Source organism: Melozone crissalis, unplaced genomic scaffold (assembly GCF_028551555.1).
Source record: "Melozone crissalis strain CALT ecotype California unplaced genomic scaffold, PUWL_Pcris_2 ptg000016l_1, whole genome shotgun sequence".
Classification (NCBI taxonomy): domain Eukaryota; kingdom Metazoa; phylum Chordata; class Aves; order Passeriformes; family Passerellidae; genus Melozone; species Melozone crissalis.
Window position 1 is genome coordinate 36,148,682 of NW_026535794.1, and position 144,179 is coordinate 36,292,860.

At 39.9% G+C, this 144,179-nt stretch overlaps 2 protein-coding genes across 4 annotated transcripts; both read right to left on the reverse strand.

Annotated features, from left to right (window-relative positions):
- Window positions 1-2,255: 2,255 nt before the first annotated feature.
- Window positions 2,256-98,683, reverse strand: RFTN1 (raftlin, lipid raft linker 1). Of its 3 annotated transcripts, none has more exons than XM_054274219.1 (10): window positions 98,579-98,683; window positions 87,612-87,767; window positions 57,648-57,834; window positions 47,013-47,121; window positions 33,556-33,979; window positions 29,121-29,324; window positions 20,594-20,709; window positions 9,910-10,013; window positions 8,456-8,537; window positions 2,256-4,679 (listed from the first exon to the last, which is right to left on the reverse strand). In XM_054274219.1, exons 2-10 carry the CDS (start codon window positions 87,754-87,756, stop codon window positions 4,242-4,244), a joined length of 1,809 nt encoding a protein of 602 aa, XP_054130194.1. In that variant the 5' UTR covers window positions 87,757-87,767; window positions 98,579-98,683; the 3' UTR covers window positions 2,256-4,241. The 3 variants fall into 3 exon arrangements, with proteins under 3 accessions (XP_054130194.1, XP_054130192.1, XP_054130193.1); XM_054274217.1 differs by lacking the exon at window positions 98,579-98,683 and adding an exon at window positions 98,061-98,124; XM_054274218.1 differs by lacking the exon at window positions 98,579-98,683 and adding an exon at window positions 89,566-89,586.
- A 21,573-nt stretch (window positions 98,684-120,256) lies between these two features.
- On the reverse strand, window positions 120,257-133,763 carry DAZL (deleted in azoospermia like). Its single transcript, XM_054274242.1, has 11 exons — window positions 133,572-133,763; window positions 131,719-131,853; window positions 131,309-131,400; window positions 129,947-129,998; window positions 125,693-125,759; window positions 125,236-125,369; window positions 123,874-123,954; window positions 123,045-123,101; window positions 121,875-121,976; window positions 121,033-121,131; window positions 120,257-120,310 (listed from the first exon to the last, which is right to left on the reverse strand). The coding sequence occupies exons 1-11, from the start codon at window positions 133,761-133,763 to the stop codon at window positions 120,257-120,259; spliced, it is 1,065 nt and encodes a 354-aa protein (XP_054130217.1).
- Window positions 133,764-144,179: the final 10,416 nt, after the last annotated feature.

Genomic DNA, 144,179 nt, shown 5'->3' on the forward strand with positions numbered 1-144,179 from the left:
CTTTCTTACCTTTTAATGAATGCCATTTCTAAGCCAAGAAATTGGGAAAGTTGTTGATGTCCCCCTCCTCCACAGCCTTTTCCTGTTGACACTTCAGAATCTTTTGGAAGTCTCTTTCCAGAGAGTTTCCTGGTCTTTTAGGGAGATGTCAGTTTCACCTTAAAATCTGTTATTGGATCTGACTCTGCTGTAATTGAAGATATAAATAACATCCCAGAAACATTAACCCATATAAACACATGGTCTACAAATAATTCAGTAAATGTGATACTGGCCTGCACTGGTGGGAACAGAGAGCAGCCCCTGCTGTTCAGCTGCTACCGAGTTGGAGAAATATTCTCATCATTTTGGTGAATCTTGTCATTATAGAAAATGTTTATTCCTCTTACACTTGTCCCATCAGCTAAAGAGCTGATGGAGAAAAAATAGACTGAAAATTTTTTTTTTTTGCAATAAAGGATGAGGAGTGAGAGATGTGTCCATCTCTCCAATATAAATGTATACATTTATATTTAAACTTAAGAAGATGGTTTGTGAGTTACCTGATGTTGCAGCCTTATCAGACTTTCTCTTCTTCCTGTGACATGTATTATACCAGTTTGCCATGTGCTCATCTGGTACAATGAATATCAAATATTCCTCTAGTACTTGCATCAATTAGCTGGAAAAAGAGTGGTTATTCAGTTATCATTGGATCATTTTAGTTAGTAGGGTGCTTTTGTAAGTGAGTAACAGAAAGCACTTAAAATGGAAAAGCCTTTTTCCCTCTTCAGTGTATAGGTAAGGTACTGATTAGAGTCAGCTGCCACATCCAGCACCACAGGCACCTTCCTGAGGATGGAGGCTTTGGCAGGGATCACCTTTTAAAGCCAAGGGCCCATCTTCACTAACAGCCTGAGAGACATAAGAATTGTGTCTGCAACTACAATTCATAGGTGTGTTGTTCAGTGGCATTTCTCATACTTTTGAGAAACATTTATCAGCAAGAAATTAGTATCTGCTCTTCTTACACTCTTCAGTTCTGGGAGGATGAAATTCCTGCATGAAAGGCTGATCATGCTTCATTTCTGCCCTATAATTGGCTCCCTGAGGCAAATGTAGAATCACAGCAACTACAAAGAGAAAGTAGGGTATCCAAATGCAGAGCCTCTTCCTTCCTCTGCTCACCTCAGAAATCGAGGCTGACAGAGGAGTCAGATTAGGGAGAAATGAGTATATTGTTTTATACTTAGCTGCATTTCCATACATATATTAAAGCTACTTTGGGCTATTTCATATATACTGTTTTCAAGTGCACAGATCCAATAATCAAAGACATAATGCAAGCTGAAATACCAGTCCCATGGTTTGTGCACTTCACCCCTCCTAACATACCTATTTTCATTATGATGCTTCAAGAGTTTGGACACCCTGCCCATCATAGTTGTACTCCTCTGCCCCTGCTCCCCACTGTTTGTTGCAATTTAAAAATTCTTTTCCATCTTTCATTTAATTCATCCACTCTTTGACATTCCTCATTTGGCTCATCCAGAGATGTGATGCCTCCAGGGACAGTGACTCCACCTCCACCATTTGCCTCACCACCACCGCCCTGGGCAGCCCATTCCAATGCCTGAGCTGGATTTTCTCCTTTGAACTTCTCCAGCCTAGCAGCTGGTGGCTTGTTCAGATGACCACTTGCTGACCACTGTCTTTCACTTCCCTGGCCACTCTGGTGGTCCTGCTTTTTCAGGCCCAAAATGGCAAAGGCAGCTGAGATAAAAAGCAGGTAACAGCTGTGGAGCCTTGCTGCTGCACCACAGACCTGCCTTCCCCAGCCCTCATCACATCTGGATCATCTGTCTGAGAGATGATTTAGGCTCTCTCACTCTCCTTGGGACAGGGGCATGCACACAACTTCAGACAGCTGAACCAGCTTAGAGTAGTTCAACTTCACAACTTGGAACTGATTATGAGATTTTAAACCCCAAAGCAGCTGCCCTTTTGAAACTGAAAAAACATGCAAGTTCTCTTCAACTCCTCCCAAGCGTAACCCAGCTTTTACAGGAACAGTTTTAAATCAAGCCTTCACTTAAACAAGTGCAACTTCCCCACAGGCCCTTCCATGCTGTGTTGGGAAAGGAAAACCAAGTAGCCAGTTCTGCAGCTCCAGGAATTACTGCTAATTCAGTAGTAAGGAGCTTCCCCTCATCACCATGAGAACTAAGTTCCTCCTTTTGAGGATGAATAACTGGCATTTGTGCAAACACCACAAATAAGGAATCTCCTCATGACCTTTATTTCTCTTTAGTTTTGTAAGCAGTTGGGATTCAGTTAAACAAGGTCAAACTGCAATCCAAAAAACGTTTTCTATTAAAAAGTATTTGGAGAGGTCTTTCTACTACAACACTTTCTACTAGCAAAACGTTCATTAAATATTGTGAGTTTTTAAACAAGATTAATACAAAGCTGGTCCTTGGGATAGAAACCATCAGTAAAAGGATCTTATGCTAAAAAAATCTGCCAAAAGGAACTTAAAATTGTACAGAGCAGAGACCTTGTATTTAAGCAGAACAACTGCAGCAACCTATTTTTGAGGATATTGGAACCCCAGTATAATCTTAAAATACCAAATGAAGCAACTGAAAAATAGTATCAGAAACTGAAGTTACTTACAGTCCTATGGTTAAACCACTGATTCAAAATAAACCACTCTTTAATCAATGACAAAACTATACCACTGTGCTTTGTGTGGGTGAAATCAAATGGTTTAAACTTGAGTGCTTTCATCCCAATTAAATGAATATTTAAGTGATGTAATTTTTCCCTTCTCTGCAATGTTCTGCCAACTGAGTAATTTTTAGGCATGAAAGATGCTTTTGAACCACTCTAGGTACACGTCTGATACAGAACATAGTCCTTTTTACAGCATTTTGATTTGAAGACTAAGGAAAATTATCAAGCATAAATCAGTCAAGGGAAAAAAACAGCAAATCACAGAGCTCTACCTCTTGCTTTAAAACAAGAAAAGCAGTGGAATTTACAATGTTTTTCTCATCTTGTTACCAGATTACTTGACCACTTCTAAATAAGGATGAAGGTGGTTAAGAAGAGAGAAACCACTCCTTCCTACATTTGTAAAAATACCGAAGTACTTGGAGAACATTGGCACAGAAATTATATTACATGTACATTCACTTGTAAATATTTTTATGTAGCTTCAAACATGAAAATGTTGGTAATTTTACAGAATTCCCTTAGGTATCAGTCCCAGAATATGATTACTTGTACCAAGAAAACAGACTGTTAAGGTCTTTTCATTTTGGAAGGTCATTTACTGACATTTGTTGGCCAAAGACCACTGTGTAAAATTTCAGTTCTTTACCACAAGGTATTTCATAACAATGAGGAAGTGGTGCTAAACCACCTGGAGAAGGTCAGGAGGTAACATCTAATTCCCATTTTAGTGGGGATAACCACTGACAGAAGTACTTTTTACCTGCCTTTTTGTTTCCTGCTTTTCTGTCTTCTGAAGCCCCCACAGCTACTGATGAACTATTGATTGGCAAAGACCGAATAGGAAATTGCATTTTGTACTGCAATCATCCACCTCACAGATTCACCATGGGGTTTGCTTACCCACTGTGCCTGAACAGGTACACAATTTGCTTATTGCTTAAAGATCTGTAAGGGTTAATAAAATTCAGAAGAGAGTATCATCAGTCAGTGTGCTCCTGGAGAAAGATATAGATAACAGCTATCTTATCTAAGCTTTCCAACCTCAGTTTCAACCTCTCGAAGTCCAAATATCATTTTTATGACACTACAAGCCTAGTGACAAAATAACATCTGGCACAATAACTTCTCCAGAAAAGCTACATGAACAAGAAAGTACTACACAGTAAAATCTGACCAAACTGAACACTTGCCCTGACCCAGGCTCAAAGCTAGCTTGCTAAGATTGATCATGGAAAAAGGTATGATTTCTGTCCCTCCCTACTTTTTAATTTAAAGTGTAGCTCCAGGAGAGCCTTTCCCACTATGTACAGTGAAAGGAAACTTGCCGTTTCTCTGGGTTGAAAAATCTGGGCCCTGTAGATTCTTAAAACATTAAGATACCAGAGTGCTAAGGAGCAAAGTAAGTCAAAGAAATGCAAAAGAAATGCTGAGTTGAGCAACGGAGTTAGTGGTGGGGATTATCAAAATCTGTTCTTTTGTCTTGGCAAAAGACAAAAGACTCACAGGGTTCCTGAGAGTCGGTCTTATTCACAGGAGCAGTCCACGTCCGGCGCTGCCCCGTCAGCGCCGCCGCAGCCGTCCGGTTCTGGTGCGCAGCCCCCGCCCTCCGCGGCCTCCCCCGCGGGGCAGCCGGGCACGCTGGGGCTGGGGCAGGCCTGCCCAGCACTGTCACCAGTGTCACAGCTGGCAGGACACGTCTCTGCTGACCCCCTGTCCTGGGGGGCACCGCTGTCGTTGGTCCCGGCTGCCTCCTCTCCCAAGTCTATGACATCATCTGGCTGCTGCTCCGGATCAGGCTTGGCCGCTCTTGAGATTTGTGCTTCTAAGTTTCTCGTGTTCTCTGTGACTTCAAATTCCTGCTTCTCCTGTGCCCTTTGCTTCTCCCTAGTGCTTAATTTAGCCTTTGTGGAATTCTTCATTTTTCTGTTGTGCATGTCTTCTTTGGAGAACCTCCAGTGAAACTACAAAGAAGGGATCCAAATGTTAAAGACCATTAGAGGCAGTCTCACGTGGACGTTTACTTTCCTGAGTAGACATGTTTTGATGAGTTAGTTTTAATTCAAAAACTAAATTTGAATTTGACCAGAAAGACCCAAGATAAAAAGAAGTAGCCTGACCAAATCAGATGGCCTAAGATGACTGCTGCCCACACAGATATCTCTGTTACAGAGAGGAAGGAGAGCTCGATGCTTTCTGCTTCTGCTTTTGTGCCTGGTGGGTTCTTCTCTACACTGTGTGGAAGGGAAAGATATGCAAAGCTGCCTAAGTGCAGACAGAAGAAGCAATCCCATGGCATTATTCCAGTGTTTTTCACCAGGTTAACAGCAGAACTAACACCACACCCACGACCATACCCAAACAGTAAAACATTCTGAACAGTCTGTAGGAATGCTGTTTGATGAGAAAGCGTGAGGCTGCTACTTGCAGCACTTCCACAGGACTTGCCACAGCCACCATTTCAGTTGCTTTAACTACTATTAAAAAACAAAAAGGGAACTAGCAGTGCCTTGAAATACTAACTTGACAGGTATGAAGGCTGACAAATATGTCACTATTATATCTGCCTCATTTGTCAAAAAATAAATCAAGCTTTCCCCAAGGAAAGCCAGACCTCAGAGTCATGGAATCATAGAATGATTTGGACTGGAAGGACCTTACAGGTAATCTAGTTCCAACTACCCTGCCACGGGCAGAGACTCCTCCTAAAAGTCCATGTTGCTCCAAGTTCCATCCAACTGACCTTCAACACTGTCAGGGGGTGGGGCACCCACAACTTCTCTGGGCAACCTGTGCCAGTGTCTCTCCACCCTCACAGTAAAGGATTTCCTTCTACCATCTAATCTAAACCTGCCCTCTTTCAGTTTGAAGCCATTACCCCTTGTCCTATCACTACACTTCCTGGCAAAGAGTCCCTTTGCAACTTCCCTGCAGGCCCCTTCAGATACTGGAAGGCTGCTGTGAAGTCTCCATGCAACCTTCTCTTCTCCAAGCTAAACGGCCCCAACTTTCTCAGCTTGTCTTCAGAGGAGAGGTGCTCCAGTCCCATTACCAACTTCTAGGCCTCTTCTGGACTTGCTCCATGGTTCTAAACCACAGCTAAGCCATCCTACACAAGCTTGTTTAGTACCTCTGAATGTGCACAGCCATTTTTTCAGCAGTGTCAGTTGCTGATGGAAGCTCAGGAACGGGTTAGGAGGCAATATTTGGATGGTATAAATAATCCCATCAGGACATTCAGCAAACCCAGCCATGTTCAAAAAAAGCCATTTTCTCCAGTGAAACTGGGTCTGTGCTGATTTTGTATTCATAAATTTTTGATCTAGCTATTTATTCCTTAATCAAAAAGCCATTCAAAACTTATTATTAGATTACAAAGCTGGAACAATGTTCTTTCCTCCTGGTAGCCAGAACTTAATGCAAAAGGAGAAGGGGGAAAAAAAGAAAGAAACTGGACTTCACAAAACTCTTCTTGGTTTTACTTAGAGGAAGTTATCTTTCACTGCAATGGCACTGCAGTTTAGAGAAAGAGGAACGATAACATCTCAGTTCTAGAGCTCAGCTGTTTAAAATTCAGACACCTGAGTTTTTTCCTCTTTGATTTGCAGAAGTGGCTGGGCACCCACTACTCCACTTAACTCAAAGCTCTCACTGGCAGAAGGTAAGATCAGGGCCCTAAATGTGATAAAGATCCAGCTGTAGGAGGCTTTGGGAGTGTGTGTACATGTACTCACCGTTACTCAATGGTACTTACACCGTTATTTCACAAAAATGCATTCAGCCAGTTTCTGCTGAAATAATCATCAGTTTTGTATGAAGTGAATGAACACACTTACTTAATTCCTGATTGAATATTACAGTAATAGGAGTACTTACCACTGAAGAGAGAAGTTGTACTACTCCTTGCCTATTTTCTTTTCTGTTTGTCTGACTACCTTGAACAGCAGTTCATTGATGTGCAAAGACAGGACAGAACATTTTCCATCAATGCAATATCCTTTTAATGTTATCATACTATTTCCCCTCTTCTGAGGGCTATCTATAAACATTTTAGACATACCATAGCTTAAGTTTAAAAAATCCCTGAGAGCCTTGGATGTTGCATGTGAATATTCAACAACTTTTAATAAATGCTTGGGTTGGCATCTTTGATGTGACACAACAACCACTTGGGGACGTTGAACCAGTCCTACATCCCTTTACAGAACTATAATCAAGGTATGTCATCCTTCCCTGACCTTTGGTATGAAAATGTGCTGTTGTGATTCTTGCCCTCAAATATGCCTGTATATTTAACACTGCCAACAAGTGAGTCCTTTGTTTTGTCAACCAGACATTGTTAAATAAGTTTTTATAACCCGGAATGAAAAAAACTTAAACAAAGTTTCAAGTCATCTGGATGGTATGTGTGTGTTATTATAATACAAGAAATCAGCATCATACTTCTTTCTCTATTTGAGGATGAACAACCACATATGGGTTCTCATCCCTTCCACTAAAACAACAAGTGGTAGGAAAAGAATGACCAAATACAGGCACTCTAACACTCATCTCAAGATCCCTTTAATCACCTGAAAACAAAGAGAGAAAACAAGGAAAGTGGGATTTGGAACAAGTTCACACAGTATTCTGGGCTCCAGCTTTGCTAAAGAGAGAGGGTAAATCCTAAATCAGTCACACTCCTAGCAGTTCTCTCCTGCTTCAGTTAGTTCAAGCACTCCCCTGGTCTGCACTGTATCACAAAGACAACTTTCACAGAACCAGGCTCCAAAACAGTAAGGGCTTCATAGATGACAACTACCTGCAATTATTCAAACTGTTGGGTAAAATGCTTCTGGTGCTCAGCTCTGCTCAGCATTTCCCATCTCCTGCTGCAGCTCAGCTCTGCATGGCCTCAAGCACCCACTCCTGCAGGTGACATTGAGCTGGCAGCACTCACCAAAGCCCACAGAGCCAGAACAAAAACAAGGCTGCATTAGTCACAACCTCATTGACACGTGGTTCCAGAGGTCTTTTCCATACTTCATCTGGCTTTTCTGATCCCTTGCATACTGAAAGGGCAAGGCAAGTTTGACCACTGTAGGAAGGCCATCACTTTCTGTTACCAGTCCCTGTATTTCTCTCTCCAGCTGTATGGCATGACAGGTTTGGGCAGGGGTTCCCACAGCTGTGTGTTTAAAAATGGAAGTGGGAATACATACATGCATCCACATCCATACATCATTAGCTGTCAGCCATGCCTTTGGATAATTTAGCTGGATTCTAGAGGCTTTTCTTGGTAAAATTACAGCAGAATCCATTAATATTCACACATCAGAAACACCTGCCCACATCAGGCCTACATTGTGCCAGGTTCTACCAAAACAGTGAGAAATAGAGATATAAGAGAGCAGTTTAAACAGAAAATACAGAAATAGGTGAGAGAAAATAGTGTTGGTTCCACCTTACAGGCCCTGAACATGAAAGAATTTTAGGTCTAAATGGAGGTTTATGGCTGGTTTACATGAAGAAAAATCTGCATTTCTTACACTGCTGGGAGTTCATCAGAGAATGAAATCTAGGAGCTTTGACATCATTTGAGCATTTTTTGTTTCTTTCATTTGAACAGCTCCATTCCTTCTGTCTTCCTACTGTATCAGAGAAACATTGAATAGGCCATTTTGTTTCTATGGGAAATCAATTTCAATATAAAAATACCACCAGCAAAACCCAAAGAAACCAGAAACTCAAGGTTATTTACCTTAGACTCTTTCTTCTTTGCTTTCTGGGGCAAAGAAGGTCTCTGAAGAAATACAATTTGCTTTGTAGATAAATTTCCCTCCCTGAAAAGAAACAAATGCACACTCCTGAGAATGAATTAAATTCACATCCAGCATCATTCAAAGCAAAAATCCATCTCAGTCACTTATTTCTGCAGGTCAAAGAAGAACAAAATGAAGAATGATCCTCACATTGCCTGTCCCTGGTGTCTCTGAGCAGCCTGGTATTTTGGGGGGCAGGGAGAGGGGAATGTTCAGACTGATAGAGCCTGTCAGCCTATGACACAGTTTTGTGGAATGTTTTAGCATTAGTGTGCAAACACAGAATAAATTGTTTGGAACAGAAAGGAAGAAACCCAAGAGCCCCAGTGCTCCAGCAACACCAAAGGGTTCCTTCCCTCCCTCCAAGGGCACTGATCTGGAATGGGGGTGGGTGCTCCCTGTAGGTCTGCAGCGTGGCAGGAGGAACAACCACCAGGTGGGTGCCCTTCTGCACTGACCTCTGTTACTCAAGGTATTAGTGGGATACAAAAAGCTGAAAGAAATTTTTATTTATATATATATATATATATTTTTTTTTATCTTTTAAGAGTCAGAGATTACAAATCATAACTGATTTTCTATTCATTCTTATGAATGAATATTTATGTAAAACTTAAATACAGTTTCTCCCTCAACACAGATGGCCTTTTACTTTTTAGGTTTATATGTGTAGGAGTGAGTAGTCTTCATCCAAATCTTGTAAAGAGCTGGGCATATTAATTAAGATAAGAAAATCACAACTGATTATATTGGTGTCTATATACAAGTAAATATATTCCTGACCAGTGAAAATTCAGAAAGCACCATCTTCATGATTAACAAGTGGTATGATTGTTTTTCACCAGTTATGAAGATTATTTTTAAGTGATTTGCATTTATATTTAAAAACTCAGAATATAAATAATAGCAAAGTAGACCACAGAATTATTGTATCTGCACACAAGGCTACTCGAGCAGTGACACACTAATCTCCCGGGGTTCTGCTCAGCTAGACTGTACCAGCAGCATTAGACAGACATCTATTAAGAATAAAATTACTTTTCTTCAGCTAGACAACATCTCACTCCAAGCATTATCACACATTTTGTCTTTGCTCTAAAGGACCTTACTGGAAGATCCAGAGCAGGAATTTTACAGTCACAGAGTTTAGAGAGCTGCAGAAACAACACCCAGAAAATTCATGCAGAAAGCACATTGCCACCTTGCAGTCGTTCTGCCCACCAGACATGTGCTTCCGGCCACATGTGCCTTGTGAGGCGCGGAAAACCCCGAGAACAGCTGCAGCAGCCTTTGCAAGGAAACCCACACTGACTGCACAGGGAATTGCTTGTGCAGACTCTGGTGCTTGTACAGCACCCTCCCTGGCCAAAAGGCAGCACCCACCCCTCCCTACCTGTTTGTCTTCACAATGGGAGTGGGAAGCACACACGTCAGCTGCCAGCCGTACATGGCAAGGGAATTCAGCAGCGGAACGTAATCTGTCTGCACTTCAACTCCCTGGGGAAGGAAAAGCAACAGTTGGCATCAGCACTTGGAGTGCCACATTCAGCTTGACTCCAAAAAATAAACCCAAGAAAAAATACACGTGTGTGTTTTCTCAGAGGGAAAATGGGGTTTTGCACCAAAGTGGGTCATGTTTTATGTTCAGCTAGGCAGGAAGGAAAATGTTCAATAACATGAGACAAATGATCGACCGCCCATACATCCCAAACTGTTAAAGGAGTTTGTTTAAAATGGTAAACATCTGTGATCTTGTTCTTACACTGCCTGACTCATCCATCTAGCTTTAGATCGTTCCAGATCCGAACAGGATAAATTCATTGTATGTTATCAATTATCTCCTCCCGAGAAAAATTATGTTCAAGTAGTTAAAAAATGACAGCATTGCTTTGCTTGGATTCTGCACTTGTCTAAGCTTCAGTTAATCCTGAATATCTGCACTGAAATCAGTTGTGTTACTTTACCATGATGGATCAAAAGGAAAATAGCCAACAACAGCAACAAAAAATCTAAGTACGACTCTGTGCCTTTTATCGCTCACAAATAAGCATTGCTGCCTTCTTATTTTGAATCAGGAAATCTGTGGGCGAGACCAAAAGCTTTGCCTTTCAGTGCAGGAGTCTGGCTCCTGCTGCACATTTACCCAGCAGAGCCTTGCTCTTTCCCTTTCAACTAAATGGCAGACCTTGCAATCCACACAGAAAGAACCACTGGGGTGGTTTCAACAAAGATTATTCCAGTGAGGTGTCTAATTGCCAAGACTGCCAGTAATTTAATGAATAGATGCTACAGCATATTTACTGGGTTTTAATTTTAATAAACACAAAGCAGACAAATGGTAACTACTAGTCTCTACAAATATAACTAAATTTGATTGGAATAACAATTACATTTGCCAAAAAGCTCAGGCACTTACACTGGTTTCACGTGCAGGAAAGGAGTTTTAACTGCCAATTCGCAACACTGGGGAAGGCACAATAGTTTTGCAGCTCCAAAAAATCCATTTATTCCACAGTAATGAAACAGTCATTTGATCAGAACTAATCCAAATCCTTCTGTAGTTATTTCAAGGTATTTTAGTGAATTCCAATCTCAGCTGTTCCTTTCTTCTAACAAATGTAATTTAGGTCACTTATATCTTTATAACTGAATGGCTGCCTGACTATACCTATTAAAAACCTGATCATGACTACAAGTGCAAATAGCTAAAGAAGCTGTATCAGTCCTGCTTAAAAGGAAAATGTTTTAAATCTCTACCCCAGAAAGTGCTTGCAAGAGAACACTGCTAATGTTACTTTGTACAGAGGCTTGTGGGGGCTTAGTGAGGTAGTGCTACATTAAAACATCGCCAGTACAACCGGAATTTGTGACTCTGGGAGAGGGGCAATACCACACAGCCCTTAACTAGTGTCCACTGGAGCCATCAAGACTCATCCTGCAACTGGGATTGTGGTAGATTCCCATTTCCCTCTGGAAGAGGGATATTTGTGAACTCTTTCCAGTGTTTAAAATAGAGTGTCCAAGGGTATTAAAAAAATCATAACATATCTAGATGCCTTTAAGCTGAAATGCCTCAAAAAGATGTATTAATAACACACTGAGATTTATGAGATTGGTCAACAATGCCTGCAAAAAATAAAGATGAAAATATGCAAGACGATGATTAAGAGTAAGGTCAGAGCATCCACCATCACAAGCTCTTCATGAGGTGCCACATAAAAGGACCTGTCTAAAACATTCCCTCCATCAAACAGTGTTTGCAGAGGAAAAACCAGAAGGAGCTCACTCATTTAGAGGAGGGAAGCAGATCAGGAAAGACTGGCACAGCAGAGCTTGTCTGTGCCCTGAGGAACATCTTGTGTTGTAGAGAGGATTTCTATTTTGAATTCATTGCCTCAGGTGGGTGATTAGCAGGAAGAACCTTCTTCTTGCATCAGGATGTGCAACAAATGTCAGAAATCAGAGGGAGATTTTGGCAATGAGGAAGGACATCAATACCACGCAGAGCTCATTTGGCTGCTGTAGAAGCCAAATTGTTTTAGGGACATGCCATCACTCCTGCCACAGCCCCCTGTCCCTGCAGGCTCTGAGCAGCGAGACAGGGCTGGCTTTGGACCTGTCTGACTTGTCAGGATTAAGCATCATCTGCAGCAGATGATGGTGTATTTCCCAACCCAGTGGTGCAGAAAGGAAACAAGCAGGTAAGCACATTCAAAAGGGTAAAGTTACCAGAAAATAAATTTAAGTCAATTAGGCCTAAAAAACTTTTTTTTTCTTTTTTTTTAAATCTGGCAATTAAAAAAAAAAACAGAAAAACCAACCTATTTAAAGAGTTCTACAGAGTTGTTACCAAAAGATGACCTCTCATTTTTCCCATGGGCTGGTACCCAACACCCCAGTGTGCCTGCTGGGCTGTCTGGAGACAGGAGGTGTGTACATGATGCAGAGGTGTTCCCTCCTCTGAGCTCCTCAGGCCCTTTAAGAAGCTCCCTCCAACTCCATGATGCTTCACTGGAGTCAGACACTACACCTCATCTCCAGGTCCTTATTCCCAATAATTGGCGGAGTTTGAAGATGACAGACAAGAGGAAGGAGTCACTCCAAAATAAACAGGTTAATCCACATGGGCTTCAAACTCCTCACTTGCAAATACAGATAATTGAAGGTTTTTTTAAGACCACATGAAATTATTTCTCCCTCCCCCTCCTGAATCATCAGCTGTAACTCTATCCCACAACTGGAATTTGTGTGCCAGCAGAGTCACAGTTATGCAGACCTTTAATTGGTGTAATATTAAATGCTTTCTAAAGCAAAAATGCTTCTAAACAAACAACATACTGGGGGATGGGTGCAGAGGAAAAGAGTAATCTTGTATTCGTTTTACATTTAATACAGTAATTATTTTATCTACTATTATTAGAGACAATAGAAATGAAATTTCAAGCACACCATTCCCTCAAATAAAAGTGCAATGCTCTTTTCTAACTAGCAAATACTGAATTTGAACACCAGTAGAAGTAGAAAAAACCGTGCCAGAGCTCTCCTGAAAAAGAAGTGTTCAAACAATGCATCTCAAACTGGGAGACATTTCGTTCACTGAAAGGGTGGAAAATTTTAATTAACTTGCTTCCCACTCTCCTGTGGATGATAAGTAATCTCTGATCACACCTTGAGTGTCAAGAAGCCAGAGCATATTGAGCTAGGATTTTCCCTTGACTTGCATCACATGAAAAGAATTCTTTTTATTTGTAGTTGTATTGTTTGTTTCCAGCATTTTTTCCTTTCACAGTTGCTTCTGCTCATTAGGAGGGGAAAAAAAAAAGATGAAAAAATGATAAGAATAATATCTAGGGCAAGCCACACAAACAACTGCATTAACAATTTTTCTTTTCTTTTCCCCCCCTACTGTGGCAATTTTAACCACAGCAAGATAATAAACAAGACAACTACTAAGCTCTTGTGAGACAGAAGTTCTTCAGAAATCATTCTTTCCTGGGCTATTCCTGGGCTAAGTGAACGTGATTTAGTTACAAGGCAGCTATGGATTGTCACTATTTAACATTTTTTTCCAGCATGGATTAAAGAGTGGTAGATTGAAAATCCCATTAAATAAATCTTAATAAAACCTTTATCAGCAAATCCTAACAGACTGCGTACCAAAATTTACTGACAGATGGCAAAGAGGATGGGAAGTAAAAAAAAACAAGTTGCATTGAAAGTGTAACCTACTGTTTGTTGCAGAAAATGGGCACTGCATTCAAACCCAGCTCCTTACAAAAACCAGAGGGATGCCATGAGGGCAGCACCACACACCCCCAGCCAAGGCTGGCTACCAGTCCCCAGCTCTGCCAAAGCCAAAGCTTTTCTGTCCCTGGGCACTGAAGGGAGGAAAGGGAAGTGGCAAAAGCAGGACTTGCACCTTAGTGGAAAAGAAAGAAAATGCAGTAAGAGAAATTGAATACCTGGACTGTGCAAGAATGACCCAGTGAAAGTGTGCTGCAAACGTTTTATGTTTGCAGTAACACAGCTGACATGGGGACTAAATTCAAGCTCTAAATTTGTGAATTATTTGCCTTTTTCCTTTTCAGACTTCTTCCAAGAGATAATTTCTGCTGACAGTGTAATAGTATTGAACCATTAAAAACATTTATTGGAAGCAAAAGGGAAGTTTCACAAATGCTTCAGCAATAAAAAGTTGGACTTTGTTCCTCTAGTATTGAGCTGCTCCTGAATCTCCATGTGTAACACACCACAGCATGTTGCTGGCAGACACTTGCTACAAATCCATTAGCTGTGGAGCAGGGGGCTGTGGGATGGCTCCTGCATCCTTGGAAACCACCAGGAGCTTTGGGAAGCAGGTGGGTCACTGACCAACAAAGAGCAGCTGCCAAATGGGGACCTCAATGGAAAGGTAATAGAAAAAAAAGGAGTAATAAATAAATCCACAGGCAGGCTTTTCCCTCAATATTCTGGGCATATGTAATTTAGAGTTATTTACTATTAGCAATATATATGTCAATTCCTGCAATGTGGAATATTTTGGAGAATATAGTAAGGCTGTAAGACTATATGAGGCAGCATTGTGTTAAGAGAGTGTTTCTGCAATTCAGATAATCCAATCACAGTTTCAGTACACACACAGGCTGCTGAGTACCATTCACAGCTGGCTCCACATCTAGGGTAACATTAAAACAACAATCAAAAAACCTTTCTGTGCCCACAATGCCTGCTTCTCTCAGTGGATGTCAATCCTATTTTCTAGCTTGTATATATACTAACAGAAATATCAGAGTACTCCTGATACTGCCTACACCTGTAACACAGAAGTACATTTGCAAAGCAGCACAATTTTGCATTTATAGAAGTAGCAAAAACTGGACAACATGAATGTGTTGACACAGAGGGTTCTCCATACAGGAAACATCCTATGAGATGTACTGAACTCACCACCTCACAGACGATGTACAAATGATGAAACTCCATGTAACTGTCCCGGAAATACAAGAAATAAATGTGATCTAGCAATTCCATCAGTACAGTTCCTTCAATAATTCTGGCATTTTTATTTTCACAATTCCTGCAACACTTGAAGCGTACCCTAAGGTGAACATTGATTTTACTGCTTGCCCATCAATTCTCTGGGGGGAAAATACAACACAGAAAACCACCACCTGAGAACTTACACACTCCAGCGTGCCCTACACACGCAGCTTAATCATCCCCAGGCAGCCTCCCCAACACAATCCCCTTCGGTTATAATTTATTCCCAAACAACATGTGGCTTTTACCAGAAGGCTTTGTGCAGCACTCCCCAGTTATGCAAGTAACGATCTATTTCCATGCAAGCACTGCAGCTGAAGCCTGGACCCTCCACTGCCAGGGGCTGCCACAGCAGGAAGGCGGGCGCCGCGCTGCCCCTCGCCCACGGGCGGCTCCGTGTGTGGCCCCTGGGGTCCTGCACCCACTGCCACACCCCTCAACGTGCTCACACAGAGGCACCACCAGGGCACTGCTGCCTGGCTGGAGACAGCTGCTGAGCAAAAGGAACATGTGCCCTGCATGGTTTTATAGCAAGTATAAAAGAGGACTGAAATACTTTTTCTCAGCTTGTTCTTAAGTGGGAAGTTTAGATCTGGGATGCTCGCTTTTCTCTTGAAGGTTTATGGGTGAGCAGAGAACTAATTCTTAGAAAACCATGACAGCTGGGAAGGATTTTTTAATCCATACTGTGCTGAATTTTCAGTTTCTTTACTTCAAGTGCCCTTACTCACATGGAAGAAGCATTCACCTTGTTAGATGTTCAATGCTACCAGAGCCACAAGAAATTATCAGGGACATTCCAAGTTTATATTGTTAAATTCTGTTACTACATTAATCATCAAAACCAATGAAAATATTACCCTATGGATCTTAATCATGTGGACTTTAATCAATTTTAAACCTATGTCTACTGAGTTCAGCAGAAAAATATGTATGTATATATGTGCCTTTCATACGTTATATGAAGGAAAGAAACAAGAATTAATAAAAACAAATTATTGGAAGATAAAAGGCTCCTAAAGGTTTTTGTTCAGCTCTTCTTAAAAAGCAACAAGAATTCAGCAACAGACACTGCTGAAATCTTCTGCCCAGGCAGCACATCTGTCCTTTGAGTGCTAAAGAGGGTCACACACATGACTCCCCTGGGCTTTTCATGCCCGTTGCCATCAGGTCCTTGGCTGACCTGGTCATGCATTTCTCTCGTGGCCAGAGACAGCAGAACATGGCTTAACTGACACATGACCTAAATCAGATTTACAGACAAATCAAATCCTTATTTCCAGAGAATTTGTTTCAAGGCTTACATTAAAGCAACTTGCAACCTAGGCTCAGCAGAGATAATTTTTTTAAATCTTTTGTTATGTCGCACTTTAAAAGGTTTACCATGTCTATGGTGGAGACTGACCCCATTCAAGTCTGCCAGGGAAATGGCAACACCACAGCATATGGCAACACCACAATGTATTTGAGATTTTAATTCATGTCAGTACACCAAAGGTATGGCGTAGCAGCAAACACAAAATGATGAATCAGCAGCTCAAGATTTTCAATGAGAAAATGGGTGTAAATTAAGGACAATATTTTCAAAATGAACACAGCTTCAGAGGCAGAACAATGCAGCAATCTAAAATAAATGTTTTAGCATTCTATTTTAAAGACATATTAGCTATTTTGTCTTGGGTAATGGGGAAGGGAAGGTGACAGATTTAGAGATGGGGAGATGGAAATCATGCAGGCTCTGATTAATCAGAACTGTCTACCCACATTTGCCTACACAAGCAGAATTAAAACCATCAAACAAGTTTTAGGGCCAGATCTCAGAGACTGCAGTGGAAATAATACGTCCTGACATTTTTAGAGTTAAAGTGATAAGGATGAGTGCAGTATTTTGTCATAACAAGTCCTGTGGTCATTTGCAGAGGACACCACAGCTCTATTTTTGAGAAGAAAGAGTTAAATTACTCGGAGCTATTACATCCTGTCTGCTGCTTGGCGGGACCACATACTGTGACAGCTGCGAGCTTTACATCCTCTACAAACTGACATTTTACACACACACTGAGTGCATCACACTGTTCAGCTTGTTTTCTCTATTAGCCTTAGCAATTAAAAAGGCAGCACTTTCCCTGCTAAGAGGTGTGCCAACCCCTCTCTTTTGTGGTAATGGTTAAACAGCAACCCTTTACCTTTTCATTTAGAGAGATTTTTTTTCCAAAGGGCATCGATACATTCTACATGTCTCCCTTTCTAAAAAAGCTTTCTTCTGTTGTGGCTGGGATTCTTTTGTTTGTTTCTTCTTCTTCTTAATTAGTACAGCACAATAAATTTACATTCAGTTCAGACCACATCTGAATAACTCCAAAGCTCACCCAGATAACCAAATCCAATACAAATTTTTAAGGTCCATTATATTCATTTATGCCATGCTACCCATCAGGGTTTCTACCACTGCCTTGGCAGAAATGGAAATAACAAATGGAAAATGTTAATGTAGATGAGAGCTGAATGCACATCAAAACCCCCCCCCCCCCAATCTTCTACATAATGAGTCATTCCACTGTTCCATAACTATGTCTGTAACAACTATACTTTGTAAAACTCATAACAGAAAGAAGCCTTTACTGGCTCTTGGACATCTTCTGTCACCGCTAAACTCTGTCTCCTTCCCCATTTTACAGTCCCTTCCTCTGCCACTGCATTATTCCATGTTGATGGTAAATAAAGGTGAATTCCAACAAGGTTTGGAATGAACACTTGGTCTTCTGAGTACAACACTGTGCATGTGCCTACAGATCCCCCAGCTTCCAGTCCTTTCATTGATTCCATGACTTTACCTACCTACACCTATTATGTCTCAGAAAGCATGAGGCAAGATATATCCTGCCAGTTAGTAAAAATGCAGGAGGAGAAAATCAAAGTGGCCAGCTCTGCTCTTTCTCCAAATAGGTAAGACCTTTGCAAGACTTCCCTAATGCCTCAATATTCTTCCTTCAGAAAGGTTCTTCTTCCCCATTCTCTTCCTCTTTCAGGTGGTGGGGAACATTTTCATAATGCCCACAGAACAGCCGCACTTGATTTCAGAAGAGCAAAACTGCCAGGGAAAACCCAGTATCCAAATTTTTAATTACAGCAGAGAATAATCTGATCACACTGACAAGCTCTGTATATGCTATCAGTCAGTTTCTGAAATTGCACATCCCAAATATTATGTGTGGAACAGGAGATTCTCGGCATTAGCCCTCACAAAGACATGGTGTGCAGCAGTTCAGCATCTCCTGACACACCAGATGGCATTGGGAGGTTCAATCCTTAATCTGTTGACCAGCTGTGCTCTCCAGCATGGAATTGCTAGAACTGAAAGCAAATGATACTCCACCCAGGGCCTCTAACACTTCCAAGGGTGCTGCTAGAAAATACTCTTCTGCTGAGTCCTGGTGTTCTGGTCAGCACTCTGCCAACACAAGATCCCCATTATCCTTGTCATGTAGCTTGACAGAAGCTGTCCTGTGCCCACACACTATGCCCAACTTTGTTATGATATCCTATTGAGATGGAGAACCTTGGATTGGCTGTTTGAGAGCCAAACTGGCTCTGGCCAGGAATCCATTTATAACTTAGAAAGCTATTTCCAACATGGCTCTAGGTGATGGTTGAGGAAAAGTAATATGTATTAAGTCAAGCATGCCCCAAATATTTTGTGTACTTAGCATGTCTGATTTTGTTTCTACCAAAAGAAATCCAGTTTGTGCACTGTGGGACCATTCTGTGAGGTGAAGTGAGGCATATGAAGGATGGATCAGTGGGTTCACTTCAAAAAGGCACTCCTGAACTGAATTAAAATGCTTGTATGAACACAAGATCCTCTAAACTTCCTGGACTCACAACCTTATCCAGAAAGGAGTTCCACAGATCTGCTGCATAAATAATTATCTGAAATCTCTCTCTTTTGTTTGCTTTGCACCTGGCTCTGACTAGCAGCTCTGGCTAGCACCATTTGGCACTTAGTTCTTATACTGGAAGAGATGGCAAACAATCCCTATTCACCTCTTTCCCATGTTTTAGGACCTCTCTACCCATTCCATTCCCTGCAACTCTTCTCTTTTCCAGGCTGAAAGGACACACATGTAAAGTCTTCCTAATAAGGAATCTGTATCACTGACCATGCCCACTCTCTTCTCTGGACAATTACTGAGCTAACACAGCCTTCTGAAATAAGGTGCTGTCAAACACAGCTTACACAGTAGTATGAAGTAGTATATACTTGCTGTTTCAACCTCTATTCATTTCCTAACAGTTTTAAACACATGGTTAACATTAATGCTTCTTAACATTTGCCTTCTTGATCAGCCCTGACCTAATGCACTCATGAAACCATCTGTCATTACCCCAAAACCTCGTTCCTGAGTGGCAGCAATGCAATTTGACCCTAAAAATGAACAAGAATTTACAGTCAAGTCTGTCATAAATGGAATAGCATTTAATGCAATAAAGGAATCATTTTTCAGACGCTCATCAGCAACAAGAAAAGCTGCTATTAACACAGCTTGTCAACTCTGCAACTCTGCAAGTTGTTTGTAGTCGTTACTATTTGGCCATTTCTTGCTGCACTAGAAAACCATCATCTACTAACAAAGCTCTTAATCTTAGTCTCCTGGAATTTTACACACTTACTCTAACATCTGTCCCATTTTCCCTTAATCTGTTCTTCTCGTATGTGTGTGCCAAAATAAGGGATTATCTGTCTAAGGATTTTACACCCTTTACAATACATTCCAAGTGAAGTGATAGGTATTGCCTTTACAGATACACAGCATCTATTTCTAGCAAACAACAGACAGAACCAAAAAAAACCTCCTAAAAGTTATGCAGCTACTTCTTCCCTCAACCTCCCATCTTCTTTTTGTTTCAAGTCACAAAGAATTTAAGCCCAGCTTTTCAAACACAGAAGTATTGTGTGTATAAAATTTGCTGTGGAAGACTGGAACTGACCAAGCTGGCCTAAGCAGTGCTTCTACTGATCTGTGTGGGCACCTGGATCTGCAGAACGCCAAGTTATGGTTTGTCTAGAGGGGCCTACCCAGAATATGCAGTTTTTTCAGCATATGAAGGAGGAAAAAGAGAGGCAAGGCAGTTCTTCACACTTTCCTGCTGCAGCTAAGCCTGCCTACCTAAAGGGGTGCCTTCTTTAGAACTGCGATACTACAATGGCTTGTGTGATCATGTTGCCCTGACAACCAATGGAGATCCTCTGTGCAGTTAATCCAGCAGACATCTGTAATTTGGAGACAGATAGCCCCGAGTTTCATTGCTCACTGTCACTCACATTTCCTACCCTCCAAAAAAAGCACGAGGTTGAGATCAGAAGTGTGTTGTACAAACCCAGTGTGGTGAACTGGCATCACTGTTAACATTGCATCCCTTCACTTTGGCTGCCTGGCTGGTACTGCTGCAGCACAGGTCAGTACGTGAGAGTCTGTCTCACAGTCTTGGAGTGTTTTGATTTACAAAAAAAAGTCAAAGAAAAACTGTACACATACCTTCAAGACAGTCCACTGCTCTACCACAATTGCATCATAGCCCCGCGTGGTTTTACTGTCTTCCACAGCAAAATCTTCGAAGAGAAACACTCCATCCATTGTCCCATGTAAAGAATCTGTGAAAACACAGGGCTGCCTGTAAGCTTTACAAAAGACACTCCATGTGTAGTGAGGCATCTGAATTTATTAACAACATATTCTTCCAAGGATGTTACTATAAAGTTCATAGACATTCTCTGATAACCTATCTCTATTAAATGAATGAGACTTGTATCTCTAACAGTTTTAAGAGCAATCCCGCTCCCTAACAGCACACATTGCTGTCCAGTCTGTTATTCCTTTGCCACCAGAAACCATAGCTCTCCCATTCTGAGCAGGCAAAAGTGATTCAGTCCTCAGTTCAGCAGTACTGCTCACCTACTTGAAGCTGTAAACACACTAAAGACCATTTATTATGTCAACGTGTTATTTTCAAGGGGTTTTGAATGTATACTGATTTATTTCTATGATAGTTATGATATTAATACTTGTGACTATATTAATTCATTCACACAAGACAGAACCCTGCATATGGATCAGCCACTGCAGATACAGTGATCTACATGGACTAAGGATGATCTGGCATATCTGAACAGTGTGAAAGAAAAGATACATTCATAACTATTTAATCAATTTATGAAGGCATTTTGACCATCTGGTTTAGTGCCTCTCTGTTCTCATTTGCATTCCCTACACGTTCAGCCTTTTTTCAGACAACACATCCTCTTAAAGTTACTTGAGCAGCACTTTCTCCTTTAACACAGCCACACACTCCATAACCAGCAATCACTCCCATACACCAGAACTCAGGTTTTGTCAGCTGCATGACAGAACAGAAACAGAACAACTGAAAAAAAAATCCAACCTTATCTTTCTTTGTTAAAATAAGCTGATTGATGGAACAACAGAATTATGTTTAGGGAAACTGCAAATAAGCAGGACTGTGATCTTTACAAACAGAGAAAACTCTTCTCACATTGTCAAAAAGCGTCTTTTTCAGCCTTTCTAATATGAACAATATATCTACCCTGTATGACTGATTATAAAGACCTTGCTTATCCCCTCCCCAAATGTTGTATTTTGCATGATACTTTCCTTACATTTCCAGCAACACTATATTCCTTGAACTGGTATAATACATGTTTTGAAATGCAGTCACACATGCCAAACTGACAGATTCTTGAACTGACAGGGGAGTTTCCTGGATAAGCCTGCTTAGGTGTTTCATCAGGGTCATCCTGCTTTCCTGCTGGATGTTATGAGGTCAAGAAATGCCAGCAGGAAGGAATTGCTGCCTCCAAGAGAAAACATATATCAAACTCAAAAACAATTTTCACTAAGGAAGCAGTGAGGAGGATTAAGAAGCTTCTTAACTCTTGCAGACACAATCTCAGTCAACATCTTACAATGTCATTATATGATCTAAATTCAATTTATTATCTGAAAATAACAAATTTGTTGCAGGCAAAGCCCAGACTCCTACATCTGGAGGCTTATGTCTACACATACACACTGCAGCAAGACTGCTGCTGCAGGTGTCAATGCACAACCCCTGTTTTTATTTGCACAGTCCCTTATCCTCTTTTGCTACTGCTACAGTCAAGTCATTAAGTTGCAAGTCAGGAGATGCAAATACTTGTCACTAAACTAAACAGTTTGTTGTTTTTTTTTCTTTTTTGGGGTTTTTTTTGTTCACTTGTGAAGGAAAAAAGCTGTATAGCACTTACTAGGGATTATCCTTGAGATTCTGTTGGGAGACTGAAAGAAAAATACTCTGTCTACTTTCACACTGTTTTCACAGGCAGGTTTCGTGCAACTCTATTTAAAATAAAGAGAGCTGAAGACTCCTCAGCACTACAGCAAGCTAGGATTACACATTGCTCCAAGGTGGATGAGCTGGACTACAAAGCAGTAACTCCTGTCATCCAGACAGATTTCTCATCCAAGTGAGAAGAACAGACATTTTTGTTGTGAAATAACAGGCCAGATCACTAAGTAGCTGGGTTACAGGTTTGAAAACACAGGGACAGCAAGCTTGCCACATATCAAAGGGTCCAAGATTTAATTACTGGATTTCATTCAAAAGCAGCACTTTGTTAGACCTGACACTACAAAAGGGGGAACCAACTCAATTCCTGTGAAATATCACATTCCAACACCCAAACCCATATCCAAATCTATTTCAGGATGCTAATGTACAAACAGTCCTTTAATTTTCCAAAGCAGGGATGACAGGAGAGCACCTAAGACTGAAAGCAGATCCCTGCTAGACACAGACATTCAGATCTCGCCAGGGCAGCTTTATACAGCACCAGTGCACTGCATTGTGAATCCCCTTAATGAAATTCAGTGTCACACTGTTGGCACAACTGCAGCTTGAGCTCTCCCCCGCCCCGTGTTTGCCAGCTAATTAATAGGCGATCACAACACAATCAGCAGGCGTGTGTTTACACTCGCTCGTAAATCATCCTTTATGTTTCACTCTGCTGAACATTCCACTCATGCAATTCACAGCTTCCACATATGTGAGTATGATGGCACATATGCAATGTTTTAGAAACCAATAGCTGAGCTCGGGAGACCCTACAGGCAACAGAAACTTCACTTGGCAGTGCTGAGTTTATGGTCCAACTCATGATCCTAAAGGTCCTTTCCAGCCTAAATGATTGTAAGATTTTGCTTCCCTGTTGGAAGTACAATGACTGCTTCAGAAGGCTACATCCATCAATCACACAAGCCATTGATTTTTAATGGGGTTTTTTGCTAGTAAAGAAACCCATGGAAAATGAGAAAAATGGAAGGGGAAAATGATGATGGAAAGACAGCTGCAAATGCAAAGAACAGTGTCTGTTCAACAGAGTGATGCTGGTGAAAAACTCCACAGAAACTGGTTGATGACAATCACTGAGATTTCCCTCCCAACCAGAACCAACCTCCTCTCTCTACAAGTTGTGCCACAGTCTTTTAAACATTCACGTCATGAATGCACACCTGCCAATTCTCACATCTCACATCTTTTACCTTTTACAGGTCATGTACTACACTTCCAGAGAAAAAGGGAGGCACAGGAAAGAATAATTGGATCATTAATTCCTTTGCATGTGAAGCATCTGGGATGCTGAGAATAATGGGGAGGAGAATGCAGCAGAGAGAAAGCTAGCAGGGTCATGTTTTGAAGAAAAGGCACTTACAACCCATGCTATGCTGTCAGGATCAGCAGGCATTTCAGAAAATCTCTTACACAGAGGTGTGGAAGGGCAAAGAAACAGCCAGATACACTGAGTCTGCAGTACCTTTATCACACAGGGCTCTAGATCTAAGAGCAACTTAAGCTGACAATCACATGTTCTAGAGCTGGCCCACTAGATGAGATGCATCTGATCCAACAGTTTCATAGACTCACAGAATAATTCAGCTGGATGGAGACCTCCAGGAGGCCTCCAGTCCAACCACATGCTCAAAGCAGGTTCAATACAACTGCAGACAATACCACTCATGGCTCTATCCAGCTGCATCTTCAAAATCTCCAAGAATGGAGATGGCACAACTTCCTGAGCAGCCTCTTCCAAAGAGTGACTGTTTTCATTATGAGAAAGAGGTTTTTTATATCCAAAAAGGACCTCTCATTTCAATTAACGTACATTTTTTCCAATCCTCCTACCACACAGTCACAATCAAGGGCCTGGATCCACCTTCTTGATTGTCTTCTCATAGGCACTGCCAGGCACTGGTAGGTCCCCCAAAGCTGTCCTTTCTCCAGGCTGAACTAACTCTCTCAGCTGCTGGTTCATCTTCAGCTTGCTGCCTACTAAAATTCCCCTGGAACTTTCAACAGAGCTGCTACCCAGCCAAGCTGCCCCCAGCCTGGAGTAGTGAAAAAGCCTCTCCCTTCCCAGAGGCAGGACATCTGTCCTCATGGAATTTCAAACAGCTCCTGCTGTCAGGTTTTTCCAGCCTACCCAGGTTCCTTGGGACAGCAGTCCAGTTCTGAGGCACATCAGCTGTCTCCTGAGTATGGGATCATGCACAATTTTGACAAAAGCAAGCCTCGTTGCCTCCTGTGCATCACTGATAAATTTGTTAAACACAGCAAGCCCCAGGAGAGATCTCTGTGGTACTCCACTTTTCACCTCAGGTAAACTGTGACCTATTAACCACACCCCTCTGAGTCTAGCCATGTAACCAGATTTTTACCCACCTAGGCTGCATGGTCTGAGCTTGGATAGAAAATACTGTGGGAGCCACTGCCAAACTCCCTTGATGAATTCACCCAAAATGACATCTACTGCTTTCTCTTCACCCACAAATTGTTATTTTATCATAGAGGACAATCAGTTTCAAGTATGTTCTACTCTTTTTTAATCCATGCTGAATGTCCCTAGTCACTGTCCTCTCCTTCTTGTGTCCACGAGTTCCTACAGGACCTACTCAGTGATCCAGCCAGAAACAAATTGAGGCTGATCATCCTGTAGGTCCCTAGTTTGTCCTTTTGGCCTTTGTTTTACAGATAGGTGCAAACTTTGCCTGTGTCTATGAAGACTAAGGCAAAGGAAGCACCAAGTATCTCAGTCTTATCTAGATGTATCTGATCTTTTTTGCATATCTTCATGTAGAATGAGGTGGATCACAACACAAATCCTACTGACTATATCAGTCCAAGACTAGATTTCCATTGATAACATTGGCACTTCAGGGTGACAACTCATACACAGATTCCTGCAGGGCAGACTTTACAGATACATTTATTCAGCTGGATGTTACCTAGCCTGCCTACAAAGATGACTCATCTACAGTTTTACATGGTAAGCAGGTCTTTCCAGGTTTTACTGCTTGCTATATAAAATATTTCCTGATTCTGATGCAGTTGTAGTCTCCTTTGTTAATCTCCTGTTTCAAGATTCAGCTCCTGGAACATAGCCTAAGTTAAAAAGTTTGTTAGAAATTCCAAATATTCATCCATTTGCAATAGTGCAGTAAGAAATGCCAATAAACCAAAACATTTTGACTTTGCTGTTTGTAGTATCACTTCCCAATTTCTACTCTTGAATTTCCCAATCTTTTCACTCTTTCTTAAAGAAAAGGCTACAAAAGTAGAGGTTACAATCAATGTCCTTCCTCTGAAAACATTCCATTACCACTGCATCTTTTATTAAGGTTTCCTACTGTGCACAAAAAGCTATTTTCACTGGGTTGTATAAATATTTGATGTAGCTCGATTGACAAAAATGTATTTTGATGTTCTTGCTTCTGATTTACAGGAGGTATATGGGAAAAGATTACTTACTTTACCATGACAGCTGTCTTGGCAGGCGACAATTTTCCTCCTGTTGTCTTTGAACTACAAATTCTCCTTATCGAGGAAAACTAACCTTTAGGCTGCTGTTGCTCTCAATGAGGAAAACTAGCTCTCTGTGACTTTATGGGGCACGTGACCTGAATGTCTGCCTTTGCTTCCTATTTGCATTCCTCCCCCCTTCTGAATCTTTTCACCTTCAGCACAAACAGAGAAAATAATTCCATATGGATGATAAAAATCCCAGTACTTCTGTGGCTAAGGTGACAATAATCGGTCAAAGGCATCGCAGCTCATCTCTGTCGGAGACAGATGACAGAGACAATCAATCGGACCCTCTTAAAAACCTGACTACTTTCTTGTTCCAAGAAAGTCACATTTGGTTTCATTTGCTTTGTGTTTAAGTGCTGTCAGTGTTTTCTGGCTGGTTTTTTGGCTGCCTTTTTCTAGGTTTGAAAGGCAGAAAATTCACAGACAGAATGGTACAACAAATACAAAAACGCTAGGCACTTAAGGGGCTGCAGTTCAAAACAACTGAAGATGAGCAGGCTTGTGATTTTTCTGTTAAGACATCAAAATATAACCTTGAAGAGGTTTGACTCCTCCTGCCTTCTCACAGCGCTGATTGGAGACTTGCTGTTACAGGAAAGAAGACGACCCACCTGTTACTTCCTTTCCATTTGGTATTAATCTGTAGCTTGCTGCTACAGACTCCATTCTCACTACAAGAGGGCAAGGGTGAATTCCTACAGTCACTCTAGATCACTAGGCAGGATCAGTTTACACCTGGGACTAGAGGCAGAATTATCAATTACATGAGCTGCATGAAAAACACCAGCAGGTAACTGAGGTGCAAATTTAAATAAAAAACTATTATCTGCCGACATGAGAACAGTCAAGGACCAAGCAGGCTACTGTTCCCAACTTACCAGCAAAATCTGAATACATTTAATATATGGTGTAACTCTGCATGGTTTATATATTGTGATCAGCAATTGTGTTATATTTCTGTTTATAATTATCTGGTACAATAAGCAAAAAGAAACAATTGTTACCCGTGAACTTTAAAACTCCTTTAAAGACTAATTATTAAACTGTTAGCAGAAGGAAGAAACAGATTTATGACTACTGACAATCTGGAAATCTTCACTTCATTGGGTATTCCAAGGACAAGGGGGAAAAGAAGAAGATAATAACCCTGCTTTTAAGTCTAATAAGCAAAATAATGAATTCATACTTTAAGCCAAAAAGAAAATCAGCCCCTAGAACAAAGAAATGTGATATAGGCAATTAAAGAAAGTATTCTGATACTACCTTAATTTGGAAGAGGATTAATCAGTGAATAAGAGTAGATATGAAGAGCTGGACAGGCTGCCACAGAAGTCTAGAAAAAAGTGAGGAGCTGAGAAGCCCTCAGACCCCTGCTTCTCCTCTTGTGCCTACCCTGTGTTGTTTGGTACTGACTGGCATATGAGCGACAAAGCTGTTCCATTTCTCTGCAGCATAGAAAAAACTTAGGATTTAAATGATAAAACATTTAACTGCAATTAATAGCTACTTAGAGATACTCTTAGTAAATGTTCTTATAACAGCATAATACACTTTCAGAAACCTTGGTTCAGCTTTTTGATTTCAAAACTTGTTCCTCCTGTAAACCTGAAATGCTAATAAAAATGTTTATTAATTGTTCTTCTTCAATCACTATGCTAACTTAATCCTGAATCTGTCCACTTTTACATAATTTGTTGTTCTGACTGCATTGAAACTTTATTGCCAGTACTCAAGCCTACTTTATCTATGTCCACAGGCAGTTATCCAGCACTCCTCACTCTGGTATCCAAGTACATGAACCTCCCACAGGGCTCTGCTATGTAAATGAACTCTAAAAGTTTAAATAACAAAAAAATGCTGTGTTTAAAACATTTTAGAGTGAACTGACAAGGAGATTTTATTAAAAAAACCCACTGAGTCTGATACTGAGGCTGATAGAGCCAATTAGCTTTGCCTCTGTGCAATTTATATACATAAAGTAAATGACCATTTGTTTTTAAGCTAGTTAACTAGCAATTACAAGGCTTTCCAGGAAGCTGTGTGAAAGCATTCCACCAGCTGAACTTTAGACCTTCCCTTTTTCTGCTACTTGTTTGTAAAATGAAAAATTAGGATTGCCTGTTAATTTCCTGATTGACTTTTACCAGAACTGAGTCATATTCCTGTTTTTTATCCTGGGTTCTGGAATTCAGACCAACAGTAAGAAGATGCTCTGGAAGCAGCTCCCCTATAATTTTGATGTACAAATCAACTAATCTTAGTAGGAATGTGCAATCTCTGGGTTACCACAGTCCTTTTGAAAAATGCAAAACAAACCAAAATTAGGCGAATGATTCAGCCATAAGCACTTTAACCATGAAGTACACCAGTCACATAATTTTCCAATAAAATAAATCCAGCTGCAACATCAACATTTTTATGTCCAAGTACTTCCCTTGAATTGCTCTCATGGCTTCTTGGTTATGTCTCTTGGATGTATGCACCCAAGTTTTTCTCTGCACAACAGGCTTGCCTTCAAAGCCATGATGGCCATGAGTGTAACAGTACTAAGCTGGACCCCCTGCCACTCTTCCACAAGATGCAAAAATCTAGGATTTTTAATCTTCTTAAATTAAAACAGACCTTCATCCATCACTCACAGGTAAGATGAAACAAACACAGAAGACAATTTTGTAAAACAGTGTGCCATCCAGGCAGAAAGGGTCTCTGTGAGAACAGGAATTAACTGATTTCTTGTTGGCCAGATAACACTCAAGTTGTTGTACCGGCCTGCAATCAGAGCCAGATGCAGTGTCTGGCTGGACAGCAAAGTCACCCTTCTATTTAGGTCATCTGTTTTGCAATCTTATTAGTTTAATTCTTTCTACTTGGTACTGTTTATTAACTCTGTATATTTCTGCAATTACAAAATCATGTCTAGTATGTTTATAAAAATACAATACATAATCTGTTTTCCTTATTCAAATGCCAAAATATTTTCTGTCCATTACTTTCATTCCATTTCACAAAGAGGTTGATCTAATACAAATCTACCCCAAGTCTATATTAAAGCAGCTCCCAAATAACTTCTCTTCAAAGACAATGACCTCCATTAGAGGAGAAAGGAAAATAATCACAGCATAATGCTTTCTGTAATTTCCATACCATTTACCATTCCAAGGCTGAAGATGGCGTTGACCAGTGAGCCTCCTTTCCTGAAGTGATCTGTCATGTGCTCCAGCCAGTTTGCTTCTAAGCTGTTGACAGTCTGCCCATTTCTGGAGATCCTCATAGGGATAGTCACTGTGTAATACTGGCTGCATTTTTGTGGAGTTTGGGGCTTGTTGAAGAGAGCGAAGATCTCTGCTTCTACCAAAGAGTAAAAAAATGGAATAATGCAACAACCATATCATAAAATTTCACCCAAAACAATGCAGAACCCACTGTTTGCTGTTGCCTAATCACATTGTGCAACAGCAAACAATTCTTTGAGATGTGGTTATCCCCTCAACACACTTCTGCAGTCCAACACAGCAGGACTTTCTCAAGACCCAGTACAGTATTTTGCTTGCTTTTACAGTATTTCTTACTCACAATGGATTCGCTGTTGATAATAAAACATTTAAAGACAGTAATACCTGAATACTGATGCAACATTCCTCCATGGGAATCATTGGTTCAAACATGGAATCTTACTGCAAATTTAGAAGGAACTGCATTCTGTAGATCACGGCCATTAAAGTATTAAATAACTCAGTTTTGATAACACAAAAGCATGGAAAAAGCCAATGGCAGTCTCATCTCAAGAAAATGCAATGAATCATTCATGTAGAGACTCTGGTAGCTGCTTTGTTGATTTACTCTGGATCTGAGCCAAGGTGAGACATTAACACAACAGCAAATGAATTTTAAAAATGGAATTGTGAGGGGTCTTAAAAATTAGCACATCTTCTAGACTCTTTTCCATGTCTCCTCCAGTATATTTTAGGAGCAGTTTTTTACAGGAAAAAAGTAATGGCTGACAGCAAAGCTGAGCTTTCACAGTCCTAAACTGCAATCAACTTTAAAAGCAGATATCCTTCTCTGAAGGGTGTAACCATAATTAAAATAACCAACAAAAATTTTTGGACATTATTTTACTTATTAATGGACATGGAAATAAATGGTAGAATTTTTACTGACTTCCAAATGCCAAACATTCTCCCCAAATATATTAATATGAAAGGTAAAGGCATTACATGAAATCCCTTCATTCAATAAGATCCTCTTGTTTCCAAGCTATTACTATTTCCAAGCTATTATTCCAAGCAAAAATAAAGAAAGTGATGTCAAGAGAAATGTTAAGATTGCTCCCTAACAAACACCACTGAGCAAGAAGCAGTGTGTATATTGAAAAAGATATCAGAAGGGAGACGCTCAAAAACAGGCTGGCAGCACTGGAAGAGAAGAGCTGGAAGCTCATAACCAACATGAAAAGAGACCTAATGATCTCAGACATGAACTACATTTTAAATAGAGTAGAAAGGAATAAACATTAATGTGAATCCTCTTGCTGTTCACCACTTGTTCAGAAAGAATGAAATTATGATAGTCCTTTTTCAGAAAAGCACACACAGAATGCTTCTTTCATCATTTTGATTCTGACCCCCAGAAGAATCTTTTGTTGGAAAAGGAGATCTTTCTGGTGCATACTGAGACACTGATATGAGAAACTGGACATGACCCAGCAATGTGTGCTCACAGCCCTGAAATCCAACCCTACCCTGGGCTGCATCCAGAGCAGAGTGGCCAGCAGGGCCAGGGAGGGGATTCTGCCCCTCTGCTCTGCTCTGCTCTGGTGAGACCCCACCTGGAGCACTCATCCAGCTCTGGGCTCCCAGCACAGGAAGAACACTTGCAATGGGTCCAGAGGAGGCCACAAAGATGATCAGAGGAATGAGGCACCTTTCCTATGAAGAAAGGCTGAGAATATTTGGGCTGTTCAGTCTGGAAAGATCTCAGAGCAACATTCCAGTACCTGAAGGGAGCCTACAAAAGAGCTGAAGAGAGACTTTGTACCAGGCATGTAGTGGTAGGACATGGGGTGATGGCTACAGACTGAAAGAAGGCAGGGTTAAATTAGATATTAGGGAGAAATTCTTCATGGTAAGGGTGGTGAGGCCCTGGAACAGATTGCTCAGGGAAGTTATGACTGCCCCACCCCTGGACAACCTGGTCTAGGGTATTGTCTAACCCAAATCACTACTGACAACAGTTTTCACCAGTGACCCCAGATCCTCAAGCATGGCCAAAGACACTCTTCAGTTTGGTTCTAAGTAACACACCACTTTTGGACATACTATTGGAATATCTGTGCCTTGTTATCAGGCAAATATTATTCAACATTGTGTTGAAAAGCCTTTTAAAAACGGGGGAAGTAAATGAGCACTACAAAACATTCAGGAATCAAGTGAAGCATAAAAGTAACACTTGAATAGTATAAAACCCAAAATAAAGAACATATTTAAGATCCCACAAATAGTAAGAAATTTTTTTTCCTGAAGTTTTTTGTAGGGGAGAAGCAGTTCAAGAGTGGTAACTTCCCATAGAAGAATACGTAGGGAAAAAAAAACAATCACCTGATGCTTTCAATCTTCACACTCCCAAGGAAGGACGGAGAACTGGTGCCAAAAAACTGAAATACATTTTCCATGGGAGGAAAAGGGAGTGTTGTAATAACAAAAATTCATTCAAGAGTAATAAAGAAATCAGCAGTGTTGTACAGGATTTGGAAAAATTCTACTTTAGATGAGCTATCACATAAAACTGCCTTCTCAGACCTTCAGTCTTGGAAAGTATTTGCATAACAGCAATAAAAAAAAAGCATGAAAAATAAAGCTAAAAAGCACTCAAAGAAAGATAACTGAGGAAGCTAAAATACATTTTTGAAATAAACCCTCTTCTCTGGCAAAACAGCAGCAATCTTGGGGTGTTGCAGACAAAAGCTGGGAAGACTGGAGGTGATCAGCTTCACATTATGCAGAAATATTAAGAACATGATTACTTGTAGCAAAAGAATTTCAGTGTTCAGTAAGGAGAGGAATAGCATCAAAAAGATGATTAAACTTGCTAAGTTAACTCTCTCAAAGACAGCATATAAAAAAGAGAGAACTGATCTGGCTAGACTTGCAGATAACTAATTTTTAACTATAAAACTAAGAGAGGTTTTATGTGTAAAATAAAGTGTTGGGACAACCCACCTCTAAGGCTGTAGAAGAGAAGGGATTGCTCAAACAACAGCTAAGCTTTGACCCTATCTGGGTGCCCCCTTGCCGAACAAAAACTGAAGAAATTATGTTGGAAGTTACCAGAGTGTGATGCAAATTGGATCCAAAAGCTAACTACACCAAACTGCAACGGAAACCAGACAATAATCCAAGGAGTACAATGCAAAGTCATTCTGGGTCCTATACAGGCAATTCCCAAAGGGACAGGATTGTTTGACTGAATCTATGAAAAGTCCAGAGAATAGGGATAAATAAAAGTCAAGGACAGACCCAGCTTTAGAAATTCCACCTACATCCCGCTTGCATAGATTTGTAGCCTGTAAAGAAATTAAGGAAAGCAGTAAGAGAAATTAGTGTACACATGGTTTTCTTGGATTTAAACAAACACAGAAAAGTATTTTGAGGCTTAAACTTGAAAAGAAGCAAGAATATTTTTCCTTTTAGTTTTCTAAATTGCTCTGGTCTACATCCTATTTTGAACTACAGTTCTTGCTATGGAAAGTAACCTTTGAGCAACAAGCACCTTAAGGAGTGTATTTTAGATCTCAGCTGAGACTTGTGGTCTTTGATGGCATAAAATGACATTTAAAAAGTGGAAAGCCCACCTGAGGAAAATTTTGTCAAAGAAATGAAAGAAATAAAACTAGTATATGGGTAAAATAAAATAAAATTTAAAAAATATGATGAGCCTCATTACAAAAATTTTATTATGAATTAGAAAGATGAGTCATTAACAAAAATAACTGCTTTTTTCCAGTTATTACAATTCTGACTGGAGCACTGACCCCCACACTGACTGTAGGATACCAGGAGACTTTAGAGGCCAGATCACATGTATTCATGCTGCTCCTGAGGTGGTTTAATTCCAGCTATCTGTTCACCTGCTACAAAGGGACTAACTGTGATAAGTCTTTGTGAATTATTCCTTCTATGGCTGCAAAAGCTTGTCAGGCAGATTAACAGGGCTTTTTATTCAAACACACAAAAAGGAGACAAAGATCAAGAGCTCTCAGGGTATGGCAACAAATACAAAAATGAACCAATTCAGCTGAACAGCAGACAAAAATAAGTCTTCACACTCAGGCATACATATGGGCCACAACAAAGCTGCACCTGCCTATATCATCTCTTCCTTTGCCATCTGACTCCCGCTCAGTTGTTGTGAACTGAGTAACCATGCTGAAATCAGGTTAAGTGGCTCATTTGGGGCATCTTTTCTTCACCATCTCAGTGGAAATGTCCCATCTGTATCCCCACCCCCCAAAGGAGCTGGGAACGTAATTGAGGCAATTTTTACTTGGCTTTTATGTACAAGAGGTCACTGCAGTACTTACTGCCAGTAAGTGGTTTTAAACATCGTGCTGGCGTTTCATTCTCTGCAAGTCCATTCGTCTTGTCTGCTGCTTCTCTCACACTCAGGTTCTCATGCTGAGACTGCTCTTCACTTCCCTTCACAGATTTGGAATTCAGCTCTTCAGTAGCCTGTCCTTCACCTCTGCAGCCCTCTCTGGATGTGGCACACTGGTCAGCACTTTGCTCACTCTGAGTTGGAGTACTGCATCCATCAGTGCTGTCTATTTTCTCGCCATCCGGTGAAGCATGATCCTCGGGGTAATCTGAAACATTTTTATTATCTCTTGATTGCACAGAGTTGTTACTGGCAGGTGTCAGGGAGGCGCTGACAAGGCAGTTCTTTTGGGAATGGTACTGAGGTATAATTCCAACAAATTTCAAGCCTTGACTTGCAGCATCTTGAATCTACAAGTTGAAGAAGATTAGATTTTTAACTGTCAAGCTGTCTTAGCTAAATAGAAACACAGAAAATAACACCCTTTAAGGCAACCAGCATGTCATTTTGCTACTTTTGTCCACTACCACTAGAAATTGTCATGTTGCATTTATATAAAAAGGTACATTCTAAAGAAGCAGGATGAAAAGTTGCCCAAACCATCTGATACAATGTGAAGGGAGGGGGGAAGAAAAAAGAGAAAATACCCACATATTTCTTCACAAGAGACAAATCTAATTTATAATAAAATACTAGAAGTGGTATTTCTTACAAAAATATTTTTGTATTGACCATAAGAAATCAGAGAAATTATTACATCTTCTGCTGTATTAGGTGTGTGATTATGACATTTATGCAAGGAAAAGCTTATTAATTCTATAACAACAGTTGTTGTTTGTCCTATTTTGGATTGAGACACAAATGGCAAACTTTCACATAACAAGCGCATAAAAGCAAAGCTATTTTAATACAGCACTTTGGGGAAGATACAGAACTCAGAATAGAAAAAGGCACTGTGACGAGCTAAGAAAAAAAAAGGAAACTAAAAGGCTCTATCATTAATCCTTTAAACTTCAAGTAAAGAAGGAAAATTAAGGAATCAGATCACAAAAGATCCCAAGAAAAAAAAGCATTGGGCTAGTAGTAAGGACAATCAGCTAAAGGCAGCATTAGCTAACAAAGGTTTGAGATGAAGCAGAAATAGAAAACTCTTTCAGGCAGATTCTGCACTATGGAGTCATCAGCCTCACACTCCTCAAACCCAGGAGAAGTGTGAGTGCGAGACAGATTTCTGTGAAAACATATGAGTGTCTACTGCTTCATTTATCAAAATCATTCACCAAAATGAAAAGGCTTCCATTTAATGTATACTCTTCACATAATGTAAAGTCAAATACACATAAATCTTTCAGAAATAAATGCCTTGAGAATGGAGAAATAATTTCACTTTGTCTGCATAACACAATTCCAAAGAGTAAAAGTGTCTAAATTCTTTGCCTATGCTCAAGTTAGCATGAACTGAAGAAAAACAGTTCAGTGGGACTTTTTTCAGTAGCAAGTGAAAAGGAAGAAATTTGTATCTTTTTCAAATTTAAGAGGAAGCTCAGTTCTGCATCTTTTTTTTTTTTTAATGAATCATTTACTTCCTGGTAACATGTTGCTGCTCCGAACACACAAACCTGCAGACGATGCCTAATCAACAAGAACTTCCTTTTTCAAACCACTATTGCATTTTCCATGTTAAATTAACTCATCATTTCATGATCACAGGAATTTAAACAGAGGCCTCCAGGAAACAAGGCAATGGTCTTCACAGGTGTTTAGCCTGGGAAACATGGGATGCTGACTTAAGTAAAGTTCATTTTTAAACAGGACAATAAAAATACCATTAGCAGTGTCCGACCAAAAGGGTATCTCTCAACAAAGAAAGTTAGCCTTTACTTTGCTTAGGAAGGTTTAACTGAGTATCAGTGACAGATGTATTTATAATGTGCTCAATGGTCCACACTCTCCATTGTAACTTGATTAATACTTTTTTATATAGTTAGTGATAGAGTTACACATTCATTTCATCTCTTATCACTCATGTACAGACACAACACTACATTTGTTTAGTAGGTTGCAGGGCAGCTAATTATAAAAATCTAACTAGTATGCAACTGTTAGAGAGTTTGAGGACACTACATATGTGATAATATTACTGCTCCTGGTCAAAAGTCTGCTTGTCAATCTACATCAGACTCCCACGCTGTGATAGGGAGGAGAAAGAACAGCTTTCACAGATACTGTAGCAATGTTTTTACAGCTTACTCAAAAAAATTTTGATTATTCTAAGGAGTACCTGAAGCTGAGGTGCTTCTTTTGAGGCTCTTGTTCTCAAAATAGAAACATGAGGAACTGAAAACCCAATTGCAGTCTTACCTGTACTGGCCAAACAGCTTAGCAGGGAAGTTGGAAAAAAGACTTTGTATCTTCAAGGCCCTTTCCCAACAAAGTTAATACTGTAATTAATTACTGTTTATACTGTAATACTGTAAAATACAGAACACAAAATCTTATTTAAATATATCTTTCAAAATTTCCCAATGACATACGGCAGAACCAAGCATCTCATTATTCTCAAGAAAGCAAATGTAGCAGGAAATGCTACATCAAAAGTGTGATGCAAACTGCAGAACAGGAAAGTGATGTATCAGCAGACACAGTCTCACAGTCTCTCCTTTCAACTTCTCACAAAACCATGAAGAAGCTAGCTTTCATCAGAAAGTGTAAAGGCTGAACACATTCAAACTACACAGGCAATTTGTTTTTCAGAATCCTGCTGAGAGCTTAAATATTAAGAAATTTTAGTTGCCTTCACATCCAGACTGAATCATGCCATCCAATAGAATCACATTTTCTGTTTCCTGTATTTCAAAGATTGAATATATGAACTTAAAAAAAAAAAAAGAAAAGAAAAAAAGATAAACTATCCAACTGACCAAAGAAACAAACAAAAGAGCCCCACAAAACCAAACCCAGACCTCAGTAACTGGAGAGGCTGTGCCCAGGAGATACACAGGACAGAAGGACTGTTTCTGTGAGCCACCTGCAGGTTTTGGGCCCCCCTGCAGCATCCTGTGCTGGAGCACACAGTCAGTTATCTCTGTCACTGCCTTCTGGGAAAACATCTCAGCAGATGCAGTGTGGGGAATCAGAAAGAAGGCAAAGAATGGGAGAAAGAAGGGGTAAAGCTGAAGTGAATGGAAGAACGTGATGCTAGTTGGACAGGGTCACCCAAGACATATTCCAGATCAGATAAATAACTTAATTACTTGTCTTTATGTGCAAGTGTAGAGCACTAACAAAGGTCTGCGTTACACTGCATTGTATGACTAAATGAAAGGAAAAAACATAAAAACAACTACATCTCTACCCCTTTTCAGATCAGACAAAAATCTAGATTTAAAATGCCCTTATGCCAGGAGATCAATACTAACGTCAACTATTTTATGGTAATTTTTATACCTCAAATATACTATATACTTGCCCTTTACATCTTGGGAAATTTTGAAAAGGGAAATTCCAGCAAATTTTTTAAAAAAATAATTCTTTGCTTCTTTCCCCAGATGGGAACAGAAACATTTTCATTGCCTCATAAAGCGCTGCTTGGATGATATTAACCACAAACACAAGACCAGATCTCCATCACAAAGGACGTTATTGTTCAACCACAGAAGCAGAACTTAACTCATTTATTTCAATCTGGATAAACCCCCAAGAGGGTACATCCAAATTCATTTGCAACCGGCTTGCAACAAATTGGATTTATGGCCCTTTAAAAATAGAATCTGCTTAAAGAAGGGGTGAAATTTCATGTGTACAGAGGGCCAAGGCAGTTTAACAATTTAATGTCATCCCTATAATTTGCTTGATTAGAAACCTGGCATTTTCCCCAAGGGGAAAAAAATGACAGATTTAGCCTTCTCTGTCTGAGAAATAAATATCAAATTTCCCACGAACTTTAGAAGGAATAGGAACAAGCACCGTGTCCAACCCTGATGTCACTACCTTAATTGAATTTTAGCTGGGGCACTTGTGTTAACATTCTTAACATTTGGGAAGTGTTATTGTTTATTTCAGAAGTGCCTGACCGCTATTTTTATATACTGCATTTAGAAGAAAAGGAGCCATCAGCAGCACAAAGCAGTGTCACTAAACATTACATTGATGTAGCAATTTATGTCCCATCTTTTTAATATTTCTGGTTCTCTTGAAGGTTCCCTACCCTAATTAGAAAATGGATGACAGTCTAAATTAAAGATCTGTAAAACTACACCTGGCAACAGCATGGCTGAATGATAAAATCCTCTTTTTTGGAAAGTACCTGTTTTACTCTGTAGCTCTCAGAGTCATGTGAGAACCCACGTTCAAAAGCTCATTTTGAACAGTCACATACAGGTTCTCTTTTCAAATCTATTCTGAGAAAAACACTTGTCAATTCCATTGTACAGCCCATAAAATGCTTCTGTGTTTCTTGCTCCATTGTCAGCTCCATAATAATCTCCTATTGACAGTAAGCATGATGGTACTCTTATAAATATGGAAACTCAAGGATATAGATCCCATGCTGAACAGAATCATACACTTTTGTCAGCTTCAGCAATTGCTTACAAGGAGATGCTGATAACATCCCCGTGGGACAGCACACAGAAAATCAAACACTTCCAGCAAGCTCAGGGTAGTATTCCACCAAAATCAATAAAAATGTGAAACAACACGTAGCAATTTAATAATGAGGATCTCTCCCAGACAAGAATTTCAAACAAATTATTTAGTAAGTGTTAGGAATTTCCCTTAACTCTTTAAGGGAAAATATCCAGGAGCTGGATATTTTTGAGATGTGTTCAGAGAAAAAACAGTTTTACTAATGTCATCAAGGCACTTGAGTTTACAGCAGTCCAAAATGGTCTCAAGGCTTACACTTTCTGAAGACCTGGAAAAAAACACCTTCAAGACTTAGGCATTGAACATTTCATTAGTAGGTTTGCTAGATGGTTCATTATATAACAAGGTACTGAAAGAATTTCATAGAAACCCAGAAACAATTTACAAAGAACACACAAATCAAAAATGCTTCATTTCTCTACCTTCTGCTTAGGATTCAAGCAAATCTCCTTTGGAAACAGACAGCAGCAGAGATCTTCATGCACAAAACACGATCCTGTGGTTTGAGGAGAATGCTATGTAGTGCATGCCAGGAGATGGAACTGGGAAAGTATGCTCAAGACTACAGTCTTCCAAATCTGTCCTCCTTCATTAATATTTAGTAAAACATGTTTCATCATAAACACTGCACATCCCCCTTCCAGTTTGCTCATTTATGGAAACAGATGTTTAAAATTAAGACAGGCTTTTAGTCTGCCCCTTACATTTTCCATAGGTCTCACATGCTCCTTCCTTAGAAGACAGGAACAGCCATCAAGAGTTTACTGCTTATTTTAAAACCAATTAAGCTTAGCCAAGGCTTTAAAGGAGGATTTAGCTCTTTCTATATGACTCAGAACTTTTGAAACTTTGGTACTTTTGTATCTCTAGTAACACATTACAAAAAAAAAAAATTCTGCTGATCAAATAGCAAAGTATCAACTGCTCATAGTTTTTCTACCCTATTACTCAGGACTGCTTCACTGCTTGCACATTTCCAAACCATGCAACCTTTCTGACTAGAATGCTCCTTTGTTTAAGCCTGTACTTCCCATGCATTTTTAACCTTTTCCAGTTTACACGTTCACCAAATTTTGTATTTGAGATAGATAGTTCACATTCATATACATAGAAGCAAATATAAATGTAGCTTTTAGAGAGTGAAATCCCAGTCTACATTCAAGTTTTCAAATTATCAAGTATTTTCACGGTCAATTACATCAAAATAGGCCATGAGGGATAAAACACTGGGGGGATGCCTTGGAAAATGCTGCCATAATCCCAAACCATTCATCTGCCATTTTAAGATCTCACTGCAACTGTGGCAGAGGCACAAGAACTAGAACAAGATAGAGAATAAGGCACTGGACAAGGAAGCAAGCTTTGCAGTTTTACAACATGTTCCTTGGTAGCAGCCTCTGCAGACGGGAACTGAAGGCCACAAACAGCACAGGGAGAAGAAATGTACTGAATGAGGAGCTACTGCAACTTACTGCCGTGCTGAAAGAAACAGAAGGTGGGATCTTAAGGCGGTGCTGCAGGAGATACTAAATTACAGCAAGCCACACATCTCCTGCTACTTGAGCCAAGAAAGGGGTGAGATTAACAACTTGGAATTCCTCTCTGGCTCACATTGTATTCACTCCTGAGAACAATGCAGAACAATATAACCATGCTACACATGCAGTGCAGCACAGTGCAAGTACACTTGCTCCTTTCAACATATTTCATTAGATGACAGGTCTTGAAACCACTCTCTCATCCTCTGTGCTCCTGGATGTGTTGATTCTTCTCAATCCTCACTTTTAGCACCTGTTCCTTCACTGAAGGCAAAGAGTGAACATTGCTGGCCACACGCTACGAAGATTCAGTGAGTGTGGTATTTGTCCAAAAGCCACATAATATATCTGCATACTCCCACATTTCTTCTAACTCTGAAAAAAAAATCTTGAAATTATTCACATAATTTGTGAATAATTTGTATTGGGAACAACTGCGAGAGAGCAGCCAGCTATGCTCATTCAAACTAAATATTTGATATTCACTTTAAAAATAAGTCTGTAGAAATTCTGTCCCAATCTCTTGCTGTAGAGACCTGGCATTTTCCAAATGCAGACCATGATCTGTGCAGCAATCTTTAGTGAGTAACTCCTACACTAACTGGTGAACATAAGCAAGGGGAAAATATAGATTTACAGAGGTGTGTAGTTGACTGTTGTAGCTAAAAACCATTTTAGTAACTGGCGATAATGTGATTCAATGTGAGTGATTTTAGCCCATCTCTGCTCTAGGCAGTGAAAACAAACCAAAAAAAAAGGTTCAGCGGTATTTTAAAAAGTAGGAATTCAGTCTCAAACTTACAGGCTTTACATTTACTTTGCAGGGAATGCTACTTTTATTTTTATATCAACTGAAGAGTGTTTCTTTAAAATCTCATTGTTTCATCAAGCCATCTGTTACTCGTAGCCAAAATTACAATTTGAACAATTTGCTGGTAATTTATTTTAGCACAGTATAAAACATTATCATATTATTGTTATTTTAAAAGTTATTTTTTCCCACCAGACAGAAGTAGGATCATTAAAAATATCAACTACATACTTTAGAATCTATTTTTATCTTGGGCAAGGGGATGACTTGAAAGCTGATGGGGGCAAAGGATTATAAAAGCACTACCAGGCTCCTGGGAGAGTCCTGAAAATAGTTTTGCAATGTCCATGGAAGATATATATCAACACCACTCTTACAGGGCTTAGTCAAAAGAACACAAGTTGAAAGAAGTTTAAGCAGGAACAGATGTTTCCCTTCACACCAGGCTGTTTAAAATAGAGTATATGCTATTTTTTACCATCTCTTGTTATATATACACGAAGAAAATGTTAACAAAATGCACTTTAATAAATATTATCACAGCAGATTACAAACAGCTGAACTATTGATGTTGAGTTTCAAGTTCCACTTCATGACCATATCTACGGTTAACATCCAAATACTTACAAAAAAATAGGGGCTCTGTTTGCACTGAAAACATGCAGAAAACAAAGCTGTCAGCTAAGTGCTCAGAAATGGTTTTCATTACAATGCACTACAGAAATAATACTGTATTGTTCTCTTGCAAATACCCTGGAGAGTGAAGGTTTTGTGGTGGGATTTTTTGGGTTTGTTTTAAGGACAGAAATTATTTTAGATGAGATTGAAATCACATCTAGGTAAATAATCCGAGATAATAAACAAGACTCTAGAAGGGTCATTTTTTAGCCACAAAGATAAATCTGAACTGCTTATTTATTTGAAGAACAAACCTCTGAGCAGTATTAAACACTTAATTTTTTCTCATTTTCTCTTTTACTGCCACCTGCTCTGACTGTACACCCTGCAGGAAACTTCTGAACAGACCAGCTAAAACACATGTAAAATAAAGAATAATGCTTGGGATTACAATAACCATTTAAGGTCCCCTGGTACCAACAAAGCAAACACAGACTTCACAGAAGAGAGAGCCCTGTAAGACTGCAGCATCTGAGTCAAGAAATCCACAAACACGCCAGTGCTCCTAAGAACCCATGAGCTGCATCTCTTTGCTCTTTCCAAAAAATAAATCTAAATTTAAAGATTAAGACATGAAGAATAAGTAATGAAACAGACAAGAATATGACAAATGTTGGAACAGCTATATGAACCCCAGCATTTTTATTATTCTTATCAGTAAAAAATTATAATATCAATAATGTTTACATTAGTTATTTTCTAGGAAATTGCAGAGTTTTGTCTTCTCATTTCTTTGTCATGCTGTTAACTAAAAAAATAATAATATAATATTAGGGAGACATTGATATGTTTATCTTCCATATCCTCTTGCCATTTCCTAATTAGATGCTGAAGAGAGTTGAAAAACTCAGAAGCTGAGAGTTCAGAATCATTTCATATTGCTTTCATGCAAAATACAGATATGTGAAGCCCCTTTTTTTGATCACACAAAACAAATTTTCACTCTAATGTGAGTAAATATGTAGAAAATAAGTGAATCACTCCTCTGACTAGAAGCAATTATGGAAAAGATTTTAAAAACTCTGAAATTTCCATAGGTATTTAGATGTTATTTTAGAGGAGAAATCGAGGTCCTCCTAAATACTTCAAGCCTGCTTCGATCTTGCAACTTAAAAGAAGCTGGAGAATGAACCTGTCTTTTAAGAGCAACACTAACACAAAAATTCTTCACCAATTAGAACTGTAACACTGATGACTCTCCAGAAAACAATGCACATCAACTAAGACAGCAGAATTCTGAAAACTCCAAAACAGCTATGGATCAATGGAAGGGGAAAAAATCAAAAGAGCAGAAAAGAAGGATCTCAATATTTTAATTAAATCGCCAAAGTAGAGAAACATGCAGTGAGAGTGACCTGTAGTTTTTCAGGGGGTGTAGCAGTTCCTTATCCACCCAGTCTCCTGCCTGAGGCTCCCCCCAATGAAGAGAGGGCAGGTAACAGCAGGGGGATCAAACTGCTCCAAGAATGTCTCACCCCTCAGAAGCACACTGAATTCAACTACAGTTTAGCCATGCATATTAATTTCCAGAGCATAAACTAACACTTGAAGCATTTTCATGGCATAACTCATGCCAGTTTTACTCCTGGTAACATTTACTTTTCCATAAAACTGTCTAGAGGGCTCAAATGCAGTAGATCCTTTCAGCAATGCAGGATGAGAGTTCTTCACACAAGTGTTAGTATTGTACAGCCTTTCTTTCAAAATAGTGCAATTCTCTGCTCAACTTGCCTTTGTAACAGAGAGAACTGGGGGTCACACTAGATCAAGAACATGGGTGGCAGCATCCCTGCAATGAATTCTCTTGGCAGAATCCTCCTTGGGGTCCCATTCACTTACATCTGAGAGGTACCATCGCTTCCATGGCCCAGCAATGCTATTGTTAGGCAGTAAAATAAATGTCAAGAAACTTACCAGCAAAGTCACTGTATCTGCAGGAGTCAAGATTATTTGTGGGGTGCTTTGGACTACAGAAGTTGTTCTGAGGATCAGTTAAGGGAGTGACACGTTACTGGCAGCTTTGGAGCCAGCGGTAATGATTTGTACTCACTGAACTTGACCAAGACACAAGAGAGGGAACAGCAAAGAGCAGATTTGACACACACTGTCTCATCCAGCACATTTCAGGGCACAATAAGCATCACAAAGGTGTTTCACAATGGCAGTCCTGTTACAAGTGGAACCAGTCCACTTCTGAAAATGCAGAACCAATTACTCATCTGTACTGCCTTAGGTTTGCTGAAAGAAATTAGACTCATTTCTGAAGCAAGTAAGAACAGACCAGCAGGGAGAGATCCATGTGTAGCCAAAAACACAAAAGATGCCAGCATTTGGATTTCAGTTAAGCTGCACCATTTTTAAACCATGCTCTTCTGTGCTTATCATGCTTCCTACTTCCACAGGGACAAGAAACGTGAATCCTGCAACGGTGTCACACTGAAAAAAAGACACCATACAAGAATTCCCTTTGATGGTGCATTATTAAGGAGATAGCCAAGGATCCAAAAATGTGCTTCCTAAATTTTAAGAAGTTAAAACTGGGGACAAGTGGTACAGAAAGAATCCTCCATTTCTTAACCTGTCACCAACATGGCAAAAATGTGAACATAAGAGTAAAACCTTCTGCCTGTTAGTTCTAGACATGTACCAGATTGTAGATTCTAGACATGTATCAGATTGATACAGAAAACAGAGGTCATGAGAAATATATCTGGCATTCACATATGATTGTGTGTCCAAAATAAATCTTTACTTGGGATGTCAGCCTAGCTCCTCCTTCCCTTACTTGTCTCCATAGACTCCAGAGAACACTCTCAGATGAAAACATGATAACAGGATACACAGAAACAAAAAGCAACTAAGGAAGTAATTAAAGGCTACCCTATTTGACATGAGACATAAGTCTAAATATTACAAAATATGGTATCTTAGAAGTAACATCTCTACTTTCAACAATTTCAGAATGATCTGAGTCCCGGTGATCAAAGTTCAAAACTTAGCTCTGCTTATTATAAAGCAGGTGAGCAAATCTTTAATGTCTGTTTAGTCTGAGAGCAAAAGACAGCAGTGTTAATATCAATACAGCAGTACAATATGTGCACAACAGTTTAGTTACTTCTTTCACTGCCCACAAATTATGTATCAAAGACACCATGGGACTGTTTGAGCTCTTTAGGACAGGTTAAGTCACTCTAGATCCACATGGGTATCAAAGAACAAGCACACTGCGGTGATTTTAAAGTATAGGAAAAATAGATTTTATGCAACATCATGTCCCCAATATTTAAATGTTCCCTGTCTTGCCATAGCCAGAAACCATGGCAGAAAAGCAGCAGAGACAATGGAGAACTGCAATGATGCCCAGCAGCACAGAAAGATCTCAGCCACAGAACAAAGGTTTGACCAGAGTCTTTGGCATTTCCTAAATGTTTTATAGTCAACATTCTACTGAGACACTTTGTTTTGGTGAGCAAGAAGCATTCTCCAGGTAAAACAACCTCCTTGTTACACATTATATAGAGTTATAGAAGAAAAGCACATATTACCTATTGTAAAATTGTATTGTGTTTGCAGAAGGAAGCAGTTAATATTCAATATTAAGTACAATTTCAATGCAACAAAAAGTCAATCCAGAAAACTTATTAAAATTGCATCCTTGTTCAAACTCAAGGTAAGTCATACTTGCTCAGCAGTGCACAATAAAATGGATAAAATTAATTTTCTTGGTGTATAGAAAATTTTTAGTAAGCTCAGGGAGAAAATTTTGACTTCTTATTCTATTTTGAAAACATGGCTATTCTATTTGGTTTGGAGTTTTTCAAATACAGTAACTGGCAATACACTAAGATACTAAAACTGCTAAAAGGCTCTGTAATGAACAGCTTATGAAAAAATAAAGGATTTCCCTATTCAATTAAAACATTCTATTAACTTCAATTGTATTCCACAGTTTGAGAAGAATTATAAGGCTGTTCATTTTTTAAAGAAAGGAAATGCCTTCTCTAACAGCTTTTTGTTACTCTTTTGTTTGAAGAACATCCTTTATTTTTCCATTTATTATGTTTGTAAACATGATTTATATCTGGTTTATATGCCCTTAAAAGCAATGGATATTTTTGTTGCTCAGACAAATTAGTTAATATGACAATTAATTCCTACTCCCAAACAAGTCTTGTTTCCTGAGTTAGATTTACATAAAAGTGTTGAGACTTTCACAGAGTGCATAATCAGATACGGTGACACAGCATGCACTTGACAGCAACAGCTTCAAAGAACTTCAAATTTCTCTACATCAAATAACATCTGAGGAAGAGCGACATACTCAACCTACAGAGAAACTGTAAATATACATTCTAGCTATTAAAATTTAAATTATTATCTTTCAAAAAGGGATCTTCATAACCCCACAATCAAATGGCTTCTATCAACAGCAACATTTCCATGTCTAGAAAAGCATTCTAAAGAGTCTCAGAATTGGATATTTATGGAAATAAGATGACTCCTGGATTGTAATTTTGTTTTCATGTTATCCATACTCTTTCTGAAGTTACAAATGCAAAGACATTTTCTGTTTCAATGATGCACAATTTTGCCACCAGTTGTGACAGTTATGCCTATTATTCTACTCTGACTCAAAGAACTGAAGAACAAAATCAAACATGTTGAAACTGGTACACAATAACTACACCAGTTTTTCCTAAGTATGAATATATTGAACTAATCCAAGATAACATCAGAATAGCAGTGTAATAACACAGTTCGACCTGAAACAAAATTTGGGCCCACATTTTTGAATGCTATTATGTGTTCAGAAAACTTCAGTTTGTTCTGATACCAAAATCTATATATATTTAAGCCTCAGATAGTTACAGCTGCATTATTTTTAATCCAGTTCTTAAAATTCACAGTAAAAATGGAAGACTGAAGATCAGTGTAGTCTGTCAAGCTGAGTCCCTATCAAGCTCATAACGCCTGTGCTGTAGTTTATTCTAAAAATTTTCTTAACTATTATCACTGCAAATGGACTAAAGCTAGGGGAGCATGCCTACTCACACCCTGTGGCTAAATAAATACACTACTCAGTGCTAGTTTATATAACATGCAACAGGACACAACAGATGCTGCAGAATTTAAAACAAGCACAATGTAAATCTGTTTTCACTAAAATGGACATAACCTGCTAATTTCCAGTCTGGCAGAATATTATAGTGTCAAAAATAATTTTAAAAAGAAGGCAATAGATAAAGAATTGCAGTGTTCTCTTCAAATTCCCTAATATATATTTAATACCTAATTGAAAGCAACAGTATTCTGGTTCACAAAAGTATTTAGGTTACCAATACCAGCTCTATGAAACACCATGTGATACTGAAACAAAATTAAATAATCTGGGGGTAAAACGCCTTTTAGGTAAAGCACTATCCAACAGGATATCTGGACACTAAAACCAGAAACTGTATATATTGTTTCAACATAAAATGTACATTGTAGGACCATCTTCTGCATTGATATCATCTGTGGGAGGTCATTCTCCTGTGACACTACAAATAAGTTTTTAATAATAATAGGATCAAACTTGTTTCTCTCAAGAAGTATAACTGCTGTTCAGATACTTTAAATTACAAAACAACAAATTCTAGTACAGTATTCCAGGTGGTCCAAGTGATACATATTCCTACTGCCAAACTGACAGAACTAGAAGCAGTAACTATAGTGCAAATAAAAGCATACTGTGTTCTGGGGGGTTCCCCCCCTTTTCTTTTTACTCACTTTCTTAATAAAATCAGGCATCTCCTTTTTCTCTGAAAGGTGGTTTAAAGAGGAGCAGCATTCTACCTCCAACACATATCCTTCACTATTGACGTCACCTTTTGAAGACCTAAAGAGGCAGACAGAAAAGAAGAATCAATTTCTGTTGTTACACTGGATACCCACAGAAAAGAAGAATCAATTTCTGTTGTTACACTGGATACCCAGACATCCCATTTATATGTATTTCTCCTGCAGAGCCAAACTTCAGACAAACTTTGGTTCTAAGACATTCCCCCCACTGAGCTCAATACAGTTCCAACAAGTGGCAGCTACAGTATGTGACCCACATGCTAGGGGAGCAGATCACACCAATGACCACCAATGGTGGGATGCTTCAGGGATTTCCAGATTTCTTTTTCTGTCCAAGAAACATTTTGGCAGCCTGGCATCTACGGCCAACACCAAGGAGATGCATGGGTGATAAAGCTCAGGATACACAAAAAGAAGGTTCCAATGCTATGGTCTGACAGATGGTCTGCACCCCATAAGATGCATTTCAGACAGCAATTAAAAGAAACCCCTTCTCTTTATCTAGAACTATTCCAAAACAACATCTAAAATCAGGGGCTAATCAAAATAGTTTAATCTTCAGCCTTAGCTTATGTTCTGTTTTCAAGAAATGTAAAGCTGTGCCTGAAGTCCCCTTCTCTTTCAGAAGAGACTAACTCCTAAAATAATTCAAAGCAAATGGCATCTGCCACGTGCATTTGCTGAACAAATGAGCACTGTGGAAATAAGGTACTGGTCAAAATATGCCAAGGGAATATTTGGAAGTTATACTGAATGATCTTCAGAAACAGTCTGCAGGCAGTGCTACTGAAGGCAGATTTCATCTCCTCCTGCCTCCCATGAAAGGAAACTGATACACCTGATCAACAGAGGATGTCTAGACAATCACCTGTTTTCTCAGTTTTTCAGAAGAACACATGGAAGAACATTAAAAATAAAAGCAAGCTTGTCATTCTTGGGATTAGTAACAAAGCAGTTAACTAACATTTCCCAGAGAATCAAAAGATCAAGTTCCAAGTGAAGAACTAATCCTGGCCAGCAGTTGTTTGATGCCTGGCTACCTAGAGGACAGAAAGAAAGGTACAGAAGTTTGAACTGGGAGTGCTGAGGAAGCAGCAAAACAGGGGCTTGGCAGGCTTGCCATGCTTGCAAAAGCCAGCCTGTGCAAAAGGCCTGCTCTGGGGACTGGGACTGTGTGACACAAAGCTTCAGCTGCAGATGGTCCCAGGGGCTTTCCCGAGACACTTGCAGTTCCCCGGAGCCGCGCGGTGCGTGGGCTGCTGACTGCAAACTGCCAGTGTTTCCTAGGCAATGCTGCAGACATGTGCTACATCTGATCCTCCCACTTCCACACGGGCCACACTCTCACCTCATTGCTCTTATCTCACTTATACCTGAACAGGTGGTAGCAGACTCTGCATTGTTTGCTAACACTGAAGACCTTTCTCTATATTTGTTTTTTCCCTCTTTTCTAGGTTCTTCTTACAATCTGTGGTTCCATTCTCTACTTCGTTCTGGACAAAAATTTTAACAAAGTGTTAAAATAGAAGTTAAAGTGTTCATGAAAATTCTCCAAACATCTTTATAGAATTTACATAGGTCATTACTGGGGGGCTAACAGTATTCCAGAACAACTCCTCTGCAACAGGCACACATAAATTAACTTAAGAGCAAGAACAACTTTGTCAAGAAAATGAAAAATCATTTTGAGAGGCACAACATGTGTACTGCAGACAATCATTTTTGCTGTTCTAAAGTCCTAGATAAGAAAATCCATCCTGTGCAGATTTTCTGCCACTGATGAACTCGAGAACATAAAAATAAACTTTAGAAATCCTCCCTGCTACTGTACTTACAACCAGACCTACTTTTTTTTTTTTAGTCTGAATATGACAAACAGGAAAAGTAGCCCTGATGTTATCTAGCCACGTTCTAGACAGAAATAATATGAACTAGGGCACTCTAATTCTCAAGCAATCAATTAACTATCAATGCTGCCACTCAACACTGTAAAGTCAAGTCCATATAACATCAAGTGGAGCAAATGCAACTTTCCAGAGCTTTGGCTGTTGTATAAGTACAAACCAGAGGTGTGGTACCAACAGGGAGCAAGGAACCAAGCCCTTTTTAGACAACCAATTCCATCTTAAGGGGACAACTGCATAACACTATAAATGCAAGGAACAAATATCTCCACTATTTCCCTTCTTGGATAGAAGCTCCCTTCCAGCCCAACTGAGGAAGCCACTCCCCTCCCTGAGACTGTAAAATGCTGCAGCTCAAATTCAAAGTCAAGATATCCAATCCAGAAAATTAAGTATGTGTCATGCTATTTTATGTGCCCACCCATTTGGCAAAGGCTGTTCATAACTCTGGCACTGCTGTGACCCACATGAAAATTCACTATTCTAATTCCTCTAAAAGAATGAGACAGACTGCATTTTAAAGTTTAAATCCCCTGGCTACCTGAAAAAATAAATCCTTTTCAACCTGTATTGGTAAAGTTTATAGACAGGTATAAGGAAGAGAGAAGCTGGCCTTGAACCACTCTCTCCTAATTCCTCTCCTCCCCCTGAACAGCTCCCTGAGCTCTGATTTTGTGCAATTTTTTGAGGACCTGCTTCCAACCTCTCTGAAAGAAGAGTTATCTGAGATACAGATTATATGCATAAAAATATAGTGATTATTACTGCAGCTGCTTAAAATGTCCTGTTTAACTCCTTTAAAAAGCACTCAACTTTAAAATACATTTGCTGCTTGAAAATATTTAATTGGAGACAATTTATTCCTTCTGTAGCAGTTTAGGGGCTACCTCTGCACTAGGGCTCATGAAAGAAATGGCATCAAATATGATTGCACTCTGTTATGAACATTATTTTACACAACACACTTAACAGATCCTACTAAAGGCTATAAAACCCTTAGTTAATATCTTCCAATAGAAAGACTCTGTATTTCCAAGAAGTATTTTTCCATGATCTCAAGTAAATTATGTCTGTATTTGTTAAAAGCAAGTCTTTGTTTATACTGGTAGTTTTTACCTTTTTAGGAAAGCTTTAAAAGCCTGTTATTCTGTCAAAAACAAACAAACAGAACAAGAGCCATACCTTTTCATGTGAAAATAATAAATACCTGTGGATGTCACAGACCACAAAAATAATTTTCTGAGTAAAGCTACGTGGGCAAGGAATTGTTTCCAGTCTCTATGCAATAAACAGTGCATTTCATACGTGTATCGTAAAGTAGTCATAAATATCATAAAAGTCTCTCATTAAACTCTTCAAATATTATTAGTACAGCCATAGAGAAAGTGATAATTATAGATACAGCTAAATTCTGTATTAACAGAAATTAATATCGTCTTAGTTTTATTAATTTAATGGGACTACTTTTAGGACCACTTTCATTAGAAACTATGAAGCAGGACCCTCATAAAATGTCAAGATTTTATGGGGGTCCTACTTCATAGTTTCTAATGAAAGAAACTATGAAGTAGGACCCCCATAAAATCTATCAAGATCCCAGAAGCCAGAGAAAAAGTCCAAAGAGCACAGTTCTGTGCACTTGCATTCCTCTGCTTTTTTCTGAAAAAAGACTGATGTCAATCGTGAGAAATAACCCAATAATCCATACCCAGGAGTCTCTTACCAGTTTTATAGCACAGGATGTTACTGGGAGTCCAACATATAAAATACTTTAAAATTAAAGCAATGGTTTATGTAAAGCTGATTTTCACTTTCCCATCATAAAATATTTCTCAACAAATAGGAGAAAAGAGAAATGCTCAGATCAGTTTAGTCAGAAAAATATGTAAGCTCCAGCAGTTCTGAAGATCTTCCTTTTCTTCTGGGTGCACAGTCATCAAGTTCTTCATTTTCTTTTCCTCCTCCTAAGCTGGAAAACCAAATCTTCCTACAAACATTTGGGTGTTTTGTATTACCTTTATTCCTCTGATTAAAAAAATGGCTGGGTTAATTAAAAAAGGTCCAGCCCTGAGAGCAGCACACCTGGATACACTAACGCTGTGCCCTTCCTGGAAGGCAGGATGAACTGGAGAAGCTGCTACCTCCAGACCCACTACAACACCCTGCACTCACTGTTACACGTTTGGGATGCCTGAGAGGGAACACAAGGGACAGTGTGAACAACACCAGCACTTTCCCTGCAGTGAGGAAGGGCAGTCTCCTGCCTCCCACCCCAGGAGAGAACAACCACTGGTTGGCCCTGGAGATTGCCAGAAAATTTCACTGCAACTTACACACCCTGGGTTTCATTTGTTTTTGTTATATATTGTTTGTTTATCATTAACGATTTTCATGGAGAAGGGCTCTTCTGCCACTGAAGGTAAACTTAGTGCTCACCATGGACAACCTTAATCATAGGATGGCAAAGAGTTGAGGTGGAATTTCAGTCTACCTGATGCTGAGCAGAGGGTCAGCATTCACAGGCCTGGTGAAGAGGGGGTAGAGGGTACCCTTAAATTTTACCAATTTGGAAAGGGCTCAGGACCACAGACTTCCAAAAAGTGTAATCCTGAATCCTAAACAGGGCTTCTAGTACCACTAAACAAGAAGATTATACATTGAATAAATAAGATTTTAACTTATAATTGGAAATTCACTGGCCAAACACATGTGACAATGGTTGTTTCACTAGGTTGTCATTTCCTGCACAGCTGTTTGCTGTTAAGCACATTTTCACGGTAGAAAAACCATAACCAGCTGTGGAGAACCAGTAACTCATACAGTAACTATTAAAGCTGACAACTTGGTGTCCCTTACAGACTGGATTTCCAGCCCTTTTCAGATACAAGAAGGAACTGAGGAAGCCAACATTTGGTCCTAATCTTCCTGAAGTTCCCAATGCCCATGAGCTCAGCATGCCAAAACACACTTGCAAAACTGCAGAGACGCTCTAAAATTACTATTTCATTAAGATGATGCTCAGAATGTGAGCAGAGTTTTGAGATTTTCCACTACACAGGAATAGCTCTACCACTCAAATAGAACTGTACATTCATAACAAACTGGTCTACATTACAAGAACAGTAAAACCACACCAAAGTGATGAACATGAGCAGCTGGTATCTCTACAATTTCAGGTTAAATTTCCAGCAAAATTAGAGTATCTGAAAACCAAGAACTCAACAACTAAAAATCCATAGGTTTTATGATGCCCAGCCAAAAACCCCACCATTTTTTATAAAAACAGAAGTAGGTATATTGCATGCTAAGCGCCAAGTCTAACCCATGCGACACTGTTTTAATGTTATTACCTAAACGTTTTCTTTACTATAGGAAATCTTATCACTGGAATAAATATTATTTGTTAGTAAAATTTATAAACTTTTTTTAATGACAGTATATAAAGTTTCTTGAGAAAAGTTTGGCCATGTATTGATACACAGGCATCTTTAATGTGCAGTGTTTATAATTTTCAGAATACAGATGAAAGGACATTTATTTCGGGTCATTGTTAGAAGTTATTGTGAGGAAATAAGTATTTCTTTGAACTTGTAACAGATAACAAGCCTTCAAAACTCAAACCATTGTCCTTTGAGCTAAAAGAAGATATCTGTTGACTCTTGGGCATGGAATAAACATTATCTTTTCATTAAGTTGAAATCAGCCTGCTGAGAGCAACAACACAGACTACATTTGCACACAAACCTGTATGATCCCTAATGCTCATGAAGGCAAATTCAGACATTTCTCATCTTCAAGCTTAAATCCTACATGAAAACCAAATAGACACATACACACAGAGATGCATTTATATTCAAAATAAAAATATATTTTATCTATGCAAAGTACCTACTTTCACCAAAGTGAAAACACCAAAGAGAAATACCAGCAAAATCAGGAAACTGTAAAAATCTTTGTTTACTATTAAACTTTTGAACTCAGTCTGTCATATTTCTTCGCAGATAAATAGAGTTGTTGTTATCCAACTGATGATAGTTTGAATTTGTCAGGACTAACAGATACAGGAATTACAGAATTAGAATCATCTCATCAAATGAATCTCTGCAACACTCGACACCTCATTATTTTGCAGAAAGGGAAAACAGCTGCAAAGCTGTTTGAGGTCAAAACAGAAATTTAGAACATTTAGAAACTCTAAAAAAATTATGATTAAATTAAACTACTTAGTCTACTTCTGCAGTGCAATGCTTCCCTGTTGGTTGCTTTACTGACTGAAGGTAAAACCTGTAGATGGTACATCCTAAGACACAGTTGGAACAATGGAGAGAAATTCTTTGGAATACCATTTATATCCCCTGCTTCTCTATCATGGTGCAATAAAGCATCTGCAAACATGTCAAAGCTATTATAAGCAGACAGTTTATGAGCCCCAGATCCTGTACCTTTCCTGGTAAAAGAGAATGGAGGTTGCTTTCCAGTGCTGAACACTTAGAAAGGGACATCAAAACACTTTAACTGACACTGAATTTTGAAACTTTAAGATACCAGACAGGGGTATCACACTACAGATTGCTGGGAACAAGTTAAAGCTGCTTTGTGCAATGGTTTTGTTGCAATTTTGTTCAGGGGCTGACTTAGCAATTTCTCTACAGGAAGCAGATAACCTGCAACAGCCACAAGCTGTCCAAAATAAGAATGTACCCAAGATGCCTGCATAGAGATTGTTAAAAAAAAAAAAGCCAGTGAGTGTGGAAATAAAAGGTCAAGGAGAAAAAGGTTATTGCAGACACAAAGAACTACTGGTTTCTGCTCCTAGGGGAATGTAAGAATGTGTTACTCTCCTCATCTTGGTTAGCCAGGACCTCCCAAACACACGGACCTCCCCCCATTCCTTCCATCAGCAGAGCGCCACTGTCACACGTTCACACTTTTCAGGTAGCAGCTTTTATTCCCTTTCCTGAGATTCTAAGTGTAAATCAGTGTGAATCTACTCTTCTCAAGCAGGAGTGTGAACAGCAGGCCACACCTACGCTTCACTCTTGGGGCTTTCCCTAAATTCAGAAAAAAAAAAAAAATCTGCAAAAACCAGGGCTCAGAGTTTTCTTCACACAACTGATACAAGATTCTTCAAGATTTCTTCCTCAAGAAACACACATACCTCAGAACTCAGCACAGACAATAGAACAGACAACTGCCTTTGAGTTAAGTCCACTGAAATTTAGAGTATTTAGAGTCATGAAATAAAGTATTCATGAGCATTTTATGTATTATTCTTTTATCTGACTATATTCTATGTGACTTTCAAACCACTTTCCAATCAACTGCTTAGTGTACACCATGCCATTAGATGCTACAGAAATATTTAAATTTATTATATTAAATTTAATGAGAGCAATGGCAGTTTTTTAACAACTTGGTAGACTACCTTCATGCCCAGTGCCTCTAAAGAGTTAAACACCCCTACATTTATTTCACTTACTTTAATTGAACGTGATGCCTTCTGCACTGCAAACAATTACATTGTTGATTTTTTAAAAAGCTGTCCCTTAATTCCATATTTTCCCTAACACTTTCAGTGGATAATCCCTGATTTTCAACATGTACACCTTCCATACATGATAGGGATGTGTCTTCAAACGTCCTACAGCAGGAATGACTCCTATTTCCATATTTACCACAAATGATTACATAGCCAAGATAACAAAGCCAGAGATACCAGATTAAACAGAAAGCTATCAAAGTGACTTTAAAAGTCACCTTAATGTACAATGCCATTGCAAATTCACTAGGAATATTGTGAAGCTACACGACAATGGCAAAATAGGATAAAAATAACACTAACAGGTAATTTCCATGAATTCTAATGCACAACATGCCTCAGCACTACCTTTTCCATTTTATTGTTGAACAAATTCAGGCACTGCAAATCTCACTGACAGCAGCAGCATGGTGTTCCTGATATCCATCACCTGCTGCAGCTGGCACAGCCTCTTCCTACCTTTGGGGGGGCAGAGCTATAAAACTAAGTCCTCAAAGCACAAATCAACAGTATTAATTTTAAACCATAAAACTGACACAGAAAGGTGCAACACTGACTACAGACTAATTCAAGCATTCAGTCTCTGTATAGATGGAATTGGCATTAATTACTGTAGGCACTAATGCAACAATTTCATTTCTGTTCCATTCAGAGAACAAAAAAAGGAAGGTGGAAAACACACTCTGTATCTGCCAGACAATGGACAGATGAAGTGCAGAGTGTTGGAGCCACCTGGGGTGAAACACCTGCAGTGAGAAAAGAGCTGCAGCCTCAGGTGTTCTGCAGGAAGTGCCCAGGCCCCCCAAGGTTGGGCTCCACACCAAGGTACAGAGATTTTTATGACTCTTGGCTCCCCATAAACACCATACCACCAGAGGGATGGATTTGTACTCCACAGCATAAATGATGTTACCAGTGATCCTACAACTGTGGCTGGACTACTTTTACTCCTAAAATCTTATGACAGAAATAAACATTCATCTGATCTTAGCCTAAGCAGATCTAATTTCTACCCATGATTTAACTGTGATATACAGAGACTGCCTTGAGATGACAAGACACCTGACAGTTCTCAGGGGGAAAAATATAATTTCATCATTATCAGCAGTGTGATGAGAAAGGTTAATTAAAACAATTACAGTAGGTCTTTTTTCTTCATTCTGTTAGATATTTTCAGTCCCCAGCTGTTTGTGGAATGACATGAACTTGCAGTTCAGATACAGGTGGTCTCTATGCAGGCCATAGTTATCTGAAATCTGTGCAACACCCACTCTCTTCATCACACTTGGCAATGCAAATATTTGTTGCACTCACACACTATGGGAGAAGCTGTTTCCATACTCTCGGCCAAAATCAGGCACATCTAAGCTACATGAAACATCAAACTGATGTAATTTTCCTTTTGGTACTTGTTTTTTTCCTGCTTCACCACGTCCCTTCCGCTTCCCTAGGCAGTCAAAAATGACAGATAAGAAAATGCAGAGAAATGGACTCTGACTGTAAAAGGAAATATAATTGGTTCAAGACTCTCTCCTCTCTTCAGTTTTGTACAGTCATTTACAGCTGTCTAAAGCCTGTGACACTGGCACCCAAGTGAGTGAGCAGGCAATTAATATTTTGTACTCTTCCACAATCCCTCTGCACAGAAGAGAACTACTGGACACAGTGTGAGAGCAGAGACACTGAGCACTCTGGCTTGAGGACCACATGAGTGAGAAGGAATGGGCTCTCCCCTGACAGGCCTTCAGAGCTCAGACCTAGAAGATGTTGAACCCTCAAGACCCCTAACCAACAGAAGTCCTTAAGCACTTACTTAGCATTACAAACTCATGCATGTAAACACTTTCATTGCTTGCAGCATGTGTAGGCAGGGAGGACAAGGCCCCAAAACCATGCAATCTCAGCCCACCATCACTCAAGTCCACTGTTCAGCCAAACATTCTATGCTTTAACCATAAAACTGGTAGCCATTTAAACAATAATAACAAGCAAGCCAGCATGAAGTTCTGTATTCACACTAAAATCAAGTCAAGGCAAAATTAGAGTTATTTTAGAAGCTCAAATTTCCTGTGACATCTAACACTTACATACACTTGCTAACAAAATGCAGAACTTTTTCCTTAGGTCAGAGGCTGAATTTCAACTCTGTCCATAGCCTCTATCAACTGAAGCAAATTGAATGGTTTGCTTTTTAAATAGAAGTATAAACCAGCTACGTCCTTTTCTTCAAGCATCAGCACAAAGAGAGGGACCAGGATTGCCAGATGGAGGTTTAATTATCTGCCAGCCTTCAGAATTGGTCATGGTAAGAAGGGCTGGACTGGGGAATGCAGCTGATGTAGGAAACTGGAGAGAATGGCTGCAACAATACAGGTAGCTGCAGAGTTGGGGATGGTCAGATAATATTAAATTAGGTTTTAAATCATTAACTAAAAATCATATGTGTGCAAATATCCACATTTCAATTTTCTTCTGGGCTATTTAACAGCACATCCTATGGATTTTTTTTAGAAATTAAATTAAATCATAAAAGATCAGAATTCCTGTTTCTTCATCTATCTTCAGATTTTATGTAAGATATTCTTAATGCCTTTTAATAAGTGCACAAAGCAGGAAAGAAATCTTTTTATTGATGGAGTTTGCACTGACTAAAACTTGTACTGTTTAGAGGAAAGAAGGGCCTAAAGTCTATGCATAAATTTAAGAAGTATGCGTTAGCACTACAGTTCTCAAATTAATTGTGTTAACTGTAACCGTCTAAACACAAAATATGCCTTTTCTAAGCAAACAATTCTCCTGTCACAATTTAATCTAATAAATTTTTAAAGGGTACCAACAAGACCATCCTCACAAACTGTCATGCATAGGGCTTGTTTGTTTGCCTCTCATGACAACACATCCCAAAATACAGAGCATATTTCAACTTGTTATTCTCCAAGTCGCCTGCCAAACTGCAGACAAATTGTAAACATGAAGAACATGTTAAGCCTATTCAAGCCCACAAAAAAAAAAAAATCAAGTCTTGCACAGTAAACTCTGCTATAATTTCCTGATGTAGGTCAAAACTCAGCAGGAAATCACATTGTCTATTTTTATCCCAGTTCACTGGAAGTGCTTTACCTTTCTGTTTTCTTGATAAGCACGGCCCTGAAGATTTGTTCCTGGGGAGTTTTCTCTTTTTCATCAGTTGGTTGCACAAAAGGGTGGACAGCAGCCAAGACAAAGCCCTGCTGGTACAATTCTTCCAGCTGAGCTGGAAGATCATACAAGGAGGAGAGCTTGATTGCAGATGATCCTGGCAGCTCAGCTGGAAACAAAAAGAAATTGGTCAATAATCCGACACTGGACTATCATAGTTTTTAAAATCCAGACTCTTCAGAGTCAAGTAAGCTTCACATTGATCTACAATATTAACACCAAAACTGACCTTTTCTGAGACCCATTTTGTATTTCAGATTTTAAGCAGGCTCTCTTGGCGAAGGACTTGTATTATACAAGAGACTCGCGCAATTAAACAAGAAATCAGATACATTAAAATGCCAAATCCACTACACAGCCTGGCAGAGATTAGTCGAAGAATTTAATAAAAACAAGGCAGTTGGTCAAAAGATATTCTAGGTTTTAGTAGTTGTCATAGTAATGCAAGTAAAGAAGAGTGAGCCAGGAGTCAAAAAAAACAAAACAAGAGAAAAGAGTCAATGAAGGCAGAACATGTCAAATTCAAAAGCTATAAAAAGAAGTATCAATCTACACAAAATCAGACTAAGAGATCTCTGATGCAAGATGCTGATGAGACCAAGTATCTGCCAAAATGTCTGAAGAGAATTTTGTAGGTATATTGATAATAGGAACATTGAGTGATGCATACCTATAGCAATGAGAAACCTTTTAGAATAAACACTAAATCTTATACCTCAGGGTTTAAGCAAACCAATACATATTAGAGGTGAGGATGAGACATAGTATATGAAAATAATCCTTCCCCAATCTGCTTACTGCAAGGTTTTATGCCATCCTGTCAAGTGTTTGTTGCTGACTCCTGTCAGACACTTGACATACACATGGATATTTCAGTCAGTATGGCAATTGCCCTTATTTCTTTGGAGTCTTGTGGGATTCAAAAGAAAATCCCATAAATCACCTAAAACAATCTTTTATTCTCTTCTTCTCTACATCAGTAATTCCTCATACACCTTTCATATTTTATGGGAAACGACATCTCTCTTTCCTGACCTTTGCCTCTTCATTTCCATCTCGCTTGGAGGATATTTATTACGTCAGCTAAACCACACCAGGGCATACAGGGTGGTGAGGTCCTGGGTGTTCTTCCCTCCCACTGAAGAAGGGGAGGGGATGCGGAAAGAAACACAACAAATGCTCCCAGCACCTTGCAAGCCTTTGCTAAAAAAAAAGCACTGGAGAATAGTTTGTATGAAATAAGTGGGCAATGCAAAATAAGGTTTCATTGTACTGCTTTTTCCATCAAACTGTATAGCTACCCTTTATGAATAATTTAAGGAGTTATCAAAAAACTAATAAATATTCAAACCAAATAATACCAAGGAATAATTTAAATAATAATAGAATAGATCTCCTTAGTAGGTTTTTTTCCTCATGTAAGACCACATTCCAGAAGGGAATAATGGAACTTTTTGACCAGGAGTTTAAGATGTAGAATTTTTTATTATTTTTACAAATAAAATGAGATCCATGCAACATGCACATTGACAGACAATAGGGCTCTACCTTCTACAACAGCATACAAATCACTTCAGAGTCATAAAAAGAGATGGCACAATGAATAATGCATAATAAATAATAAACCAAACAGTTACTTACTGGAGCCTACTGGGGATAAAAATAGGGAAACCCAGATTTTAGAGAATTCCATTTTTCCTCTTGTACTCAGAGACTCCAATTATTTTTGACTACACTGCAAGTAATTAATTTCTAAATGAGGGGTTTACTTGGATACAATGGAATGACTAAACACTACTCAGTACTGTTAATTCTGCTCAGAGTGCTCCAATTTTTAACCATCCCCTATGAAAACTGATGCTCGCCTGGAGTATGTATGTAGCATCAGGATTCTTCTGAGGATAGCTTGAGTAAGATTAGTAAAAAGTCTAGTCATTAACATGGGAGACTGGCTGCTTCCTCCTGAAAGCTAAACATGAGGAAAAAGTGTGGAAATGCATGTAATTTGAGCCTTGGGATGTAACTTGATTAAAAAAGAAACTTAATAGAAAATAGAGATGGGTGGGATCATCCAACTAGTTCATCCTGCTACCTAGAGGCAGGATCAGTTCTAGTTTAGTTGTTTCTCCATTTTTCTCATCTATTTTTAAAAACCTTTAGTAATGGAAATTCCACAAGCCCCTGAAGTCATTTTTCAGCACTTCTCTATTCTTCCTACTTAAAACCCTTTCCTAGCACATGGCCCAAATTTCCCTCTCTTAAATTCATGATTGCTACTTCCCCACTAGAGTATTCCTTTTCTGCAACAGCATTTCATAACTCCTAACACCATTCATGCTTTAATCTTACTTTCTTTATACTGTATAAACTCAGTCCTTTCAATGCTCCTGTTCTCCTGTATTCTTTATTTCTAAGTAACTTTTGATGTTCTCCCCTGATTCTCTTCAACTGTCCACATTTTTCTTCAAGCATAGTACCTAATTCTGACCACAGTGATCCTCACCACTGCTCTGGAGAATGGAAAACTCTTAACGCTTACTACATCCTATGTCAGTTTACATCATCCCAGGGGAAAAAAAACCAAAGGAAATTCTTCTCCCCATAACTAACAGTGGCCAATTTTCCTGTTCTTTGTGAATTTTAGGATTTTTCCTTTCAGTTCTCAAGGGCCATTCTGGGTTCTGACTTTCACAGAATGAACAGCACTTCTCAGACTGGCAAATTGTAATAAACATACTCAGCAGTCATTGCTACAATAGTTAATGGAAACCATGAATTTTAACAGACTCTGACCAGAACAATTTTAAGCCTTACAGCTGATACATCTTTTTGGTTTGACACTGAACTACTGCTGATTTCTCCTCAGACTAGAGATCCTCCACAGCAGAAAGACAAGTTCCTGTTACACAACTGATGCCCACAAGGTCTATGAGTTTTCTGGACCTATAGACTTGTGCTGTGCATTCTTGTTACTCTCCAACTGGTTTGAGTTGTGCAGATTCCTCCCCAGAAATCCCTGCTACACATCATCCTCTGAGTATTTCATAACACGTTTTTTCCAGTATCTTTCTGGGCATTAAGTTGAGCTAACAATCTCACAAAACTCTTTCAATGCAGGTTAAAAAAGGACATCACATTTTGCTACAGAGTTGTATTCATTCTTCAACAGTCTTCAATCTTAAACTATAAAATTTCAATTATTTCTTCAGCTAATTCCTCTACAGTGCATACCTGTAAGTTTGGCCTACTTGGAAACATCTGATTTATCAAATCAGCTGTCAATCTAGTCTTTCCTTACTTTACCTTAGAAAAATGCTAACATTTTCAGAAAGCCTTACCCGATTTTCAGTAAAATATATTAAAATGCTTGGTTTAGTTGTTAAAGAGAATTCTAACTATATCATTTTAGAAGTAAAAGGAAGCCCAGAATTGTGTACAAGCGGGACTAGTTTAAGGTAAAAGAGCAAATGAAAAACTAAATAAAAACTTGCATAACACCAGTGCTTATAAGCCTTTATTTTGCCAAAAGATAATGCTGACTTCTTTTATCAGCCTCTTTTTCGCTTTTGAACTGCAGTGGCTCTAAGCTTTAGGTTCTGGTCCATATTTGTACATTTATTGTTGTATTTCTCAGTGTGGCCTCAGAAGATTCCTTTCTTTATCATTTAGATGACTATGTAAGAAACTTAAATGTAAATGAATGAAGACACATTCTTCATTTTGGTTAAGGCTGAAGGTGGAAATAGTAGTGCTAGCTGCCTTTGGACCGGATCACCAGATAAATTAGTTTGTTGCCTGATACATACAGAAGACTGCAACTTTACAGACTCTTTAAAAAGAAAGAAAGTTTGTGTTACACGACTGATATCTGTAAGGTGACTTTCTTGGGTGTAGGGACTTGTGCATTCTTTGCTGCTAATGGAAAAACTTGACCAGATATTCTCACTTACCCTCATCTTACCACAGAGAAATCACTAAGAGGAGCGAATTTCCATAAAAATCTACAGGTTTTCATGTGTATTTGAAAGTGGTCATTTCTGTAGCTCCAAAAAGCAATTTATGGGAAAAAGAGAAAGGAGGCACAGACTACTACCAGGATCCTGAGGGACTAAGAGCAAGCTGAGAAACAAGACTGGGAAGACAAATTTTGAAGAGGGCTTCTTCCTGTGTTAAGGAGCTCCTCTTTCCCTCCCAGTGGATCATCCAGGGCTTCTACCACCGAGAACAAACAGCCACTGACTGGCTTTAAACTGAAGCATCTCATGTGACCTCTGACAACTGTGCTATAGTCCACACTAATGAGGGAGACACCTCCTGATCAAGTACTAAGGGAGTTACAGCAACAGTCTATAAAAAGTAGCCTGATTTTTGTGTATTAAAACAATAGATTTGAGTACCTTTGAGATGCTGTAAACCAACACTGTAAGAAAGAAAAGTATAGTATGCCTTATAAAATAATCCCTGGATTTACCTATTAGCCTATGCTTAATGATACCCATCATCAAGTACAAGACATCTTTATGTATGTACTCAACAGAATTACGTTATTTTAACTCTATTCTATTTGATAAACAGCAACTTCCTCTTCCTGACACTTACATTTAAGACAAAGATAAAATGAATTTTATTATTTTTTAATCTCCTATTATGTGAATGATAGCTATGTCTCAGAAAAGCTGAAACGTTAAATGCCAACAAGGCATTTATTTCATTTCTCTTTACTGAAATGGTCAGATCTGAGGTCAAATTTGGGTCTTGGTTTCTTGGCACTTATCCTTAATACTTTCTTTTAAACAGCAAGCATATAGTTCTACTTTAAATTTCTATTATCCTGTCTATCTACTACCCTGTAACATTAGCTTAGTTTGCTTACCCCAACAATTAAGTGTTGGGATTTTTTGGTCTTCATTTTTCAACATGTTTTTCTGATTAAGCCTTTATGCTCTTATTTCAGTCACAGCTGCTAAAGGCGGATGAAGCCCTTAATGACAGTTCACATTACAGGTGAAAATGTTCCACAAAAATAATGGAGACTCCTTTTAACTACTCCTTGTTACCTTTTAAAGTTTTCATGTTCATCTGCATTTTAAATGTTCCTCAATTTATTATGGAACATTAAATAAGCCTTTTTCATAGAATCACAAAATAGTTTGGGTTGGAAGGGACTTGAAAGATCAGCTAGTTCCAGTCCCTCTGCCTTTGCATTAAAACAATCAAAGATCAAATCTGGGTCCACGTAGATTGTACACATTCTCTGTCCACACCACGTACAGAAGAAAACACTTTGCTCAAGGTGTGACACATCATGGGGTCTGAAACAAAGGCAGATTGGCAAACTCAACAGACTTACACTATTAAGTGATGTAGCAACTCAGTTACCTGGTAGCTGCATCCATATTACTCCTATTCCATGAAATCACTGAATGGTTTGGGTTGAAGGCTCTTTAAAGATCATCTGCTCCAAATCCCACAGCAAGGCCCATGGACCTCTTCTAATAGATCAGGTTACTCATCCAACCTGACCCTGAATGTTTCCAGGTTAGGGCATCCACCACCTCTCTGGGAAACTGTTCCAGTGCTTCACCATCCCCACTGTAAAAAAATGTCTTCCTAAAGTACAATCTAAATCTATCTTTTTAGCTTAAAACTATCACTCCTCCTCCTACTGCAACACACCCTATCAAAAAGTTTGTCTCCATCTTTCTTGCAAGCCTCCTTTAAGTACTGAAAGACCACAATAAAGTCACTCTGGGGCCTTCTCTTCTCCAGGCTGAACAAGCTCAACTGTCTCAGTCTTTCATCACAGGGAAGGTACTCCAGCCCTGTGAGCAGCTTTGTGAACCTCATCTGGACCTGCTTCAAAAGGTCCATGTCCTTCCCTGCTGAGGCCCCCGAGCTGGATGCAGCACTGCAGCTTGGGTCTCACCAGAGTACAGGAGAAGGGCAGAATCCCTTCCCTTGACCTGCTGGCCACTCTGCTATGGATGCTTTGAACACACACTGCTTGGTCATGTCCAGTTCTTCATCCCCAGGATCCCCAGGCCTTTCTCAGCAGGCTGCTTTCCATCCCTGCATCCCCAGCTCGTGCTGGTACTCGGGGTGGCACTGACCCAAGTGTGGGACTTGGCATTTGGCTCCTTTAACCTCATGAGGTTCACATGGGCCAACTCCTTTAGCTTGTGCAGGGTCCCTCTGCATGGCACCACATCCCTCTGGTGTGTCACCTGCACCACTCAGCCTGCTGTCATCCACAAACTTGCACTCCATGTCATATGACCAGGCCTAACATGTATTATCAGGCTCAGACCCTTCAAGAAATACAGGTCCAACTGTTTTCTTTTACAAAGTGCAGGATGAGACTGTTTCCCAATCCATGGCCATTCCTATGAGCAATCCCTGCTCAAGGCACCCACAGCCAGTGAACTATGGACCTACTCATGCTCCTCCTGTACCTCCTCTGTCCAGCATCACAAATCTTGCAGGTCGTTCCACCAAACTACAGATGCTTCAGGTCACTCACAGAAAGAATTATGTCCTCCTGTCTCCTCCCTAGGGGAGCCCAGGGTCCATGGAGCCCTCCTCAGAAGAGGGAAGTTCCTGACAGAAGGGCCACAGGGGTGACCTCAGTGCAGCTCTCCCTCCCCACTGAGGGCTCAAAGCCACATAAGTTGCCTCTGAGCAGGACTGAGCCTGTGAGCTATAAAGAAACAAACATTCAGGCACACTACATACTTTGTCACTCCTACTCCCTACCTCCATGCACCTCCCTACTCAGCACAATTTTTGTGCTCCTGTCCTTCCAAAGCATCCAAATCTCTTTCCTGCACTACACAGAGCACGTAGGAGAGCACTCAAGTCCAGAAAATCTTGCACGTTTTCACACAGGGCACTTTGTGAGCACATTCATGACTGTTTATAACAGTCCTGGTCATTTGTAGAATTGCAAGGCAAGCACGCTTCCTCTATTTAGTATGAGGACTGCTGTTCCTTAATTCAATATCAATTTCTTTCCAGCAACTTTAATCTAATTTAAAGAAATCAAATCAACAGCAGACTGACTTCTAGAAGAGCAAAACACTGTATTAGGACCAGTCAAAGAAATTTAACTAAAAAGTTTACCCAGAAAAGATGCAGTTTCACCTACCTTAAAACATTTGGTAAGAACACATCAACTGCAGCAAAGGTTTTAATTTGGGTAATGTTCAGAAATCAATGTAATGTATTCATGTTTTACAAGATCAAAGTGGTTAAATAAGCACATCATTTTCAGTGTTGCTATGAATTTCCACTCCACTTGAAATTTTGGAATTACCTGTATTACTGGAATTGTGATTTCCTGAGGGAAGGTAGAACTGCATTGACAGAAGGTGCAGTCACAACAGCCAGGATACACAAACAAACCCGTGTCTCTAGGAGCAGCTGGTTTGGGTGAGCTGAGCACTGACTGCTAAATGAAGGACCATCCTGTCAGGCCACCTTTGGTTTGCCAGAGTCCTTGGGTTTCTCTGTGCAGGCCCTGAGGGCTGAATGGTACCACAGCCCCTCAGAGAGCTGGGGATCATCACAATCTAAGCGAAGGAAGGTGCAGGGTAACAACCTATTGTGAAGTGTTGGCTTTTTTCTTATAATGCAGAACAGACTGGAAAATATCCCCTCTCTGTCCTATAAATAAGAAAGTTTTTAAGGCACTTTTCACTGACTTATTCAGCAGTTAGTTTGGAACAGCTGAAGGAATACAGATCATGATCCTTTCCAACTATTCAGGCTTGCTAAGGCCAATTTTTTACTCTGGAGGGAAGACAGCAAACTGGTACTTGAATATTCTCAAAACACTTACAGACTCATCCTGAGAGAAGGTTATTTCCATTCAGTGTCACTCTCACACACACAAAAAAATATTAAGCCATTTATTGTACATTTTTCATTCTTTGTTACAAACACTAAGGAACTCTTTCAAGCAGCACAAATTGTTTGTAGGCCAGAACAATGCAACCATGCTACTCTCACTTAACTATAATTATTCTTTCCTCATTCAACCCACAAATGATGTCTTGCTACCAACACAAAGCTATCAAAGTACTTCTAATGAAAATAAAGACAAACCTACCAGTAATGTAACTTAAAGAACATAAAACAGTAAATACATATTCTAGCAAGTTTTGTGATGAGTTCCCAATAATTGTTTCTGAACTAAAACCTACCCAACAGATGTTAAAGCAGTAAAACTAACCTAGCAGAAAATATAATGGTGCTTGTGACACTATAACATGGTTTGAATTACCTGAAAGACACTAATTCTAGAATTCAATGAGCTAACAGCTCAAGCTTTTGGAGCAACAACTATACAAGCTGTACTACTGTCTCTCTTCCTTTTGAGCAGAGCTTGAGATTCCAGGAGGTGCATTTATAGGTTCTTTAATTTCAAAGAGAAGATAGATAGTATTGGTGCACTACTCCTCAGACTGTTAACAGAGGCAAGATACTGGATGTTAATATAACTCATGGATTTTTCAGTTATTCTAAATTACATTCTCAGTGGTTTTTCTTTCAATCTTGAAGACAAATACAATAAATGTCCCCATAAAAGAAAGTAAGGATGGATATGCAAGAGCAGCCAGTGCTTCATAAATGAAGGTGTCTGTTCAATAAGCTCCTAGTATTTACTTTTAGTGAAAATGTAATAATGGAAGTTAAAGATATTCAAAAGCAAAACACTTTATCTTAAAGTGGTAGAGGGGACAAAATCCACAGAAAGACTGTGAAACTGCATATACACCTTTAGAAAGCATATAAATACATAGAAATGTACATATACATGTATGAAGGTACACACAGATGTACACAACATTTTTTCTCCCCTTTAGCAAACAGCAGATACACGCATTAGCCAAACTGACAAAGTACTAAGATAACTCACAGATGCAATGAGACTACATGAACTTATCTGATCAAATGTGTTGTCCAATCCCATTGCATCTGTGAGTTACCTTGCTTGTTGCCCAGCCAAAGTTTCATTTCTGTGTCTTTCAAGTAGAAGATAAGTATCCTAAGAACAGGGTATATTTGCCACAATGATGAGGTTATGCATGGGATGGCTTAACTTCTGGTGTTTCAGAAAAAAAAGGAAATACCCAGGCTATCTCCTCCACTAAGTTAAAAACAATGACTAAACTGAAGTTTAGCAACCTAAAAAAAATTAACAAGCACTTCTTAAACAACTCACAGCTTATACCCATTAGCCTGTGGGCAGAATTATACAAAATGAGCAAACAGAAGACCACCTACTAGAGGTTAAAAGGATTAATGACTGTGCAAAAAGAAAAATTAAAAACAGTGGAAAAGGGGAGGGACTTCTCCTTTAAACTTGCACAGAAATAAACCTAGGAAATCCTATCCCTTCTGCACTTGAATAGCTCTTCAAAATGCTATCTTTTCTATTTGCCATTCCCTCCTCCTTGGTTCTACTTCCTAAATTGATCCAGACCAAACACAGAGACAACAAAGACAGGTAATTTACATATCACAAAACCAAGGAAATGCCAATTATGTCCAACATAACACAGGAAGTGTTCAAAGTTACATTTTATCCATATAGACTTGCTAGAGACTGCATAAGTTCCTAAAGATGAGTATTACATTGAACTACAGAGGAGAGAAAGGTTTAATTCTGAAGTACAGGAGGGACCAGCATGCTGATAGACATGTATTCCCATCCCCCCCACAGCCCCCCAAAGTACTGGCTCTCCTAAATGTGGTTCAGACACAAAATGAATCTGTTGATGGCAATACTTCAGCTGCCAAAGTCTAACACTGACTGCTGTTCTCTTAAACAGCTTAAGCAGAAGTGAAACAGGACTTCCCATCACCTTCACCAGCAGTGCAGCAAGTCATGTCTCACAGCAAGCAGCCAGTTATCAAATACTTTAAAAGGAGAGTAAGGGGAGCTACCCAACAAGCAAAAAATAGTCCAACTCACTGAAGAGATCTTCTGATATCTTACAAGTTGGTGGCATTGTAAAAGCTGGAGGGCTGATGCATCCTTTTTGCTTTGACCCCTCTCTAACAAATGTGCCTGTGATTTTTCTTAGCAGCAACAATAATGAATACTGGCAAGTTTCACAGCAAACTCTGCAGTCTACCTAACCTTCATTCCCTCCCATACTCTTTAAAATGTACTTTGTCTTTTCCCCCTGTCATAACCCCTCCTTTTCCTTTTCTTCTCCTCCTCTCTGCTTTATGCTTCACTTCAATGTTCTTTCCATATTTCTGGCAAATTTTCTTTTCAGATTTTAGAACTGCAGAATATAATAAAGTAACACTGGTTCCTTTGCAAATTTTACAAAAAGCAAGCAGTAAGAAAATAGCACTGAAGTAAGAAAAAAAACTGTAAAAAGCATAGATAATACCCTCAGATGAGTACAAAATTGTCTACTTTATTAAGCTTCAAATTATGCAGAATTTATTCATTTTATGGTATACTTTGCTGGATGAGAAAAATCTCCTCTGAAATGGAATTTTTAGCATTTCTTAGCTTTCCAAATCACTATATCCTATTGTCAATAAAATGCTGCACATGCTGATTCTTTAAGGAGGTCAAAAGCAGGAAGGTACATATACCCATCTATGAATTTCCATCCAAACCAACTGAGAACAACCTTGAGATTACTGTTTTCAGTTTTAACCAAGCAGAGATTGTAGAGAAGTAGTTTGCATTCATTACATGGGATTTCTTTCCATACTCACAAGGTAGTTATAAACCACAAATCTGACTGAAGCCTAGTTTCCAAACTGAAAAATGACAAGAGGATTTCAAACCTTTGAGGAAAAGGGAGGAGAAGTAAGTCAACTAAGCAGTAATTGTGGCTGAATACACTTGCTATGATCTCATGCACGTTTTTCACAACACACTGATAACTGTGATTAAAATCAATGACTTGGCACACCAAAGTATGACCATCAAGGTTTTCTTTTTTTTTCCCCAAAAAACAAGGTAATTGCTTCATACAATAAATATATGCCAGGAGAAAAAGCTGGAATCTAGAGAGAACATTTTAAAAATTTGAATTTTATAAATTCAGTCTTCCACAGGAAGATTTATCTTTATCAACATATCCAATAACCTCAGGAAGAAAGGTTAGGATCTATCAAGATAGCTCTTATTCCCCAAGCCAACCCCTGCAACTGAGAACTGATAGTCTCCAGGGAAACCAAAATCCTCTTGGCAGGTCATGCCTGTATGTATTTTATACATAACACTTTGCATTATATATACAGAAAAGGACAGACAGCTTTAGAAATGCTTGAAGGCTTTATTCAAATATTACCTGCTGCTTTCTGTTTCTTGTCATTTTACATCGCCAGTGCTTCACATTGCGTCACATGCATTCTCCCCTTCTGTTCCAAGAGATGGTTTAGACTTTCTTATAAAATCTTATTTAGAATGATACTGTGTGCCAAGTTGGCTTGGTTTTTTTAAAATCTAGAAAGGGATTTTTCCTAATCCTGTCTCTTAAATTCATATATTACCTTGTTTCAGATGTTCTCATTTCTTGACTGTATCAATGATATTCCTCTTCTTCAAAAGGCAGCCAAAGATACAAAGCACTTAATATTTTAAATTAGATTAAGTATCATAGTGACTTTCATCTTTCTATCTTTTTCCTAGCTTGAAATATTATATATTTTAGATAAAGAGAAGATACTTCCAAATGATACATGTTTTTCATTTGGAAGATAAAATATAGTGTAACTTCTCACTATTCCTTTGGTCTCTATTAAATCAAAATCCCCTATTTAGAAAATGCTGTAATTTTTCACAGATGTCTGTTAAATTGTTTTCAGCTTTACTGGCAAAACTAAATAAATATTAAAGCAGCCAGAAATGTAACACAGGTTGTATAACCAGACAAGCAGTGTTAGTTGTGTTACTTGAAGATATACTCTCAATTAGATTTTGGCCCCAGGTTTAGTCATTTTTGAAAAGAAAGTTGGGTAAGAGGATGCTACATGATTAAATAAGTATTAATTCAGTATAAACAGGAGATATTCAGGGGCAGGTAAATTAATTTCAGAGGAAAGAGCTTATAATGCATTTGGATTTTTAAAAAACACATTATCTATCCCGCAGTAATTTTAAGATGAACACTTCTGTGGACACAAGACTCAGAACACAACAGCCTGTTAGATTATAAACAGAGTCAAAACTGAGCTATTTAACTCCATGAAAATTTCCAGGAAAACACCAAATTTTAAAAAGGAATACAAGCAAATTAGATCTGGCTTACTTTCCAATTGCTAGGCCTGCTTGGGGAACTGCAATGAAAAAACAAATGGAAAATATCAATGAAAAACCAAATGGAAAATATTCTACAGTATTTACTATTCCTCTCAGCTCTCCTGCCCCACACTTTATTTTTTTGAGTATTGATAATGAGAATATATTCACATCACTGTTAATTGTAAGAATACCTTTGTCAGGGTATCTGAAGAGTCTGTGTCTACAAAAGCAAGGTCAATATTTTACTGCCCCAGCAGACCTCATGTCACCCTCATGAGACTTGCCCTCAGTGCCACTGGTGAGCTCTACTTGGACATCTCAGCTACCCCTGAGCCCTCCAGCTGGAACTGAAGCTCTTCTGGTATTTGCAGCAAAATTTGCAGGTCCGAATCCTTGTTATTCAAAGTCATCACAGGAAACCCATGACAGACTTAACAGGCAAAGGTTTCCATGGGAAATACAAAAATACAGGGTAGCAATAATCCCTATCAAGCAAATTCCCAATGGTTCCTGATTAATTTGGCATGTGGAAGAGTGTGACCAGATAAACTAATTCCAGAATATATAAAATTAGAACCACCAAATGGATCGGCTATTTTGCAACGAATTAGGCAAGTGTTAAATGAGGTGAGAGGTTCCAAAGAGGACCTACCTTCCTGTCCATACGTTTTGGATTTGCTGACTCTGTTAGTACACAAGGGTGATCAAAAATCTGATTAAGATCAGCACAAGATAAAATATTTCTCCCTGACTTTTTGCTACCTGTGCTATTATACAAATTCCTACTCAAGTTTTTCTCCATTAGCTAATGGAGAGTGATTCCCACTAATGAAGCTTTTGTTCTTCAACCTTGCTGCCACAGCCTCAAATGTTCCTTTGGTTTTTGTTTTTTTTCTTCCCACCTCTTGGATTCCTCAAACTGATGAGAAACACCAATTATGTGGCTACACTGGAGCAGTGCACAAGCTCACTGGCCAGTGAGCTGTCAGTGCACATCTTGGTTCTCCTTGCCTTTCCCTGATTATTAATAGAGGTCTCAGTCTTCTGCCCAACTGCCAGTTTCCACAGCTCTAGGAGCAGCCTAAATTTCTCACAAATTGCTTTGAAATTGTGTGGTTATAATTATTTGGAGGAATGAGACAGACAGACTGTGAGCCTTTTTTAACTCTCGTTTCCCTAGGAAACCGGTTCAGAAACAAAACAGAAAATCCATCACACTACCACCTACAAACCCTCTGAAAAAAAAATTCCTTCAAAAATAAAGACCTCGAAAGAAAATCCTGCAAAAGGTATTATGGGATATTACCTTCTGTAACACCTCTAACAGTGTATTTAACAGTGATGAGGCTTTCACAGAATATTGAAAACTACTAGCAAGCAATAGTTCACCACTGGCACCTAAAAGCAGTATGTCACTGCCAAACACACCACATCACTTCAACTTGGCAAGAATGCTTGATAGAAAGCCAAAGAGTAGTGGAAAAGGCTGTTAGAAGTTAACAAAGCACTTCCCAAAAGTGCTGTTTTGTTTTTTTAGGCAAGTCTGCTAGAGCATGGGTGATGGATTTACTAAAGAAAAAAGCTTTTCTTGGCAAAAAAAATCCTGCTTTTTTCGCTTAGAGCAAATTTTCCTGTCACTCTGCAGAATTTGAACTCCTACTCCCTCGTTTCAGAAAAATGTGGCCAGTTTCTGTTTTCAAGTGAAGAATTCCCACACAGTGATACTGATAGCATGGAAATCCATTGCTTAATACGGGTCATGGGAAAATGGCCACAAATTCAAGCATCATTACAATGGAACAGCCATAGCAAATTATATTTTTTTCAGTTTATTTTTTTAAGTTTGCAATAAAATGGTTGTTGTTGCAATTTTGTTTGCAAATAGTAGCAGAATATTTCTCCAAAAGTTTATGAGAAGGCATTGTTTTACCCTTATTTCTCAGAGTTGTTCTGTCAGAAAAAGTGCTGCAACTACAACATTTATTGGAAATTAAAAGGAAAGATGCAGAGAAACCTTATCTTCAAAGCTGCTAAGGAACAAATTAATGAAGTAAATATAATGTAATATCAAAGTAGTAAGTATATGCAATAAAGATGTAACAGATGTCCTGTCCAACAGGGACAGAATACTTTCATGGTATGAAGGTGGTAATTAAAAAGCATTACACAGTCTTAAGATCTAAGACTTCCCTTACCCCTTGGATAGGATCTCTTTTGGGTTAGTAACATCAAAAATTAGTTTCTTAACTGCACATTCTTACTGATTAAATAATAGAATACAGAGGCAAATGAGCAGGTCACTTTCACTATTCTATTTACAAGGAATAGAAAATAACCTTTACAGGTGGCACAGTGCGGTGTGACAACGCATATTCACAGTTTCCATACAACAGAACTGCAGGCTGTTATTCCTGTCAGCTCCTCCTTGCACACACCATACTTCAGAAGCAAACGTGGGGAAAAGTGTAAAGCACACTGCCTCTGTGCCCTGGCTAATATTGTCTTCCTGCTGCTCCTGATAAAGCAACCCAAAGAGAGGTCACAGGCAGCTGCACGTGGCTCTAACTTCTAATCATATGACAGCCCACGTCAAAGTCGCTTTCACTTCTCCCCAGTCCTAAGTGGATTCTGCAAAACAGAATTTCTAACTTCTCTTATGTCAAAAAAGGTCAGACCTGCTATTGACTAATAATGAAATATCAGTGATAAAGTAGTCTGAGCTTCCACCAATGTTTCTGGAAGGGTACTCTGAAAGTATCTGTTGATGAGAAGATCAATTTTTCACAAAAATTTACTATAATAAAAAAAAACAAACCAAACAAACAACAATGACAACAAGTAGTGCAAGAGTGCAGCTTAACAACGAAGTGTTACAATTAAAACATGTTGTATTCATTGAACATGTGGTGAAGAACAATGAAAATAATCCCACAAAATATGTCCAATTTTATCTATTTGATTACTTGAAAGGCTTCATCAAGGCATTCAACCCAGCTGGAAAAACAGGGTAGATGGACTGCAAAGAAAGACAGATGCTGCATCTGAGCTGAGCATTCCTAAGTAAATAAACAACAAAAACAAAACAAAACAAAAAAAAGGCAATTCTGACACAGTTCCAAACTTTATGAAACAATAACTTAACAAAAGACCATTTATTCTGTCACTCTCTTTTTGTTCTTTTGTTTTGTGATTTGAGACAGAAGTAGATGCTAATTTTTTTTTTTGCTTACTAGTAATCTGTACAATAACTGCTTGTGAATTAACCCATGCAATTTTGGACTATTTGTCAATTCTTTTACCAGTTGTTATTAAGAAATTCAGGAAACAATTGTTCAAATAGAAGAACACCACAAAGGGCTTCGCAAATGAGGAACTACAGCAGTAGACTGCTGTTTATTTATACTTCACTAGTAACCATGTCCTGGCTTATCTCTTACTTTCTCAAAAATTCCACCTGTTTATTTGTAAACCTCATACCTCATTCTCTTTCAGATTTAGGGCCTTTTATCAATTCATTTGGAAATGCGTGGCACCTTTAGACTTCTCACATCCTTGATGTCTTTAATTTTTTATGTGCCACATCGTACGCAAAAGTCTCTGTATTCTCAGACTGAGATGAACTCTTTCAACTGATGACTGTTTAACAGAGACAGATAATATTTTTGCAGTTCTTAACTCACCTGATGACTGTCAAGCTTGTCTTTCGTGGGCTGATCAAGAGCTGCAGCTCACAGCAAAGGCTTAATGAGATTCTCTTTCCCTTGAAAGGACTGTTTCTTTCAAGAAGAATCAGTAGCTAATCACTGCAAGTCTCAAGTTGAGAGGATGATTATTTGGGGGGAGACAGAAGCTGCGAGTTCTGCACAGTTCAACTAAAGAAGCTTCATTTATATGAAATGAGCAGGTTTTGCAAAAACCAGTTGGCTGGGAAGCCTTAAGCTTGCAGTTCCTGTGCAAGACCTTATCACAGTCCATGGGTTACCACGTTTCAGGAAGAGCCACACCACTTCACTACAGCAGCTGCTGAGCAAGCATCAGACTCAGCCAAAACTTCTCACATGCCACCTCATATCTTGGAAACTCCCCTGCTTCTCCTAAGATTATCACACAGTATAGTGTGTCACAAATATCAAGTCATTTGCAAAACCATTACTGTACACAAACCAAGAGTATGCTGGGTGTGCAAGTTGTTTTACAGAAAGCAGGCTGCAATTTCATGTAGTAATTGTGTCACTTCTCAGTCCAGGAAATTACACACTTGTATGACTGCAGTATGATAAAACCAAGTCACTGAGACTGTTTAAAACATGGGACAAAAATATGCAACATGTGCCAAGGTTTTGCCAAGATATCTGAACAAGTGCCAAAGGAGCTAGCTGGGGAACTGGAAGCAAGACTAGCACAGAGTTTGGCAAATGCTAATAAGTTCTTGTCCTCTACAGAAGCAATGAACATATTTTCAGGCTGCCTCATCGCTTAAAGAGAAGGCCACAATCTGGAGGCCTGGATCAATCTTTATCAGCTTTGTAATATGTTATGGCTGCAAGACAGTAATGATCAAATGGTATTTCACCAAGTGACTACACTGAAGAGTTCTGACACTGCTGCAAAAACTAGCCATGAACCAGCAGGCATCCCGAATACAGCACTGAACTGACACCTATGGCAAAAAGGTGTTTTATACCAGGCCCAGTGTGAGATGTTTGCTTGGCAGTATATTTACATCTTCTACAGACTTACTAGGCTGTCACCAGTGCACACACACACAGGCACTGGAAAACAAAACAGTACAAAAGGCCTGAAGCAGATAAAGCACCTTCACAGGCATCGGATCAATGCCTCTCTATACACCAAGTCAAGGTAAAGAAAATGCAGGTGAGGCTTTCGCACACAAAACCCATGCAACTGCTGTGAGAACACTAACCTGAAGAACAGTTAAGATTGAGACAATAATTAAGGTTTGCAAACTACATTATTTTGCTGAGTACAATATTCACAACCTTAATTAAAACTGCAGTCACAATTATGCTTGTTGCTAAAGCAACAATTCTACGTATTTACAGAACAGGGCAAAGAAAGTGAGAAATTTTGCAGTTTCCATGATAGATTAAAACTACGTAAATGTTCTCAGGTTATTCTCTAAACAAAATTTAAATTGACTGTTGATTTTTTCTAGAAATGACAGCATTTTAAGGTTTAAAGTAAGCTTTCCCCTGTTCAATAATGAAATAAGTCTAACACACTCAGAGGACGTTTTTCCTGTCACTGAAATTCAAAAGAAGGAAAAAAATAAAAAAGAAGTTGTCATGAAAGACCCAAAGGGATCTGAATCCAGAAATGTAAGTTGTCTTCTTCAGTAAAAGACCATGTGCCTGCCCATGCATGATAGGATGGGTTTTATTTAAGCAGAACTTGATAGCAAATCTTGTCAGAGTGACAGCCGCAGTCCCTGCCGGGCTTCATTGATACAACACAACAAAAAGGCATCCCTCTGGCACTGGAAAGCTCCCAGAATACTGAAAGCTCATGCAAGGCCATGTCTTCTCTTCCTGCTCAACATGTCAAACGCTATCTGTCCTCCTCCATTTCTACAGTCACTCACGACCCCTCAAATTCTTTTCGTTTGTGTTCAACTACTCCTCTCCCTTGATATTCTTTCCCTATTTCATCTGCTCTATTTTCTCCTCATGCCCACTCCTTTCTGAAGACCTTTTCTCCTCTCTCCACCATGCATGAGTGCTCATATCAAGGGAGCAGGGCATAGTAAGTGCCAAGCTAACACCTCCCTCTTAGGCTTCCAGACACAGTGAGGTGCTGCTGTGAAATCCCTTCCCTGTCCAAACACAGGAGAACAGAGCAATGGCATTACACACAATGTTTGGGGGGATCTCCATGTCCACGACCCACAACTGGTCCAGCCCAGGGTGGCTCTACCTCTTTGGAACACAGAGGTGGTAGAAGCCTCAGGGCAGTGCCCTTTCCTACTGCACTCATGAAAAGCCAACTGGTCCCATACCCCCTTAGGGGAACAGCAGCACCAACGTGGTCCTGCTCCTGGAACTCTTCTCAGCTCTGTGTGTGATCTGCTGCAGAGATAGCCAGAGCATGGAGGCCTCATTTTGTACCAGGGAGGTGCTATTCAGTGGAAGGATGTTGGAAGATTTGCTTTATTCCCCATTTCAACAATTCAATGCTATTGAATTGTTGCTATTCAGTGGAAGGATGTTGGAAGACTTGCTTTTATTCTCCCCATTTCAACACGCAGCCAACAGACAGGGTGCATATCTCTCATGTTCTCTCCATGACTGGAGGTGCATGCTAGGCACCAAAGCTGAGTTAAATTTTGTTCCAGTTAATTCTCTGGTCATGCTGGTCCCTGGGGGCATGTTTCTGGTGCAGGCCATATCAGCAGCCCATCATCCTTTTTCCTTGCCTTTGTCCCTGCTCCTGGAGTTCCAGATCCCACTTTCCCTCCATGTTTTTCTTACCACTTTACTTGTAACTTTGGGCCATGTTCATCTTGTGTGACAATAAAGTTAGCCAATATGTTACTTGAACCCTTTCTCTGCCCCACTGCTGTTTAGCTGCAGCTGTGCCTTCCACTCCACTTCTTCAGTGGAGAATCCTGAAGTGTCTGTATTGTCTGGGGCACAGCAGCAGGAATGCTATGGCACAGAGCCTGGGCTAGGGATGTTATAGCTCATCACAAGGCTGACAGATATCTTGACTGCTGGGTTGTTTGTTTTTTTTTTGGTGGGGTTTTTTGGTTTGTTTTTTTTTTTTTTTGGATTTTTTTGTGGGAAAGAGTGTGGAGGCAGTTTCTAGGATTGAAGGATTCTGGCTGTGAAGACCCTTTGGAGCTTCATACGAGCTGACATGTCAGCTGAGTGTTGACAGCCTATCAAGCAGCTGACAGGGCACGGTCCTCTGAACGGGATGCTTCAGCCAAAAGCCTAGGAAGAGGACTGGCAGGCCATTTCCTCTGTAAGCTGAAAGAAAAGCAGGGAAGGAACAGATGCTTCCCAGGGAGAAATACATGTTTGCTTGTTGAGAATAGGGGGGAGATGATCTCCATAATGCAGGACTTGATCAGAATGTACTATTCCCCTTCCTTCTCCTTTATCTCCTCTCTACAAGCTAGGGGAGCAGAAGGATAGACTTTCTCACCATTACTTTTGTCAGTTCTCCCTCCTTTATCACTTCTCATAAGAGAAGGGCACAAGTTTCACTCTTACCCCTCCCTTTTCCCACATGGTGTGCTGCTGCTGCTACTTCTCAGCCATGTTTTTCCTCAGCATAAACTCAGTCCCAAGCCTGTAATGATTCCTGAGGGCCACTGAATCAGCAGCCAGAGGCATCTGCCAACAAGGAGAAAAAGTCAAAACAGGCATTCAAAGTCAGGGAAGAGACAAAGTAACTATGCCCATATAAAAGAGATAAACAGCTAAATGCCACCAGGAAAAGACTGGATTCTCCTCTCTTCTAGACACTGAGCTCTGCTGAGCCTCTCTGCAAGAGCAGTGTTTGGAACAGTGTTTGCAGGATGACACTGCAAAGCTGTGCTCCCTCCCCAAACTGCCTAACCACTGACCAACAGGTACTGCAATCATGGGACAACACAGGGCAACAGCCACCTGTGAACACAGGTTTGGACTCTCAGAATTTCATCCAACGATGGCAAAGTCACAGCAGTAGCTTGCACAACAACAAATTCTGACCTACCACACCATCCTCAGTGCCGAGAGGCAAGCACTAACCCTACCAGTCCAACTTTGTGTCCCACACCCGTGGTACCTTCCCCAGTGGGTGTAGGGCAGAGCACACAGAAGAGCAAAAACTTTTCAGGTTAAAACACTGTCCGTGTCTTCATCCTCAGACAACACTAGGGAGGAAGCAGGAGGCAGTCAGCCCATCTGGAGTGCGCTCACAGACTAGCTGCCACAGTTGCCAGTGGCAAAAAGAAGTCAAGGGAAGTCATCAAGCAGTAGCTGCACTGGTAGCATGTATGAAAATGCATTAACAGAAAACAAACCCAGAACAGATGTAGAACAGAAATCAGACATGCTTCTGAATGTGAAATCGCTTTACAAGTGTCACTTGGGCAGAGCAATGACAAGTACAGTCATAAGCGTGAGACGGATGCTGGGACAAACCAGCATGTCCTGGAGTAGCCCCCAGAAGGGCTCAAAGCCAGACAGGAGCATTTTGCAGATACCTTTCCTGCAGGCTGCTCTGAAACACACGCACTGGGACGTCCAGCGTACAGCAGAACACATGACTTGTCCAAAGTAAAACCCTCCAACACATTTAATGGGGAGTGTAAACTCCCCAGAAGCAACTGCCCCAAGCTGGCTGTCTGCTCCTCTTGCCCTACACTGCTGGCTTCACACAATGCACAGCCTGACACCAGCCTGTCCTCAGCCATGTGGACCCTTGGACCCACCAAGACACTGTTATAGGCTGTGTGAAACAGCTGAATGCTGACACCATTTCCATCAGAACAGAGACTTTTTCTTCTTCACATTGGAACTTGAGGAATATAAATGCAAACATTTAAAAAAATCCTGCACAATCAATGTACATGTTTGGTGCTTTCACCATCTCAAGGTCAAGAGCAGTTGACACTCAAAGTTCCTTTTATCTCAAAGGGGCTATACTCCACTCAGGATGAACCAATTCTAAACTTTAGTTTGTAGGAGATCTTAGCCAAACAACAATTTATTTTGTAAATATGTTAAGAAGTCCATTACAGTACTGCAAAAATTTTGTATATTATCTTTTATCTGGATAATGTCAACGAATTTGTAGCAACAAGTTCTAAAAAGACTCAGCAGATTACCACAGTGATGACTCTTAATCACTTCTCTCTCATAATAAAACCATGAGACTTTTACTATTTGAAGTTACTGTGTGATCTCCTGCTCAAGTTAAACACAGGGCAAGTTTTGATTCTGAGAAGACAGAAAATAAACCTGTGGCTTTAATAATTTCACCATTCCATGAGAAATGCCTGTCTGCCAGCCTTGCAGACTGCCAAATCTGGCTCCTTGGCTCTTGAACAGCATCAGGAGGATGAAAACCACATGAAGACTCGAAAAATGTGCAAAGCCAGAGGCCAAAGAAAAGACACAGCCACTCAGAAAGATCACGTGCAGTTCCTGAGTTGCTGCGAGAAAGAAAAGGTTTCTTAGAAGTTGAGAAGTCTTTTTAGACAGTATCTGTACTTTTCCATGATGTGAGTGAATTACAGCACTCATGTAAACGTGATGATGAAATGTACCTCTTGGAAGAGCTCACTAACTACACTAAGAAGAACCCTGAGCTCAGAGCAGATAAAATGAATGACTGAATGGTAAGAATGGAGTATTATAGAATCCAATCTTCATTCTAAGAATGGGTGCAGACTACAAAATTAGTAGCCACATGACTATTGTGACACACATTTTTTGACAAAGTGAAACATGTATAAATAGAACATCCTGCAGATGTTCCTTTCCTCCCTAGTCCATTTCTGGTTTGCACACACCCATTGTCTAAATACACAAGCAGAGTCCACACAGAAAGCGTGGCTATGACATCACTAGGTGTACTTGGGATTCCATAAAAGCATCGAAACCAAAACTGTTTCCAAGCACAAGCTGAAAACAGAGTTCCAAAACACATCATACTTACATTCTTTAACATATTTGAGATGTTCTAACATACATACCATATTCTGTCTAAGGTTTCATCTAGTCTATAATGTATTATTCCAACACAAAATAGCGATGTCACAGTACAGCTGGATCTTGAGGGGACAAGAAATGCCAGCAAACTTTATGCTTTTTCATTTTTGAAATTATGTGAATGGTACAGCTTTTCTGCCGGTATGTGGCTGTTAACCTTTGGGCTAGAATAGTTAATTCATACCATTGACCAGCTTCTTGCTTTGAAGGCCATGTTTTATTCCCAGTTCTGTCACAGTCATCACAGGACTTCAGCTAAAGCTCTTTGCACTTTCTGTTCTGGTATAATTAAGTGCAGAAATAAAGCAAAACTTAAGTGATTGAAGACTCATATCCCCAGGAATTACTCCTCTCAATGATATATGTGTGTCTGTGTACTGCACACCTCACTGATATACTGATACAGAACATATATATATATATATATATATATATATATATATACACATAGAAGAAAAAGTGAGTGCATGCAGTCTATCACAACAAGGATCTAGATACAACCAATAATTATGGAAAGCAGAGCTTCCACTTAGAAACTAAAATACATCTCACAGTTGTGCATCCTTATTTAAAAAACAGTAAAGTTCAAATCTAATGACTCTTTCCAGCAATTACATTTATGATGTAATTTATGGCATTTATTAAACTCCCAACATATGGAATGCTCCTTTTATGTCAAATTGCAAATTTCCCGAGACACACAAGTGAGTTTTATAAACTGCTACAGCAGGAACATTTCATTTTGCTGTGACTTAAAAGTGGCAAGTCCTGAAGGGTTACTGGAAATTATCTCAGTTGGCTGGAGCAAGCCAAAGCTGTGGATTTGATCCCTGCATGGGCCATTTATTTAAAGAGTTGGACTCAATGATCCTTGGGGGTCCCCTCCAACTCAGAATATTCTGTGATTCTGTATTGCCACAGACTGGAATTCACTTGAAACAGAAAACCAAGCCAAAAAAAAAATCATTTCTTCATATTTGCATTAACAGAAAGGACAGAAGCTCCGATCCAGCAAAACCCTTATGCTGGTTCTTTAGATCACACACATATAACCAAACTAAATTGAATGAGATATGCACATGGACAAAGCTTTAAGAAAGGGGAAGCATTAGCAGAATCTGGGCTACAAAGCAATAATCCATTGGCTCTCCTGCTCATCATCTTTCTGCTCTGAACCTGCTAGACATTAATCTGCTCTGAAGGATTGTTTTAGTCAGTCATAGGCGATCTATACACAGTCTGGTTCAAGTTATCACGTCTCATAAATAACCTAACAATGTTTTGCCGTGCTAATTTTATTTCATCACTCCTGAGGACTAAATGGTGGTAACAGACCTGGTCAACTTGAAATACAAAACTCAAAAGCTAATTTAATTTATGTTCTTCTGCTTACAGAAATGAAAACAAAATTAAATAACTTTGCCAATGGGGAAATATTTGCTTTTACTAGTCTTAAATCAAATCACACCTGCAAATGCAGAGTTGCAGGTTTTGTTCTTTTTTCAGTCACACAGCCACTTGCTTGGAGTTTTTTATGTTTGGGTTTTAGGTTTTTTTTCCCAGGTGAATGGTGAAGTGAAACAGAAAGTAGAAGTCGGGCACAAATACCTGCTTAATGTAAAAATTACTGATGGGAAGAGAAGGTAAGCATTGAAATCAACATGTACTATGTTCTACAACAAAAAGAACTTCCTCACCAAAAATGCATACACTTTTTACAGGAAAAATGCTTCTCTGTCCTCTACTTGCACAATTTCCAGTGCATGACACTTCAAATTCTGAATCAGACTTCTTTCCTTCTCCAAGGAGAAAACTGAGGGGGCTTCTATTAATTTAAGCCAAAACTGAAATTTGATCTCAAATAAAAGACTTCAGTATGGATATACTCTTAACTATTGATTCTAATATAATGATGCCTCCTATAAAGGTCCACTAGCACATTATTTGTGTCTTGTATTAGGAAAAAAATCAATAAAAATCATAAGCCCAGCCATAGCAGTTTTAATAATATGACAGAAAGTGGTTTTTAAGCAGTATAACTGTCTCCAAAACATGATGGTAAAGTATCCATATGCTTGTCAGAACTTGAAAGATATATACACTTTCAAATTTTATATATATATATATATATATATATACATACATACATACATATAAAGATATATATGTATATATATATATATAGATATAGATATATATATACACAGACACCCTAAAATGCCTCAAATTAGAAGGTTTCATGTATGTAGCAAATTTATTAAACTAGGAGTACTGTCCTGGTAAAAATACATGTCCTTAGACTACAACGCTTACAAGATTCAAGCAAAAAAGATGGTGGGAATGTTAGAATGCAATTAATAACATTACTTTTAAATAATTTGCTTCATGTTGTTCTCTGGGGGTATTTTAGTTTTTGGTTTTTTTTTTTTTTTTTACTAAAGAGACAAATTCTTGACAATCAGGATAAAAACCATATGTTCACGTATTCACATCATAACTTAAAAACTTCTTTGGGACATGTGAAGTATTGGTATTTTTCATTCCATCAAAACATCTGGATTTTAGTGGTTTTACAGCACAAATAGCTTGTTCAGAGTATAGCCTTTCCCCATTTAAAAAAAAATTTATACCCCATTCCATTCTCATCACATGGCTAGCATATGCTTCATGCCAACTTTATTCAAGGCCAAACCTATCGTAACTCATCAGGCCAATGAAATACTACAGGAATGTAAAGCAAAACAGAAAAAAATTCAATCAAGTCAGTCAAAAAAATCCCCCTAAACATCAAAAAATTCCACACGATTCTGAGAAGTGAAGAGTGAAATTACTATCAGATTCCTGTTTTTTCTCAGGTCATCATAACCAAAGAGGTGAAAGAGAAGAAACAGAGGATGAATAAGTTAGCTTAGTTTCTGTATGATCTGTCTAAGCAAGGACAGTTTTCCAAAATAAGTAGATCAGATAAGAGCAAGGAAGGAATGCAGATTATTGAAATATTTCTCTTTCCAACAAAATACCAAAACAAAACAAACCAGCTTACCCCATAGAGGCACTGTTGAAAACATGGTTGCTTAAGACTATTCCATCTGCCAGCACATATACCCTTGAGATTTGCTCACCAATTGCCTCTATTTCCAATAAAACTTGGAGATAGCAGAGACATAAGATGACCATTCTTCATCCCATTTTTTTATAAGGCAAAGGACGGAAAATAGAATCTTTGACTTTTGAGCAGGTGATACAATCTTTTGTTGTTTCAGGTTTTTTATAGTAAAGGCCTGAAGTATTATAGAGTAGACCCTAATTTGTCTCTTCCAGCTTTGTGGCAAAAGGTTGCTGCAACTCTTTTATATTCCTCAGGTTTTTTATTGTTATAAAATTCAGTCATTGCAACTAAACACTAGTATTGTCTCTAGGGCAGTGAGAAGACGACTTCCTCTGCACTTCTGACATTTTGCTGAACCAGCAATGAACCACCCAATTCACAAATATAGGAATGTCTTCTTCACAAGTAAAAATGTGTGATGATTTTATCAATTTAATTTAGGTGAAAACAGATGTGGTTTCACCTGAGGGAGAAAAGCAGCCCATAAGCTTTGGACAGTACAGATGACTAAGGAATAGAACACAGAATGACACTGTCAAGGGACAACATGGAAGACAGACAAGGATTTCTTGCAAGAGGCCACCTTAACAGAAACAAGATCAGGCTCATAAGCAGATTTATAACAAGCATGCCCACCTCAAGCCTGAAATGTCTTAGCAAAGTACCCCTTACTCTTCAAGTGCCAGTCTATACTAGATAACCCTTTGCTGATAGCAATTTACATGCTTTTTTCAAAAAGTAAAGGACAGTGGCAAATCCAACCGCTTTAATTCTGGAGAACCATGCAGATTATCAGGGTTGTGGCACACAATGGAAACTGATGGGTTTTTCATAGCTTGCTTTCCTTGAAAGCTTGGATAGTCTTTCCATAGACACTTTCAAGTAAATCAGTTTCTAACACTGGGCAACATAAAAATGAAGCTTACACCTGCAACGTTAAATCTGTCTTTTGCATCTATGCATTATTTACCCAGCACTCAAGTAAGTAATCAAACATTGTTTTCCACTGGACATACATCTGCATCAGATCCAAGCAAGGCAAAAGTTCAGAAAATAATAAAAAAATTTAATAAAGGAGCATATATTCTTACATTCTTTTAGCTGTGCATGTCAGAAGATAAACAGTAACCAAAGACAGCCAGCAAGCAAAGTTAAGTTTCTAGCTAACTTCCAGAAAAATGATTGTCAGGACAGTTTTATCCCTGCTTCAAGAGAGTGATGCTAAGGGAATGGGTGTTGCCAACAGGTCAAGGGAGGTGATGCTGCCTCTGCTCAGCCCTGGGGAGGCCACATCTGCAGTGCTGCATCCAGTTCTGGGCTCCTCAGTACAAGACAGACATGGAGTGTCTGAAGCAGGTCCAGCAGACAGCTACAAAGTTGGTCAAGGGTCTGAGGAATCTTTCTTACAACAAAAGGCTGAGGGAGCTGGGCCTGTTCAGCCTCAAGAAGAGGCAGCTGAGAGGGGAGCTCATTAATATGCATAAATATCTAAAGGGTGGGTGTGAAGAGAATGGAGCCAGGCTCTTCTTTGTGATGCCAACAACTAGGACAAGAGGCAATGGACAGAAGCTGCCACAACAGGAAGTTCCACCTGAATATGAGGAAGAACTTCCTTACTGTGCAAGTGACCACACACTGGAATGGATTGCTCAGAGAGGTTGTGGAGTCTCCCTCACTGCAGATTTTCAAAAACCATCTGGACTCAATCATGTGCCGTGTGCTTTGGGCTGACCCTGCTTGAGCAGGGAGGTTGGACCAGATGACCCATTGTTGTCCCTTCCAAGCTCACTCAGTGATTCTCTGAGTTCATAAGAGTGTGAGCTGATTTAAAGAAGGTTCTGTTTCCCTTCTTGACAATATGCTCCCTTCATTTCAACCAACTCCAGCATTCTTCAGACCCTTCCACAAGACACCGATACAGCAGAGGATAACCAAACAAAATAACCACATAACCTGCCAGATACACGAGTTAAATCAATTCACAGAGCTGATGGGAGGCAAGAGAGAGGGGAGCAGGATTTCCCCACATACAGCTGCAAAAACTTACAAAAAAACTCCAAAAAAAACCAGCCAGTCAAAGAGGACTTTAAACATAAGCCACATTCTGGAACTGATCTCTCATTATCTGGGTATCAAAGTTGCAAATACATGCAGTTCTAAACTGCAAATATGACCCGTATCCACCTTTATGTCACAAGTCAACAAGAGCTGCTTTTGGAACACAGGAAGAAATGCTAAGAACTTGGAAAACTTCTGGCAGTAACCTGTGAATTAGCTCCCACCTGCAACATGCAGATCATCACCTCCTTCTCACCATTAAGATTAAAGACTTGTGAGAGATATAGTTATCAGAGCAATCATTGCAATAGAAAAGCTACAGAGAAAAATGAGTACCTGTCTGCACTACCAGGCTCACTAGCTTTGTAAACAAGGCCTAGCACAAGAATACAATAAAATACTCTGTAACCACTCATAATTTAACATGGCTTATTCTAAAAACCCAGTGAAGGAGAAAACCTGTGGAAAAAATGATGTCATGATATACACACACAGTGGAAGGGCTAAAGTAGATTCACAGAAGATAGACTTCACAATCCAAATGGTTTTTTTTACACCTCTAGGAGCATTTCATTCTTAGAAGTCTCCAAAACCACACAGATATAGGTGAAACAGTCACTGTTAACTCTGTTTATCTGCAGAGGTTATTTCTCAGCAAAAACATAAATGAACCAGTCATGATGCAAAAAGGCTGGAATGTCATAACGCCACATAGTGCAACATGAGCCTTCACACAGCCAATGACTAGAACAGGGAGGGGATTGCCAATCCTGAGAGCGCACAGTCATAAGTGGAAACTAAGGAAAAAGAGCAGGAACAACACTCTATCCCCCCACATCTGCCTATCTGCTGACATCTTCAGACACTGGAGTGATGGGATAAAACATGCCAAAGCAGAACTCAGCAGAGCTGAAGCGCTTATGCTATTTGGCAAGCCCAAGAATCTGATAGAAATGCTTCTACTAACAGTCTCCTTAAAGCCATGCCTCCTAAAATCATATTGTAACAATCTACGATGAGTAAGAAAAACATACACAAGTATGCTTTACAATGAACCTATGTATTTAATCAGACTTAGAAAGCCTGGGTTTAACTTTTTCTCTTTTTACCAGACATCCTCTGTGCCTGAAGCAAGCCACGTTGCTACCACAAGTACTGATTCTTCCTCCACAGTGTCAAAGATGAGACTTCATGAGAGAACAGGATAATGCACATGCTAAAGCTTGAGAGGCACTCAGACAGAACAGTGATGAACATTCCAGAAAAGCCCAGAGAAGTGTGTCCTCAATATTAATTCATTTTTGCTAATGACACAACTTGCAATACATCCCAGTAAAAGCTGTCAAACTATCAAAGGACATAAACAGTTCACTTTGAAATAAAAACACATAAATGTCGAAACAACTGCAATACATAAACATGAAAAAAATTCCTCTCCCATTTGCTTGGTGCTCTCAATAACAGCAGTGCATCCCAATTAGTGTATCAAAAAACGTAAGAGAACACAAATACAGAAGACAGGCACTCAAAGTCTGCAAAGACAAAATTTCTCGACTCTCACAACGGCCTGCAAGAGCACAGTCCTGTCCAATCACCTGTGCTAAACCTCCACCTTCTTCAAACCCAAGTTGGCTTGCAGCAGTTTTAAGACCCAGCCAATTCCCACTGCTCTGGGCTGACACGCTGAGCTGCACGAGGTGTCTCATCAAGTGACAACCAGCAGCTCTGTCTCACACCATGAGAGACTCGAGGCTCCAGCTTCTCCTTTGACCTGACTTGCAAAACAAGAGAAGTTGCAGCACACTGCAGGGCACAGAGGCTCTACCTGGCGTCCTGCCAGCCAGCTCTAGCAGATTTTGGTACTGTGGTGTTTTATATATAGCAAGAAGCAGGTCCCAGCCTTCTGCTCAAGCTTCAGATTCCAAATGGTGTGAGGAGCAATTGCTTGTAGAACAGCTAATTCTGAAGTGAAAGAGGGCACAGGCAATGGTGTGAGCAACACTGGCAGAGATGCCTGACGTCAATCAGCAAGGAGAAAACCAGAATATCTGTGGATTGCCACAAGAATTAAAACCAGACTACTTCAGACTGAAGAAAAAAACCAAGGTAAAAAATGCATGAGATTGAATCTTCACCCCTTTGATATTTTAGGTCTTCAGTGTCTCCCACTATCCTGTTTCCACCTACATGGGTGCACCTGTATCTATAACCACACCAGAGTTATTTATAGCAAGCTACCAAAATGAAGACACTAACTTCAGCCTCTCAAAATACCTCTCACAGAGCCCAGAGGGCACAAGGGGAGCAAGGAAAATGAGCAATAAAGTATATAACCTTGCAATAAACTATATAACCTGCATTGTTTACCATATGAAAATTGGACAAAATGCAAATGAAGGAAATAAAATGTCCACATCAGAGTAAAAATCATAAACAAAAACCAAAAAATGAAAATCAAAGAAAGCAAACCAGATAATGGGGGAAGGGTAAAAGAACCTAAAATCTGATAACCTGGAACTAGCTATAAGGCTAAAAATCAACACAAAATTCTCACTAAGATCTCGGCATGGAAGCATTATGACTGAAGAAAAGGCGTTTACTTAAAGAAATTGAAGACATTTTAAGAACTTAACTAATGTTTAAAAAACATTATGGACCAATTAACACACCTACTTTAATAGAGAAAAAAAATCTAAAGAAAAATATTATGTACTTACTATCATTTAGTGTCGTGAAGTCCAAGAATCGATATTCATAGCAAACATCTATTTTGGTTTCTACCTGGGGCCTCTTCAAAGTTGAATAGATATTACCAGGTCGTTTTTCATCATGCTTCTCTAATTTGTTCAATCCACAACCCATTTCAGCAGTTCCTGATACAAAGAGGTAGGAAAAAGGGAAAATGCATAAGCATTATTAACTTTGAGGTTTTTCCTTCTGGTTTCATGCCCCACACTAGTATTTTTAATTTTTAAATGCAAGCTGCCCACAAGTTACATAAAATTGTGTAATCAAATAAATGCTCAGATAGTGACTGAAGAATATACTACTCATATCTACCCTCAGGCATACTATTATTTTATTGGAAAATTGACAGTTTAATGTATGTATTTTGCAACTTTCAAATGTATTCAATGGTACATTCTGGAAGACACACAATCCATTATAAAAAGTAGTTGAAAATGCAAAATAACTTGCTAATATTAAGGCTGTCAACCTAGTAACAACTTCTATACATGCAGTTACTAAGAGAGCATCTAGTATTAACTTTCACACAGATCCCTGTAATATTCAAATTACTATCTAGCCTTGTAATTTAATGTAAAAAGCAAGTTCTCTCTGCAGAGAACTACCTGCATTTACAGAATAACCTCACTTCCTCCCACCTCATTTTTTTAGGAGATAATGGCACTTTACAAGCCTATCTTCAAAACAGAAGAGGCACCTGGCCACAGAACTGCATTAGATAAATCTAGTTCTCTTTAATAAGCTGCCAGCCCACAACATTTTAAAGGATTATTCCTGACAACCATTCCTGCTACACATTAAATGTTTCTCAATATCCTGCACATTATAGCTCATCTGGGTATGAAAGAATGGAAGAATTACTTGCTGAAAACATGCAGGTGATCCAAACCCTCAAATTCCTCTCAACAACACTGGTGAGGCTCAGACAAATTATTTCAACCAGCATCAAGTACAAAAATCAAAAGTGTGAAGACACGTCAGGTAGGCACCTGAGGTTTTTCAGCACAACCCATCTAACATCCTGCCACCGCCTACACAGATAAAGTCATGCTCTGAGAACAGGGAGGGAAATGCAGAATAAACCCACAGTAACAGAGAGTGGCTCCCACAGCCCCCCCTGCCCAGATGCTCAAAGGCATGGGATCCATGGAGTGCGAGCACACTGTGGGATCTCAGAACCTCAGGACTGAGGTGCAGAGTGACCGAGACCACCCTTGGGGGGCTCGGGAGTCCTGGAATGTTGCCAGAAGTGTCTGGTGGCTGGACTTTGATCCTACATGGGAGACGACACCTGTATGAGGATGGGAGGATTTCACTGGGGTGAATGGTGAAGGGATAAGTTAATTAGAGTGTAAAACACAGGGTTTAGGATTTCTGTACAGGGGGGTCTAAAGAAGTAAGATGGAGGAATTGGGGCGTGTCCTGTCCTTCTTCTTCTTCTTGGCCTCCATCTTCTGTGGTGATGGTGGCACTTTGGGATTGGTTATTACTAAAAGTGCACCGGTCAATAAGGGTAAAAGGTATTGGAAAGAATAGGTAAATATTGTATACGTAATTTTGAGTATAAAGATAAGTGACCGCCCCGGGGGCTCGCAGTGTGCACGTGGCTGGCTTGCTGTGCGGACCTCTGTCGGGCAGAGAGAAAATCTTTTAGATAAACAACCAATAAATACTGAAGTCCGAGAAAGGCCTGTAGCCTCTTCTCGTGCTTTGAAGCACGGGCTGCCCAAGGCCATCTCCGAGCCTTTCCACGCCATAAAACAGCCAAGAACCGACAGCACACTGCATGGAGCACCAGGAAGGTCAGTGCCACAGCCCCCTGCCAGCTGTGACACACAGCAGTGAGCACCTGAGAAAGCTCAGGCACACATCAGAGCTGCCTTTACCTTGACAGTTCAGTAACGTAAAGCAGAGAATGAAAACCTTGCTCAGGTTCACCATCTCCAAAGAGCTGCTCGTCAGCTTATGCCACAGCTTCATCCCCCAAGAGCTTACAAAGTCAGGCAAATATACAGCCCCAAGGTATTTGGAAACCACTTGCAGAAAATTACCTACATTTTTATTTATACTGTGGTTTAACTTTTATAAATTTTGTTCCTTCCTCATACTTCCTTGCAAAATCATTCTTATTAACAGTTCCCAAATCTCTTGCTGTATTTTGCTATGATAAATGCATTCTGCCTTTTCTGCCATTTCCTAGACAGGATCTGTGGTCCCTTCATCACCCCACTCACTCTCATTTGCATCACTGTTCTCATTTCTCTACATGAACACAGGTGGCCATATGCTCAAAATGAGATCTTAACAAGGCTGATGAAAATAACATTCATGCTTCCCTATCTCTAGTGCAAATAATACACCTACTGCACCTAAAATCATCATTCACAGCTGAATCATCACATTCACAGTTTACTGTCAACTTCCTAGCAGACAAAGAATCTGTTTCTCCTTATTTTTATCCAACATAACTACTGAGAAGTTTCCAGCTCATCTCTCATAAATTTTCTCTATTCCTTTGTGCTTCTACTGCTCAGTAATAGCCTCACCCCATTCTCCAGCACCCCTGGAAGAAAGAGCTGAAAGTTTTTCTGGGCTCAGCAATACCACCCACCTTCTTATCATGTGCAAAGTCCATAAATGCACACCTACATCTTCCTGCAAAGTCTCTAATAAATATATCAAAATAGGACTGAACAACACATCCAACTTGAAAAAAGTAACACAGTAAATATTTGATCACACAGAACCTGGAAGCAGAAAAAACATTTGCTACAAAGACCTCTAGAATTGAGAAAACAGAATGATGTGATATTTGTATTCCTGAAGTCTCAATATTTGATGGATTCATCCAGCAGAAAACAACTTTCCCTGATTATTTTAAAAGGAAAGGGAAAAACTACTTTAACAATTGCTATCAATGAAATCGAGGTTTGCAGACTCAATTTTTTTTAATCTGGAATTTAAAGTTAAAAATCCTCATGATCTTTTTATGCTCCCAAAGTGATACTTTCCACCTTTTTTTTTTTGTAATGACAACTATTACCATTAAAAGATTATTCTTTCATTTATACAGCAGCTTCTTCTTTTGCCTGTGCAGTTTATTTGCTTCAGTCTAAAATATAATTTATTTTAATACATAAACATGTATTGCATATTAATGAGCCTAACAAGACATTAGGTATTTTTCCATGAGCTATAATGGAACACATCTAGCAGCATGCTTTTGGATAGGAGATAGAAGTGTTAGCAAGTGTACCAAATTTCTTGTTTCAGCGATTGCCCAGTAATTCTTACACATCATAAGTACACAGGGTTTTGTAAGGAAAAAAATTCCATTTCAGAGGTCATTCTGCTGCAGTGCCTGCAACCTTTAGTTGTACAAATAACAAATAGTCTGAAATCCACAGGACTCTTAGACAGTGATGGCTGCAGAAGGAGGCCTTGGGGACACTGCATTTCACATCTCAGAGTGTTTTGCATTCTTTCCCAAACTGGGGTGAAAGTACTAAAAAATAAAAGCCTGCACTTCCAGCAGCAGCCACAGATACTCTCCTGTGCTTCTCCAGCAAACATTTTCTCAGCCCTTTGGAGAAAAATTCCTCCACCCTCACTACCCATGTGAGCAATGACCTCTGCAAACAGAGACAGCCACAAGTCATTCAGCATGAGCTACCTGCCCACCTGGGAATGGACTGAAAACACACTTTTTTTTGTTACTAATTCCCTGAGTGACTGCTTCCTAGAATAATTTTCACCTTTGTGCTGTTTAGCTAAAACATCACACAGTATCCTTGAGGATAAAGGCTTCCTCACATTTCGCTAAGTATGGGCAGTTGTGTTACTTAAAGCAGGCATATGGAAAAGGATGATGAAAAAGGATGCTTTCACCTGAAAAAAATGAGGGATCAGAGGACAAAAATTAGGTTTCACACCATCAAAATCTTTTCCGCAGTAATTAGAATACAAGTGCTACACCAGTAGAAAACAAATCTTCAAAAATTAAGTTCCTATTTTAACAGAGGAGTCTAAGCATGAAAATAATTCCACAGAGGTAGGAATTCTTAAAAGTTTTCTCAAATATACTGATGATGTGTGCATGACAAGTCATCACTCAATCACCAAATTCTGCTCAAAGTTATCCCACAAATGTCCTTCTGGGACAGCTTGCTTTATAAACTTTCAAAGGCTTTTAACATCAGTTTTTAACAGTTATTACCTTCTTCTATTCACAGCAAAGTTAGTGCTGTTTAGTCTTCCCACCATCATCTGAAAGTATCTCCTTGCTTTTCACTTACAAATCTATTGTCAACAGGACATTATTCACCTTAATTTTCTAAATTGCAGTTATCAAAAAGTGCTGTAAGAAATGTTCATCACTGCTGCATTCAAAGTATCTAAACTCACTTCCATGCACATTTTCAGGTGTATTAGTTTGCTGTAAGACATGCTTAAGGTTACTGTATACTACATACATTTATCCTGTCTTTCTACATCTGCATGTGAATTCCACTTTTATTCATATTGAACCAAAATATTATCACTAATATTCACTTTTTAGCAAATTGAAAAACAATCCTTCAAAGACACTGCCAAATTTTCAAATTCTTTTTGCTCTGCAGTAGGTTCTAAGATAAACATTTTCTTTTTCATTAATGCAGAAATTAATTATCAACTCAGAAGTTCTATACTTAGAAAAAAAACCTTGGAAAAGTAACACTTAATGAAGAACATTAACCCCTAAAATTATGATTTAGCTATGGGCTTTTACAATTACATATGCCAGAAAAACTAATTCTGTCCACAAACTCACTTAGATTGCAAATTAATCTTACACGTGCTCTATGATCTTGTTGATCTCAAACTGTTCATGTGTTCAGCTACAGGATGATAAAACCAGAACTGAAACGCAAATCTCACAACAGAGTGGGCTTTTTTAGTCTGCATCTTCACTTTAACTCTGCAAAGCATCAAGAATAGAAGGTATGCTGAGATGCAGAACAGCAAAGCCTGTAGTCAATTCATTCCTTAGTTTCTCTTGTGAAGGCCAGCAAAGGCCTTCACTGGTTAGGAAAGGAGCAGCTTGCTTCTGCAAACAATGCAAAATCTAACCCAGGATTTGAACATCCCAAACAAACTCCCAACCCACAAGCTGCAGAATAAACCTCTTGCTGCCACCTCCTCCTCCCCAGTAGGGTCCTGCATGGTGTATTTTAGGAGCAGAAGAGCATCTGGAGGTGCAGGTGCTGTACCTGCACCTGGTGAACCCCACCCCAGCATGTCAAATGACCTGACCCTGAATGCTCCTCAGTGTAAGTTGTATTGAAACCAGTACCATATCCTTTGCCATGGAAAAAAAAAACCAAATAAAAAAAATACAACAAATTGTAGTCAGCAAGAGGAAAAAAAAAAAAAAAGTCAGCAGTATTTCCACTTTTAATCACCTCTGTGATCCATGACAAGGAATGTATCTTGAATGTATCATAGGAATTTTTACAGCTCTTTTAGAGACGTGTCAGGTTCTCAGCTGATGACTTCTGAACCTCAGCTTTGCTAAAATACCCTCTTGCAGCTTGAATTTGCTTTCTTGGGTTGCTAGTGTGTGTTCAAAATAGATGAAATACAACAACTTCAGAATTAGCAAAGAGAAAGGATAAAATAATACCATGTAGCTAACAACTTATTTTCTTGTTAACAGCAATTCAGAGCCCAGGATTCCCTTTCAGAAGAAAAAGGGCACAAAGAAAAGAAGGGAAAACAAAAAAACCCTTGCCTTCTATCTGATTTTCACTTGAGGGGTATACTGGGGAATAAATGAGGCTAATCTTCTGATTTATTGATCCATCCTTTCATGAAAATCCTTAACAATTTATCTCCAAGGAATAATAATGAAAATTGCACTGAAATGTAACAGAACCACATGGCTAATGGAAGCTTGAATAGATTACCAGAATAAGTAATTTAAGGGATGCTTATCAACTAAGTACATATTGGCTAAATAGTTTATTTCAACTAATCAATGCATAATGTCAATGACTACTAAGAGGGATGATTTGAAAATAATTCCAAAACAAACATTTTAAATACTTATAACCTTAGAGTCAACTGCTAAGTATACAGCATTAGACTGAACATTCTAGCAAACATGTAAGTGAAATACACTACCAGCTGAAATAGGAACAAGGTAATTTTAGTACTTACAATGGCATCCAAGGAAAACATGCTGCATGGAAAATTAATGCTTGTCAGCTTGTTTTTAAGCAAAATTAGTGAGAGCAAGCTTGCTTGCATTAACATATTTAAAGCATTTATGGGCCAGGACTAGTGAATGTATTTTGCAAGCTTTATCATTAATTAATTTATTTTTTTAAAATACATATCCTAGGTTACTGCTGATGTTCTTTGCACAAAATATAGAATATAGTATTCTTACTGATGAATGCAGCAGCTGGAAAACAAGGTAACTGCAATGTATTAACAGGTTTTCTCTCTTGATTTTGGTTAAGACCTTTCATCTTCATTTTTCCTTCCATGGGTAATACCTAGGTACCTCACAGGGATGCTGGAAGGCATTTACAAATAATTGCAGGACTTCACATTTGTTGTGCAGTAATGAGACATGCTTATTTTCTTAAACCCTCACTCCTGCAATCCTGACCTTTCCATTTTCAAAATAATAAGCACTTCATGCTCAGTTCACTTGCTGGCATGTGGTCACTTCATTCTTGCATCCTTCTCAGTCTAGGAAACACCAGAGTGTTCAGTCCCCCACTCAGCTCCAAACAAACCCTGAGAGCGCTTGCAAATTACAGTCGAGTCCCTTTCCTAGCATAGTTAAAGCAATGAAGCAGAGGAAGAATAACAAGGCAAAAAAAACAGCATAACCAAAGCAGAGAATTAAAAGCAGCAGACCTGGCAAACTGGGTGTACAGGTAAACAAAGAAAGCAGAATAGGATGCCAGGATGATCCTTTGTCAGTCCCCAGAAAAGAGCCGTACTTCTGACTTCTCATTTTTCCCACCCAGCACAGGTTTCCTCACCACTGCACAGGTTTTTTGTGAGATTACACCACCTAAGAGGGACATTCCTTACTAAGAGATACCCACTCAGTCTTTCTTTTTCAATAGCATTGCCATGCAGGAAGACATGTAAGCAAATATTCAATAAATAATGCAGTAATTTTTATTTGTGTGGAAGGATCTGTGCTTAAGTAACTAATGTTTACCAAACAATTTGAAACATTCTGAAAAACTTACAGATACAAGGAACAATTACCATAAATCAGTTCCATATATTGTCAGATGTTACAGCTGACCAATTTTTTTTTCACCACGTATCTATGAATTTGACCAGTGCTGTCAGGATTTTAGACTTGAGGCTGATAACTAAATCTCAGCTTCTAAGAAGGCTGGTGAAAGAATAATCCCAGATTTATCCTTTATGATTGATTTGATTTAAATTAAACTGCAGAGCAACCCAAGTAAATCTACAGTTAAGGTTTTCAATTTCAAAAAGCAAATCTCAAAAACTGAGGAATTCGTTAGTAAGATGAACAGGAATGAGCAACTGGAGGATGTACAGGGGAGGTCTGGAACATGTTTAAACTACAATATGAGTATCTGCAGAACTAGGAACCCAAGGAGTGACAAGAGAATTCATAAGAAGGTTTCCAGACACAGTGAGATGAATTACCTAACAAAGAAGGAAATGTAGAATAAGCAGAGAGCTTAAGAGACAGAAACAAAGTTCAGCAGAGGAACAGTCTCGGATCAAGAAACACCAGCATAAAATGAAATGTGCCAGAAGCCAAGGCAAGCTGTGGAAGCCAAAGATACCACAACTCAACAGAAGCAGAACACAAATCAGGACTAATCTGGATTCATACCAAGAACTCTGGAAGACCTGTCATGATGAATTGCAGCCCCAATTGCTAGAATTAAAAACCGAACTATTTCATCAGATTTGGTACTGTCTCCCAGGGAGACAAGAAAATGTACTGACTACACAGAAAAAACAGAATTTGGCCAATTAAGACAATTGCTAGTCTAGTTTCCAGAGTTTCTAAGCTTCAGGAAGAAAGCAAAGTAATACATGGATAACTATGATACGGATTCAGTAAAGTTAGAACAGACTACCCTGACAGGTCTTGTAAACACAAGTTACACAGAAAGCCCAGCACTAGCATGCAGCATGTCAAATAACACGCCAGCATGATAGCACGATTTCAACAAACTCTTATTAGGTGCTATTGCTCTCACTGCAGAGTTCACATCACGGCTTGGGCTCGACTCTGCTGCCCTGCATGACACGCTTACTGTGCCCTGTGCTGTCCCCGGGCCTGCAAGTCACCAGGCCACCTCTGTGTGCTCCCTGGGCCTGCAAGTCACCAGGCCACCTCTGTGTGCTCCCTGCCACCAGCCACACTGAAACCCCTGTAGGGAAACAGAGCTGGGCTGTGTGGGTGTGTGTGTACGTGAGCAACAGGGTGGGAGGAAGAGGAGCAAGCAGGATCAGAGAGAAGTGGTGCAGGAATAAGGCAAGCGTTGTGCTAGCAGTGGGGGCAATGTGAGGAACAGCAGGTTGGTGGGAGACCCCTGCTTCCCACGCCTCCCACATCACCCTGTAACGTTCATCCAAGATATTTAACACTTGCTGGTACCACAACACCATCTTCCAGTAAAGCAAAAGATTCAGATAACACCACATCTTTCTACAAAATACTTTTAGGCAGCGTATTTCTGGTCAAGATAACAAAGTGTTAATGTCAATGAACAATGCACAGGTAAAATTTATGCCAAAATACCACGTGCAAATGTTCAAGCAAGTTGCCTCCATGCGACAGGAGGAGACTACCGGATGCTAAGAAAGAGAGAGTACTGCTATCAAGAACATAAAGAGAAATCACAGCAGATTAAAAAATAAAGACTGAATTAATCTGACAAAAGCATCCACAGGAATTAGATATGAATCCAACTTTCTTTTAAAGTTAACCCCACAGCACTCAGAACCCACAGAGAACAGGCATAAGAAACAGATGCATATTACCATGTATGCACAGCTGCTTAACGACAGTGAGTAAAACCATGGTAAAACACAAAACTACAGACTTGACAGTCCTGTGTTTACTGCCTTTTGCTAGTTTGCCTAGGAGTACAACCCCAGCCACCTGATGAAGGCAAAAAGTAAAGTAGATCACTAGTGCAAGGTGTGAAGCTCTGGGATCTCACACGAAGTTAGGGATAGAATAGTAGTTATGTGAATATTTTTTACTTGCTTCAAATAGAGACTTCATCGACTTTCATTTTAATTCTTCACAAGTCTGTGACCCCAGCTTTTCCACCACAGAGGCTGAGGCCAGTTCATTATACCCAATATGGTATTTGTGCTTCCCAGTACCACAGCTCAGAACTCCCTTAGGGTATTTAATCACAGCTGTATATACTCATTTCATGCTTCATTCTCAGACCGGGGAATGCCAACATTCAAGAGGTGGAAAGCCCCTTGTCTAATGTAACTTACTTGAGGTTAAGCTAGATTCCTAAAATAACCCTTCATTCTGAGACTTTACTTTTTCCCTAGAAAAAACAGAAATTAAATACACATATGTGACCACTAGCATTGTGAAAAAAAGGGTTACTGCCACTAACTTGTTATTCAATACCGGGACCTGAAATGGATTGGATTTATTAAAAATAAAACATAAAAGCAGATGTATAAAAAGATCTCCCCTTGTAAGCTAGAGGCCAGCTACATCTTGATAAGGTTATTCTCCAACAAAATAAATAAATAAATACATTTTCTTTAAGGCAATTAAAATTGAAGCAGTATACAATCAGACCACAGCTTCCAAACTTTGGCTGAAAACACTCTTTCAGGTATAGTTATATTTTTATTATTTTAAATACAGCATCCTCCTTAGCACAACAGCCACTACCAGGACTCCAGCCCCGCTCCCTGTCCTGGCACACAGCAGCCCCTGGCTCAGCTCGCTCTCCGCTCCGAGCCGGGAGCGCTCCGGAGGGAAGCACGCTCAGGCGTAATGGAGAACAAATGTCTCCCATTAATTATTTGACTAAGCCGAAAGTATCAAAGAAGAACTGTAAAGTATATTCAACTAAATTCCCCTTTTCTAGAAATACACAGGCTGTAAGAAGAGACTGTTTTGACAAGAATTTAGACAAACCAGAGAGAAAAGAGATGTATTTCACACTCAGACATAAAAATGCTGAACCACTGCCTCTTTACATTGTAAGAAAACTGTGCTGAAACAACATCAAGAACTTGAAAAGGCAATAAAATTGGAAAACAGCGACTGTAAAATCCCAGACCCCAGCCAGCCACACGATGGCACGGCACCGCCGCCTCCAGGTGCCCGGCATGTGAGGAGCGGCGCCGGGCTGGGCGGGCAGGCGGGCGCTCACCCGGCTCCCCTCAGAGCTCCCTCCTCTCACGGCTCTGCCTCACCGCGCCGGGGGCTGGACGCAAATAACCATCCCACAGGCTGGAAGGGATTGCCGGCGATGCCGCCCCCGGTGCGACCCGGCCGCGGGCAACCCGGGGGAGCCCGGCAGTCTCCGCACCCATGGGCTGACAGGACGGCACCGCCCGCCAGCCCTGCCGTCCTCCCGGCGGGCTCCGCTCCGGCCCCTGGGCAGGACCGCAGCCAGCGGACCCTCAGGAGCAGCTGCACAGCCCGGAACCCGGCCGGGAAACGGGCGGGAGGCAGTGCGCCCCCTCGCCGAGCTCCAGCAGCCCCTCCGAGCCCGGGCACGCCGGCCAGCCCGCGCCCCGCTCCGAACTTCGGGAGCCGGAGGACCACGACGAGTCGCAGCCCCGGAATGGCTTTCCCCGCTCCGGCGCGCAGACCCTGCCCAGCAGCAACCCCCTCCCGCCCCCTCACCAAGTTTGCCCGCCGAGCCGGTGGGGTGCGCGGCATTACCTGGGGCAGGCAGCGGGCGAAGCGCAGCCCGGTGGTGCTGAAGGATGCCCGGCGGGCGGAGACGGCCCGCCCCGCTGACAGCGTTTCCTCCTCCTACTCCGGCTGTCGCCCGTGCCCGCCCGCCGCGCTCCGGGGCCGCTCCCCCCTCGGCTCCGCGACGGGGAGGTGCCGGGGCAGCGCCGCGCCGCCACACGGCCCCGCCGCCCGGCACAAAGTTTGCGCGGCGCAGCGCGGGGCAGCGGCTCCGCTCCCGCTCGGCCCGGCCGGGGGCCGCGGCCACTTCCTCTTCCTCCGAGCGGCGGCGAGAGCCCCGCGCCCAGCCCGAGGCGCGCAGGGACCGGGCAGCCGCGCTTCCCGCCCGCTCCGGCAGCACAGCCCGAAGGCGGATTGCTCCGCCCGCCGGCCGGGGCGGGAAGTCCCTCACGCACTGCCCCCCTCAGCCCCCACCCCGGCCCCGACCCAGCTCCCCTGTACTCCCCCATCAAACTGGGAGCAGTGGCTGATACGTAGGAGCATTGTGCGGCCTTTCAGAGGGACCTCGATAGGTTGAGGAGTTGGGCAGAGAAGAACCATCTCAAATTCAACAGTGGCAAATGCAGGGTCCTGCACCTGGGGAGGAATAACCCCATGCACCAGTAGGGGCTAGGAGCCAACCTAGGGAAAGCAGCCCTGCAGAGGAGGACGTGGGAGTCCTGGGGACAACAAGGTGTGGATGAGCCAGCAGTGTGCCTTTGGAGCAAAGATGGCCAAGGGAATCCTGGGATGCATCAGGAAAAGCATTGCCAGAAGGTCATGGGAGGTGATGCTGCCCCTCTGCTCAGCCCTAGGGAGGCCACATCTGCAGTGCCATATCCAGTTCTGGGCTCCTCAGTACAGGACAGACATGGAGCTTCTGGAGCAGGTCCAGCAGACAGATTTCCTTTCGGGAAGGGAAACGAAATCTTGTGATTTCAATGGGGATCAATTTGGCAAGCTTTGGTCCATGTCCCTGTACTTCATGGCATCCCATGCCTTTTGATGGCTTTTACCCTTTTTTTCAGTATCCATGCTTTTTCAGTACTCTCCTGCTTTTGCAACATCTGTGAGGTTAGTTTTGGCATGTTTTGGTCCTTTGCCTTTCACCTCATGTAATCCCAGTCCATTTTCTTGTAGTCAGTAAATATCCCAATTTTCTGGGTGTTTTGGATTTTTTCAATTGCATTTCATTTGATCATATCTCCTTTCCAGAGTGTTTGTAAGTCCTTCTTTTCTGTTTCGCAGGATTTCAATGGGGATCAATTGGGTAAGCTTTGGTCCATGTCCCTGCAGTTCATGGCATCCCATGCCTTTTGATGGCTTTCACTTTGGCAAAGATTTCTTTTTTTTCCAGTATCCATGCCATGTCACTCATATCTTCCCCTCAAAGTTCTGTCTTCATCCTTGATTTTTTCCCTCCTTTTGTAACATCTATGAGGTTAGTTTTGGCATGTTTTGGTCCTTTGCACTGCACCTCATGTAATCCTGGTGCATTTTCTTGTAGTCACTAAATGTCCCAATCTTCTGGTTCTTTGGGGATTTTTTCAATTGCATTTCCTTTGATCGTATCTCCATTACAGAGTGTTTGTAAGTCTTTCTTTTCTGTTTCACAAGATTTCCTTTTCAAAAGTTAGTTAAGGGTCTGGGGAATCTTTCTTACAACAAAAGGCTGAGGGAGCTGGGCCTGTTCAGCCTCAACAAGAGGCAGCTGAGAGGGGAGCTCATTAATGTGTATAAAATATCTGAAGGGTGGGTGTGAAGAGAATGGAGCCAGGCTCTTCTTTGTGATGCCAACAACTAGGACAAGAGGCAATGGACAGAAGCTGCCACAACAGGAAGTTCCACCTGAATATGAGGAAGAACTTCCTTACTGTGCAAGTGACCACACACTGGAATGGATTGCTCAGAGAGGTTGTGGAGTCTCCCTCACTGCAGATTTTCAAAAACCATCTGGACTCAATCATGTGCCGTGTGCTCTGGGCTGACCCTGCTTGAGCAGGGAGGTTGGACCAGATGACCCATTGCTGTCCCTTCCAAGCAGCTCCAGGTCAACTGAGTTCAGTTCCCTTAGCCTCTCCTTGTAGGACACACACTCCATCCCTGGCCTTGTTGGCTGGCCACCGAGTTTGTCCCAGCTTGTCAACAACTTTTTGGCACTGGATTCTGAGAGGGGAATGACATACCTGGACACAGTATGTGGTCTACAAGAGCCCTAGTGAGTGCCAAATAGCTGTGGATTGTCACTTTTTCCAAGCTACTGGCATGCTGTTATCTTTGTTGGCTGTAGTCATGCTGCCTACTAGCGTGCCTGCAGCCTTTGCAAGAGAGCTGCCACCCAGACAGGCAGTGCCAAGCCTGAATCTCTGCAAGGTACCCTCCCTTCCCAGAGGCTGAATGTTTGTCCTTGTTAAATTTCAAAAGTTCATGCTGGCTTGTTCTTGAGCTTGCCCAGTTCCTTTTGGACAGCAGCCCAGCCCTGAAGCTGCTTGATCACACCTCAGTATGCAGCCATGTGCAAACATGGCAACAGTGGATCCTGTCATCTCCTCCAGGTCCTTGAAAGACATGTTAAAATACAAGAGGATCCCACTTGCTTCTGTCCTCCAGGCAAAGTGCAACCCATTTAACTGCAACTTTCTGACCCCAGCTATGCAATGAGCTTTTTACCCACCCAGATTACAGAGTCTTAAGCACATACAAAAATAGCACAGGAGCCAGTGCCTAGCACCTTACTAAAGTTGCCACGGCATCAACAACCACCCCCATGCCTGAAAATGCCTACATTTTATCAAAGATGGCAAACATTTGGTAGGGCTTGCTGGCACAGAGAGCAGCTGCTCTCAAGGCATCGGCCTTCTCAGCACCCTTAGACACAGCCCAGAACCCCAGCCTAGCCAGATTTGTCCAGGTCAAGTTATCAGAAGAATCCCTCTCTTGATGCTCATCCACTGCTGGTAGCTCCTCACTTGCTCCAGTCTTGCCTCCAAGTGCACAGTTCAGGTCATTGAGGCACAGGCAGCTCTGAGTACATCAGCCTTACCTGTGCTCACACTCAACAGCTCTTTGTGGTCCTTGTCCAGCCCCTTACTGTTAACAGAGGTTTTTGAGAGCAACATCAGATTCCACAAGCCCTTGTGTATGTCTACACCCTTCCCTACATGCTTTGATATTTCTGTAACTCCTTCACTATAACCTGGTCATGCTTCCACCATATTTTTACCATGAAGTTCAGTCAGGTGTTCCCCACTTAGTGTAGCTGGTATCCCAATTCACCAACATCATTTCCTCCTACTTGGATGTGTCACTCTTGCATCAGGAAAAGGCTCCATTAAAATGTGCCTGCCTTCCTAGGCTCCCTTCACTTTTCAAAACTGTCTCCCATTTACCAGTTCCATAAATAAGTCAAAATTTGCTCTCTGAAGTCCAGACACTTGATATCCTTACTCCCTTCAGGATCTTGAGCTCCATTGTATGACCATGACTACAGCCAGAGTTGCCATTCTCACATTCCTAGACAATTTTTCATTGTTACTGGACATCCATTAGTGCAACACACAGGATATCTACCAAGAAAGCTTCCTGAAGTTTGCTGGATTGTTTCCATCCCACCACGTTACTCATCCAACTGGCAGGAAGCTTCACTCCTTCCCAAGAATCAGTGTCTGTGACCCATAGATGTCACAGAGCTGCTATTTTAATCAACTTTCATCAAGAGTAGCTGGCCTGTAATCCACCACTGTCACCCTCTGATCTTTAGCGTTCTCAGCCAGTCTGATTGTCAGCCCAAGAGCTCCATACACTCCAGCTGCTCATTTTACAGAGGGTGCAACCCTCTGCCTTCATCTTCCCTGTCTCTCCAGAAAAACATGTATGCATCCCAAATGTACTGCTTATGAACCAGGTCTGGGACTTTGTGCACCACCTTCGTCGTACTTTCCCTTATTAGGCCAGAAACCTGTTCAGCATCTCCTAAAACACCCTTGACTAGTGTGGAAACTACTTGAAGTCCTTGTGCACAGCAGGCTCAAATACATTTGCTACACCTGGTCCACTTGAGAATCTCTCCCTACTGTGTAGGTGCATAAACAAAATTAAATTATGTAAAAATATATACAGAAACCACTACATCGGCACATTAATTCCTTCCTAAGTGCAGAATATTTCTCTATTAAATGTTGCTATTGTGATGGATGACATCTATTTGAAAGTACTCCCTCCACTTTTCCCTCAAGTGCCATCAGGGAACAAAAAAATTTCTTCAGTGGCCTCAAGTCCTCTTAAAGCACAACCAGCAGCACTAGCACGTAGTCAGTAGCCAAAAGCCTAACATCAACACATTGGAAATTAAGAAATCAAGTTAGTTTACCAGCACTAAACTATGAAACAAACGCTAGCAATGCCTTTTGTCTGGGAACTTTACTCATCTCCTTTTTCTATTTCCTTCTGTGTGTTTTGGTTTTATCCTCTCCATTTCTTTTAATTATACACACAGGTTTTCCTCTTTCCTTGCCCTCTATCATTTTTCCTCCACTCATTAGTTTCTCTGGCTTTCCAACCACGTGAGAAAGCAGCATGCAGTCACATCAGGGTGCCATGTAATTGAGTTGTTTTTCTAATACCCCTGTTAAAGCATATGGGGAAGGATTGCTTAGTGTGTAGGGAGAAGTGAAAGTGCAGCTTTCCCTGTATTGTAAACACATCAGGACAGAGATGGCTCCAGAAGGAACATCCTAGCACCAGACCATGGCAACACCGGAGAAATTGCAGATCTACACCTTGGGGATTGAATTGAAAGAATGTCCAACAACATTGAAGACTTTTGCTGATGCAGAATCTTCTTGGATACATAAAGGAAACCAGAAAACCAACATTCCTGGATGTCTGTAGATTGTTATGAAGTAGCAGTCCTGTACAGATGAAAAGTGTTTCAAATTGGTGTTTGTAACAGGTCACAAAGCACAAACCTAGGCACTACCAACCATTTTTTCCACTGCCCACTTCATGGTCATGTATCAGACATGACTGTGAACTTACAGCCATCACGTTGAGGTGTTTTGATGCACCATTTCAACCTGGAATTCCTCTACTCCAGCATTATATACACGACCCATTAGGGCAGTCCTGCACTTTTCAGTAGAAAAAAAAATTGGAATTGAAAGTTGGTTCCATAGGAGTTTTGATGCTAACATGTTTTCCTCTGACTACAAAAGCATATTAGAGAAGCAGCAGATTGATAACCTGAATGGGGTACCTCTGTTATCATCTATTTAGGTGTCCCAATATTGAAATTATGTAATTCATGCAAACTGAAACATAGCATAAAATGTAAAAAGATGGTGTACATCTAAACTATTCTTTTTAGATTACCACTGTGAGAATTTCAGAATTCAATTCTGGCTTGGTAGTGTTCAATTATTTTTTTTAAAGTACGCACTTTTGATATATTTTGGGGTTATTTGCGTCTTTAAGAGCCATTTTGATAAAGACCTGTTAAGATACAATCTAGAACTTAATCTGTAATAGGTATTTCATGTGGTACTCCAAAAACAGCCAACAGTCTTACCATGAGAAATCAGCTCAGCTTGAAAAAATCCTAAACAAGGATCCTAGACAGATTTCAGAGTTGTGGTGAAAATATATATATCTATATGTACACACATACACACATCTCCCTGCAGAGCAATAAACTACTGCAAAACAGTAGCAATTTACTTACTTAATTAAGTATAAAATACTACTCTAACAACCATTTAACTATAAACAACTGAAGGACCTTATTGTTTTAATCAACAGGAAGACGTTGCCCCTAGACACTCCATTAGGGAATATTAGTTTGCCCTGGGAGTTAAGAACAGCTTTAAAATGTTTTATTTCTGTGTCTAGTCAGTGTAATCTCTCTGGTAAATCCACACATTTAGCAGTGCAGAGCTCTACAAGCTCCTGTACCACAAGCAGGAGTGATCACGTTTTCTATTTGCACTTTGTAGTCCTGGGTGCAGCTGAGTAAGGCAAGTTCAGCATAGGTGTAAATTGCTACTGGTGGGCTGTTTAAGAATTCTGCTTGGCCAAATGTCTGTGTTTATTCTGGCCTAGGCAAAAGCAGCATGAAAACACATGCACAGCATTTCTGTCTTGTGCAAGGTGTTTCTAGTTGTGCCACTAGGAAACTCCTTACTTCACTACTCCAAGCACTATTTGAACAACTAATTAGGAAAGATCCACACTGGTCTAAGTAAAGTCTTTTTGGTTTTTTTGCATGACAATATGATGCCAGTTGCTGCTATTTTTACTACAAACTTAGACTCCAGCATTCAAAGTAACCACATCCCATTTTTCTAGCTTTCACACTTGTGTGAAAAAGACTTAAAGCTCATTTAGAATAAATTTTGTTTCCTCTGTCAAAAAGCAACAGACACCTGAATCATCACATTGAACAGGATTCAGCAAAACTTAAGTTACTTCTGAATGACTTCTGTTAATCAGAAAGAGATACCAAAATATCAGTAAAGAAAATTAGTTCTATTTGTCTACCACTCTGCAAAATCAAGTTTAAGATCTACTGAATATTTTAGTAACAAGACAAAACATGAAATAAAATGCAAAATCAGAAAAACTAGGCTCTATTTGAGGTAGACAAGACATTTAACATATTTTCCTCATTTATTGTTACTGTTAGTTTCAGATCACCAGTGCAAACTGCTATGAAACATCTTAATTACTCAACGATCGGACTTTTTTCCTTATTTGCTGAAAAAACACATTTTTGATTTCTAGTTTGTATTTGGGTCCTGTAGTAGAAAGTACCTCTGTCTTAGCAATGCTAAATATATCATTCCCTTGTATTCATTTGCATCTCCTCCTCAATTGGTACGAATTGGTGTGACTGGTAGGGAAAAGCATTCCTTCAGTGTTGCACGATTCCTTAGTGCCAAGCAAGCTGCCAGCTGGTAGCTCCAGGAAAGGCTCTGTGACTGTCTGGCCTGTGTCTGGTTCCAGTTTGTTTTTCTAAGATTCTTGCACTCACAAGATCTTGAATGTCTTGTAGCTTTCAACGTTGGAGTCTTCCACAGACTGGAGCACTCCAGACACAGAGGTGATGATAAGCTTGAGTGGAAATGTAAAATTTCAGTTTTTGATGAACTCTTTTCTTCTGGCAAAGAAGTAATGCCATTGGGTGTTATTCAGAACTAGGGCATAACTTCTCAGAAATACCAGGAAAACTGCTTCCCAGTCTGAAGAAGTTGGACAGGTTAGAAAACTCGGGAGAAGTCAGATCTATACTGCTGGTGGAGAGAGAATCAGACCAGCCCCCAGCTGCTAACGGTGATGGTGGTGTAACCCTTTCTGTCCCAGCAGCAGCACACAATCTGACCCTTGCTCAGAAGCAGCAGCTATTTTTGACTTTCCAAGGTTCCAGAGCTAGGAGGCAGTCTACAACTCAGACTGGCTCACAATTTTAGCCCAATTATTGAAAATAGCTCACAGTTTATTTCCCAAGGAGAGTGACTTGAATGTGAGTTCTAACACTACAGCATTTTAATGGCACAGGCCAATTTTTAAAAAAATTTATTATTATTAAAGTGCTTCTGTAGTTCATTTGAAAGCAACTAGTAGGGAGCCGCAGAAGCTAGATTTAATTAATAATCAGTTTTCTGCTTGGAAGCTCTTTCTGAAAGCTGCTTTCTATAGTCTTGAAACCTAAAATGCATTTATAGACAAATTTCTGAAGACTGTACATAGTTATGTAACATTGTGTGGCTGTAATTTTTCACATGATCATTACTGACAAGATATGCCTCTGTAGGAGCAAGAGGAAAATTGTGGCTACATTTAAGAATTTCTGACAATTTATTTAATTCATCTCTATTTATTCTGCCTTTCTTGAATGTTTTAGTTCACATCTGGCAGATAACACAGATTTCACATTCTCATCTAATTAATAATTTTGGTTAAATCCAGGCTGTAGAAGAACCTTCAGAAACAGGAGAGATATGCCCCCAAATGACTGCATATAGAAGACCATTGTCCAGAGAGAGAGAGAGAGGTTTATTGCTCTATCAAGTTGGCACTAAAGCTGCCCCTGCTCAGTGTGATGAGAACAGTGGCCAAATCTTCCTTGTCAGAAGGGCTACTCTAACAAGTATGAGAAAAGCTATGACCTGTTCAGATTACAGAACACAAGCTGGTTCTCTTGCATAGATGCTCCAAAAACCTGCAAGTGAAAGCCCTCTATAAAAGGACAGCTAGTTACAAGCCAGTGCAGAAGGCCAAGACTTGTGCTAACAAGAAGCACCAAACTACTGAAGGAGCTGGAGTATGTGCCTTTCCCTTTCTATGGATATCCAGATTAAGCACTACTTAGTACCATCTCAAAAAGGAGTTAGATACATACTCATACATATTTCTGTTTCTGAACATTCTAGTAGTTTAACAGAGCACTATGAACAAATCACTGCATTTTCTCCTTCTACCACTGCATTAAGCTAAATCACATATAAAGGAAAGTAATTCTTAGAATTTCCCAAGTTGTAAATTTCCACCTACCTGAAACCTGGTGCACAACTGTATTAATGAGGTCATCTGAGATTCTCATTTGAGAGATTTCACTAATATGAAAAAGGCGTGGACAACCAGGCACTTTAAATAATGCAAAAATTCATGCAATTTTTACTAAGTGTTAAATAGTCTATTACTTTTCTAGTAAATGGATAGGTAACATCTGCTCCAGAAAATCAGTATTCCCTGAATTTCATAGAATCATAGAATATCTTGAGTTGGAAAAACCCACTAGGGTCATCAAAGTCCAACTCCTGGTCCTGCACAGGACAGGCCCAACAATCACACCATGTGCCCGAGGGTGTTGTCCAAACTTCTTGAACTCAGACAAGGCTTGGTGCTGGGGGACTTCTCTGGAAAGCCTGTTTCAGTGCCTAATCACCCTTGGAGAGAAGAACCTTTTCCAACCTAAACCTCCCCTGACTCAGCCTCATGCCATTCTCTCAGGTCCTGTCACTGTCATCAGAGAAAAAAAGATCAACGCCTGCATCAACAAGTCCCTTCCTGAGGAAGTTGTAGATGGGTATTTACAGGAGCCCAGCTCTTCCAGTAGCACAAACAGTGACTAAACAAGGTAAAAGACAAGAGTAGGTCACTATCTTATAGTTCTGAGCAATTGATTCTAGCCTGATTGGTAATAACTTGTGGCAAGAGTTTGCTTCATTACCATCTGAATAAACTCTACATAGATGCAGCCCTAGGAAATTCAATACTTAATGAAACAATCTAAAAAATGAATAAAAATGTAAGTTATAATGAATTAATCCCTTCTGCAAAGTTAGGATCTCACAGAAGTTGCACATGAACTGTGCATTCCGAGTGCATTGTTTTATACACCAAAAGTATCACTGTGGCCTCAACTACCCTACCTCTATGTTCTCTTAAAACTTCTCAGACCAAAAGTTATTTGAACAGTGCTTCACCCCCCACAGTAAAATCTTTCCAGATCTCTTTGTGCACCTGAATCAATTATAGCTAATTAGATAAGGTTTACCAAGACAGAATATGAACAAGGACCATGATCTAACCCAGACTCCTAAGAAACAGTGGGGATAATAAGTACCAAAGTGCACTTTCTATTCTAGATCCAGCTAGAAGCGACAGCGCAAGAGAGAAAAGCCTGCTCCGAAGAGAGTCAATTATGAAGAGAAAATCATTAGCAGGGTACCTATAGATTACTTTCAGATTTTGAAAACTGTAAAATCATATCATTCTAGGCAGTTCCATTAAGAAAGTGATTCCAGCATGCAGAACTTTCTGACACCAAAGACAGAAAGCCAATGGTGATGAAAAGAAACTGCTTGAGCACATGATGAATTAACAAAGTGAGTAGCATTCAAACAAGACAAATGTGGACTCTGTATTCATTAGCATTCACATACAGACAGAAAACAAACCTATGCACTTGTACTAATAAACAAATCTTTTAGTTGACTAAATTTCCATAACTGCAAAGGCTGGTATTGCCTGCACTATTTTAGTTTTCTGGAATGATAAGATGAAAAAATGTGCTGCAAGTCTTCAGAAACCTTACTTCACCATGCAGTGCACTTGAGGAACAGTGAGAAACAAAACCATTAAGTTTCATCCTTGACCTTACTATTATAAGCATATACAGTATAAGTATATCCTTGTTGTGACAGGTAAAAAATACAGTAAGAAAACACTAGTGGCATGTCAGAGAAATGCATTTTCCCCACCAGCTCCACCATCTCTTTGTCACTAGGTATGAAGTGCAGCAAACAGGTTGAAAGAGTAGTTAATAAAATTTCTTAAATGTAATATCAAAAAATCAAGTTAGGAAACTTTCATTTCCTAACAGGTCAAAGAAATGGAAGTTTAATTCTCCATGTTACTTAATTCAGACAAAAGTAAAAATAACCTTGCTGTTGTATGAGGAAAGACAGATTCTGTCTTTTTTCCCCACACAGCTTTGCCAGGGGCACTTAACTGACCAATTCCCTTTACTGCCCTTGTCCTTAGCCTAAGATAGAATTGTTTCCAATTAAGTATAAGACATCTGCTTTGCAACTGAAAAGCATTCTTTCCAGAATAACTAACAGTACTATAACATAGTTCTGTTTCATCCTTAGCTTATACATATGTCAGGGAACAAACACAGAAACATGAATTTCATAGTTTCTGAAGCTGCACATTAAAAGCCAGGCAGGCTGGTTTGAGGTAATACCTCCTACCAAAACACAGACCCCTGGCACTTGGATTGAGAACACTCTGGTAGCTTGTAACAGGATCTGTCACCAAAACTCAAAGCTTCAGGACACAATCAGAGTCATCATTAGCTACAAATGTCCCCTACATTTGTTACAAAAACCTTATTCAAGCAATACTTCACCAGATATACCAGAACCTTCCGGACTTAACTTGTCCTGTGGCCTAAGGAGCTGCTTCTAATTCTGCATAGAGGATATTTTTGGGTGCATGCACTACCATATTCACAACAAAACATACAACAACTACCATAACACAACATACATGAAACTACCATATTAACAACAAAGAAAGAATATTTCTGGAGACCTGCAGGTATAAATACATATTCTTACTAATGACTTCCTTTTATTTAGGCAGTTCCATCACAGGATTGGGGTTTTCTGTACAGAATTCAAGCCCTTTTCAGAATACTGAGTATGGCAAAAAATCTGTTAAAGAATCCTAATGTTCTATGAAAGAAGTTGGCTTCATCTTTTGAATTTTTTTAAGTAACAGGCTTGTTACAACTTAATGGATTTTTATTTAGGTTAAAACACTAGGAAGTCTTAAAGGCAATGATGAAAACACACTGCACTCATGCAGCAAATATTATTCTTTTTATTTATAAATGCATTTTATGACATTGTGGCAAAATAGTTTAGTACAGCCTGCCTTGCTACTCTCTTCAATATATAGCAAAAGGAAGAATAAAAGACAATATGAAAAGCTCAGACACAAGCTACTAGAAGCTGAGCCATGTTCTCAAGGATCTATTTTTTTCCTTTTTACCCTTCCATTTACAGACAGGTTTCCAATAATGAAAACTACATACAATACTGAACTAGAAAAACATTGATCTGGACACACACAGTAGCTCTTAAGTAAGACTATTTAGGAGTCTCTTTAAAATGTAGGAACTCAGCAGAATAATATTTTATTATTTTTTCTCTTCTTTAGTAGTATTTCTGTAATAAGGTAAGCAAATATGTAAGTGAACCCTAACTCTTTTTTTCTTACTCTGTTCACTGTTGGCTTCATAATACCCAATCATAAAGTGTTATTTATATTGGAAAATGTCATCCAAGAAAGCAAACATTTCATAGAGTGCCTAGTTCCCTAGGGGAAGCAGACATAGCAACTGAAAATTAAGTTATCCACAATTTCTGCCAGATAACTGCTTCCCTTTTTCCAACCAACCTAGAGGGATCTGGTTCTAGGAAACACTGAAAACAGCAGGTAACACCAAGCACTGGTAGGAAGGGTAAACCACATATCTGAGTTCCCACCCACTGGCAATTACTGCGTGCCATTTACAAGAACAGAGAGATTGAGTATCCAGTTTAAAGAAGTGGTCCATGTTCTTACTCATTTCAACACTACCTCTGTAAAAAAGGAAACAATGAAGGTGGATGAATAAGTAGATTCAAAATATACTGAGTTTGGGTAGCTCTACAGGCTTTTCTTTTTGTTGTTTTGTATTTGTCAAATTCTTGGGATTGTAGAATAAACTACACTTACCTGAAGCAGAAAGGAAAACCAAAACCCTTTTGGACTTATAATCCTTTGAAATACTGTTGTGTTCATTTAAGGATTTAATTTGTAAGCACTGTACAATAAACAGAAGTGAAAAGAGTTACTGAGGGATTTTTTCAGCTAGGGAACACATCAGTGTTTCAAACTTTCCTATGGAATGCCCAGCTCTGTCCTGATGACATACTTGGAACTAGTGTCAAACCTGCTCACAAACCCCACCATTCTTCCAAATCCACTACAACTCATAACATGTTTTTTGGCAATCTACAAAGCCTTCTCATGGCATTTCTTATGGCTATATTTTTAACAAAAAAAGGAATTAGCCTACAATAAGAATCGTAACATTTTGCAATGGACAGCTTTTATTATCAAAAGGACGAACTGCAGTGTTCCCCAAGAGAAAGGTTTTATAAATGACAGTATTAGGCAGGTTTCTGTTAGCTTAATGCCCCACCTGCTGGCTGACGACTAAATGACATTGGTGACACTTCCCAAAGAAGTCACACGGCTATTATTCTGCCACCAGTAGGTAGCTATATGCTGTCATGGCAACTGCTACCATTCTGCGTACGAGATGGACTGCACAGCTGGGTCCACCACAGTGTGAAGAGTAGCAGGCAGAAATAGAACCGAGATGGTTATAAACCAGACATAAGCCAGACAGATCACACTGAAGTATTACAAAGCAGAATGTGAACAAGAAATAATATAAAAACAGTGAACTCCTCATGTATCTTTAGCTTCTAAGAATTCCTACACCTTCATCTGTACCCAGCTCAGTCACCATACTGATCTATGTTATATTCAGGCATAGTTTCTCAAAAATGGATCAAATAGTCTAGGACCAAAGGCTGAAGTCAAGGCTTCAAATGTAAAAAAATATTTCAGTCTCATTTCTCTGAGAATGCTCTTTGAAAGAGAGTTTTAAAGCTTATTTTAGAGAATGGGTACAGTCTACTGCTCACTTTTTAAACAAACCTCACTTGCCTGGAAGAGCTCTTGCTTGCAGTTAGTGCCGGCCTGACTTTAAGGCCTGCTTATGAGTTTGAAAAAGCATGAATAAGAGCCCTTTCAGAACTGGTTGTGCTTAAATTCCCCACCAAGCTAAGGGAAACTGAAATGAACATGAAATATTTCTGCAGTGGTCCTGAATTTACACAGGAACATAGAAGATATTCTTTCCCTGGATACAGAAGGACTTGCTGAAGTGTGAGTTCCAGGATTATTTTTTACTTCAATCTACTGACTCACCAGGAGCTCAAGGTTCCTGAACTCTTACAGGTATATCTTCATGGAATCAACTGCCTAAAAGGCTGTTTTTAAAAGCTGAAGAGATACAATCAAGTTACATATAGCATGGGAAGTAAAAATAAAAATCCCTTTCCAGGCTTCCTTCAGCCCAGCAGCCACATTTAGTACTGCCTCAGAGCAAAAAGCAGGCTTTGGTGTGAGCTGTCACACAGCACAGAAGCTGCCCATCTTCTAGAGCCTGGCATTCTGAGGTTTGCTGGGCACCTTTCTGAGTCCAGGACACCACAGCAGAACAAAGCTCATCAGCCCTACATTCACAACCTACTAATGGGCAACAACAGCACTAAAATACCATTTTGGAAACTTCACCATTATTAATCATTTTTATCTTACTTTGAAAAATCTACGTTTAAAACCTGTTAACACAATTGCACTTTTAATTGATGAAACTATCACAGATGCCCTAAGAAAATAAGTAATTTCAGTGTCTTTCTCCTAAGTCAGGGAATAACCAATGCAACACTCAGATAATCACAACTGGCAATTTCGGTTTTACGAATAACTGTAACAAGGACCACACACTTACTTCACTGTCAAAACCACATGGAATCCAGCATTTTCAGGAAGTGCCTTACCAATAAAGATCTGTGTGCAGTTAGTTTTCTTCACACTGGCTACCATGAGGATTTTTTGGTTTTGTGCTGAATAGTGTGCTGGTAATAGAGATGTTAGTGCTGAGCAGTGCTTACGCTGAGCCAAAGCCTTGTCTGTTTCTTGTACTGCCATGCTAGCAAAGAGACTGAGTGTACATGGGAAACTGGAAGGAGACACAGTGGGAACATGTGATCCCAACTGACCCAAGGGATGGTTCAGACCACAGGACTTCATGCTGAGTTTATAAAGTGGGGTGAAGGAGAAGTGGGGGACATTTCGAGTGTGGCATTTGTCTTCTCTAGTCACTGATACACTGATGGGCCCCTGTTGGCCTGGAAATTGCTGAACACCTGCCTGGTTATGTGAAGAAGTGAGTTAATTCCTCGTTCTGCTTTGCCTGTGTGTGAGGCTTCTGCTTTTTCTATTACAAAGGCCTTTACTTGAACCCACAGTTTTTCTAGCTACCATTCTAATAATTACCTCCCTGATCCCACTGGAGAGCAAGCAGCAGTGTGGTACTTGGTTGCTAGCTGGGGTTAAGCCACAACTCATCATTGCAACACTTTTCTCTAGAAGAGATTCAGTAAGTAGGTTGCTTAATTATGTATAAAGATCTCTACTCTAGTGAAAGTAAGGAGTACCAAGTTTTCTCTCCAGTAAAATCAGGAGTAGCAAGTAAGCAACCTCAGTTAATGTTCCTAACATTTATAGTGCTAGATTGGTAATTTTTATCTGCACAATTGAAACACTTAACAGAAAGAAAAATACCTACTTTGGGAGGTGCCCTTTCACACCTCTCCTTCTCCATTAATATTCTTAGGCATATCAATTCTGCACAATTGCTCAAAATAAATTTAATAAACAACACTAAGGGAAATCTTATTCACACTGTAAGCTTTTTGTCTATATGCAGTGAGCACATGCCTTCATCAGTGCAATTGCTCTTTGGCATTTCATAGCTACAGCCAGAGTCTGTTATGTAGGCCTGGATGTGAGAGCCCTCTGATGGCTGTAATGAAAACATCACCTGCAGCAGACTCGAAACCTACCTGAAAATCACATGTGAGCTGCTCAGTTGCATGAAGCACTGTAAAACAAGCTGGTTTTCCCCAGTAAGTTAAGAATCTACCTTCAGATTTCCAACAGTTGCTCTTGGGGTACTCAGCACCCTGACTTCAGTAAACTTTAGCAAAGCTTTTGATAGTTCTCCCCTGCATTCTCCTGGGCAAACCAGCTGCTCAGGGCTTGGAGAAGTGGATGCTTTGCTAGGTAAAATTCTTCAAGATTACCAGGCCCAGAGAATACTGGCAAACAGGAGTTGAATCTGGATGGTCACTAATGGGGCTCCCAAGGGCTCAGTATTCGACCAATTCCGTTTAGTGTCTTTATCACTCTTTTGGACAAGATCAAGTGTACACTTCCCAGGTTTGGAACACAAATTTGAGCAGGAGTGTTAATCTGCAGGAGGGCAGGAAGGAGGTCTGCAAAGGGACCTGGACAGGCTGGATTAATGAGCCAATTTGATGACACTCAAGACCAAGTGTCAGGTCCTGCACTTGAGTCAGAACAACTGCATGAAACACTACAGGCTTGGTGAAGAGTGTCTGGAAAACTGTGCTGGCAGAAAAGGAGCACCTGGGCAACCCCAGTGCTGGTCACCTCTACCCCAAGATGCCCCTGGGGTTCAGAGCCACAGAGCTGGACACCATGCTGAACAAGACACATCAACAGGGCAGTTGAATTACGCTTAAGGGCATCAGGTGGGACCACAGGGAGCTGCAACCTCTGCAGCTGAGCCCCATTAGCAACCACAATCTCTTCTTAAGAAAATCCTAAGTCACGCCCAGCATGTACTGCACTTCATTGGGTTTCTTCACTTTGACATTCTGGGCACTGGGATGAAATCACATTGCATCAACACCCACCACAGACCTTTGTAATGCTTTGTTTTAATTAAACAGTCAGATTGCCCTGGTCCACAGCAGTCCCAAAATAGCCGCTAGGCCCTGAGTGAGACAGGACTGCCTGAACATGAGCCTGCAGTGTTCGCACGTGGCAAACTGCATCCTGGCTTGTATCACAAAATATGACAGCCAGATCCAGGAAGCAATTGTCTCCCTGTACTCTCTTCCCAGGAAGCAATTGTAACTCCCTCCTCTGGTAAGGCCACATCTTGAATACTGTGTTCTTTTGGACCCCTCACTGGAGGAAAAATGAGACACCAGAGCATGTCCAGAGAAGGGCAACAAAGTTGGTGAGGAGTCTGAAGCACCAATGTGATGAGGAACAGCTGAGGAAGATGGGGCTTGGAGCAGACCTTGTCACTCAGCACAGGAGGTTGGGAGTCCACCTCTTCTCCCAAGTAACAAGTTACAGGACAAGAAATGGGCCTCAGAGGGAGGCCCACCTTTGGCCAAGGGAGGTCCACCTTTGATGTTCAGTAGAAATTTCTTCAAAAACAGAGCTGTCAAGTGTTGGAGCAGGCTGCCCAAAAAAGTGGTGCAGTCACTATTCCTAGAGATACTGAGAAGGTGTGGCGCTTGGGGAGACTTGTTCAGCTCAGCAGTGTTAACAGACTGAACTCAATGATCTCAAACATCCTTTCCAATCTAAATGATTCTGATTTCATGTATGGCCTCTGACCAATTCATATTCTATTCCCTGCCTCACTGTCCTCCTAAAAGCTAGAAATGGAAGTGTTTGTGCTCAGAACACATTTCCACGTGGTTACTTTACCACATGTATGTAGGATCTTTATATGTCTTATAGAAGGCTAGTCACCTCTACCCCAAGACATTTACATCTTTTTGTAATATACAGGAGCCACCAATCCCATTTTAATAATTTAACTGCTTCCCTACACTCAGGAATAATAAAATCAGTTTATGCTAAGAATTGAACGGCTGCACAACTCATCAGCATGACACTATGAACTGCTACAGGCCAAAACACTGGGTTGTTTGTCCCCTTTCCTCCCAAGGGAAGGAATTCTGCCCCTCTGGTGAAACTGCACCTGGAGTACTGACCACAGGAAAGACATGGACCTGTTGGAGCAGGTCCAGAGAAGGGCCATGAAGATGGTCAGAGGGCTGGAGCAGCTCTCCTATGAAGACAGGCAGAGCATGCTCCAGGGAGACATTATTGGGGCCTTCCAACACTAAAGGGAACCTGTAAGAAAGACTGAGACATTTTAGTAGGGCAAGTTGTGATAGAAGGAGTAATGGCTTTAAACTAGGACGGAAGAATTATATCAGACAGAATGAAGATATTGTCTTCCATGAGGTCTGTGAGACACCAGAAGAGGTTGTCCAGGAGTGGTGATGTCCCATCCCTGTGAACATTCATGGTGAGTGGAGAGGGCTCTGAATTACTTGACCTAGTTGGATCTATCCCTGCTCATTGCAGGAGGGTTCACTATATGACCTTTAGAGGTCCTGTCCAACCCAAGCCATCCCATGAAATGATCCACGAATTAATTTACAGTTCTAAGCACAAATTCTTTTCCAGGAAAAGAAGACAACCTCTATTTAAATTGGTGAGTTTAATCCTAGATTGTTCTAGAAAGACTTTACAAGAAGTTTAGAAGTTCACTGAAGAGTCTTTCATAGAGGAGCAAAAATAATGGGGGAAAAGAGATTTGGTTAGGTTTGTTCCAGACAAAAAAGAGCATCACACAGCAAAACATTCTTTTAAATTTAAGACAGCCTACGAAGATTAAATCCAGAGTGATCCTGGATGGGATAGGGGAAAGCAGATTCCTTGACAGCATCATAGAGCAGTTTGGGTTGGAAAGGATCTTTTAAGGTCATCTAGTATAAACACCAAGTAGTTTAAACAATAGCCTGAAATTTGGACACCTATTTACAGGAAAAGGTGAACAGAAGCTTAAAGGGCATGATACACACATCCCAAGAAGAGAAGTACTGCTGACACATCAGTACTGTCTTATTAAGCATACTTCTAATATCCCACTACATCAGCAACATATTAAGTACAGCACACACCTTTATTTGACTACACATTTAGAAATTTTGATATAGTTTTTCTGTTTTTAAATATCCATACAGTAATTGCTTTTGGACTAGCAGCATCAATATTCTACAGCAACATTTTTAAATATAAATCCTGCCCTCATTTCTATACTTTCTACAGTCTCCAACTTTAAGGTGAAGGAGTAGGAAACCCTTTTCATGCTTGTCTTGAGCACCCACTACACAAGTTCACACTACTCGGAAAAAAGAAACGCCCTAATGCCCAAAACAAAACAGAAACCCCCACATAATACAAAATCCCCACAAACAAACAAGCCCTTAAGTTGAAGCTTGAACAGTCACTGGGACAATACAGAGGCCTTTTTAAACTCAGCTGGGGCCTTTTCCTTTAAAAGAACTTACAGTATGAGTTTGTCTCCCAAGCTTCAGCCCAAATTTTAGAGCAGAAACAAAGCAGGAAGGAAGAATTTGAGTTGTAAAGCTAGTTAAGTGATTTTTAAGATGCATAGTCTACCTGAAGAAACCTCCTCAATTTTTTTAGTAGCTTGGAATCACTTTTTTTTAACTTTCCCAGCAATACTAGAAATGGCAGACATTAAAGTTCTTAAAGTTTTTATCACTTCTAAAATATTAGAAACTAATTCTAGAAACTAATTCCTAGAATATAGAGTGTAGATTTGTTAGAGGACTTAAATCTCTTTCAGTAAGGCATACAGAAGAAAACCCTGTGAAATACAAAATAGAAAACACTTTTGTTTCTTTATAGCAATAAAGAATCACATCACCTTCAGATTAAGACAGTTTAGCACACAAATACCTAAAAGGAAAAAAATATTTCCACTTTGACAGGGAATTAGCATCTGTGCCAGACAATCATTCTAATGGAGATCCAAGAATACCATCTGTCTGGCTGTCTCATTCCAAGAATAATTCTGTCAGGTGGCAAAATGTGTAAAAAGATATGAAAAGGCCATCAAACAGCAAACTGGGGTACTTCAGGCAGGAAGTAAAACAAACCAAGTGTCATAGCTCTAGAATAGCAATTAAATGTAAGCATTGTATTTTTCTATCTTGTCTAAGCAATTGTTTCTTTTGACAAAGAGCTATCTTAATTTTTAAAGTACACCTAAAGCTTTTGAGTCTCTCACAGAATGTACATACTGTGTGCAAGCAAATGCAGATGCACAAGGACTGACAAGCCTGCTAGCTTACAGTTAACATTGGTCCACTTGATTTGAGAATACAAGGGGAACCATGCACTGATTTTGGAAATGCCTTTAATCACAACAATATTAACTTTCTGAATGCAACAGGAAAGAGATGTACTTATTGGTTTTGTGTTATGCTTTATGTTACATGCTATAGGGTACTTCAAAAGAACAATAAAAACACATGGGCTGCTCTACAGGTAAGCAGGCAGCAGAACCAGCACAACATGATCTAATGGTAGAAAAAATAAATTATATTCATAAGGCCTTGGCAATTCCCTTGTGATAGAATCTCTCAGCATGCCTGTAAGAATCTAGTACCATTTCAAGAGCACTGCACAATTGACTTGCTCACCAGACGGTCCTGTGCATAACACTCAGTCAAATAAACAGAAGATGTGTACTTTATGTAGGCATCCTCTGGTTCAATCTCCTCTTTTGGTGGTGAGACTCTTCAATGAGACAGCTACGCACAGGGCCCTTTGCATTTTCTAAGGGCTACAGCAGAAAGCCTCAGGTAAGGTCTGGGGCAACCAAGCCAACATAAATCAAGGCAAAAAGAAATCTGCATTTGCAAAGAAACAACTACCTTTTATCAATAAACTGACATCACAGCTTTGAAACCACATGCAGGCTGTTTAGATACTGAAAGTTGGAAAGGACAGGATCCTGATTCAATACTAGAAAAACCTTTGCAAAAAAGCTGCTAACACAGAAGTTAAGCACAATCAAGCCACTATCTTTAAAAGCGCAGTCTGAAAAAAACACGGCAAATCAGTATCATGGGAACACTTAATACTATCTTCAGTAACATGAAACAGTGAGTAGGGAAACTGGTATGGGCTTTGCTTTTTCCAGGTTAATTTATGCTATCAGAACATCAGTACAAAGCTGCATAAAGTGGTTCAAAAAAAAATTTATCATCATTCTCCCTCACCCTCCTTTAATAAAGTTTTATCCACAACACTCCTGAGAAGCAGTCCTTGGACATTTGCTCTAGCCATATTCCCTCACACATCCACTGCCCTTCTACTATTTCACTAACATGTCTGTCTGGCTAAGTCTTTGCCTAGCCATTTGTATCTCTAAACCTTCTGGAAATTTGAAGCTGAACAGGCAGTCCTAAACAGCCTTGTATATACATCCTTAACAAGAGAGGCATATTTTTCTTTTATTGTCTGGAGACATTGAGGTGTTTGAATAGGAGAAAAAAAGCAAGCTAGGACCTGACATATAAAAAGACTGTTCTCTTTTCTCAGTTCTACTCTTTGGAAGCTTCAGCTAGTATCTACACAAAATGAAGGTTTGTTACTATAGATTTATAGTAACTAGAAATTTCACATAGAGCAGTAAGTTTTTAACAGCTTTAACAAGTTATTATTTAGATTTGTCACACCAGAAATTTAGGAAACCAAGGCAAAGTAAAAATTTATTTCACTGTTTCACAATACACACCTAAAATCTACATGATTATTAAAACAGTCATACACATATTCTTTGATTAACAGTTTGCATCACATAACAAAGGCTTATATAAGTGCAGTATTTTCTCAGAAGTTTAAAATACAGGTATTGTTAAGATTTTTCAAGTAAAAAACCTTGTATTGGCTGACTGAGCGTCCAATACAGATAACATTCTCGCATTTTAAGTTACAGACAGGAATTTTAGGATTCTCTTCATTACTTACCCAAAAATAATAGTGATGCTCAAGACTGCAGGTACATAGACTGCCATCAATGAACATAATCACATTGATTATGTCGTCTAAAGGCAAGCAGGACTTACAGGGCTTCAGCTCAGTTACAACTTCTCATCTTCCTTTGCACTGATTTAAAAGCTCAGTCTTAAAATACATTCTCTTGGGCAAATAACTACTTCCATTTTTGAACTGCAGGAGTTAACTGGTCAATGAGTCAAGTGGTAGTTAACGAAAAACCATGTGTTAATGAAAAACAACATGTAATATGCAAACTGTACCTTAAAGCTCAGAGAAAAATCCACATAAAGGAAACATATAAACTCTCTAACATTCCAGTCAGTTATCAGGGGAAGCACACAAACAGTAACACTGACGTTTGTCAACTCTTACTACTTCGAACCTCAAACTATTCAAGCAACAACAACAGTATCAAAACATGTAGAACAGGAGTACAAACATAACCTGAAGTAACTTTGAGGAATGTTACATTCTGTGTTGCTAAATTGAACTGTAGTACCATCTAGTTAATTAATTTAGATACTTTGAAGTCTTTGTTGATCAAATGGCTTTGTGTACTGTCTTTCCTTTTCTGAAGTGGTATGTCTTACCCTCCTGGGATGGGATAGAAGAGAGGACAAGAAAAAAAATTCCATTAATCAGAATAAAGGAACCAAAGTCTCATGAAAACTATCTCCAGACACCCTGTACTCTATTCATCCCTCTCCAAAACTGACAAAAACGCAGCTTCTCCATTCCCATTTCAGAGTACACCTGTCTAGTTCACATATCTGTTGTTTTACAAAAAGGAAGCAAGGTCTTAGAAATTAATAACCTGAAATTACATATGGCTTGGAATGTAATCAGAAATTGCAAAACTACAAAGATGGAATACATAAAGCAAAAAAAGAACAACCAGCTTACCAACCTAGACTTAATTTACTGGTTAAAGCAGAGACAAAGCATAACTAGGCACCATCCAGAGTAGCTATTTCACTGTACAGACTATCAAGGTTTAAAGTCAACATCCTCTGTCCAAGCTAGGGAGTAATCTACTGCTTTCAGCCATGTCACCGAGAAATGACTAGCCAGACTTATGCTCTAATTGTTCATTAGTTGACTGCTCAGCAATTTTTATCCTGTCCTGATTAAACCCACTGAATCCAATTTCAGCACTTCTTTCCATCATTAAGCACACATCTCAGAGTGTGTACAAGGAAGAAAAAATTCAAGTGGCATCCACAGATATGAATTGCTTCATTTTTATGGTATCCTGTAGGCGAACACACTGAAGGGCACCTATGTTTCAGGGATATCATTTTACTTTGACTACATACCTTTACATTGCTGTCTTGTGATACAAAGTCATTTGTCAGCTGGTTCTCAGGATTAGACAGACAGGATAGTACTGTTTGCATGCCCCTGTCCACAGACTTCTGAAATACAGTTAGAGGTGCATATATAGTTATAGGTTATTTTCTTAGTTAGGACATTACTAGCTAGCAATGCCAGGGTGTCACAGGGTTTACCTGGAAATCAGGATTCCTCAACTGCCTTGTGTTTCCTGAGATACTTGTAATTTTTTTGTCCCTCCCAATCTTCTAAAACTACTAACTTATTATCCCCCTTCAGCATTACAGCATAACAATTCTAATCAGTGACAGGCCAGTTCTCTTGTGGATGAGGCTGACAGCAGAGAAATGAAATTTCTCCCTTAGAAAACTGAATTCAGAGCAAATTGTTCACTAAATTGGGGCCGCCTTCCACAAAACAGTAAGAAAGGGTGAAAGTTACCAACTCAGGTATTTGAAGCTTAAAATAAATCTACCTAACAGAGCAGGCAGTGCTATTGAATCTGCTTTTTTAGTACCTCTAATTTTCCCTGGAATTTCCACAGATTAGGCAAAGTCTTGTCAGTAGACTTAATCAGCTAGTACATACACTTTCTCCAGCCCTCAGCACTGCAAACAAGCACTAACAGTTTCAAGGAAATTTGAGACTTCTGAAGTTGTACACAGAAATCAGATACGTGGGACTTAACAAGAGGCTGAAAGGAGCAACTATAACCCTGACTTCTAGGATATCTGTCCAAGGCCCCTGACAAAGCTATATAACCCTCATGGGCAAATTTCTGGGAATGGCAATTATGATAATATTAAAGTTTTGAGAAAGCACTTACCTTTTGTGGGCTGCTAGGCAACTGCGTGGGCTCTGGAACAGCACATTCCATCTGTATAAATCCTGGATCCTCAGAGCCATGATAGTTCACTGAAGTATACACCTATAGTGTTTTAAAGTATTAGAATGTTTCAGTAACACTGGAATAACATGCACACTCATAGTGTCACTGATCCTCATCTATCCATAAGATGTGCCAAGTTCATCTTTGCAGTTTTCGTAAGTTTCATGAGTAGGGAAATACTGTGCCATGACCCATTTTACTATGACAGTTAAGAATGATACCTAAAGTTGCTTAGCTGAGATAGTTCTAGAACACTTGTCTGCTCCTACAATCAAACTTGTAACATTTAACAATGAAACCCCCATGCACACCTGCTCTAAAAACATTTTGGCCTGCTACCATTGAATTGTGAAGTGATACATTATGGCTGTATAATGTATCCACATTCATGGAGGTTATTAAAACAACTATTTCAAGCCAATAGTGTAATCAATATTTCAATGACTTCTGGCAGCTTTCAGGAAGAGAATACCACTCATGAGAAAATTACTTACTAGAGCTTTTAAACACTTAATCAAAATTGTAGTCAATAAATACACCTAAACATACAAAAATACCCAGAGGACAAGTTTAAATTCTGACATTGTAAACAAATAGAGTATTTTTCCCCCTTCTCACAGGCGTTACTCGCATTAAGTCACAGAACACAAGGAATTTTTTTAGAGGCCAGCAGCACCATCTACAGTTTGTAGTAGCCTGAGAAAATCGGTAAAGTCTATTGGAAGGAGCCAAAAAATTCATCAGTACTTGCAAAGAACATGGAGACTTTTTAAACTTAAAAAAAATTGTACATCAAGTCAGCTTACTTTTTCTTTAACTTTTCCTGAAAAACCAACTCTATTTTACTTAGAATTCCAGAGTTCTGTAACTAGAACATGTAGTCCTAGTGCCAACACCAGGCAGATCTCTTCCACCAGGTAACTCAAAAAAGCAGTTACATCAGTAGAAATTCTGAACGACAACATATAATCTTATCGGCAATTACAGATTTGCAGACCAGATTATACAGATCCAGACAACAAACAGACTTTTTTGAGAAGTATCAAGCTGTAAAAACAATGTGCTAATTAAGAAGACAATTTCAGAAGTCTAACTTTGTAGACTTACCGGAGTTGGAGGTATTACATAATTTCTTGGCTCCCCAGCAAGCCACTGTGGTTGAGCCTTAAACAAAAATTGGACAAGAAACACTTTTACTCATTTATGGCCAACACAGACAAGTAACTGCTCTGTAGGAGCCACTGGTTATAGCATTTTATATCTGGATTTTTCACAAAACAATCAATTAATAAATACAGTCTTACATCCAGCAAGATACCTTTCTTTAGTCAGATATTGCCTTCTCACTCCAAGTTAAAGAAAAATTTAAAAATGTTCCTAAATATTAGGAAAATAAGAGAAACCAAGTACCTACACTGAAAACAGATCTCAAGCCTCTAAGCTGCTTCCAGTTACTCCCAGTTTAGCACCAGTAATAGGACTTAGCCACGCACTTCCCTTGTGAGTTCAAACCCCACTATCAGCTAAGCACCTTCTGACATTTTCATAGTGCAAGAGCACATCCTCCCCATATACATCTAACGTGGTATCATCTGATAAGACTCTGATTCCAAGTACCTAACATGCTACACTACAGCATGTACAAATGCAAAACTCCCTCCCACAAGTACTACTAATTCACATACTTTCTTCTAATTTCAAAGTTGTTTTATCCCAGTATATTTAAGAAAATAGTAATGAAACTATAAAAAGAAAAGAGTATGCTAATTTACTCAACAGCTTTCATCACTAATTTGTTTTTGCTTTAGTAGCTGTGAAGTGAAGGAAGATAGATTCCAAAAAATGAGAAGCACAGAGATCAGACTCCAGTTAACACTTCATTCCAGCTTAGTCAGGTATCCAACAACCTTTCTGCTTCTACTAAAACTTGACATACCTGATAGTTGTAAGCAGGTTGATATCCTATGGGAACTTGCTGCTTTAGCAGTACAGCTGGTGATGAACTGTATGGATAGGGCTGGAAAGAAAGTTTTTTTTTTAAAAAATGCCTGCAAGTTTGAAGCAAGATACAAGTATGATATTTGTAGAGGTATTAGCCAGGAGCACACTTTTAGAAGTTACACTGTTATTTCAATTCCTGTGCAGACTAGAATCACTATTTAAAAGCAACCTTTAGACTTCCCACAGGGCTTGCTTCAGTGCCTGAAGGCACTGATAACATCTATAAAGTGGGATTCCAACTCATATCTAAAAACCCCATTTCTGCTTGTAACTGATCTTTTATGTAATTTCAGAAGTGCAAGCCATGCCATAAACTTTGAGAGGTAGATCTGAAGCAGACTGACATCTCTGAAATAACAGAGTACAATCTGAAGGATCAGTTTCTAGGAGGAAAAGGAAGCTAAATACTCAAATTAAGAATTTCCTAGTATTTCTTTCCTGAAAGTATTCCACTGTGAATGTGGAACTTTCCCAGATTCTTCAGGGAATAGTTAAAGACAAATTCCAGCCTTTAAGAGAATTAATGCTCTTAAATTAATAAACTAAAGAGAATCAGCAAGAAGACTATTATCAAGCTCTCTGCCTTGCAAGAAAGTATTTCTGCAAGTTTGTTCTTCCTCCTTCCTTAAGATATACAAGACAGGGTCAGATTGTAGTCAGTACTGCCCCATCATACAGTAATGCAGTAAGAGAGCCTGATCTGGTTCACTCCCACAGCACAGGACTCATATCCAGGCCAGAAGCACTGTACCCACACCTCAGAAGGAATGCTCATGTGCAATACTGTGCTGGGCACAGCTATTAACAGCAGATGCTGGAACACAGTGCTCTTGTAACACAACAGCAGTTTAAAACCAAGGATGTGTTTGGCTAGGAGAAAAGTACTCGAGATAACTTCTTATCCCACTCTTAGTCTACAAAAATACATTTTATATTTCGTAGTTTATTCTGAAGCAGGACAGCAACACATTAAATATCTGGATATATTTCATTTGTGAACTGCATCTGTGATAGGCAGTAATAACTCAATCTTCCCTCCACTTTCAACAGCTCTCCTTCTTAAAGGGTATCTCCTTTTTGTTTCAGAATGAGTTAACGTCACTGAATCAAATTTTCAAGGTTGCTGGCATTCCTTTGAAATGGTTTGAAGTTGGGTGCTTCTTACTGGGGAAAGCTACATGATAACAGGCAGGTAAAATCAGATTGGAATCTCAATACATACTCCAAAAGTCGTACGTGCTTGCACCTTCCAAAATATTTAATTATGATTCAAAACCAGTGTCAGGAGCAGGCCTACCTGAACATAGGGTGTTACAGGGTTCATGACAGCTGGAGGCTGCACATATGTCTCCATACTCTGATTACCCCACACGCTCTGGAACTGTGGTGGAGGAGGACCAAGAACTATTTGTCTGGGATGCACGCAGGAATCTTGTTTTGAAACAGATAAAAAATAGTATTAAGACATTACCACATGTATTTCATTAGGAATCTGAATTCAAGCTGGAAAAAACCTTAACGGTTTTGAGTCACAAATTTACCTCAATATTAACTATATTGTATTGTGCTACCAACCTCACTCTTATTAAAACAACATCATACAAGTGAGGTCACAGAAGTCAGAACCCAGGTGTAACTGAACTATACATACTGCATCAGATAAAAAGTATCTGCAAGGATAATGATGTCTAAGAAAAAAATCCTGTTATATTATAATACCTGCAATATGAAGAAATTTACTTAGATATACTTACTTAAATTTTGTTGTTTTCTGATTGCTGGCCCCAGTTTCAGCTTTTTACCATGGAAGTTGATTTGTGACTGAAAGACAGGTTATTCTCTGTAAGCTGGGAATCAGCAAGGTGAGAAGTTTGTAGGACTTTAAAGAGACTGGACTTTGCTTCTACATCACAGCACAGCAACTCTCATAAAGGCTCAACAGCCTCCAGTCTCCTCTCTCTACACCATATGCCTTTTACCTCAGATTTCCTGCAGTGCCCTCAGCTCAGCAGCCTACTCACCAACCCTCCAAAATTATGTATCACTGGCCCTAATAGTAACATGCACTACTCCAATTTGCAACTATGTATCAGTGACCATCAGCCCTGCTGCTTTACACACACGGGTCTTAACTATTCCTGTCTCAGTGACAGTACTATTGCAAAGTGACCACAGTCTCAGGTCTCTAGTGTAAGATTTTTGGTTTGGCCCTATTAGCACAATTCTAGTACCAAGCATTTAAGTCAGTATTGGATGCAGACAGTCTGTCTAGATTCTCTATCACATGCAACTCTACAGAAGTGCCTGCTTCACAAGAAAATACATGGTTTTGCAATTTTCCCTAATTTCTGCTAAAGGGAAGTGCTTTGAACAGGCAACAGCAACTGTATTATTGCCTGCAAAATAAGAATATCATGATTACAAAAAAACTTGCTCATTCTAATTTCTATTAGTACGAGAAGATGATTCAACAGATATGGGGGTGAAAAAAGGTGCAATAACCTGACTAATTTGACAAGTGGACTTGTTTGATTTTTATGTTTTTCAGGGGTAAGTGTCTTGGTTGATTTTGAGCATTTTAAAATTCTGGAATCCTGCTGTGCCCAAAATCATGCAACTACTTTCTCCACCTTAACAATGGGAGATGCTAGGAGACAGGCCTTCTCTCTAAATGAAAGACAACTTTCCAATCTGAACAGCGAACAGATTCATGCTGGACCAGAGTGCAGTTACACACCTAAAGCAGAAGAAAAACACTGCCAGAGCTGAACAAGGCTACAAGGCCTTGTTGAACAGGCAGATGAACACAGGCACAGAGAGTAATTTTAGTTAGAGAGGCTCTATCATGCTTATTTACAGAAAACACTGTGACCACTCAGTGCAGATAGGGCTTTAAGCGATTTACTGCAGTAACCTTTGCATATAATTTGAGTTCTACAACCCCCATGTTAATGTCTTCCTTTCTTCAATCCCCGCCAAAAGACAACATGCTCTATCTGAACATGCTTCTTCCTGAGATGGCAAGTATTTGTACTGCCTGCAGACCTGAAATGTGCACTGAAAAGAAAACCCACAATATGCCTCTGGGTCTTTAAGACGTCTGGTACACAAACTCAGATCAGTAAGTACTATATTAACAGAGGAACACTGCAGGCTCCAGTTTTGAAGCACACACAGAAAATCAGTACTCTGCATAACTCAAATGTCAACGCTACTCAAGAGGTCTCCACAGAAAATGTTACCTCAGAGCAAGCATGCCACACTGATGCAGCATAATAAATGTAACACATAGTTAAAAGAAAAAGGTGTTCTCAGATGAAGTCTGTTTCTCAGTACAGCAGTCACTGTATATTTTTGTCATCATACCACATCAAGTAACAGTAAGCTTTTAAAAATCTTTTGGTGAGTATCAAGGATCTCCTGCTGGGGTTTCACTACTCTCCACTTTATTCAAACATGTTCTCTTCCCACTTACAGAGCTGGATGGCCAGTAAACACATCTGCACATCACAGAACACTACCTTTGTGCCTGGCACATCTGTCTGGATTTGTCTTTCTGATCTACTTCCCTATCTAAAAGCTTCAGAAGCAAATGAGAGACTGTTCATCCTCCAGAGACACAGGAGTTTTCTGAGGCAAGTACTTGAAAGAGGCAAGGATTTCAATACATGTTATTTTCACAGTTACTGTATTCAGGCTGGGGAGAAAGAGGGAAAATAAAAAGCTTTGTCAGTGGTTTGTGACCTGCCCAAGTCTATCAGAACCAAGTAACTGATCTGGTTATAAGCGCCGAGATCTAAAATTTCTCTGATACCAAACTCCCAAGATCAGAAGGTCTGTAACAGTTCTACCCCCTCATCTCCTGTGTTTGCTACACAAAAACTATATGGTGACAGTGTCGTGGTTTAACATCGTTTGGTTTTTAGTTAAGGAAGAAATCCACCAGCTACCTAAGTGATTCCCTATAACGGCCTTGGCAGGACCTTTCTTCAGACCTGACAAAACCAACCAGCTAGCTAGTTTTCAATACTGACGCCCTATTAAATGACTTAAAAAAAAGTTGAACACATCTCTCCAAAACCACACTTAAAAATGAACAAAGCCCAGGAAAAACTCTCTTGCTTCCAGCCTTTGAACACTGGCCAGGCCCTGCTCCGCCTCACAGCCAGGTTGGTGGAGATTCTGCCACCACCGAGCCTGGCCTTGCTCTGGCTGTGAGCTGCTGAGCCATCCACTGGCAGTGGGAAAATCACACGGCTAAGGACAGAGGCAGCCCTGCAGCTGGAACTGACTGCAGCAGGGGCCGGCAAGCGGCCATGCAGCCAGAGCGGCCGGAAAGCAGCCATGCCAGCCAGAGCAGCCGCTGCCCAGCGGAGATCACACGACCACCGGCAGGCCTGGTCTCCTTTACATGGCAGGAGAGGCTCCTCTCCCTAAATGAACTGAAGAAAAGATTATTTTAAAAGTGGTAAACTGACTGAAAATGCCACATTTGTCTTTTTACGTTGTTAGTAGGAAAAAACAGAAGACTTGGGAGTAGGAAAAGTGTTCCGAAGGTTTATTCTGATTTCTTATTATTTTTCTTTTAGTCCTGTTAATAAAGTTTCCTTTATACCCTTAAAAGTTTTAAGCCTGTTATGCTCTCCTCCTAATCCTTATCTCACAGCAGAAAATGAGTAGATGATTCTAGTGGATGCAGTGGTGTTTGGCCAGTACTTAGACCCACTAAAACATGAACAGCCACAGCACAATCTAGGAGGCTTAAAAAATACTTGCACCCCAGGTAGCATCCAAATGCACAAAATACTGCTAGAGAAACATATTTCAACTACTGAGACATAAATAAAAAAATTAATCCTGTCTTCCATGATACTGTTACTCCTATGCCCTAGGTAACCCAAAATGTTATTGTATTTTATCTGTCTCTGCCCAAAATTGTTACTGTCTCTGAAGACCTTGGAGCCAGAAAACACAACCATGGAGCAGAGTGGGGCAAGTGCCCCAGCCTTTTGAAAGTTCAGAGACAGCACTCTCTCTTGCCTCATGGTTTTGCTCAAGGCAGAGACTCTGCTCTGAGGTTTTTTCCCCCTCTTTTCTCTCTTGCATCCTGGACAGGCTCAAGGTGAATCCCACCACTGCCTGTCTGCACCAGCATGGAGCAGCCCTGCAGAAGTGAAGGCACAGCCGCCCCAGCCCAGCTGCCTGGCCTTGCCTGGCTGGCTGCTGCCAAGGAAGGCAAATCCCTCCGTGAGTTCTAGCCCTGACCAAGTGCCAGCTGCATTCCTCAATGAAGAGGTAAGAAGGGGGAGGCTGTCACCATTTTCTCCTTGTCTTTGGAACTACAAGTTTGGTCAGCTGCAGAGGCCACTATTTTGGGGAGGTGTCACCCCACCATTCCAAGTTTCTCTTTGTTCCTTGGGAATCCAGGAGATTCCAGCAACTTTGTAACTAGTGACTATTACTGTTATTTTTTTGCCTGTTGCTATTTCCTTCTTTATTAGTAAACTGTTATTTTTTCACTTATATCTATCCATATTTGTTTCTACTTATTCGTGGAAAGGGATTGGTTAACCTAAAGGAGAGATGACTCATTTTAGAGTGTCCCACTTTAATTATCTTAAACCAAGGCATCTCTCTAACTAAATGTCTACATTTCTGCCATAAGCAAAAGGGTTCTATGACAATCATCCACTACCAAAAGCAAGCAGCCAAACACCTCAAGGCTTTCAAGCACATAAATAAATGAGAGCAATCAAACAAAATTACATGAGATGCTTGACCACACCAGGCTAAAAACTAATATGCTGAAGACTAATCTTGCTTCTTATTTAAGCAAATACACAAAGATTTTACCACCAGCACACATTTTAGGAAAGTTTACTTTTTGGGCAGCCCTAGACTTTCTGTGTCTTAACTTACTCTACAGGGTACACAACTTGGCTTCCACAAACTTGTCTCTAACCTTCATCCCTCTAACTTCTCAGTCATTTGGACAAAGCTGAGCTTACCTCAACTATCTTTTGAACATCCACATTGTCCAGGAAAGACACAAATCCATACCTAAAAAGGAAGAACAGACTACTCAGTAATCAGTATCATTTGATTATAAGCTAAATGTTTGAAACAAGACCAGTTAACAACGTGCCAGGTACATTATATTGCACATCAAAATTATCAACTAGAACATTAATTTATGACTCAGGCCAGATGCAAGAAACTAAATGCCAGATTTTAGAATAATATGAAATAAGGCCTATTTTTCTATTTTAACTACTCAAAATGAGGACTGCTGTTAATATTAGTAACTCAGAAAGTTAAATTTTTAACTAAGATTTGACTTATCTTTAAATTTTGTATTTACTACAGAGGTCTGGATGAAAGCAGGCATTATAGGAACAGTAACATCAGTGGGAGGGAAGCAATTCTTGAAGAGGTTTTTCAGTTTATTTCACTGCATTCCCAGTTTATCTGGTCTACACAATTAAGATAATTTCAGAGCATTATAGTAACAATTGTGTCCCATTAATGGAATAAGTCAAATGATTATCAATACTTGTAACATACACTAACAGCACAGCAGGGTTCACTTCACAGACTAGAAAGGGATATGAGAAAATGAATTTTATTTCTAGCTCTTCCATTGCTATATATGCTGAAGAAAAAGATATGACACTGTAGGAGCTAAGCATAGAATGTAAGAAAAATTCTCACTGGAAGGAACTTCAAGAGGGAGAAGTCCCTCCTTCTCATCAGGAGGGATAACCTCAAAACTGGGATGGCCTCCCCAGAACTCAGCAGGGTAAGGTCCTTCATTTTCTTATTTAAGGGTTTCACCATAGTTATCCAGAACTCCTCAATATATTCAAAGGGAATTTCCTTGTTTCAACTTTGTTCACATACTTAGTCTTCACCCAAAGAAGTTTGGGCTGTTTGCCTCTAGAACTTATTCACAAGTGTCAGGAGAGGGCAGAGTTACTGCCCTGAATAAGCCATTTAATTCTCCTAATCATTCTGAACTGTCCCCTGATTTTTAGCTACTCTAGCCAGCAGAAGAGTCCTACAAAAGAATTGGCTGTGTAAGCATCACACAATCAGGCTTTGTTTTCAATGACTGAGTGACAGTGAGCTTCTTTTCCCTGAACAGAGAGGTTGAAGTAGAAGAATTAATTCTATTCTTTGTAAGATTATACAGACTTAGTTTGGGGCAGTATAGATTAACTGGTTTCAGTCTTAACTCACAATAACAGCAGACTGCAGTTAGTGTTAAGGCTTCAGCATGTCAAGTGTGTTGCTAAGCATCTGCTCATATCACCTATTACAGAATGCTGTCCACATAAGCAGCAACTAAAAACAACTCTTATTCTACCCACCCCTTTGAAACACCAGTTCTGTCAGTGATGACCTTCACCTCCTTCACAGTACCATATTGTTCAAAGACACTCCGAATTTCTGCTTCATTCATCTAAAAGAAAACAAGGTCTTAAACATCTTCAAAAACATTCAACTGCTTAGAGCTGATTTAAAGCAGGCAAGTACCATTTTTTAAACCCATTTTCCACTCCCATAAGAACTAAAAGTTAGTTTTGGAAGACACGTTCCAGAATTCTCCCATGACATTTCAGCATCTTCTAGACTGGCAAATGCACACACAAAGAAAAACAAGAACCCCACCACCACAAAAAAATTTTAAAATCCACACTACAACAGAAGCAAAATTTCCACTTATTCTCCACTGATGTACCCTATACCCCATTTTAAATAATTAAAAGTGTATACAAACCCTTATGTCAATTCCACCAACAAAGACTGTGTTGGGCATGACTTTTCCTTCTGGTAAAACATAGCCCTGACTGACTGTTGCTGAATAGGCACTGCCCTCCGTGGCACTTGAACGTTGGGTCTCCACATGGGCTGCCTAAAAAATTTAAACAGAAATATTTATTTTAGTCAATTAGATTACACTTTAAGACACCAGAATGCCTGCAGCTTCCTATAGATATAGCAGGTGACAAGGAATTTCAATTGCACAAATGGAGCATTCATTGGCTCTAACACCTCTCAGTTCAAATGAAACTGGCTCTACAAAATCTGGCAGGAAGATTAACACGAAGCAAGCAGTTTTTCACCCACCTGGTATTCTGCTTTTGTTTGGCTGCATACCCAGCTAAAGGGCATTTGAACTGAAATCTGAGATGGCAACTCCTCAAGCTGACCTAACTGCTGCTTCTACTTCTTTCTTTCTGGATGTGTCAGTGAACCAAGCTAGAAGTGGTATTCACTTTGCTGTGCAAGTTCTCTGGCAGCCCTAAAACAGGAAACGGCTCTCAGGGGAGGAGCCCAGCAAGTGCCAGAACCAGCTGAAGGAAGCTGGCAACCACAGACACTGCTGGTAACCACAGATGCTGCTGGCACACCTGTCACACACGGCCTTGGCCACCATGGAAGTGCAGTGCTCCTGTCTCACACTAATGATGCCGAATTTCAAAGAAAATAACTTATTTAACACTCTCACACATTATGTACCTGAAAGAAAGAAAGAATAAACAGACTACTTAGGCATTCCAGCAAGCTGGGCAACATGAAAAATAAGATTTATTAATACATGCATTTCCTAGAACTCAAAAAGGAGATCAAAACCGCACACTGGTAAAATTCTCCTACAACAAAAAAAGAAAATCTCCCTCCGAAGCCACTTTTTAAGTCCCCAATACGATGATGGAAAACACTTGCCAATGCAAAAAAATTACTATCTTATCTAAACCCAAATAATTTTGTCAACATAGCACTACACAAATGACTGTTATACATACATGATGCACAAAGACTTCACACTGCTGCTGAATCAGTGTCCAAAGCCTAAACCGCCTCAAGTTCTGAAGTGGGAAACACTGCCTATGATACTGGAACTACAGCATCAGCTGAAGTGACTCACCCCTTTAGAATTACTCTAAAAGAAGTCTACTTTGTCTATCTCATGAAGTAGCTCTGATATCAAACTTCCAGATGCCACGAATATTGGGGTTTATTCAGTTTTTCAGCTTATCAGAATTAACAGGTGATTTTTCGCTTCTCTCATCAAAATATCAAATTAATCTGTTTGCTCTTAATTATTGAAGTTTAAATTCATAAAGTTGAAATTGATGAGGGAAAACTGGTGCAACAGTAGTCGGGAGACTAGTTAAGAATTTTGGCAAAAGAAAAGGTGGAAAAAGACGTTTGTTGGGCTACGTGGAGGAAATACCTACCTACCCACCCACGTGTGTTACAAACATAACTCAATTTTATGCTCATCCAGCAGAGAAAAACGTTCACTTTTTTTGGCCACACAAGCCCCTGATTTTTCAGGCTTCTCCCTGCCCTCAGCACATTCTCTGTTTAAAGTAAGCAGTAGTTTTTTGTTGTAGTTTTTGTTTTTAATTGAAGCATTTAAACCCCGTGACCCACGCCCCGCTGCGCGGACACTGAACAGTCTCCATGACAGCGCGGGCGCCTGAGGGAAGAACGCGGCTGGCGCCGCAGCCTTCCCGCTGGGCACTAAGCGGAGCCCTCGGCCCAGCACTGCACGCTAGGCACAACCTCTCCTGTATAAAAAAATAAAAAAAACAAAACCAAAAAAAAGCCCCACCACCTTACTCGTATAGTGTTTGAAGCGTCAGCGCTACAGTCGCAAAGCACGTTTCTCACACAGAAAGAACAAACAGCAAGCAGCATGCCGGTGCGGGCCGAGGAGCCCGCGGCACTCCGGGCGTCGCCGGGCCTTTGCTCCAGCAGGGGGGGACGTAGGACCTCGGGCAGGCGAGGCGCCGCTCGTGGTGCCACCGCCATTTTACCTCACACTTCGGCTGCTCAGCGCCGACGGGGCGTGGGCAGGACGGTTTGGCGCCTCAGGACATTGAAAGCTATTCGCAAGCCCCAGACAAAGGGCCCTGCCGGAGCCTACGCGCAGCGGGTACACCGCCACGGGCAGGTGGCGGGGCACCCGCGCAGCCGTGCGGGACGGCGCTACTTTAGCGCCGTCACAAAATGGCCGCTCGAGGGTGTGAAGCGTGTTCCGACGCCAAGCACCCACACACGCACCCCGTATCGCCGACAGGTACGAGCCAGACGTTCCCCTGCAGAAGCCCCCGGCCTTTTAATGGCGGTACTCCCTCCACCTTAACCGCTCACCTCGTAAGGTGCTAAAACCTTCAAGATAGTTATAATGCTAGTAGCCCTCAGGGGTTCAGCCCCGCCACCGCGTTACAAGCGAACAGTGCTCCAGCTGAGGGCATTCCCGTTTCTCACCCCAAGAATAACCCGAAGAAGTTACAGCTCCACTCTCCGCTCCGCTGCCCGCTGGGGTCCCCCCTCAAGGCACTACATCCCCCAGCAGAAGCCCGCCCGTCGGCTCGGCGTTCAAACACCCCCTATCCCACCGCCCCAGCGTGCCTCCCCTTCGGCATTCACTCACCATCACTCACTGGAGCCGAGGCTGCGCTCACACACTTAAAAAAAAAATGACTTTCAAGCAAAACCCGTATGAACTTTTTTGAGAAAACTAAGCGCAGGCCGTCAGTACTCCTTGTTCGCGAAGCTGAATTCCCGAGAAAAGCCGGACGCTGGGAATTCCGTTCTCCTTAAATAGCCCCATTGGGGGATGGCACAGACGAGGCCACACCCTCCCTCCGCTCTTCGCACTCGTCGTGCCCCCCCACCCCCCGCCACATGGCGCCGGTCCCTTCGTGACTGAGTTTTAGAAGACAAAGGATCGAGAATGCCGTGGCTTTTCTGGGTTTTTTTCTGGCGGGGAGCGAATTAAGTTGCGACTATCATTTGCGGCATTGTTGCACAGGAAGTTGCTGTTGAGTGCTTGGCCCAGCAGCAGCAGTTCCTGCCGTTCTGACGAGCTTGTGCTTCCCTTGTGGAGGTTTTGAGAATGGTGTGTTGTTGAAGAGGCTTTCACACATTTTGAGGCAAAAGCTCGGTCTCCATCCTGTGACCACCCGGGCTGAATTCCAGTTTTCTGTCTGATCACCAGTGGCCCAAGGCCTTTCTAGAAGGAAACCTCTCTGGAACCCCTCCTGATTCTACAGGAATGAGATGGGATTTGGAAATTAGTTTTAAATGGCTGTTTACCACTAGAATCAAATGTATAGAACAGATACTGATTTTAGAAAGTTCCAGGGAGAGTAGAATCTTATGGACATCTCACCAAAATTAACTCAACGTCTGACTGGGCTAGGTTAATAAGATGTTTAATTTATGGTTTGGGTTTTTTGCTTTTCTGTTTGTTTGAGTTTTGGGGTTTTGTTTTATGGTTTTAGTTTTTGTTTTGGTTTTTTGTTTATTTTGACTATTCTTATAGCAAAGGCATACAAGTGATCCTTGTTAAAGATGTAAAATTGAAGTATAAAGTTAAACTGATGGAGTGCTTTTAACACGTAAGATGGTTTTTCCAATCAAATTTTATGACTTCTAATGATTGAATTTTTTAATCCGTTTACCAAGTGTATACCTTTTCCAGTAGACTGCTACGCTGGGTTTACATGGGACCCAGAGCTGGTTTAGGTAATAGCAATAACAAAGCCCTGATCACATAGATATGTTTATGTTACCTATAGAAGAGATTTTGTTAAATCTGGTGGGGTTGTAATATTATCTAAAAGTAAGCATATGCCTGGGTTTTCAGCCAATGCCCACTTACTTCAGTGAAAGGCATGCTGTACAATACTTTATCAGATCTTATTTGAAATGGCTGAGACTTTGAAAATGGGCCCCAACAATTAGGAGAAAATAATACATAGTATTTACTTTGGTGTAATGTATTCAGATTTGACCTTTAGGGTGGAAACAAGTGAGGCTGTTCCAAGCTTTTTGTACTGGGTTTGGGGCAGGCTTGTGTCTCGTTTTCCTTATCTAGGTATTAGCTTCTAAAACTGGAGAAGATCTGTTGCTTAAAACAAAGGAAAAAGTAATTTATTTTCTGCTGCCAGTACACAAACTTCAAAAGGAGTGGAGGAAGTGGAGTAGGAAATTATTGTCTTAGCTTGTTTTATCAATACTGCTATTAGAATGGTTATTGCTCAATAGATTTATTTGTTAAATGCACTAAGTAGCAGAAGAAGAAACAGATTTTATATTCTGCTGCACCGTGTAGTACTTGCCACTTTAATACACCTTTTTTTTTTTTTTTGTTTCATTTTTTCTGTTTAATTAGGACATTGATAAATTAATTCATTTAGTAAATCAGAGTAATTCAGGAAGAGCCTCTGGCTTGGGATCTGAAGGCTGCAGTGGGTGAGAATTCTACAAAAAAATGTCCTGAAAAATTGCCAGTCTGATTACAGATAGTAGAGGTTGCATCTTGAAATTTAATACTCCTAAGTACAGGACTACATGCTTTAAAAGTCAGGTTAGATTTAGTCTTCCTAGAAGTAGACCTAAAAGTGGATAGCAAGGGTATCATGTAGCACTTGAATTTTTGTAGCATTTCTTGTAACTTTTCTGCAATTTTGGGATGTTTTCTTGTGAAAAATATTGACACTTTCTGTAAAGTTAAAGCAGCTTACTACTCTTAAGAGATTGATACATATAAAAAGGAGAATATGAAAGAGATATTCAAGCTATTAGATTAAGAACAAGAGAAGGTCCCAATTTTTAGACAGCAAGCTTGCCTAAGACGCTGGGTAACCAAAGAGGATTTGAATAACTGTTTTCTGAGTTTCCTACTTCATACTGAAGAGAGTGCCACATACATACATTTCACAGCAGGCTTTAAAGCTGAAGGAGTCATTCTATATCCAGTTAAACTTTGGATGTTTCCTTTGCTGCTCTTTAAGAGGATGCATCATAATGTTCTGATGAACATCTAACTTTTTTAAAAAAACCATACACTGTTATAATTTGCACTGAAACCACTAGAGTATCCATAATCAAAACACAATCTATATTTTCACTAGTACAATAAAATCCTTCAAAATGTAGTGAATATTTGCTGAATGGTTTTCCTTATATTCCCCCCTGACTCTAAGAAGTAGTGCAACACAAGTAACCTCTATTAAAAAAACCACAATTTCTGCATATATAATTTACCAATAAAATTACTTCTCCCACCCCTTGATTTGGATGAAAACTGAAATATTATTTTCAACATTAATTATTTAATTTTCACTAGTGGAATTTGGGAGCTTATTTTTTCTAGAAGCTACATTATTTTAGAACATTTTAAGTCATCTGATAATAAATTTAACTCATACAGTCAATATCTAAATGAAAACTTAAGAGCTAAACCATACATAACTTATCTGTAACCTAAGTCAGGACACTGTTGAAATTATTGTATGAGGTTGTCAAGGCTATGTTTAGCACTATCAATAATTATGATTAGCCTTTAGGCATTTAAATTCAGACAAGTTCTTTAAATTTAACCTGAAAAACTTTAACTACTGTAGCAAAGCTGGTCCACACTTCAGTTTGTACTATGGCATGACAGAAAAATTTCAGTGTATTGCACAGGTATGTAATATTCTTCATCCAAACATTCTACAAGAATGGCTCCTACAAATACATAGGAATGTGTAAAGACAGCTGTGCATGATTCTGATCACAAGTACCTCCAGCTCAGCGTCTTTGTTCAGAGCAGCCAGGAGTGCCTAGAGAAAGGATGTGAAGACAGGGCAGGTGTAGAGTGATTTTTCTTACTTTTAGCTTCTCCCTGTGCTTGCCAGCCTCCTAAGCACGTCCTGAGCCCCTTTCATGACTGTATTTGATGATACTCAGTGTATTTGATGATACTCAGTGATTTTTCCTGTAAATTTCTCTGGTCTCTTTTTGAACTTGGGGTTAACACATGCACAGGAGCATTTAACACTGAGGGCCAGAGGACAAAAAGGTACTGTATGGAAAAAGTACTTGGTTGCTTAAGCTTTTCTCATTATAACTAGAGCCATGTCATTCATTCAACACTAAGAATAAAAGTAAAATACGTTTATGAACAATTTCTCCTTGCTATCCTATGCTTCCAGGACTGCTCTGAATTACAACAAACTGTATGCATCTCTGGTTTCTGGAAAGAGTTTTTCCACTCTACTGGGAGTTTTAATATCTGCCTGCTTTACAATTAATTTGTTAGCAATTCTTCTACCTTTTCTCTAAACTTACAGACCCTGAAAACTTTTCTTCCCTCACCATGCTACAAGTTCAAATTACTTGCAGTGACAGGAGCCACGTCCCTGTCCCTTCCTTCCGGGTGTTTCACCTTAGTGTCTTGTGTTGAAAAAACAGATTGTAGAAGGCAGAACAAATAGAACAAATACTGTCTGATATTGGTCACTTCCTTGCAGAGCGTTGCTGTTAAAAACGGGACCACACTCCCGGTACTAAAAGTGATTTCAGCACTTATTATAAAAAAAATAAAGGCTTAAAGCAAGGGGGCCCGCGGGCCAAGCAGGAGCGGTCCCGTCGAGGATGCTGCAGAGCCGGCGCTGGGTTCTGTCTTGAGCAGCGATGTCCCCGGTGGAGCGGCACGGATTCACTGGGTCAGATGCCCCATTTTATCCTGTTTTATGTCCCTTTGGATTGGTTTCTGTTGGGATCCTTCATTTACGTGAAGGTTTAAGGCGCTTGATTGGCCCATTACAGCTCTGTCCAGGCTGGCTCGTTTTGCTTGGAGCGGAGCGGGGGCGGGATGCACTTTACTGCGGTGTAATACGGTACGTGGAGTACCGTAATTCTTATAACTACCCTTTTAACCCCTTTTACAGTATAATAACCGAACTAACAGTACATGCTTAACAATTATCAACTATTTTACAACAGTTTTGTGAGATTTCTAACCTATTTCTGATAATTATCCTTCCATCTGCTATAGAAAAAAGGAGTAAAAGCAGGACCCTTTATTGCTTTTCTGTATAATCTTGAGCGGGTTGCCAGCCTTTATAGAAACATGGCTTAGAGAAGCCTCTCAGCTCTCTGCTTTGCTCCTGATTTAGCCCATCTTTCACTCAATTGTTTTCTTCTGAAAGAGCAACAACTTTTCACAGTCTCCATTTTATATTTGATTAAATAAACCCCAAGTATCTGTTTTTTCTCATTTTCCATTTATATAAAAATTTTTCTCTGAAAAGGATAGAACTGAGAGACAAAGTCCTAAATCAAAATTATATTTACAGTATATGTTTTAAATGGTCTGATCTTTTTAATATTATTCCTGACCACAGATAAAAAAATCACATAGGCATTTAACATTGAAATAATGACCTACAATCCTATATCCAGACTCCTAACACTACTGAAGAAAATGGGGAAGCCCTAAAAAGAAAACATATAGTCTGCAGATGTCTGCTTGTTTTTTGAACCTTGGACAAATCCTTTTCAATTTTGGACTGTTTTTGTATATGGCTAAAAGTCACCACCTTCTTCTCTATCTTGTTATTGCTTGATCCATACTATGTGCTGGCAGCATGAAGAAAGAAAACCAGCAGTGGATGTTTGCCGTCTCTGTTCCTCCGAGGAACTGCTCAGTACGAGTCCCCAGCTATCAGTGCCTCACATCAGCGCTAACTGCTGCATTTGCATCTCAGTGCAGCACGAGTGCTCCAACCGCCCCGGTGCATTCAGGAGGGCGGATTGTCCATCGCAGTGTTTGTACTCACTCAGCTGGGAGTAACCGCCCGCATTCCACCATGCACTTGACTTGAGAGTCATTTTCCAAATCCCTCTCAGTCTTCCCTCCAAGTGAAAGTAATAAATTTAAATAATGTAAGAAATACATAGGGTATTGACTCCATAAAGATGATCATTGTGAGGTATTTCTCACAAAGCTAATGGGTAAGGGGTTATAAAAATAAAATTGCAGTTCCATCCACTATGGTATCATTTGGTGGTCCCTCATTTGAAAAGGCAGCCAAAAAAACTTCTCAAGTATTCAAAAGTGTTTGAATCAAAGGAAGCAAAGAGGAGGAATAGTGAAGATCTGTGTTTCCTTTTCTGATGGGTCTTTGCCATGCAACTGTGGACTGTGAAACGGTTCTGACCCTCATGGAGGATCAAATTGTTTATGAAGTGAGAGGAAGGATACATTTACATGGCCTGAAATGTAAAAGCCATTCTTCAGAAACTTAAGGCTCGTGTGTCTTTGTGCAAGTGCGTATTTTAACCTCTTCCCTCTACCAATGAGGAGAGACAAATGCGCAGAGATATAAGTGAAAGAATGACAGTTTACTAAGAGAAAACAGCAATAACCAAGAAATACAAAGGCAAACGGTTCAACCCCACCCACGATGCCGCAGGAGATCCTGCGAATTGTCCTGGGCAGCGCGGACACAGTGAGGGACCGTCCTCTCTCTGGCCATGCGGCTGAGAGAGAGAACAAACGCAACCACACGGTGACAACTCGCTTCCAAGAAAACAAACTCCCTCCCCCGAGAACTGACAAAACTGTGGGAAGCAGCAGAAAAGCAAAACCTGGGAAAGCTGGTTTTGTCCCAGAGGACTCGGTGCTGCCGGGGCGCTGGTGCAGCTTAGCAGGCTCTCTCTGCACGGCGCGCCCGTGGTCAGCAGCGCACTGCGCCCTCTCCCGAGTGGCAGGGGCGGCAGTCAAGGGATTGGCCTGCCCTGCCATGAGCTGGGGTAAAACACAGGAGTTCTGATCCTAACTCCGCGCCTTAAAGAGACACTAAACTAACTTGCGTGGGTTGTTGTAGAGAAGATATGGAATACATGATTGTGCGTCACCCCTAAAGCTAAACTCCACCTCTTACCTCTGTAACAAGGATGCCCACACATGCTGTTGTCCATCCTCACAAATCTTCTGTTTATTTCTTTGAAAACAGGGCTGACATGCTTAAATTTGCTTATTAATGAGGTAGTTTTTCAGTCTTGGTTAAAGGAAGATGGGAAAGGAAGTAACAGAATATTAAGTGGAAGCAAGATTTTGGGAGGTTAGCTTTTTCTTGCTCCTTTTTATTCACTTACTCACAGTAGAATCTCTTCTGTCAATTTTAATTATTTTTCTATGTATTTTATGGAAACCTGTTACAGTTCTAAAGACCATATCTAAAGACCCTGTTGAATGATCCTTGAATCATGGATCCAATTTCGTTTCATTCTGCACCCCTACATGACACAGCTGTACAGAGATGGCTGAGTTAGTTTGAATCACATTATTTGCAGGAGAAATGGTCTAACCGAGTTGATGCAGAGCTTTAAATCATTACTGCTGCACTTGGAAGAGAGAAATGGTGAAGTTAAGGACAATGATTTAAGTTCAAAGGAGACTGTTAAAAAGAGGCCAAACTCTATAAAATTCAAGGGTAAAGTTTAGTGATTTGGCAATGCTCACAACTCTCTGGTATTTCCCACTGTTTGGCAAGATTATACATGAGCCTGTAGAAATGGGGACTCTCCCATTCCATCAGTCATGGCTCTGACAGCCCCAGTAAACATTTCTGCATGCCTATGGTTTCCATACATCTAAATAGTTATTCTTGCTGAAGCTAAATTGCCTCTAGTTCCAAACCAAGCTGCTTACGGTTAGCTTGGTAACTTCTGCCCTACTATGGGATTTGCAGTAAGTATCCTGAGAGATGTCACATGCATTTACTGCTGCATACTGACTTCTTGTCATCCAGAGAGTTGATTCTTGCCTGTGACTGGGCGTTAGAAGCAATTCCTGATGTCGTAGTAGTGATCCTATGTCACATTTTTTATAATGTTTTCATCTCAAGCATTCCAAAATCATAGTTTAGGTCAAAAAATCATTGTATGGCTTAAAAATTGGACACTTGAGAAAGATACACATTTCTAGTTGGTGTAGTCTGCTTTCTTGTCTTCCAGTGCTTTGGATCTGCATTTTAAAGCTTTTTTTAGCAACCAAAAATTAGAAAAGTTTTCTGTGAAAACCAAGTGTTCTAAATTAAGCATCCAAAAATAATTGATTTTAGAAGTACGACATTTAATAAAATACTTTGGCATAGATTTCTGGGTGTGTGTCAAGCTTTTACTGTGCATGTACTTTATATTTTGGGGACTTAAATGGCTAATAATCAAACTGGAAAGGTAAAACAAGAAATATAGGTTCACATGACTCAACTTGAATAACAATAAATGTACCACTTGTGATAAAACCTGCGTCTGTTACTTACTTTTCTGCATTGCCTTGGTGTGTCTACTTAATATCTAGCTTATGCACTCTACAGTAGAGCAAGAGGATCTGCAAATATCCATACAAAAACCTAGTGAGATGAAATTAGCTTTAGAGAATAAAAATGTTTGCACAGTGAATTATGTCCTTTTTGTATGTTGAAATACTGTTTCTGTTGCAGAAATTAGTATCGACATGTAGTTTCTATACTTACTGTGATGATGAATGTTCTAGAGCTGTCTGCAATAAACAGTTGCACTTGATTTTAATGTCAAATGGAAAGCAAAGAAATAGCTAGCAGATGCTCAGCATTAAGTATTGTTGACCCTTGCAAGGTATGTAGTCCATGGAAAATGAAGTTTCTTTGGCTTTAATTAAAGTAGAACTACAAGAATTTAACCTACCCATAGTTCTTTAGTCAAGGACTTTCCTCTATTTGTGATTTACAGAAACACAATAAATTTTTATTTGTGTTCTCATTCAGATATATTGAGCTGATTTTAAACTGCTAGATGTTTTCCTACTGTTTTTAAATGATTGAGCTGAAGCACCTCATTTTTATAACAGGTGTCTACTCTGGAGATATCTGTCATAACATCTGTTCCTCTCATTAAAAAAAAAAAAAAAACAAACAAAAACCAAAAAGCTATTCTTACTGTTACATTCCTTCATTCCTTCTGGGAATGATAGTTTTTATTGGAGTGGTACAAACCCAGTGTGCCTACACTGGGAGTGCTTCGATTTCATTGACTGATACTCTAATACTGATTAACTGTAAATAGAATAGTAATTCCACTTTGAATTAATTTTCTGTCTAGAGTAGTTCATATTTAAACCATTAGGCTGAGTAAATTTCTTCATCTTCATTAAATTAAAAGTATGTTTTAACCTGCATCATCTAAGTAGAGGAAGAATGATTTTTCAGAGCTCCAGTCTAATTGGCTAACAAGTTGAAAACTGGCAGAGAATCTAATTTCTGCTTTGCTCACTTTATGAGCAAAGTAACTCATTTTTAATTTCAAATTTTTCATATTTCACTTTATGAAAAAAGTGAATTTTATGTCTTCAGTAGAACTTGAGCCCATCTTAATTATGATGCCAATTCTAGATTACTAAAACTTGCTGTCTCAATGTTTTGACAACCCCTAAATATGGTTAGTCTGTCAGTGTTGTTTATGCAGGTGGTGTCCAGAAAGAAAGTGTTAGTGTCCTGTGTTGTCATAAGGAGTGCAGCTATGCCAAATTACTGGAGTGGTGGAATTCTTATATTACAGGATAGCTCTTAGCCAAGTTAATTTAAGACTCTGAAGAAAATACAAATGCCATGTTGTATTTGGAACAACTCTTGCAGTTGAATTAAACCCATACTATTTCAGTTTATTTGATTCTGAAATAGGCAAATCAGCAACATAGATGGTTTATCTATTTCATCACCTGTTGAAACACCAGAAAAATGGTGCTAATTACAAAATTTTCTTTAACTAGCACTTACAGGTTTTTTTCTTTAAATGGAGGCTTGCTCAAATATATGCACTGCTAAAAGTTCTGATGTGGATATGGGCTTAAACAGAAACAGAAGTTCCACCTCAACATGAGGAAAAATGTCTTTGCTTTGAGGGTGGCAGAGCACTGGAACACACTGCCCAGAGAGGTTGTGGAGCCTCCTTCTCTGGAGGTATTCAAATCCCATCTGGATGCTTTCCTGCTGTAGCTGACTCTGCCTTGACTAAGGTTTGATGATCTCCAAAATTCCCTTCCAACATAACAATGCTGTGATTCTGTGATATTACCTGAATAATCACAGCTTTCCTCAAATAAGGGGAAGTAGATTTTTGTCCCAATTTCATGTTCAACTTTGTTGAGTATTTTCCCTGGTGGGTTCTGTGAAACTGAAACTTTACATATAAATCTGAGTTGAACTACAACAGTTCTCTCTTGCACAGAGGCCATGCCTGCTTTTTGTTCTTCATAATTAAGGAAGATTAAAAAAACGTGACAGTGGTTTTCTCTTTGTGTCTACAGACATGGTTTATTTGTTAGATGTAGTTTTTGTCAGCTTTTCCAAATATATTGAAGCTGTCTTTCCACACATTTCCGACTGACTTAAATTCACTCCTGTG

Excerpts from the sequence above, each read along its gene's own strand:
- RFTN1 (XM_054274219.1), bottom strand. The coding sequence starts at position 87,756 with ATGGGTTGTGGATTGAACAAATTAGAGAAGCATGATGAAAAACGACCT. Across the intron at positions 57,835-87,611 it reads CTTCACGACACTAAATGATA|CTGAGCTGCCAGGATCATCT; the intron begins GTAAGTACATAA and ends TTTTGTTTCCAG. Across the intron at positions 4,680-8,455 it reads CAAAGAAGAAAGAGTCTAAG|TTTCACTGGAGGTTCTCCAA; the intron begins GTAAATAACCTT and ends CCTTCTTTGTAG.
- DAZL (XM_054274242.1), bottom strand. The coding sequence starts at position 133,763 with ATGGCGGTGGCACCACGAGCGGCGCCTCGCCTGCCCGAGGTCCTACGT. Across the intron at positions 125,370-125,692 it reads CAGAAAACAACAAAATTTAA|ATTCCTGCGTGCATCCCAGA; the intron begins GTAAGTATATCT and ends TTTCAAAACAAG. Across the intron at positions 123,102-123,873 it reads AACCTGCTTACAACTATCAG|GCTCAACCACAGTGGCTTGC; the intron begins GTATGTCAAGTT and ends TTTTTGTTTAAG.